General features: G+C 36.8%; 9 protein-coding genes and 1 pseudogene across 14 annotated transcripts in view; 3 read left to right on the top strand and 7 right to left on the bottom strand.

Annotated features, from left to right (window-relative positions):
• Positions 1-2,674: 2,674 nt before the first annotated feature.
• On the bottom strand, positions 2,675-9,477 carry LOC127637028 (spartin-like). Its single transcript, XM_052117872.1, has 7 exons — positions 8,653-9,477; positions 5,652-5,846; positions 5,408-5,561; positions 3,980-4,174; positions 3,722-3,880; positions 3,081-3,171; positions 2,675-2,900 (listed from the first exon to the last, which is right to left on the bottom strand). The coding sequence occupies exons 1-7, from the start codon at positions 9,361-9,363 to the stop codon at positions 2,864-2,866; spliced, it is 1,542 nt and encodes a 513-aa protein (XP_051973832.1). The 5' UTR covers positions 9,364-9,477; the 3' UTR covers positions 2,675-2,863.
• Positions 9,478-11,500: 2,023 nt separating this feature from the next.
• Positions 11,501-15,973, bottom strand: LOC127637006 (cyclin-A1-like). Its single transcript, XM_052117839.1, has 8 exons — positions 15,815-15,973; positions 15,557-15,731; positions 14,975-15,093; positions 14,119-14,342; positions 13,839-14,043; positions 13,645-13,758; positions 13,277-13,410; positions 11,501-11,845 (listed from the first exon to the last, which is right to left on the bottom strand). Exons 1-8 carry the CDS (start codon positions 15,971-15,973, stop codon positions 11,794-11,796), a joined length of 1,182 nt encoding a protein of 393 aa, XP_051973799.1. The 3' UTR covers positions 11,501-11,793.
• Positions 15,974-21,664: 5,691 nt separating this feature from the next.
• LOC127636368 (serine-rich and transmembrane domain-containing protein 1-like) lies at positions 21,665-30,492 on the top strand. Its single transcript, XM_052116816.1, has 2 exons — positions 21,665-21,735; positions 30,141-30,492. The coding sequence occupies exons 1-2, from the start codon at positions 21,665-21,667 to the stop codon at positions 30,490-30,492; spliced, it is 423 nt and encodes a 140-aa protein (XP_051972776.1).
• Positions 30,493-35,036: 4,544 nt separating this feature from the next.
• On the top strand, positions 35,037-39,559 carry LOC127636589 (regulatory factor X-associated protein-like). Its single transcript, XM_052117214.1, has 3 exons — positions 35,037-35,705; positions 35,858-35,968; positions 39,412-39,559. The coding sequence occupies exons 1-3, from the start codon at positions 35,337-35,339 to the stop codon at positions 39,487-39,489; spliced, it is 558 nt and encodes a 185-aa protein (XP_051973174.1). The 5' UTR covers positions 35,037-35,336; the 3' UTR covers positions 39,490-39,559.
• A 1,087-nt stretch (positions 39,560-40,646) lies between these two features.
• LOC127636588 (mothers against decapentaplegic homolog 9-like) lies at positions 40,647-49,688 on the bottom strand. Of its 3 annotated transcripts, XM_052117212.1 has the most exons (7): positions 49,262-49,688; positions 47,867-48,127; positions 46,882-46,992; positions 46,089-46,310; positions 43,776-44,032; positions 41,444-41,625; positions 40,647-40,784 (listed from the first exon to the last, which is right to left on the bottom strand). In XM_052117212.1, the coding sequence occupies exons 1-6, from the start codon at positions 49,674-49,676 to the stop codon at positions 41,482-41,484; spliced, it is 1,410 nt and encodes a 469-aa protein (XP_051973172.1). In that variant the 5' UTR covers positions 49,677-49,688; the 3' UTR covers positions 40,647-40,784; positions 41,444-41,481. The 3 variants fall into 3 exon arrangements, with proteins under 3 accessions (XP_051973172.1, XP_051973173.1, XP_051973170.1); XM_052117213.1 differs by lacking the exon at positions 40,647-40,784 and having other exon boundaries at positions 41,214-41,625; positions 46,882-46,989; XM_052117210.1 differs by lacking the exon at positions 40,647-40,784 and having other exon boundaries at positions 41,215-41,625.
• Positions 49,689-55,454: 5,766 nt separating this feature from the next.
• Positions 55,455-65,439, bottom strand: LOC127636590 (dolichyl-phosphate beta-glucosyltransferase-like). The gene is given in 8 exon segments (XM_052117215.1): positions 55,455-55,592; positions 56,638-56,723; positions 56,837-56,961; positions 56,963-56,989; positions 57,753-57,812; positions 58,024-58,137; positions 64,648-64,816; positions 65,110-65,439. Coding segments are annotated over 7 exon segments (543 nt in total). The 5' UTR covers positions 64,663-64,816; positions 65,110-65,439; the 3' UTR covers positions 55,455-55,476.
• Positions 65,440-66,549: 1,110 nt separating this feature from the next.
• LOC127636367 (exosome complex component RRP43-like) lies at positions 66,550-68,101 on the top strand (annotated as a pseudogene).
• Positions 67,432-84,425, bottom strand: LOC127636751 (transcription factor SPT20 homolog). Of its 3 annotated transcripts, none has more exons than XM_052117454.1 (24): positions 84,312-84,425; positions 83,825-83,902; positions 83,634-83,669; positions 83,203-83,328; positions 82,863-82,989; positions 82,658-82,761; positions 82,272-82,388; positions 82,070-82,123; positions 81,638-81,777; positions 80,588-80,747; positions 79,377-79,433; positions 79,182-79,253; positions 78,853-79,007; positions 78,680-78,712; positions 78,469-78,586; positions 75,658-75,763; positions 75,251-75,388; positions 74,761-75,031; positions 74,262-74,410; positions 74,037-74,092; positions 73,797-73,913; positions 73,507-73,606; positions 72,481-72,569; positions 67,432-68,248 (listed from the first exon to the last, which is right to left on the bottom strand). In XM_052117454.1, exons 2-24 carry the CDS (start codon positions 83,825-83,827, stop codon positions 68,105-68,107), a joined length of 2,472 nt encoding a protein of 823 aa, XP_051973414.1. In that variant the 5' UTR covers positions 83,828-83,902; positions 84,312-84,425; the 3' UTR covers positions 67,432-68,104. The 3 variants fall into 3 exon arrangements, with proteins under 3 accessions (XP_051973414.1, XP_051973415.1, XP_051973416.1); XM_052117455.1 differs by having other exon boundaries at positions 74,262-74,407; XM_052117456.1 differs by lacking the exon at positions 72,481-72,569.
• A 5,262-nt stretch (positions 84,426-89,687) lies between these two features.
• LOC127637085 (protein EURL homolog) lies at positions 89,688-116,520 on the bottom strand. 2 transcript variants are annotated; one of them, XM_052117995.1, is made up of 5 exons: positions 116,386-116,520; positions 113,414-113,545; positions 96,713-97,228; positions 94,087-94,149; positions 89,688-91,870 (listed from the first exon to the last, which is right to left on the bottom strand). In XM_052117995.1, the coding sequence occupies exons 2-5, from the start codon at positions 113,538-113,540 to the stop codon at positions 91,704-91,706; spliced, it is 873 nt and encodes a 290-aa protein (XP_051973955.1). In that variant the 5' UTR covers positions 113,541-113,545; positions 116,386-116,520; the 3' UTR covers positions 89,688-91,703. The 2 variants fall into 2 exon arrangements, 1 of the variants encoding a protein (XP_051973955.1); XR_007969666.1 differs by lacking the exon at positions 89,688-91,870 and adding an exon at positions 95,994-96,382 and having other exon boundaries at positions 94,127-94,149.
• Positions 116,521-123,462: 6,942 nt separating this feature from the next.
• The window catches only part of LOC127636753 (receptor-interacting serine/threonine-protein kinase 4-like), a 17,761-nt gene continuing 1,114 nt past the window's right edge, over positions 123,463-140,109 (bottom strand). Inside the window, exons 2-8 of the mRNA XM_052117461.1 lie at positions 134,650-134,941; positions 132,882-133,030; positions 131,142-131,191; positions 129,406-129,564; positions 127,875-127,981; positions 126,702-126,945; positions 123,463-125,919 (exon numbers count right to left, since the gene is read on the bottom strand). Of these exons, the coding sequence (XP_051973421.1) occupies positions 124,637-125,919; positions 126,702-126,945; positions 127,875-127,981; positions 129,406-129,564; positions 131,142-131,191; positions 132,882-133,030; positions 134,650-134,941 (2,284 nt within the window). The 3' untranslated portion in view covers positions 123,463-124,636. The remainder of the gene's footprint in view (positions 125,920-126,701; positions 126,946-127,874; positions 127,982-129,405; positions 129,565-131,141; positions 131,192-132,881; positions 133,031-134,649; positions 134,942-140,109) is intronic.

Below are 140,109 nucleotides of genomic sequence, written 5' to 3'. Positions count from 1 at the left end.
TTTTGTATCTAAGTTAACACATTAAATCATTTCTTATATGGATAGTTATCCCACTTGCTTGTCCTCTCTCTCTTGCTCAGTTGTGCTTGCAGTTGGGATAACGCAACATTTCTAGGATCGGTTTCACTGTCTTAGGTTTTCTGTGATGAGCGCTGATTGTTTCGCGGTGTCCGTGACAACAAACAGGCACTGTCACTGTTAGCAATCACGCTAGCAATCATAGCCGGGCCCTGTGTCTTGTTGACTTATCAATAACACTTACCGCTATTTTACTATACTATCAACAACACTACATGTAATGAATATGGTATTGAAAGAACATGCAAGAAATGTAGATTCATATCCTTCTAAATATAGTAGGAGAGAGAGGAAGTACTATAAGGACTGTGTTTATGGCACTTATATAGTTTCACAAACAGAAATTGCCATGGTGTTACAACAGTTTGTTTTTTGGACAATGTTCCATGATGATACCATGGGATTCTTTGCAGTATATTAAAGGAATAGTTAGCCCAACAATGATATTTTTTTTACTCATTCAGTTTTTTTTTTTTTTTTTTTTTGCTATTCGCATTTTTCATGCACATTGCCACCTACTGGATAGGGAGGACAATTTATAGTTTAAAAGGACTTATATATATCTGTTTCACACCCATACTTACAATATTGCTTCTGAAGTTATCTATTTAACCACTGGAGTCTTATGGATTACATTTATGCTGCCTTTATGTGTTTTTTAGAGCTTATGTCATTTTCATTGTATGGACCTTCAGAGCTGAGATATTCATAACACTGATGAGCCATGGATTTTATGTGTTGTTACTACAAAGTCACCAAAAATACTGTAGTTAAACTATGCATACTATGCAGTAACTTTTGTACATTTCGTTGAATTTAATTTTTTGGAAGAATTTTGAATTTGCTACATGTATTTATAATGAAAATACAATATGATACACTGTTGAAATCAACAATCAAGGGTAAATAATGCAAATAATAATGTTGTCATCATTTTCTTTTAAGAATGTAACTCGAAGAATATGAGTAACTTGGATAAATTATCTAAGTGAAGCTGTAATCAGGGTGGAACATTTCCAAAGTGCCTTTAGAAGGCAGTGGTGGCTCAGTGGTTGAGGCTCAGGGTTACTAACCAGAAGGTCAGGGGTTCAAGTCCCAACACCACCAAGATGCCACTGTTGGGCCCTTGAGCAAGGCCCTCCAGGTTGCTCCAGGGGATTGTCCCTGTAATAAGTGCACTGTAAGTCGCTTTGGATAAAGTGACTTACAAGCGTCTGCAAAATGCATAAATGTAAATGTCTTTAAAAAAAAAGAACAATTATAAACATTGCACTAGTAATTTCATTTTAGTTAATACACATCTCATCTCAACACACAAAAAATATCAAACAAAAATGTAGTTAAACAAATCTTTCAACATTTAATTACAAGAACATGTCAAAAAAAGCTTGCTCTGTTTTAAGAGATAAACACTTCTTTTCTATATTTTAATTTCCTGTTTTCACAATATGCATATCAACATTTGCTCACAAGACTAATTTTTTTCATCTTTTCCTTTCTTAAGTGGCTTTGCTGTCTCCTTGGTTTGTTCCTCTCCTGACTTCTCGTTCACCATTGCTTTAGAAGCATGCTTGCCCACGGTCTTAAGAATGCCCTTGATGCCCAGGTTGTCCACAGTGAAAGCAGTGACCCCTATATTGACTGCAGACTGGACTGCAGTGTCTGCAGCTTGCCCTGCCTCGTCTCCATACCTGATCACAAACACTGAGCTGTAGTAATTCCCAAATGAATGTAACAGAGATCAGGAAAAGTCATAAGACTAAACGTATGTAATGAAGAGTTTAAATGGGGTTTTAAAGAGATAGTTCACCCAAAAATGAAAATTCTCTCATCAATACTCACCCTCGTGCCATCCCAGGTGTGTATGATTTTTTTTTGTCTGCAAAACACCAACGAAGATTTTTAAAAGAATATCTCTGCTCTGTAGGTCCATATAATGCAAGTGAATGGAGATCACAACTTTGAAGCTAAAAAAGGCAAATAAAGGCTGCATAAAAGTAATCCATATGACTCCAGTTGTTAAATCCATATCTTCAGAATGTAACTCCTTTTTCACTGTAAATCTTGCCAATTCAGTCTCTAGGAACGATCATGATTACAAGCTTGATTACAATTCCCAGCACTTGACGCATGTGCAGACCGCTTGAAATCATGATAACCAAGGAGACTGCTGATGTCAAGATTTATAGTGGAAAAGTGTTGTGTCTGTTCATACCAAAAGTCGATTGGATTTCTTCAGAAGACATGGATTAAACCACTGGATTCATATGGATTTACTTTTATGCTGCCTTTGTGTTTTTGGAGCTTCAATGTTTTGGTCACCATTCACTTTCATTGTATGGACCTAAAGAGCTGGAATATTCTTCTAAAAATGTTTGTTTGTGTTCTGAAGAAGAAAGAAATTCAGACACATCTGCATGAGGGTGAGTAAATTATGAGAGCATTTTCATTTTTGGGTGAAGTATTCCTTTAACAGTGCCTAATTATTGCTGTATAAACAAATTAATTGTATGCTGAAATGAATGGCAAGTTATTGATCTTGGAAATGGTGTGAAACATATAATAATGAACACAGTAAGCAGGCACAATGTTGTATTCACCTCAGTTTTAATTCACAAAACACACTGACAGACCATTAATAAGAACAAGCGTCTTTTCAGCAACCTTTGAATGGTCAATATAATAATGGTCAATAAAATAAGGCACTGTGGGTAGGTTAGAACTTGGCAGAGAGATTAGTCAGAGAAAAATCAGTCAGTTTTTACCCGCCACCATTTATAAGTTGCTATGGGGAGTCCAAGAGGTTTCCTAGACCCCTATATCTGAAAAAGCAAGAGGAAAAAAGGGAGTTAAACCTTTTCTCCAAGCAGAATAGTCTAGTTATAGCAAAGCAAACAGCAGTATCAGGCCCTTAGAGGGTGGGAAAAGAATGAGAGAAAATTTGAGAAACAGTGAATTACAGAGAACCCTGAAGAGTACAACAAAAAACAAATAACACCTACTTGTACTTCACTGTAGTCACAGTTTCTGAAGTTACACTTTTGCCAATAGTCTTTGCTGCTGTCTCCAAACTTGACCAGAGTGTTGATAAACCTGCAGTTTAAAACACAATATGCAGACATCACCTAAAATAGCCTTTTGTTTTTAAATATGAAAGGAACCATATAGGGCTGAGCAGCACTGGCGGGAATGTGCGACACTATGCCAAACTCTGATTCCTATGGAATAATCAGTCTGTTTTGCATAGTCTAATAATATCTGTTTATGTCTATGATTTCTGTTTGCCAATGGTTCGCTGTTCATTTCTAGTGAGGCTGAAATGTGTGCATTTGATCAGATTTGCAGCATATTTGCACTCATTTCTTCATGTTTATTGAAAACTCCGATAAGCTTTTGCAGTAAGCTTTTTAATCTTAATTGTAAACTAATCTGATCTAAGTATTCTTTTTATTCCAGTTTTGTCAATCTAAATCCTTCCCTTACCAGTTGAAAAAACTCTAAAATTCACTACATTAATTATTATCCTTTCTTTTACTCTGGAAAAAATGCAATCCTAGATCCTCTTGATTGTTTAGGGCACCCAGCTGAAAGAACATAAATCGGTGGCGCTTATGTGCTGAACATTGATACAATCTCAAATTACCTTGCATGCTGCTCCCTGCAACTAGCTTGGCTCCATCCATGTTGGAGCATCCATCTTTTTTTTTCTTGAGGGACTCTGGGATAAGTTTGCCCCCGTGTTTTTTCACATGTGGAGCAAGTTCCTTCCCGACTTTTTCAGCAACAGCAGCGACGCCATCCACTGGTAAATAAAATGAAACATTATCAACACAAAGGTAAAATATTATTGTTCCATTATCAGTCAAAATCAGATTTAAATCTAATTCCACCTCCGTTTTACCAAGAAATTGGCTGGCTTTCACAGCACCCCCAGTAGCTTGTTTGGCTGCATTCAGTCCCATGGTAACCTTGGGGCTGACCTCTGCTGGAGTCTCCTCTGGAGTGATGTTTTCTCTAAGTTTGATAGCTCCTCTCTGTATGGCTTTACCTGTAGCTTCAGCTCCCCACACAAGCCCCCGACCCATCCAGGAAGACCCTGTAGCAGCCAATGTGGACACTTAACAATACTGTACATGGTCCATTCATAATGTACCCTGCTTTTCAATTCCATATGGAATAATTTCCCAGCTATCAATTAAGAATACTTTCTAACGAGGAATTTCCGATAAAAAATTATTTTCAAATTGGTCCAAAATTTGTCCAGAAAGTCTTATGAAAGCCATATTGCAGCAATAACCTGTTAAATCATCATTTGGAATTCTCAGTTTAAATCTGCTTCCGGGTTCAATAAAAGTTAAGCGTAGTCGACAGTATTTGTGGCATAGTCAAGTCGTCATTTTTATTTGTATAGTGCTTTTCACACACACACATCGTTTCAAAGCAGCTTTACAGAAATTCATGTTTTAACAGACATTGACACTGTAATATATATACAGTCTTAGAGTCATCATTGTGTCATTTGATTAAATGTTGTATAAAAATATATAATAAATAAAAAAATTATTTAGAACCCCAGTGAGCAAGCTGAAGGCGACTGTGGCAAGGAACACAAAACTCTATAAGATGTTGGTTAGTGGAGAAAAATAACCTTGGTAGAAATTGTGGGTGCCAGTAAGGCACTTACAATGAACGTGAATGGGGCAAATTTTTAGTGGGTTCAAAGGCAAAATATGTGAAGCTTATAATTTTATAAAAGCACTTACATTAATTCTTCTGTTAAAACTCATGTGTTATTTGAGCTTTAAAGTTATTTAAATGGTTGTATTCATGAAGGCGTTAGTCATGAAAGGTTAGCAAGCAATTGTTTCACGCTAAAATCATGTTAACATGCATATTGTTTACATTGTTTTACTACACTTTAAAACAGTAAAACGGTGATTATTAAATTTTTTTCGGATTGTCCCCTTTCATTTCCATTATAAGTGCCTCACTTTTTAAATTAAAGGAGAGATAAGTCTAAAAAAAAATGTCGTGTGTGTGTGTTAATCAGTTTTATTCCACAAACGCTGTCGACTGTGCTCAACATGTATTGAACCTGGAATATTCCTTTATCTGTTCAACAGTGGCCTCTAGTGGATCATTTTAGAAACGTGTCACTACGGTGTTCAGTATGTGCATATTACCTCCCCGTGGTAAAGTAAAGAAACTGTCTTTAAACCATCCGTCTAAATATTCATCACACAGAAAATTCTTATAATTTCTACTCCATTAAATTAAACAAATAGGTATCCAATGATGAAACTATTTAATCTGATCCTAAAATTCCGACCTGCTAGAATGCTCTGTGATATTTTTTCACTCCACACAGGAACAGTCTTATCTTCCCCTCCAGGTGTTTGAGTTGTTTCTGTAGGAGGACCAATAGAAACCTTCTCACTCAGGTTTATGTCTGTTCCTGAAGCCCCACCAGATCCTTCATCTACCTTAAATGGAAAGAAATGACTCAAGCATGTTATTTTATGACTCTTGTGTGCATTCTATTTGCCAGTTCCTAACACAGTGATGTGGATTACCTGGACTCGGAGTTGTGCCAGCACTGACAGCTGTTCCTGGAAAAGAGTTCTGTTTGCTGCAGGATGCGCTGACGACAAAACCACCCCGACGTAGGACCCTGGAACTGCTGCTGTAGTATCAGGAAATGTGAAGACACCTCTGTTGCTGAGCAATACAGGGGAGTCTGGGTATAACGGGTAGATCCAATCACAAACCTGAAAGCACAAAATATAAAATCAAAACTTAGAGACTCCCACAATGTTCCCATACTTTTGACCATTGACTTTTTATTTATTTTTTCAAAAATAATTTTATATAGATTGTTGTGTGGATTTCCATCTGTACACCAGCTACCAGTCTTTTTAATTATTCAGATTACAATTTTTTAGACTTAGTGTACAAATTAACAATCAACAGTTAAACAGGTTTTACTCTAGAAGCACTTGCAAAAAACAATATCTAGTCAATTGAATAGCTATATATATATGTGTGTGTGTGTGTGTGTGTGTGTGTGTGTGTGTGTGTGTGTGTGTGTGTGTCTTTTAAAGGAATATTCCAGGTTCAACACAAATTTGGCTCACAAAAAATAATTTGACTCATCCCTCCTTTATTAAATAAAAAAAAAAATGCCTCCACATTGTGCGGCTTCACTTATTAAGGCAATGTAAAGGGCAAAATTTGCCAAAAATGTATTATCCCAAGTTCAGACAGCAAGATGCTTTTTTTTTGGGTAACAAGATGTTTTTCTAAAGTACTACAGAAAAGGGTGCAAAATTTCCTGTTCATTTCAATCACATTTCATAAAGCATTTTTATAAACCATAAATCCCAATTGTGATTAGATGGCGAGCCTAACTTGAATTTTTCATACCAAATTTATGCTACACATTAAAAACAATATGTTTTATGGGGGCCTTTTAACACCTACCACAAGGGGGCTTTTTACACCAAATACAAGCCTTTCACTTATTGAGAAACTTCACTTTACCTTGAACAAAAAAAAAAAAAAAAAACACACCTTTATAGACACCACACTCAAAGACTTTGCAGTGCGTATAATGACAATGCCATTTTGGAGGGGGGTTATGTCACGTCATTCTTATGTTGTTCATTGTCATGTTTGTTTTCCCTCCTGATTGTCTCCCAGGTGTTCCTCTTCTTTTTGCTAACCCATATGTATATACCCTCTTGTTCTTTGTTTGTGGGTCGGTTCTTGTTTGTATGTAGTGCGTGATTGGCAGCATACTGCTATAGTGTTTTGTTACCGTCTTCAAATATTTTCCATCATCGTTGCACCCCCTTCTTTTGTTCATATTTAAAGTTCTGCATTTGGATCCTCACTCTCTCGCCCCTTCCCTTCACAGAACCCTGACAGTGTATGTGTAAACTTGATTAAAGTAAAGTGTGACTAAAGTAAAGTAAGAATCGTTTATTAAACTTATCTGTGTAAAGTTATATCCAATCCTGGGATATAAAGTTTACATATATAAGGTTAGTAAGGGATTTTATCACACTAAAATATTTTATCATATAATGTTTACTGAAAATATTTTAAAATGTCCTGCTATTTCCAGGTTTTCCATGACCATGTCAACCTAGGAGACAAAGAATTATGCATTAGACAACAATAAGAATTTATTTGTATGTCCTAGGACGTCATATGAAGTGGCTTCTGGGCAGGAATGAGACAGGAATATGCATGAGTGCATATTTCAGAACTTCTGTGTCAACATTTAGAAAGCCAACCTATATTCTGGCTCAAGTGGGACAAAAGGACACTATTGGACAAATGCAGCAATTGTGTTATAGTGTTTGCTGCACGTGTCCTAGATCAAGCCACAGAGCAGTGGACAACTAGCCATGAAATTGGCAATCTGCCAATACTGCACAGAGCCGCCAGTCAGCCATTCAAAGAGATTTCTATTTGCTGAAACAGCTTGCAGACTGACCCTTTACAAAGAGCCCAGGTCATCTGTAAAAGAGCCCGTTTCTAGCACTGCACAATCTAAATAGACCTGACACCATTCAAAACAATCCCCAAGTCTGGTTGGACTGGCTTTTGTGAGAGTGAAAAAAGCTGAAAATGAAACTGCTTTGTGTTTTAAAGTCCTACCAAATACTACATTTCAAAGCAACATACTAAAAACAAAAATACCTAAATTAATCTCAAAACTTCTCTCAGTTAAAGGAATATTCTAGGTTCATTACAGGTCAACTCAATCGACAGACTTGGTGGCATAATGTTGATTACCACAAAAAATTATTTTGGCTCATCACTCTTTTTCTTTATATAAAAAAATCTAATATCGAGGTTACAATGAGGTACTTACAATGGAAGTAAATGGAGCCAATTTTTGAAGGGTTTACAGGCAAAAATGTGAAGCTTACAATAATAAAAAAAAAACCTTTACATTGATTCTTCTGTTAAAACATGTGTATAGTGTATGAGCAGTAAAGTTGTTTAAATGGTCATTTTTATAGTTGTTTTAAGAATTTTGGGTTGTTGGGATGTCATGGCAACGAAGTTGTAAAATTGGACATAACTTTACACAGAAAAGGTTAAAAAACTATTTTATCATACTAAAATCATGTTAACACATATTGTTTACATCATGTGGTTATATTTTTGAAACAGTGAGTATTTTAACATTTATGGTTTGGCCCCATTCACTTCCATTGTAACCCAGAACTTGTATTGAACCCAGAATATTCCTTTAAAGACACATGCTCTCTGATTTTCTCTCTCTTCTATGAGCAATATTTAACAGAATAGGCATGATGGCAATCTCAGTCATTTTGTAGACAGACGTGCACTGTTTGACAATAGGCAAACCTTACAAAAATGGTTTGTAATGTATTGTCATATGAAAGAAGTTTCAAACTTAAAGCTATATATATAGATAGATAGATAGATAGATAGATAGATAGATAGATAGATAGATAGATAGATAGTCCAATACATATAAACTCACCACAAATCAACTAATGTTATAGAATCATATTCAAGAAACACTGTTTTTACCTGTAGGTAGGCAGGGGCATAGCTGGCACTGTTCTCAGGGTTGCTGCATATGATTATTCGCAGGTACCCTGGATAAGAGGGGGCACTGACCTGGCCCTCAGCAGACACAAAGAAAATCTGTACCCCACTGGGCAAGAAAAACATCTCCATGCCAACCTCTCTAAGATTGACTGGGATAAAAGCCTTACGCCGGGGTATCTGATTTGGAGTGTGCTTAAATAACCTGCTCCCTCCATGAGAGAGTGACTGATGCCCATCTGTTGGTTGAGGGGTGTAGGCTGGTGGCAGCTCACTGGGTACAGTGAAGCCCACCGTAGGAGAAGCTGGAAGAGCAGGGGCCCCTCCTGAACCTTTTGAGATGTGGTTGGTTGGTAGCTGGGTGTACCGTAGGACAGGCAGGGTCGAATGCAGGCACTGACCGGGGGTCGATGTGGACTCCAGCACCAGTAGACGGGCGGTTATGCTGCTCAGAGTCTCGTTCATTCTCTGCTGCGTCTGTCGTGCCATGTCCCATCTGCGCCCGACGCAGAGCTCACCCTGGGTGTTCACCGCTATTCCAATGAGAAGATGCTGCTTGCCCAATCGATAGAGGACGAGAGCTTGAGCTTTATTCCCCACCTCATCATTCTGAACCCCTTTGTTCAAACACTGCATGGCTTTCCCGTAGTGTTTCCGAATGATGCGAATTTCAGCTGGCTCTTTTGACTCCATTTCCTTGTAAACCTAGAACCCCACACTTTAAATTCAGCTGCCTAAAAATAAGAAACTCTTAATAACTCTTCTAAAAATAAATTAATTCACTTGTATAAGTGTCAAAAAGTTCCTTAAATGCACGAGTCACGTGCTTTGGAAAAAACATATGGCATATGTTTTTGGTTCGCTCATTTTTCCCATGATGCGACTCTTGACGAAATGTTGTTACATGTCACCAAGCGAGTTTAACCTGATTATGGAACGCAAAAAACACAACAGACACATTTAAAGCACAATATATATCTGGTCAGTAGGCCTAGCGCTCACAGCCGTTGTAAACAAAAGCAAAAAAGTTAGTTAAAAGGTGCAATTGTTTTTTCCTTACCAGTCAAACCAGTAACCTTAGAAAAGTTGTTTTATTCTACAGTGAAAGGGTCCCCTAATGGGGGCCATGTTAAAATCACACACCACTTGCTGAATCTATGTGGATTGCATGCAAATGTGTATATTTGATAAGGCAAATAAACTCAGTTTGTTTAGTATTGAGGGAATGCAGGGGCTAAACGCACGGTCCACACAGACAGGGTCCTCACACCAAAACAAAGTGTTGCCTAAAAGAACTGTTTAAAGAATATTCCGGGTTCAATACATGTTAATGGGATAGATCATCCAAAAGTGAAAATTATCTAAACATTTACTCTCCCTCATGCCATCCCAGATGTGTATGACTTTCTTCAGCAGAACACAAATTAAGATAGTGTTCTCAATGCAAGTGAATGGGTGCCAAATCTAACTCTTCAAAAAGCACATAAAGGCAGCATAAAAGTAATCCATATGACTCCAGTAATTAAAACCATACCTTCAGAAGTGATATGGTAGATGTGGTTTAGAAACAGATCAATATGCAAGGCCATTTTTGCTAGAAATTTCTCCCTGCCCAGTAGGGGGCGTATGCATGAATGTGAATCACCACAAACACAATGTGAAAGTTGGAGATGGAGATTGAGAAGGGAGAGAATTTATAGTAAATATGGCCTTACATATTGAGCTGTTTCTAAACCACATCATATCACTTCTGAAGAGATTGATTTAACCACTGGAGTCATATGGATTAGGCCTACTTGAGACATGGGAATTTAGCTTCTTTTGGCACCCATTCACTTCCATTGTGTGGACCTACAGTGTGGAAACATTCTTCTAAAAATCATGTGTTCTGAAGCAAATGGTATAAGTGGGAGTAAATGAGAATTTATTTTGAACTACTTCAAGCTCAAAAGTAGGGGATAACTGGGAAATTAGGTTATTTTCTGGGCACAAACTGTATAAAATTGAATATAATATGCTTTAAAAAAAATGGAGCAACATAAAAGGTTGTTTTTAGAAAAGAGGGTCACAGTGGGCTAGTGTTAATAGATGCAAATGGACAAAATTTGCCAAAAATGTATTGTCCCAAGTTGAGAATGTTTTTTTTTTGGGGTAAGAGGTTTTTCTAAAGAACTACAGAAAAGGGTTCACAATTTCCTGTTCATTTCAAAAAGCATTTTATAAACCCAATGGTGATTAGATCGGTCATGGCGAGCCTAACTTGAATTTCTCCATACCAAATTTGTGCTACACATTAAAGAAATGTTTTATGGGGGCTTTTTACACCAAATACAAGCCTTCTCACTTCTTGAGAAACTTGACTTTACCTTGAACGAACTTAAAAAAACCTTGGACAGAAATGTAAAAGCAGTTAGCAGCTTTTAAAACTTGTATTTTATCTGTAAAACTTACTACGATTACGTTGCCCAATCACCAAGTTATGAAATGTGTAGAAGCTTAGAAAACAAAAATAACGTTGTCATGGTTTGTGTTGGTCTATGCTTTGAAAAACTCAGTATTTTGATGTTTATGGATTGGCCAATTCACGACATTGTAAATGCCTTACTGCACCCACTCAACTAACATGGGATAACATTATGCCACAAATGCTGTCGACTGACCTTACTTGCCAGCACTTGGCAGCCGAGACGTGGTTCCACATAGTGGCCAATGTTAGACCCTAGGTCACCATAAAAAATCTGTGCATATATAAATCATGTTCCACACTGGTCACAAAAGTAATTGTAGGCAGACAGCAATTGAACTAGTTTCATTTATTGATTAGTACATGATATGCATCGTAAATGCATGGTATGAGAGACCTCTTGGAAGGGGACAAAGCAGTAGAAACGGTCATCAATCCTTTACAAGGCACAGATATGTTGGATTCAGAGACATGCTACACTGTAATTTAAGTCTTTAAAAAAAAAAAAAAAAAAATTACCTATGATAAAAATCACATTAAAAAAAAAAAGAATTTAGTGTGGCTTTTAAAACTTAAATTTCATTCAGTATTTACAAGATATTTAAGTGCTACAGTTCATTTGTTGGCCTTGAGGCATCCATGTGGTCACCATCAAAACATTAGGGTAGTGACAGAGCCTCCACAGGCGTCAGTTGAGACACGCAGCAATATCTGAAAAAGACACTCCGATTAGTCATTAGGAGGGGGAGACACTTTTGCATGTGCGCAAACTCAGTTTTGTAAAGCAATGCATCTCGCAAAGATGAATTCATTGAGCAAACCAAATCAATTTTGCTGCATTTACAAGATCTCGCTCACTATTCGCGCGCTCATGACTGCTTGATCAACAGGTTTAAAGCATTATGTGCCAGAATTCAGCAAATCAGAGATGAGGTTGGCTATACCACAGATCATTGTGAATCACACTAGGACCACATGAAAGCAGCTCTTGTTGACCTTAACCCATTTTTTCTTTAAACTTGGTGAAATACATTTTAGTCTGTAGGCTACACTGCCAATAGGCTTACTAGCTAGATAACTATCATTCATCTAGGTTACGCTTACATAGCTTGGCCATGTTAGCAACAACTTCTCTGAATCTCTCGAAAGTGTTTTCAGTCACTTACCACAAAAGGATGAGAACAGTTTGTTCAAACAAACTTGACCAGATTAGTCTACCATGGATCACCACTGAACCTTCCATGAAATATGATCAAGAAACAGGTTGTCCACCGTTGCGTTCCAAGTGTTTTGCTTTTGTTTTTCGTGCCCTCATTCCATTTCGCTTCACTCTGCCAACTCCTCAGGCTTTTGCCTATTGGATATGACACCTGCCAATCGTCACCCAATCCTCTGCCTGCCTGCCGCCCCCCCCCGTTTAAAAGCCATCAAGTGCGCTCGATTGAAGACGTCCAGTGTGCGTGTGTTCTTTTTTGTTTGAGATCTACCCGTTGTAATTATTGGTTTTTTTAACCGGTGATCATTTAGAGCGACGTGTACGCTGAAGAACTCGGTTTTGTAATTTTTCCTTTTCGTAGGTAGATTATAGGGTTTGTGGATTCTTTTGATCTTTGATTTGGCGACACTCGGGTTCCCTTTCCCGGTGTTATGTCTTTATTTACTGTAAATAGCTCATCCTGCACTTCATTCTAAGTGGTTGGCTTGTCAAAATAAATTTACGTAATTTGATACTTCTACCGGTGCGTCATGGCTGCCTCCGGGTCTGTGCTTTCAACCAGCAATGTTGTAAATGTGTTACATTCATTTCCCCTATACCTTTAAAATTCATAACATCCACCTTCTTTAGGGTTTTTGACAGCGTTGTATATTATAAATATTGCCCAAATTAACTTTTATTCATAAATGCATTTCAAAACGGTTTTTATGAAGTTTATGCAGTCTACCACAAACATTATGGCAAATATTATTAAGGAGAATGGAAGGAAAATGGGCCAATTATGTCTCCAGTCATAGTTTGGGGTAAACAAAAAGTAAAGCATATTGAACATTAAATTTACTGAGACTGCAACAAGTAAAAAAAATAAAAACTCCTTGGCATTGCATGATCCCAGGCTACAAGACATTTTATAGACTACTGCTTACTTGGCACTCTTGTACTTCTCCTGAATAGCCTGCTGGGGGCGACTTCCAGCACATAGATGAAGCTTATGAAGCTCCTTCAAACATGGAGCGATGACTGCCAGAGTGTAACCAGTGAAGGCATACAAGTTCTCAGGCTGCCAGAAATATGGGAGGGGGAATAAAATAAAAATCCACCCTGCAGTCAGTTAGGGGATTACGGCAAATTATAAATTACAAGCCACAGACACTGCCATTTTGTACATGCATATGGACATCCAAAACTATGCATCCTCCAGAAAGACCCATGCTGGCCCTCAACACTTTCAACAAAGGGCCAGCAATTGAGTCCTCCAAATAAAGCCAGGTCACAGTAAATGCTAGAAACTCACCCACAGATCCCCATTTAGAGTGTAGTTTGCCAGACAATATGCAGCTGCTGCAATCTTGGAAGGTAAATATTGCACAAAGGGATCCACTTCAAGCAGGCTCAACTCTGAAAGATACTACAGGGTGGGCGAGGAAGGAAAAATCGATATCCAATTCAGCAACAGTCCAATAACCATATGCTCTCAAAAGTTCTTACCAAAGCTAGGTTCACAGTCTTGGCACAAATTTGCTCCTCCAATGTGTACTGCATCAGAAACTGGTAGGCTGTGGGTGCAGTCATGTCAAAAGAAAGCACTCTGAGCAGGTGTTGCTCCATTCGAAGCAGCTGTTTCTTGGTGTAGGTGTCATCTGTGATGTACACAAACTCATCCACTTCCGGAGGATACACCTCCTCATATTTCCTAATCAGAAATGCAAGCTGAAAGACTGTTACAAATTCACCAAATAACACTTAAATAAAAAAGCCATTCACTTACGCGGCCAGGAGTATGGAAGCGGTTCCCACAAGCTGCAGTTTTCCTCTTAGAACAGACATGCAAGAAAGGAAGCGGTCCAGGTAATTCACAGCCAGGAAGATGGTCTCAGAACACAAATTGTATTCCTCAGCAACTTCAACCAGCCAGTCAACAAGGATAATCCTCATGCAGTTGGTTATGTCAGGCTGCTTTCTCATGTAGCCAGGCTTTGCCCTGTATTGAACCTGAAACAGTGCATTACAGCAGAGTTTTTAAACAGGAGATTTGAAGGTTGTTCAGCTTCCCCATTCTAGAAAATTCATTCTACCCATTTGTAAAGTTTACTTAATCCAGCCGAGACTACATAAATACTTCACAGCATGCTTTGCATAGGACTGGACGGGGTGAACAAATGTTGCAATTAAGTCATCTTGCTCAAATGCATACAATAAGAGACTTGTTAATGTTAGATGAATGTTAAAGACTTCCGTTAGCCTGGAGTTTTAGGGGTTACCACTGTGAAGATAAAGCTTGTGCTTAGGCTGATTATCACGTTTAAGTGATGTTTGATTTGCATGCTTTAGCTACAGAAGCGGTTTGCTGTTGCAAGCAAATTGACAGTGCATCAGTGTCACGGTCTTTACACTTAACTGGCATGTACTGAATAAAATGATTGTGAGAAATTAAATAGAGTTTGACGAACCTAATGAAGTAGAGTTAACACTACTATGGTAGACTGATTTGACCCAATTTAACTTAAATTGGCTAAATGAAACAACCTGAATGAACAAATATATAATTGCTTAGAACTCAAATGCAATCAAGTAAGAGCAATTACTTGGTTGTGTGTGTGTGTGTGTGTGGACCTAATACCAACTTCACATTCACGCAAGTATCTATGGATGTCCTCTGCATATTCTGGAACACACAAGATGTCCTCTGAAGAGGAGTCCTTTTCCTCTGGCAAGGACTGCATAGACGCATCCATGAACGACCCTTAAAAAAAAAAAAAAAAAAAAAAAAAGTAAAATTTTAGGCAATGCACATCCAGATTTCAGTGGCTCATACGAGAAACAAAAAAAGCTTGACATAAGGTGTCTTGTAGAATTAACTAAGTTTACAATACATTCCCACTAGAAATATTAAAAGTCAAATGTTTTTATTATTAAATGAACAAGAGTCAGAGAACAGGGCAACATGGTGCCAGTATGCAGAATACAACTTGGTGTATTCTGCATATGAATTTACGCACATTAACAATGTTTAAAAAAAGCCAGTTTTCCAATATTAAAAGGCCATTTTTTTTTTTTTTTTTAAATATAATGTCAAAACGCCATATATAAAAAGCCACAACTAAAATGTTGTTTGGAATTAGTTTTAGGCAAGTAACCCGTCAGCGCAGAATACTGCGATCTCATCTTGACAGGTCAAACCCACATAGAGTAATCCTGCAGCATACCTGAGCCAATATCATTGACAGCATCATCTAGCAAGAGAAGTTCGGAGGACAGCAAGAATGAGCCAGCTGATTGTTTAGTTGACTGGACCAGGAGTGGTTCAGACACATGGACTCCAGCAGTGCCAATGCCATGGACAGATGCATCGTGGAAAGCCGGTTCATATTTGGATGAAGCCTTGAAAGATACAAAAACGTCACTTCCTCTTGCTCACACGCAAACTATGTCGTGAAGAAAACAAAGTCTTGCATTTTTCCAACCTGGCCAAATAGTCGATTATATTGGTCGTTCTCGTTTAAAACACCAAGCACAACCCTTTGGCCGGGCTTGTGGCCGTGCAGGCCATCCATTCTTCCCAAACCCAACATGTTTTCCTGAATGCTACGACTGGAAAGAGGAGCGATGCCACGGGATGCCATTTTTACGATTTGCAGAAAGTAATCTGTGCAAAAGGAGCCCATTCAACGGAATTTCAAGTTTATAAGTGAAGACACAAATATCAGATAACACAGATCCCAGGCTATAAAACCTGGATTCTTATCATCATTAACATATTTGACTGAATCGTTCATTGTGCAGACATACCTGTGATCCCGCTGTATCCTTAAAAGCCCAATAAAATCACAATGAGAAGATCAAAGTGCTTTGACAGTGACTGTCTCTTTGACCATTTTGTATGTGCACGTCCACATTTAGGACAAATCAACATGAGACTAATTACCGCTTTGCGGCTTTTCCAGGTGTTGCAAATATATGTTAATTAATAAAAACAATCCCGTTACCGATTCGTCACGTGGCAACGTAACCATGGTAACGGAGTGCACGTTTTTTGTTTCTAATACTGTGGATGGGGAGTTGACAAATACAATATCATGGACATCACCTTTTGTCCTTGCGTTATAAAAGCTTGACAAAGCTCAACGAAAGCAGGCGTCTTCAAGTATTTTTTTAACTTGACACGGCTTCTAAAAAAAACGCGACGCTCCTGCTTGAAATGTGGAGTAACGGCCAAATACGTCCGTCCAGCACATGTTTATATAGAAAAAATATTAAAATTATTAAAGAATATTATAAAATTGCGCAGATGGACTTAATTTTAAAAAGAACAAATAGTATTGGGTTACACATCACAGGTAAAAGTAGGCTAATAATACAAGAAGTAAAAAAGTGTTATTTTAAATAGTTTTTGATAAATTATAGCATGTCACATGATTAGGTTTGTGCTCACTATATTGTTGAAGGTGCACTAATGAAATTAAGAATCCAGTCATATCAATAACTTTATAAAAGCTGCTTTATTCTACATGGAGAGGGTCCCCTCATGGGGGCTGCCATGTTGAGATCACATGACCAGTCATTATTTGCTTAATCTCAGTAACCAGCCTGTTATTGGACACTTTCACTCTTGGATTAAATTAATCATGGCTGACTATGAATAGTGAATTTCTACAAGAGAGCTGTTCACTGGTGATGTCAATTTGTAGGCAAAACCGGAAGTCTAATTCACCATAGGTTCCCTTTGGATTTTCCTATGGGTTTTTATAATAAGGTCTTTTTAACATATGTGTAATATTATTAATAATAATTAATAATATTAATTAATATAATATAATAAATATTATATTATATTAATAATTAATAATATTAATTAATATAATATAATACATATTATATTAATTATAATATTTCTTGATCGATATATGGACGTTTTGTTCTTCAACATAAATTCAACACTTTCATACCACAAATGTGATGTAAAAAGTATGTAATTCAATACAGCTTCAAAATTTGCGTTTGAATTTTGAAAGTGTGTAATTTATATGTGTCCACGTATCATGCAGTATTGTTTACCACAGACCTTATTTTCCTCATAAGGAAAATAAGCCCCATTAGGGAACCCATGGCGAATTCTCTTCTGGGTTTTTGGAAAACAAGCTGAACAGCTCTATGTGTGGCATCTGTGACTGAAAGCTATTGATTTTGAACGATGATGTATCCATGCCCCTAGGTGTCACTGCATGTCCTAATTGACACAAGCAAAAAGTTACTGAGTGCACCTTTAAGAATTATATAAAAAGTTTGCTCAGTTAAACCTATAGCCATGAAATTAACAAGAGGAAAGCTTCAGGGAATCCATTATTCCATTAATACTTGGCATACTGATGCAAAGTTATCTTAGAACAGGAAAAACGAAGGGCCAAAATGCATCTGTGGTTTTTTAAGGAATCACTGAACATATTTACAGGGTACCCACACCATCCGACCAGTTGATTTCAGTGGGATTTCTGGTTGATTATAATTACCAGATAATGATTATTTTTATTATTATTTTATAGAGAATGCATTGACAAAGAGCACTTTCTATTGCTGAAATATTTCCAAGCTGAGTATAAATAGAAAATATAGCAGTATTCAATAGAAATGTCCTTGACTTTTTTAAGTCAATTTAATGTATTCATTTTCATGACTTTTCCAGGCCTAAGAATTTCCTGATATATTCAGTATTTCTATGACTGGTAACCCTGTTGTTAATTAGTGATTATTTGGTAATTTTTTAATATGAATACTATACGTTTTGTGTGCATTCCCATCTAAAGTTTGGGAAAGGTTGTAGCGGTAGATTTCAGAAGGGTTCAGTATGCTTTGTAAGGTAGATTGAATTGGGTCCTTGCCATTCTATTATCTTGACATATTGCAGCTGACAATCTGTAAGCGGCTGAGGTACATTACATTTCGACTTCTCATATATATGTTGTAGCCATGGGTGGACAGGCCAAAGGGAGAACCTGGACTTTTCCTGACGATATGCAGAAGGGAGCCATGATATGCATAAGTGGATAGGGAAATCCATGCACCTAACAACCGCCCCCAAGCAAACTGTTTCTGAAGTATTGCCACATAATGTCAACATTATAGATGTTAACACGATTGTGGTGTGATAACAATCAGTAGAAATTAACCTTCTGTGTAAAGCCAATACCGGGATTACAGGGTTTCAATGTCATGACCATGGGGGACCTGGGTAGCTCAGCAAGTAAAGATGCTGACTACCACACCTGGAGTCACAAGTTCAAATCCAGGGTATGCTGAGTGACTCCAGTCAGGCTTTATAAGCAACCAATTGGCCCGGTTGCTAGGGTGGGTAGTGTCACGTTGGGTTAACCTCCTCATGGTCGCTATAATGTGGATCTTGCTCTCGGTGGGGTGCGTGGTGAGTTGTGCATGGATGCCGTGGAGAATAGCGTGAAGCCTCCACACGTGCTAGGTCTCAACAATTGCTTATTACCTTCTGTGTAAATTTATAGCCAATACCGGGATTACAGTGTTATAAAATGTGCGGATTGACGGTCTCAGATGTGGAGGCAACTGAGAGTCACTAAGCCACGATGACAACCTAGTGCACATTTGGAATTGGGCATTCCAAATTGGGGAGAAAAAAAATGTCATGACAATGATGTTGTAATATTGGATATAACTTTAAACAGATAATGTTAATAAAGGATTTTATCACACAAAAATCAGGTTAACACATATTATGTTGACTATACTTTTGAAACTTTTGTGTTTTTTTAATGTTTATGGACTGGCACCATTCCCTTCCATTGTGCCTCAAGTGAGTAAAAAAAAAAATTCTGTTAAATGTGTATGGGAAAAAAAGATGCAATGAAAGTGAATGGTGACTGAGGCGATTATTCTGCTGTATTACAGTGTAGATGCTAGGGCACTTGAAGGTGATTCTGTGTGAGCTGTCAGAGATATACTGAGACCTCTGAGACTTGGATTACTATGCAGAGTGCATCATCTCAGTTGGGAGAGAAAAATGTAAAAGGGAAATCGAAAGAGCGAGAGCTCTCCACGGAGTGTTCCTCTAACACGCTCCACTGTGTAAACCTCCACATAGTGCCTAGAGTATTCTAAAAGATAATCCTGATTGACACATTGCCATTTTCTGTCACAATACTTCTTCAAACATGACATTTTTGTCAAAAACAGTAGAGCAGACTAGGGGTTACTGGATGATTCGTTATCTATGCAACCCTTTCCCCTGAAGTTAAAACACAGTCTAATCAGAATGGTTCAGGCGGCCTTATAGTCGACTGGCATGCTCTTACATTTGACCCACTTGCATGCAATGGGAATAGACACACCAAATACTTAAAGCTGGGCTGAATCACTTGTATCAAGGGAATTGGAAACCTTTGCCATTTCTCACAGTTTTATGGATTACAGGAAAAAAATCTGCCATGGCACTGTTCTTATCAAAATCCAACAGCATTTACTCATGTGCCTCAGTGTTGGCATTAGCTACAGCAATAATAAAGGCCCAAAAGACAGGATCAAGCGCAGCAGAGCTCAGAAGGGTAACCACTGTTCCCAGTGGGCATCTTAGCTGCCCCTAGAGCAGTGCCAATAAATATCTAGGAGTAGGTATTGCCCTCCAACTGTCCGAAATCGTACAGTGTGAACCCAAATTAAGTTCTGTTTTTGTTCATATTCACTTTTGAATTGTTAGTTTTTTCAGTGTTTTCTAATTTAGTTTTTCAGTAAATTTTGTGTTTATTTTAGTTTTTGTGTTAGAATTTTGGAGCTGCTAAAGTTAAAGAGTTAACTGACATAATTTAAATATGTTTCATACAAAGCACGTTTACATGTAACACAATGTGTAAGGTCATGTAAATGTTAAATAGGTATATTTTATTGAGGTATGGTCAACAGTTTAAGCAAAGAACAATCAGCAGACTGATTGTCCATTACTCCAATTTCGGGTTACCTGCCTTTATGACATTTTTACCGGCTTATCCATTGTGCACAAGTATTGTGCTCATGCCTGTTCACATTTTGATGTCAAAAGCACAGAAAATCCAGATGATTTTAAAGTCTTATGTAAACGTGGTTTTCTTGTGTTATCGGATAATTTATCTAAGCAGATTTTTGGTAGTTATCAGCGATTTGATGTGCATGTAAACACACTCATGGTTTTCTCAGGGTAGTCTAGTGTTATCGCTATCGCTATAAAACTTAAAGAATTAAAAAAAAAACTAAATTATATATTTTTTTTTAATGTTTGTTATTTTTGTAGTTTTTGTATTTCAGTTCATTTTCAGTCATTCCAATTATGTTTTCATGTTTAGTTGTCGTTTTAGTTTTCATTAATGATAATAACACTGGTTAGAACAATGAAATAGAGTAACTGGTTCAAGACATATCAGTAACAAAGTGAGTGAATGCACAAGCTTCCATATTTATTGAAGCAGAATTCCAGATCGCAATAGAAATGAATAATAGTCAGTTGTGCAAGACCGTTGTGCGCTTTGGATTGCGGCAATCCATAATCTGTGTAGATTCTTTTCTGTCTTTGGTGCACAGAGCTGTGGAGATAAGACCTTCCCAGGAGGCATGGCATCTGTGTCCTATTGACATGCATAGCTCTGCCCCACTGCTTGCATCTGAAGCTTCATCCGTATGCTAGTCTGTGCCAGTCTGAGTCTCTGTAGACATTTCATAAATTCGTTAACTTTGATGAAATGCACAATTACCAATATTGCAATGACAACCATTTTGTCATGTTTTTGTGATAAAATCAGTTCTTCTTGTAATATCTGCCTCTTAATTTTTCATATTAAAGCAGATACTCCTCTTTACTAATAGCTCTGCCACAATCCTGAAGAACAAGTTTAAATATGACAGACTGCAGAAAGCAAAATTAATCTTAAAGGGATAGTTCTTTCACAAATGTAATTCTTCTGTTAATGATGACAAATGTCATTGGTCCCTTACATTCTACCTTTGTGTTCCATGGAAGAAAGAAAGTCATTCAGGTTTGGTCCAACATGAAGGTAATTGAACAACAGAATTTCAATTTGTGGGTGAACTTTCACTTTAAATTCAACAAAAACCTTTGTTTTGTTGCCTTGGTCAATGAATTTGACTCATATATCTGCCGGCTAAAGCTCTATTAGTGTTCTTTATGAAAAGCTCACTGATGCTTCATCTGTGAGAATAAAGCCTGATGTATAAAGACAGCTTGCTGCATGAGAGGACTCTCCGCTTGTGATGTTGATGAGGGTGGTGATTGGTTTTGTCAGACATGAATGACTAAGCACAGTACCATGGGAGAAGACAAGATAGTCCCTGCTTATACTGGACTGCTGTCATCTAGAGCAATGATTCCCAACCACAGGTTAGTGTACACCTGTAGGTACTTCGAAAGATTTCTTTTTGTTAAAGTCAACCTATAAACCAGAAATAGAGGACCAGAATTGAGTTATGTTGGCTTGAAAAAGCCTGTCTATGGGGTCTTTGACACACATCTATTTTTTCTTATATGTCAAAATTTCAAATGTTAATATGAGTGGATTTTAATATGAATGGCGCTGCCATTATCAGCCTTGAAGGTGGACCACTTCCGGTATAAGCCAGTTCCAGCAATTTTAGCGAAACAAAAATTAAAACATAACAAACCCACTCAAGGCCGTCAATCTCTCTCTCTCTCTCTCTCTCTCTCTCTCTCTCTCTCTCTCTCTCTCTCTCTCTCTCTCTCTATATATATATATATATATCCACTGTTCTTTCTGTCTGTATAAGGCCTGTAAAACATTCAAACTTTTAGAACAATTTTACACTTTCAGACAAGGCTTTTTATAACTAACATCAAAGTTTTGTCTTAACAAACTTTACCTAGCTAGTTTGGGTTTTAGAGTGGGTTGGCCAATGGTTGATATAATGCCAATAAAAAAAGCAATTTTATATAGATTTACACATAAGCTGAAAGTCAACAAATATTTGTACACAAAATGTACTTGAAATCTGCCTTCACTGAGGTAATCATATGCTAAATATAGTAAATAATGCAAGTATGACTGTCATCTTTTATTTTAATTAAAGCATAAATCAATAACAATCAGTAAGTAAAGAAAGAGAAAAGATGTCAATGGAGATGAGAGAGAGAGAGAGAGAGAGAGAGAGAGAGCAACAAGAATGACAGAGAGATGATGAAAAAGTGAGGGTGGGGGAATTTCAAGTACAACAGCTGGACAGTCGATATCCATCCCACTGTTGAGAATCTGTGCACCAGACCAAACACATCCAAATACGCTTCTGCCTCTATCTTAAATATTTCTGTATGGTTTAGCTTGAGGGAACCCATGAGGATTCACACCAGGACAATGACATGAGTGCGATGGATAACTGTGTGTATTAATGCCGACAACTCTCTTCTGCATAAGAAAGGTCAGTAGTACTTTTTGTCAATTCGATGCAGATCTGCTAGATCACTGTATGAGCAGTTTTTTTGTGTGTCAGATATGAAGTTGAGCTGCAACATACAAACCAAAAACTGCTTGAAACGTGCCACTGAAATGTGTTTGATTGCAATTTAATGACACAAAATGTGATTTAAAAAGATATCCGGATAAATCCTCAGTGCAGTATTTTATAGTGAGTAGTCAAAGGAACATTCAAACATGCATTCGTAATGTCATCAGACAGACATTCCAGTTAGTGGCAAATCTCTCTCTCTCTCTCTCTCTCTCTCTCTCTCTCTCGATCTGTCTGTCTCTCTCCAACCCCCTCATTCATTCACATTCTCTATGGGACTCTTTGTTTAAGGATCATTTTCTTAATGGCCACGTTCCACATTCATGAGCACCCCTTAATGAATCCATAGACAGAAGGTAGAACACACTAAATAACCCATTGAACTTCTCTTGTAATTGGAAGAGTGAGGGGAAAACAGAGAGAGAGACAAATCACAAGAGGGATCTAATGATATAGGGGAGATCGGGATTAGCTGTCACGCTGGGAATTTCTCACAAGGGCTATAACTCAGTAACTACAAGGTTTTGAGTCAAAAGTCCAATTACACAAATGTGTGTTTTCTCTAGCAGGGGTTTTGTTTGTTGGCTTCAGACATAGATCAAAATTCTAAGCTCCAAATGAAATTCATATATCATCATATTTGTATATAAATGTAGAGTAAACAAATGAACACAATAAAACAGCACCAGCATACATTAAAGCAATGTTTAACCATAAAATTGAAGGTACATTTAAGCTGAAAAGTTAAACTATGGTCACAGATCAATGGAATATGTCATGAATGTCAGGTCATGGCAAGTCGTCACGTTTTAAATGTTAGACATTTATTCATCCAGATGTTATTAATATTTGTTTGCCAAAACACTAAATTGGTATTTATGTTTGTTTTTATGTTTTAACATTTTTGCTGTTTCATGAATTAAACAAATTGCATGAATTTGATTCATAATTGATATAATGTTCAAATTTAGCTGAAAACCCTATAATAGGCATTTTAATGGCTGATTCCAATGTGATAACTTATCCCATATAGTGTGACAACATGCCTTGGGTCAAAATGAACTGGATCTTTTTTCCTGGGCAAGAATGGTAAAAATGTCAAAAAATAAATAAATAAATACAAGATGTAGCCAAGGCTTTAAGGTATGTGCCTATACAGGAATTGACCTGTCAAAACTGAAACTACCCTGAAAAATATTAACTTTTAAAAAGTGTGAAAACTAATCCCAGTCTCATCTACATTTCCTCAGGGATTTAAATCACACACAAAAAAAATTAAACAGGTGGAGGTAGCCCTAACTGGGTGCCATTTAGATTTGTGTGGCAGAGCAGATTGTTGATCAAAGTAATGCTCGGAAAAAATATGTGTGATTTAAAATAATTTTTCATACTTGTTCAGTTTACTTAATAAAATTAACTAAAGCAACACAATTCTAGAACTTTTGTTTCCTGATTTCATTGTGTTCAATCCATTTCAATTTTTCAAATGGAAGTTTACTTAATCCATTTAAAATTGGACTACATGAATACTTTTTGTCGTGTTAATGTATCATTGATGAAACTGGGCAGGGGATTTCCATTTCCCAGCATTTCCATTTCCCATGCTTTTTGCATGGGACTTGATGAGGAGAGTACATGTTAATATTAGGTGTTATTTTTACTGGGGGAGACTTGAATTGTTTAATATTTTGTAATGTTGAGGATTAGAAGATTTTCTGTTATGTTCGAGTTTTGGGGGTTGTCATTATGGTGAGTGGAGCTTGAGCTAACTATGAGGACATGTAGACGTCGCACATGAAATTGATTGCTCGTTTCGATGAGCTGTCCTAACCATATAGTTACTGAACTGACACTCACTTTCACTAGTTAGTACATAAAGATTTATTTGAGATATATTGATGTGTCTAATTTTGTTGGGTTTACTCAATTCAACTAGGTTCTTTCTACATAATGTGTTTGCATTGAGATTACATAGTCATTTTAAGTTAAGAAAACTAATTTCAAACACGTGGAACCACTGTCCATGATTGAATTAAGTTCAGCCAAAGGACTATTTTTATGAGTATATGTTACTTCTTCCTAATGTCAGCTACATCTGCTTCTACAGATGACAGTCTCTTATAACTCACAAAATTTTTTAAAAGGGATTGGTCATAACAAATCATGCCTTTTATAAGAAATAATTTAACCACAGTCTCTCTGGGCCCACTTTGGCTCAGACATGTCGTTGCACACAGAGAAGCTTCAGTGACCAAAATACACCACCAAACAAACAAACAGCAAGTTATGTGTTGTGAGGTGGACTACATCCTAAAAATAATACCCAACATCTCTGTACAATTGTAGAGTTCTCAGAAACAAATTTTTAAAATGGTGAGGTAAAATTACACTGATCTTCAATCAATTAATTGAAATTCTTTTTTTTTTTTGTTCTAGATTATTAATCTAAATGTGAAAAAGTGAAAAGCGGCAAAAAAAATGCCACTGTGCCCGTGGTTGCCTAAGGGGTTCTTAATGGTTGTTTGAGCACTGCTATGTGATTGCTAGGGTGTTCTGGATGGTTGCTGAGATGTTGCTAGATGGTTGCTTTTTGGCCCAAGTCAAAATAGCAAACTTCCAAGTTTCAATGATATTCTGACCCCTAAATATGGCTTGGGTCCCTCCTTCATGGTAAGGTTCTGGGATTTTTATCACCTGTTTTATCAACTGCTCACAAAATAGTAATCTTTAGCAAGTATCTCTAATTATATTCTTGAATCAACCTCTTGGGGTGAATACAGATAAAGTGGGACACTTTTTGCCATTAAGATGAATGTCCCACTTTACCTTTATTCACCCAAATAAAAAAGGTGCCCTGAAATCAGATTCAGCTCATTTACATGCTAATGCACCTTCAGCATAAAAACACATGTGCTCTCTTATGAATTGAAAGCTAAATGTAAAGTATACTCGCACAGCTGAGGCGGCCTCCGCTGAATTGTGTTTGTCTCACGGGAAATGTGTGAGAACTAAATGTGAATTATACCATGTCTAGCTTGTAAATATGAATGGCTTTTATGCTCACAGCTGAAAGCATTAGAGGCATTGGGCTTGTGTACACTTTAGATTATAGTCTTAAAGGAATAGTTCATCCAAAAATTACAATTTTGATGTCATTTACTCATGCTCAACTCATTCCAAAACCCATTTGGTGAGTGTGAGCATGTGGTGGCATAGTGGCAAAAGCACAGGGCTGTTAATCACCTGTTAATCAGATGGTCGCTGGTTCTAACCCCATGGCCACCACCATTGTGTCCTTGAGCAAGGCACTTAACTCAAGGTTGTTCCAGGGGGATTGTCCCTGTAATAATTGCACTGTAAGTTGCTTTGGATAAAAGCGTCTGCCAAATGCATAAATGTAAATTTGACATTCTCTTTTCTGTGGAACACAAAAGGAGGTATTTTGAAGAATACTGATGCTACTGTGTTTCCATATGAGAAGTGAATGGTGACTGAGGCTTACATTCTGCCTAACATGTCTTTTTGTGTTCCACCGAAGAAAGAAAGTCATACAGGTGAATGACACAAAAGTGAACAAATGATGACAGAAATTTAATTTTTGTGTGAACTATCTTTTAAAACAAGATCAGATGTGAATGACAAAATCAGACCACAGACACACTAGCTTGTAAAAACACAATTTTCGTGTTCAATTTTTTAATATATGAACAGCCTGTCAGACAGAAGATATGGCATGTTGTTCTTTTCAAACTTGGAAAGCCATGACATTTTCCTGCTCAGGTATCTCTCAATCTATATTATTCATGAGCTGTGAGTATGCAGGTGGTGGTAAACAACGGAGTGACCTTCTGTGTGTACCACTGAGCCAGTGTGGCCACCCCAAAGTCCTAATGGACGGGCAGTGGCCCAAACAACAACCCATACCAGCTTATGAGCCCACTGAAATGCAGGTTGCCTGGATACAAAAAGCATAATTAAATGTCATTATCATCCTCTTCACATTCAATCTGAAGTATTTAAGTGTTCTGGTTGTTGTTGTTGATTTTTTTCTGAACGGTAACGCATTCAAAATTCATCAAAGACAGAGATCAGAAAAGGAAATGGTATGATGTCTGGCAATGAACTGTGTTGGCCTGATGTGAAATAAGACCGGCGTATTGATGAATAGAGATATCTCACATTTGTAATTAGTGATGCATTGATCAGCAAGTGTGTAAGGCAAATGATTGAGCACATTAAAGACATTTATTGTGAACAATGACTGGTGATGTTGGATGATAAAAATGTCTGAACATTTTAAATGTCTGAAAATTTTTAAGGGGTTCATGGGTTTGAATAATAACCATTGGAGGGGGGCAGGGGGTCGTGGGTGTTGAGGTCAAAGATTTAATGGTCCTTTTTGGTCCTCAAAATAGTAAACATGTTGAATGCAAAAACATTTATTAATGCGATAAAGGCCAAAAATGTAATAATGTTTCGCTTTAAAGTAGTTAATATACTTTTCTTTTGACATTCACACAGTACGTTCAAATAACATATACAATAGCCTGAAATATACAAAATGGCAAGAATTTATAAATGTTTGCAAAAAAACTATTGTTGTTTTGCTTTTAAAATTCAGTAAGGAGAACATATTTCAACATTAAAACAATTACTCACTTCCCCTTTAATTTAAAACTCTTAAAGGGATCACCCAAATATAAATTGTCTCATTATTTATTCGTCATCCAAGATGTATAAGACTTTCTTAATTCTGCTGAACACAAATTAAGATGTTTAGAAGAATATTTCAGCTCTGTTGGTCCATTCAATGCAAGTGAATGGTGGCCAAAATTTTGAAGCTCAATAAAGCACATAAAGGCATCATACAAGTAATCCATAAGACTCCAGTGTTTTAATCCATGCCCTCTGAAGCAATCCAATCGGTTTTGGTTGTGAACAGACCAAAATGCAACTACATTTTCACTATAAATCTTGACATATGCAGTATCCTTGGTGATCATGATTTCAAGCTTAAATTTCCTAGCACCAACTAGCACTCTGTGCTTGCGTCAAGCACTAGGAGGTGTAATCAAGCTTGAAATCATGATACATTTACATTTTGTTACATGATACGTTAAAATTTTGGCTTGTTCTTACCCAAAACCAATTGGATCGCTTCAGACATGGATTTAACCACGGGAGTCATTTGGATTACTTTTATGCTGCCTTTATATGCTGTTTGGAGCTTCAACGTTTTAGTCACAATTCACATGCATTGTATGGACCTACAGAGCTGCTATATTCTTCTAAAAATCTTTGTTTGTGTTCTGCAATACACATCTGAGATGGCTTCAGGGCAAATAAATGATGGTAGAATTTAAATTTTGGGGAGAACTATCCCTTTATGGGTGTTTCACACTGTGGTTAAAGGAATATTCTGGGTTTTATACAAGTTTGCTCAATTAACAGCATTTGTGGCACAATGTTGATTACCACAACAATTCATTTTGATTTGCCCCTCCTTTTCTTACAAAACAAAAACAAATCAAGGATAAGGCACCCCCGTGACTCAGTGGGATTGTAAACAGTTGTTTAGCAATGGAAAAGCTGTACAATAATGGCGACATTTGCTACTTCTAAGAAGTATTCTTAAACTTACACTTTGGCAATTTGAAGGGATGTTATTCCTGATGAGTTCCACTTTAAACACAGGTAATTCCAAGTGATCTCTATCAGTTTCAATCTTTCACTTGCTCACACACACACACCCACAGGCACTATTTACTCCAATGCTGAAATGCAGTGCATTCTCAGTTGCTAGTTATAAAGTGACGTTTCAACCTAGCAACGAAGGCTTCAGCTGTATCAAAGCTAGATACACTCTTGTTCAAACAGTGAGTATTTTAAAATTTGCAGATTATCCCCATTCTCTTCTATTGTAAGTGCCTCACTGGAAGCCAGACGTCGAAATAAAGTTTTGTGGCAATCAATTTCGAGTAGGAAAAGTCCTTTTCAGTAAATACATCTACAAAATGTCAACGTGGCTCTATGAGGTTTTCAAACTTATTCTAAAATAAATAATTCAAAGGGTTAGTTCACCCAGAAATGTAAATGATCCCATAATTTACTCACCCTCAAGCCATCCAAGGTGTATATGACTTTCTTCTTTCAGCCAAACACAAATTGATTTATATTAAAATATATCCTGTCTCTTCCAAGCTTTATAATGGCATTGAATGGTACTTTAGATTTTGAAGCCCAAAAAAGTGCATCCACCAATCAAAAAAGTAATCCATATGGCTCCAGGGGATTAATAAAGGCTTTCTGAAGCGACGCGATGCGTTTTGTAAGAAATAATATCCATATTTATAACTTTATAAACTATAATCACTGGCTTTCGGTAACGGCCATCCACGCGTTCACAAGAGAGTCGAGTTCCGGTGTATGATGTAGGTGTATTAAGCTCCGGTGAGAAGTGACGCGGAAGCACAGAGGATAGAGCAAAACAAAATGTCGGTCATGAATTAGAAAACAATATATGTCAGAGGATTTAGATTCATGAGAAGAGGAGATGCCCAGCCCTATTTGTTTGAACTGGAATACACCAACCAGGAACTCCAGGAGATGGAGGAGGCTGTAGCAGCTGCTGCACAAACAAAAGAATCTGGTAGACGGAGAGTACGGGAGACATGGTGGTGATCATGCAGGAAATGTGAGGTAATGCCAACAGAGACTGAGAGTGTTTGCTGCCATGAATGGATGATTGGAATGACTGGATAGATATACGAACACACCATTTTAAGACTAATAAAAATGTACAGTATAGCTAAAACACCTAACTTATTTTCGCCGTTTTCCTTTGCTGTAAACAGCGCGCATTTCCGCATTCTTTAATTCTCACCGGAGTGTACTACGTCTACATCATACACCGGAACTCGACTCTCTTGTGAACGCAGATGGCCGTTACCGGATGCCAGTGATTATAGTGGATATTTTTCTTACAAAAACGCATCGCTTCACTTCAGAAGGCCTTTATTAACCCCCTGGAGCCGTATGGATTACTTTTTTGATGGATGGATGCGCTTTTTTAGGCTTCAAAATCTAAGGTGTCATATACTCCCATTATAAAGCTTGGAAGAGCCAGGATATTTTTTTATATAACTCAGATTGTGTTTGGCTGAAAGAAGAAAGTCATATACACCTAGGATGGCTTGAGGGTGAGTAAATTATGGGATCATTTACATTTTTTGGTGAACTAACCCTTTAATTTGTCTCCTATTTTTCCAGATTACCAAACCCAACAGATATGTCTGGTATGGCTGGAACAGTGGAGGAAATAAATGGTACAGAGGTGGACAGCGAGAGCTATATGAGGTTCAGCCCAACGTCTGGTTCTACAGGGGCGGCCGCTGCCACATTAGGACGTACTGCAAATGTATATGTTTACATCTCAATCTTCCTCAGCTTGCTGTTTTTTCTGCTCACCCTGCTGATCATTGCTGTCCATAGGCTGAAGAACATCATATCCTCAAGTTCTTCATACCCTGAATGCAGCAGTGAGGCAGGAAGCTCTTTCACTAACATGGAGATCTGCAGTATCTCCTCACAGAAATCAACTGTGTCATCACTGTCCTACTGAATGACAGAAAGACACATACACAGTGAGAGAGAGAGAGAGAGAGAGAGAGAGAGAGAGAGAGAGAGAGAGAGAGAGAGAGCTTGTTCATCTTGCACCTTGAAACTCTAGAAATATTTTAGAAATAATTTTATATGTATAATCTAAATATGTATCATTATTATAAGTGTTGTATAATAATAATAATAACTGTAATAAAAGTTATTATTTTAGGTTGGGATTTTAAAACTACAGTGAATTATTCGGTGTAATAACTGAGTAAAATAGTAACAATAATCAACCACTGTAGGCCTTGTATTAGACCTACAATTTTGGACAAATGATCATCTGTGCATGTACATAATGAACTGTATAAAACTAATCACACTGACTTAATTTTAAAATGTGTACATTAACAAATCAATTATTTTATGTCATACATAACATGCAGTAGGCCTATACAACATGTCAGCTTTTGGAAGCATCGATTAAATCCTGATTTTTTTCATGAAATATTCAGAGTTGCTGAACAGGAAACAATGCAGAGGGAAAATATGTTGGCCATGGAAAGATACATATACCCTCCTGCGACCCCACCATCCAAATGCGTGGACGTTGTATTTTGGCTTCGCTATACACAACGCATCATTTTATAAATAAAAACTGTCTGAATACTAATCACAAGACTCTACTGTCATTTAAGGGTTAAACTTCTGGAGCACCGAGTCACGTTACACAACGGCATGCGTCGATTTCCGTGAAGCACTCCTACGGACACAGTGCTAACAAAAGCGATTTGTTGCCGCTGCGTCCGTAGGATTTCTTGCCTCTGGTAAGAAATTTCTTTGCTTTTTTTCATTGAAACCTGTTTGGTTGTAAAGAGTTGTGTCTTTAGTTTCGTTTGATATACGGCTTTAAAAAAATCCATTCATTTTTTGCACGTCAGAGCGCTGATAAACATAATGTCCACATATGTGGAAATTGGCATCGAATTTCCTCAAAAGTAGGAAAAACATGTTAGATTAAAATCTAGCACATTTGTGGGTCATTCAGCTTCAATTTAATATACATTTTGTTATGTTTAATTTTATTATAACTTTACAATACATTATCATTAACATAAGCAACATTAGCAAATGCATTCCTATATATTTACTCTGCATTTTCACATTGAGAATAAATGGCTTCATCCAAATGTTGCTTTCAGATTCTTTATATGGAGTTAAGATGAAAATAAGATGCATTTTAAACTGTTCCGAGACCAGTGCAGACAGACAGCACACTGGAGGTTATGTAATTCACTAAATAGGGAGCAAGAATTGATCCCATAAGGGAGCATCCTATAGCTTTCTATGCATCTAAACGCAATCCTAAAATGCTGGACATTACTTTGAATAAGACTTATTTATTCAGCTGTTACAGAAAATCAGCTGTAATGTCTGTACATTTCTCAAAAACATGAATAACCAACACTCCTGGTAACATAATAAACAATTACATGAAAAAAAGAATTTGATAGCTTGGTATTATTTAAAATTTCACAACTTTGTCCAGCTGTCCACATATGTGGGCATACATTTTTAGGAAAACTGCAATTGAAATTTTGTTGTTTGTTTGTTTGTTTATTAGGCGCTACTAGTTACAAATCAAAAAGGGAAATGGAAAATGCACACAGCAGTCACATGGGGTTCTCAGGAGGATACAGTAGATGGATGTATATAAATATACATTGGCCCCAAAAAGTATTTGGACATTTCTGAACACTCAACCCTGATGCAGAATTTCATAGCATTAAAAAGAAAGGTCACGTTAAGTTTGTGTTCATTAACATTAGTAACTACATTAGTTAACATGAATAAATAATTAAAAAAAAAATACTTTTACAGCACTTATAAATGCTGGTCAATTTTAATTGCAACATACACTAATAAAAATGTTTTATTAAAAAATTTATGTTAAAGGAATATTCCGGGTTCAATATATTTTATACTCAATCTACAGCATTTGTGGCATAATGTTGATAACCACAAACATTATTTTTGCCTCCCTTTTCTTTAAAAACAAAAAGCACAAATCTAGGTGAGAGTGAGGCACTTACAATGGAAGTGAATGGGGCCAATTCGTAATCGTTAAAATACTCACCGATTGAGCTTAACTTGTATTGAAAATGGAATACTCCTTAACTCATGTATTGTAAGGGTCATTTTTGACCCATTTTTATTTAGTTTCTTTAATAAAAATGGTATAATTTATCTGAGCGGGACAAGACTTGGTGACTCTTTCTCCACTTGCTATCTGAACAAACAGATTTGACATTTTTATTATTTGGGTCAAAATTGATCCGAACTGAGCCTGACTCCTGTGTGACAAAGTTTAAGCTAGAATTGTGATGTCTGAAATAAATGACAGGTAACAAAATAATTACTCTATCTTTTCTCTGGAGCATAATCAGATTTGACTGTGGCAGCATGGTCAGGTTTGACAGCACATTGGAGCATAATTGCAAATCACAAGTGGTTTAAAAATAATTGACAATTTTACAAATAATTGTCTAAACGTATATGCAATGCATAGCTTGTGATAGTATCTAGAAATTAAGTTTGTTACAACATTGTCTTATAGAGATCAGCACTGCATGCAGCACTGAAGCCATCTACTGGCCATAGTTCTAATTTCATGTAATTGTTATTTTTAGTTCAGCACGTCACCAGAGACCCCCAATCTGGTTGGAGAGTAACGAAATACATGTAACAGGATTTTGTATTTAAAACACAAAATATAAGAAACTGTATTCCACTACAGTTACAATTTAAATAATAGGTATTTAGAATATAGTTACATTCAAATGTATTTTGATTACTGACGAGATTACTTTACATTTTATTGTCATTAATTTCATTTAATATTTAGTCCTTTTTTACATGTACATGTTACCAGACACAATCATATTTTTTTATCAGGAAAATTCATGTTAGATCATCATTTCTTTTTTTCTAGTAAGACCTTTTATTTTAGGGCAAAAATTTTATTCTTGATAATATTTTTTGTTTTGTTTTGTTTTAAATATCTAAAAACCCTTAAAAAAAAAAAGGTCAATTTGATTCATCTTGTTTTAGAAAAAACACTGCATAAGATATTTTGGTTTTTCAAATAATGTATTTTTAATATGTGTATTTTGTCATACTGTACTGGCAGAGTTTTTATATTCAAGGGTTATATATAGTACCGAAAAGTATTTATAATACGTTACTGATCTTGAGTAATCTAACAGAATACATTACAAGTTACATTTTACAGCATGTATTCTGTAATCTGTAGTGGAAAACATTTCACAAGTAACCCTCCCAATCCTGCCAATGTATCACATTATTTGATGTTTTGACAGTCTTTCAATTCACTGAAAAAATTATTTTATGGCAGCAAAGATAATTAAAAAAAAGTTGGATTATCGTAAGTAAAATATTTATTTATATGCAAATGAATGAGAGGTAAATAAGGTCTAAATACCATAAAATCCCAATTGTCAATTTTGATCGTCTAACAATTTAAAGGGATAGGCTAATTCCCTAAAAAATAAAAAAATAATTACCTTATCATTTACTCACCCTCATGCCATCCCAGATTTTTATAAATGTCTTCTGCTGAACACAAACGAAGATTTTTTAGAAGAATATTTCAGCTCTGTTGGTCCATACGATGCCAGTGAATGGTGACCAAAACTTTGAAGCTCCAAATGGCACAAAACATCAGTAGGCTACGTCTCCTAGACGATCATGATTTTAGGTTGATTACACTACCTATAGCGCCATCTAGCGCTCTCCGCATGCGACAAGCACTAGGAAGTGTAATCGTGTTGAATTCATGATCGTGGATAGAGACTGTAATGACTAAATGAACAGTGAAAAAGGAGTTATATTTTGGTCTGTTCTCACCCAAAACCAACTGAATCGCTTCAGAAGACATTGATTAAACCACTGTAGTCTTATGGATTACATTTATTCTACGTTTATTTGTATTTCTTTTGTTTTTTTGTAGCTTTTTGAGTTCTGGTCAACATGTATACTATGGGCCGAAAGAGCTGAGATATTCTTCTGTGTTCAGCTGAAGAAATAAAATCATACACATCTGGTATGGCATGAGGGTGAGTAAATGATTAGAGAATGTTCATTGTTGGGTGAACTAACCATTTAATGCATTATGAACTAACAACTGTAATAAGTTAACATTAACCTAGCAGCAAAAAGTATTGTTCATGGTTAATTCATGATACCTACTGTTATATATTGTATGTGTTAGCAAATAGAACCGTATTGTAAAGTGTAAACGAATGATGTTAGATATTTTCTCCGCACAAACCTTTTTTGTTATTGGAATTACATTTAACCACCTGTTTACGAGGTCATTTTGGTGAATATATGAAGTCAGTTCACCTCAAGTTCGCACATGTGTCCTAGCAGGGTAACCACGGGTAAAGCACTATTTATTTATTTGATAAATTAATGAATATTGGTGTTGTAGTGTGGTGCCTCTAGAGTACGCCCTCGCAGCGCCAGTCTGATCACGTGCAGGCGAGTCTCTAACGCCGCCATCATTGTTTTGTTTTTGTCTCGATAACGGGGTCATGTAAAGATCATTTGCGGGCTGTTCCTCCGTTTTAGATGCACATACGTCCTGTTTTTATGATTACTGCCGTGAACGGAGCCCGTGTTTTAATCATAGACCTTTTAATTACATTTCAAACTAAATTATTGCGTGCTGAATCCACACAAACGGGAAGTCTGGTCTGCCGATTGTAAACATACGGTTTCAGGACAGCGCATGACAGGTGAGATTAACTGAACATTTAAATCGAGCTCTGAAAAGACAAAATGACCGACAACGTGCTTCCCTGTGCGGGTAAAGGCGGTCAAACCCCCGGAACAGCGGAGAGCAGCACCACCCCTTCGGACCAGGAGAACTTCCCGTACGACGCGGACGATCCCGGCGATGAGAGCGACGTGCTGGAGGCGTCTGACCTGAGAGACGGAGCGAGCCCCGATGAGCTCAACGACGACGAGACGTCCGGAGAGAGCGAGAATGTGCTCAAGACCTGCACCTATGACGGCTGCACAGAGACCACCACACAGGTGGCCAAAGCCAGGAAACCTTGGATGTGCAAAAAACACCGCAATAAAATGTACAAGGATAAATATAAGAAGAAGAAAAGTGACCAGGCCATGTCATCAGGAAAGTTAGACGTAAGAAGCTTATTTTTGGATAAATAAGTTAATTTTAAGTTTTAATTAACTTTTAGGTTTATGTTCTATGGATTTGTTTTGTAAATTAATTAATTTATTATTAAATCACAGATAATCAGAAATCGGTTAAAAACATAATTTATTATTTGTAGGAGGGTTCGGAGGAGAGGCCTCTCTCTGTTACTAAGCAACGGCTGGGTACCATAGGAGACAGACCAGCCAGACCTTCCCTCATTGAGCAGGTGTTGAATCAGAAAAGACTGGTAAGTGCATCAAAACACCTTTTTGCTGTGTTTTGCATATAGAGTAATAGAAAGTCTACTTGAAGGAGTCTCTGTGGGTCTTTGAATTAGTTTGTGCATAATTCATGTACTTATGTAAAAGTGGAATATGGAAATTTACATATTTGAAATGGGTCTTTAGTGATTGCCTGGCTATTAAAGGGTTAGTCCACCCGGAAATGAAAATTCTCTCTAAAAATGAAAAATACCAGATGTATATGGCTTTCTTTCTTCTGCTCTGTAGGGCCATTCAATGCAAGTGAATGGTGACCAGATCTCCAAAATGACCAAAAAAGGAGATAAAGTCTGCATAAAAGTAATCCACACAACTCCAGTGGTTTAATCAATATTTTATGAAGGGATATAGTTGGTTTTGGGAGAGAACAGACTAAAATATAACAAATGTTTCACTATAACTTTTAACATCTACAGTATTCTTGGTGACCATGATTTCGAGCTTGATTACACTTCCTACTAGTGCTGCACGATTAATCATATCGCAATCGCGATATCAGCCTGTGCGATTATATGACGGCAAAATGCTGCGATTATATTAAATAAATAAGTGCGTTTGTGGACGTGACAGCCCATTCTCTCTGAGAGCTGTTTGCCCATTTTCTACACCACTAACAAAAAGATGACCAGTCAGTCTCAGTTTAGGAAGTGGCACGTGTGGTCATGTCATGTGAGTTTCCGGTGTGCACCGTGGAAAACAGGTGAAGATGGATGCCGAGCAGACCGACACTGAACTGGTGGCCAGAAAAAATAACACAGATCATAGCTTGGCGATATGTCTGTATTTCATCCTTAATTAAAGTTCGCTTCAACAAGTCACGGAAGAGACACAATCTGAGCGGGAGTCGAGACCGGGAGATATATAAAGTTCTGCCGGGTGATGCGCACTCTAACACAGGGATGCTCGTCTCTCACCCCCGCTGTCTGCAGCTTGCAATGTGTAGCATCATTGATGAGATCATCATAAGAACAATCTTATGTGAAAAATAACACTAAAATGACAACAACAATAAAATGTGTGTGTGTGTGTGTGTGTATATAATATATATATATATATATATATGTATATAAAAAATATCATTATGACTAAATGTTACTAAAATGTCAACAGTTTTCATTGACTAAAACTACATTAAATAGCCCAGTAAGCCAAACAAAACAAAGCACAATTACAGATGTGTTTGCGAGTGTCATATGAGAAGTCTTCACAGAGATATAAAGAGACATGATGCACCGTTAGCAAAGTGGGATTTCAGAAAATGATCCACACACTGGACAAGAGGTACCAGCGATAAGTAGAACTTTTTAGAAAGAGATTTAAAAAAAACCACAACAACAACAGTTTTAGTGGTTTGAGTGAACCACACTTTTATATCCAGTTTCCTTTTCAAAAGAGTTTATACAAAGTACATGTTACAGCCTGCTTAAATGTCCCGGTTTGTTTGGACAATCTTATTTTCATGAAAATGTGTATGTTCTTATTTATTGTTCCATTTTATTTAGGTGTAATATTGAGAAAATAACAAGTTTGCAGTAATGCAAAGATCCCAATATGACATTTTCCCCAAATTGTGCAGCCCTACTTCCTACAGCGCCATCTAGCGCTCGGTACATGCGTTAAGCACTCATGCAATGGAAGACTGCAACGACAGGATGAATGGTAAAAAAGGAGTTATATTTGTGTCTTTTCTCACCCAAAACCAACTGGATCACTTCAGAAGACATGGATTAAACAAATGGAGTATCATGGATACATTTTATGTTCCCTTTATGTGCTTTTTGGAGCTTATAGATTTCTGGCCACCAGTCACTTGAATTGTATGGACTTACACAAAGTTACACAAAAAAGTAGTACACTACAAATTATTAATTACCTCTTTAAAATAGTAATCGGATTACTTTATTGATGACTTAATAAAAAAATAATCACATTACTAATTACTTTCAAGTTACTTTCTAAAGCAATTCACAGTAAGGCTGTCAATTTAAAATTATACATTTGAATATTCATCATATCAAATTTAAGATAAAAATGCACATTTGAATGTTAAAATGAGCATAAATGAGTTTGCCGAGCACTGATGAATTACATTCTTGGGCTCAAACGTACGCAATGCAACAAAAGTTTTTAAGGTTGAATTTCCTTTTAAATTGCTGCACTGTCTAAAATGTCCTCGTAGTTCAAACTTGCCAAAAAGATGGATGCGTTCATAGTGAACGGCCCCCAGAAGACTTTGGTGGTCATGTCTTGACTATGCCGTGCTCTGTTATTGTATTGAATGAAAACACTGGTACCACCGGTATTATGAAGCTTGTATCCATGGTAGTACTATGGCACCGGCATGTGCAACACTTAAAATAGAACAATCCATTGAAGTTTCTTTTCTCGTTTTACTTTATTTTTTTCTTAATATTAAAGAATAAAAACTGGCTAAATCTTTTGACTATCATTTAACGCACATTTGTTAACAGCCAGAAATATTCTTTGCAATAAACGAACAGTACAACATGTTGCTGATTGGTTTATATTGATTTGTTGCACTGTCTTGTGGATTTAGGAGATGGTGTTCTTTTAAAAATCATATATCTTGTATGTTTTCCCCCCAACTGAAATAATGTCTTAAAAATGTGAATATAACACATTATTTTGTTTCTCAACCCTGTTAACAGCCCTACTTCACAGAAACTTTTGTATTTTTCCACTCAATAAATCCAAAATAATGTCTATATTTCCTCCATGTTCATTATTGTATACCCTTCAGCTGTCACAGAACAAACAGATGCACAAATTCATTCATATCTTAAATTAAATATACATAAATGTTTTTAGAAATATGTGTAATCCAAATAGTGTAATAGTAATAACCTTAATTGAAAGTCAACAACTGTTATCTAATTACAAGAATTTAAATGTAAAATGTTGCTAATTCTTTAGGTGAACAATTGCTTTAAAGGGTCTTTGGAGTAGAACCCGAATGGAGACATTTTTAATAATCTACTAGTTGCTATTTTCCATGAAATTACAATGAATTTGGACTGGAACTTTCAAGCATCAAATAGGAAGCAAAAGCACCATAAAAGTAGTCATTACGGCTTGTGTGCTGAATTCGAAGTCTTCTTAAATCATGTAATAGCTTTGTTGTCAGATTAGGCCAAAATTTAAGATCGTACCCTCCAGTGAACTGTTAACTAGAGCTGTTGCAACAGTAGTTTGATTCATGCATTAATCATTCAGACTTTTTAATTTTGTGATCTAGATTCTGATTTATTGAAAGATCTGACTCAAAAGAACAATTTGTTCATGAATCAGCATGCTACATCTATAATTAACCTAAACTATTCCTTTAATAGCAGATGTCTTCTTAACAAGTGACTTACTATAAAGTGATAGCAAATGTTTTTGTCTGCAGTCTCTACTGAGAAGTCCTGAAGTCATCAGCTTCCTACAGCAGCAACAACGTTTGCTGACCACACAGAATCACACTTAAACCCAACAAAATTACTGAAGATTGAAGATGTTTTAGGTGCAACTGTTGGATATCTGGTCAAGGACTTCATGCAATCATGTTATTACAAATATTTTAAATAGGGAATATTCAGTTGATCTGAGGACTATCCGTATCTGTGACCTGCAGCCACCCATGATGGTATGAAGTACCAGTACTGAAAACTGGGATATTTTAAAAGGATCTGATCATTCTTATGTACTGCTGACATCATGACGCTCTTTGATATCATGAAATTAATTAACATCTAAATCTACTGTGCATCAAAGTGTATTTGGGTAATTTTATTGTCTTTTTAAATAATATATTGGCAGCTGTTCTTGTAGAAATTATTTTATATGGAATTAGAATAAGTATATTTATTTCATGCTCTTTTGTAACACTATTATAACTTTCATTACTTAAGTCATTAACATTATATAATGCTTAATTGGTCATTCGTGTACATCATGAACATACATGAATCAATGTTACAAGACATTTCAATGTACTTTAGATAAAATGTAATGCAACTTACTATTAATTGTTATCTTGAGTGTAGCTGAAAGATACAGCATACACAGTTGTTTAATCATATTTTTTATTATTATTTTAAAGATGAGCGAAGATGAGTTACTATGAGCGATCAAATAAAGTTTTTAATGATGTTGTGAGAATTGATAACCTGGATTTTTCAGCTTTGTTAGTGTTGATACCAAATATATAATTAAAGAAAAAATGTCATCATAAAACGTCATATTTCTCATGGCCACAAAAAAAATAAACGGGCACAAATTTGAGGGAACCTGTGTACTACAAAAACTAGAACGCTAAAATGACAGAAAATGCTATAGTAGGCACATATTAGCTAAATGGAACACGAAACAAACACTACCTTAAACACATTTCAGTAACACTTTACAGTAAGGTTCCATTTGTTTATATTGGTTAACATGAAAAATACTTTTACAGCATTTATTAATCTTGGATAATGTTAGTGACTCCAGCCAGGTCTCCTAAGCAACCAAATTGACCCGGTTGCTAGGGAGGATAGAGTCACATGGGGTAAACTCGTGGTTGCTATAATGTGGTTCTCGCTCTTGTTGGGGCGCGTGGTGAGTAGTGCATGGATGCCGCGGGGAATAGCGTGAAGCCTCCACATACGCCATGTCTCTGCGGTAACGCGCTCAACAAGCTATGTGATAAGATGCGCGGATTCACGGTCTCAGACGTGGAGGCAGCTGAGATTCGTCCTCCACCACCTGGATTGAGGCGAGTCACTACGCCACCACGAGGGCCTAGAGTGCATTGGGAATTGGGCATTCCAAAATGGGGAGAAAAGAAATCTTGGTTAATGTTAATTTCAACATTTTCAAATTAAAAGGAACTATTTTTGGACTGCTGCCTGCAATTTTTTACACTTAAATTTAAAAGCTCACCATTTACACATACTGTGGACTACATGTCAAAAATTTTGTCTATTTTTGTTTTTAGAAATCCCCTAAATTAAAACAAGACCCCAATTAACTAATATTGTATATGTACAATTGTGCAATGAACAATTGTATTTTATTAACTAACATTAACAAAGATTACTTAATGCAGTTAAAAATATATTGTTCATTGTTAGTTCATGATACATAATACATTATTTAATGTTAACAAATTGAACCTTATTGTAAAGTGTTACCCACATTTCTTTGGGTTCCTAATTGCTAGATGTTATCTGAATAGATTTCAACTACTACATACTGTGAAGTATCAATCTTTATTGTTTAATTACAAAATGCAACGCTTGTCTTACCACACAACTGTTTTAAATGGCATAATACTGCACATATCTCATCACTGTCATTACAGCAAGTTATTATGGTACAGGTAGAGCTATAGATATTTTCACAAGAGAGAAAGCATTGTGTCCTGGGTTGCTACAAATTATTTTGGTGAACTTTATTACCCTTATTCTGTTCTTCTGGCTTTGTTGTATCAAATATATTAGGACACAGAGGAAATAGGATTGTGCGGAGAACCCATTTGTGTCAGAACTTTGTCTAGCCACTGCAGTGGCCCATGCAGGTGGATTTCTATCCAACAGGGGGTGCTGGTGACATCCTGACGATGGTACTCGGCACCCCAGCCCTGAGAAGAGTGAGAAAGAAATATTCTGTATTATCCTGCATTGGTTTAATTTTGAATTCTTGCTCATTCTACTTGCTTCTGTCAATATTAATGACAATAATACAAGACCTTGCTGATTACAGAACTATTTTAGATGCAAACTAATATGTGGATTTAAAAAAAAAAATTAAAAAAAAAAACAATATTTCAGCAAAAAGGCATGAGAGGTGTTCTATATTGTGAATATAGTCACGGCTGAGTCTGCAACCGCTTCAGCCATGACTATATTCACAATATGGAACAGCCTAGAGTGCGTTATTGCTTTTCTAAAACGGTCACCACATAATACAAATATTAAGAACATAACTCTTCATTAAAATTTTATATTTTGTAAGTAAAATTATTAAATGCCATACTTCCACCACAAAATATAGTCCCTTGCTGTAAACAGAATGTTGATAGGCAACAAGAATAACTGTCAGCTATGGGTGCTACGTAGTGATACACTAAAGTTGTTTACCAATCAGCATCCAGTGCCACATTCAAAGTCAAACCACATTTACAGGAGATTTGAAATCATCAGGTTATTCTCTGCTATTGACTTCAAAATGTAAACAGGCATGTGCAAAACACATTGGATATGTCAGAAAGAACCTCAGTAAAGGTGTTTACATGCAACGTGAAATCAGGTTTATGGGCAAAAATCTATGCGTGTCGATTGTTTTTTGCTTATAACGGTAAGCAAAAAACATAATGGTTTATGACTTAACCCCGATAAAGTTTAAGCCATTTACATGGCCACACACACAACATAATCGTTTTAAGTATGTGCATAATATAAATATAAAATGACTATAAAATAAACATCCAAACCTGTGCGTTTCTCAAGTCAAATAATTTATATATAGAGCACATTTAAAAACAAAAGTACAACAACAACAACATATAGAAATCAAGCTGGGAAGTCTATATGTGTCATATCAGCTTGAATAAGTCAGAGAATAACAGAGCTGTGATGAACTGAAGTGTGTTTTGGCAGTCCAACTACCATATAACAGCAAGCCAAAGATTAGAATAACTACATATAAAGTTTGCATAGCAACACATAGAAGATAATCTATTTGAAAGCCATACCCACTCGAGAGCTGCTGGCCTGTGAATGACGGTGTTATCTTTTATTATCTGTGATAGTGCTAAACAGCACCTGCATTCTTGAAGTTAAAGGAATATTCAGGTTCAATATAAGGTAAGCTCAATCGACTGCATTTGTGGCATAACGTTATTTACCACAAAATTACATTTTGACTGGTCCCTCCTTTTCTTTAAAAAATAAAAATAAATAATCTGGGTTACAGTAAGGCACTTACAATGGAAGTGAATGGGGGCCAATCCATAAACATTCAAATACACACAGTTTCAACACAAGATGCAAACGATATGCGTTAACATAATTGTGATATATTCCTTTTTTTTTATTTTGGTAATCAACATTATAACACAAATGCTGTCAATAGAACTTGTTTTAATAAACTTGTTGTAGGGGGCCTGGGTAGCTCAGCGAGTAAAGACGCTACCCTAGAGTCACAAATTCAAATCCAGGTCATGCTGAGTGACTCAAGCCAGGTCTCAAATTGGCCGGTTGCTAGGGAGGGTAGAGTCACATAGGGTAACTTCCTCACAGTCACGATAATGTGGTTCGCTCTTGGTGGGGCGTGTGGCAAGTTGTGCGTGGATGCCACAGAGAATAGCATGAAGCCTCCACACGCGCTATGTCTCCATGGTAATGGATTGGTGATCTGAGGATTGACAATCTCAGATGTGGAAGCAACTGAGATTCATCCTTCGCCACCCGGATTGAGGCAAGTCACTACTATGAATAAAATAAAAATATAAGCTTGTAACAAGTTTATTAAATAAATAAATAAACTTGATATCAACAGGATTTTATATTATTATAGTTATTTTTAACCCACCCCCACGTCTCTGTGATAAACTGGTCTCTAAATATGGCTCAGGTCCCTTCCTTCAGTGTGAGAGTTATCTGCCCCTTTTATCGTCCACCAGCCAAAAATTGTCTGCTTGCTTAAGGTTTAATACTTAGGGTTAAGAGTTTGCAATAATAATATTGATACTTGCATATACTATATATTATACTAAATAAACCAATTTACCTTGACAAAACTCATCCTGATGGTGCACATCTTGGTGAGTTCATACACCACCTCAAAGCCATGGTTTACTGACTGGGACAGCAGCTGGGCAAACAGCTGGTTGTTGAAGATCTTAAGGCTGCATCCACTTGGGATTTTGCAAACAGTGGTGGGGTGAAAACCGTGCTGATAGTTACAGTTCCGACTCTGTACGAAAATACTGCTGTCACTCAGACACTCTGCATACACCTCTCCACCGACGTAATACAGATGAACACCTGAAATGAAGCACAGAGTTTGAAAGTGAGTTACTAATTGCATATTTGAGACTTTAATTGGTCATTTTTATTTAACTAAAGCATCTTTCAATACACTTATTACAGAGACATTGTAGTAGTACATTAGGTAAATCTCTTCATATCTTAATATCTTTCATTTCCATAACAAAACCATTTCTTTGAAATAAACAGTTTGGTTATTATGTATACTCCGTTAGATGTGCCACTGCCATCCTAGACTTTGGCGACTCATTGCAGCCAGATACCATAAGCATTTAGGACACATTTGGAATGGTTCCAAAGAGGCTTTTATAAAAATGTGTTTAGTGCAACCGCAAAGTTCACAGATGAAAAATAACAATAATAATCTTATAATAATAATAATAATAACAAACATTGGAAATGTTTGATATTATTGGTAAATCCCAGAAATATGGTAAACTTGGTAAATCCCAGAAATATGAGTGCTCACAAACCCTACACCACAAACCCAACTTTCATCACATTTCATCATGTGCCAAATTGAAACCTTCATAACATCCATTCTCCAGAACTATCTTGATCCAGATTATGTTGTTGTCCTTGGCACTCTTCCATTCAGGATCTTTTACAAGTCGATGGAACCCAAACTTGGCCTCTGATCAGGTTTGCCTGGTGTGTGTGTGTGTGTGTGTGTGTGTGTGTACATGCTTTTCCCTGACACTTCTGTAACCTATGGCAACATTTAATGTCTTTCCAACACTGGCACAGTGATGCTGAACTTGCACCCTGAGAAACTCCAACATTTGGTTAGTGTAGACTCTCTTTTGGTTTCTAAAGTGCATTGTTGAGTGGCCAACATTAACTGGCAGCATAAAAACTCTACAAAGTGTGAGTTTTGTTTTTTACTTTTCTCTGAATCATATTAACTAATGGAAAACTATTCTGAGCAAATTTATCTTTTCAAAGCGATACAATGTTTTCTGTTTATTTATTTTTAATTGTAAAACATCAAAGACAAAAAAAGAAAGGTTTTTGTGGGTGGTTGCCAAGTCATTGCTATACAGCTGCTTGTGTTTTGAGCAGGAACTAAAACCAAAATGTTTTTCACATGTATTTTTTAATTTGGTTCCAGTGTTCCGCTGCCTCCTTTCCAATAGGTAACAGGTTAGAACGATATAAAAAAAAAGGTTATTAACATTCTTTTTTAAATGATAGTTCCCTGTGCTAAGGTTGGGTGATGTACCAGTTGCAGTGTCACCAGAGCTCTCAAGCTCTTATTACAAAAAATAAAATTAAAGTTTTATTATTTGCATTGATGCATCAAATCTGTATTAATGCACCATATCTAAGAATAATACAGTGAAGACTGGGAAACAACTGTTTTCTTAGGTTTACGATATGTTTTCTTGTATCTGGATTAACCGTGCATGTATACTTGGTCATTATATATAGTTTTCTAAAGCATGTCACGGAAGGCTACATCCACAATGTGCATTAAAACAAAGAAATGTGTGATCAGCAGTTTCCTAGAGAATTAAAGCACATTCTTATGTAAAAAAAAAATTATAATTATTCTAATTCTTTAGGCTACAGGATGTGGTATAATTCTGAAAATGTAAAAACTTTAAACCCATTTAGACTTTGGTTTCAATCAAATAAAATTATCAGAACGAAAGTAACCAGTTATTAACAGGTTACCAACATTTAAAAATAAACATTTCTCTCCAGAACAACTGAAAGGGAAATCTGCAAAATCTTTTGTTTATTTTCAGTTTTTGTTTTCGTTCCTTTGAATGTTTTTAGTCCCTGGTTTTGAGGGGTTTTAAGTTTGTTAATATGTGGTTGCTAGGCATTGCTAGTTGTTTCCTAAAGTTAATTTAGGTGGTTTCTTATGTGCCAAAGTCAAAAGAGCCCACCTCCAAGTCTATGATATTCTGATCTTTATTGTAAATCTATGGAACTTATTCGCTATTTTAAAACCGTCCGATTGCTCTAAGTGGAAAATCGACAGCAGCTTGATTTTCTAAAAGACCGTTTTCTGCTGATTTAGCAAGATACTATACTAGAAGTATACCTTTTCCAATGTGCCTGCGGGTGTGTTCAATGGTGGAGTTTCGGTTGACATTGGACAGCAATCCAAGACAGAATCGGTTCTTATTGTTGGAGGGGTCGGTGAAGCCGTCCACCAGAATGCTTCGTGAGGAGGCGTGGAATGTCTCCCCCACCCTGTTGTTCAACTCGTAATATGCCACTGAGCACCAGTATTCTGGTTCCTCATAACACACCGGTCTCAAGTCTGGTAGAACAAAGAAAATACTGTATCTTGCTGCCATTCATAAAACATATTATCATCTCATACCTCATAGTTATCCGGTCTCATTACACATTCATGATGCATTCAATCATTTATAGGCAATATCAATTCATATTTCATAATCATTATGTTTCAACACCACTCTGATAACTTTATGAAATATTTATTTTCTCTTTGTAGCCTATTTAAGCATTGAACCATGCCAGACATGCCACCATACATTTGGACAAATATCATACAAAGGAACTTGGGAAAAGCATCCCAAGTGGCACCTCATGAAGTTGGTTCAGAATGTGCGAAGTGTTTACAAAACTGACAAAGCACAGGGTGGCTGTTTTGAAGAATCTAAAGTATAAGACCATTTTGTTCTGTTTAAGATTGTTAGGTCACACAAGTCCCATATTTCCATTTGCATTATTTAAAAGTTTTCATGACATTACTATTATTCTACAATGAGGAAATTGCCTATAATATAGAACGACTCGCATCGTACATTTTATAAGTACTTACTGCACCATAAGTATATTTAGTCTAACACTAGCAGGTGTCTCACCTATATGTGGTGCTGACAGAATGAGTTTAATGGGTTTGGAGGTTTCTCCTGGTTTCACATCCTCAGTGGGAGAGGTTTCCATTATACTGTAGGGTGGAGGAGGCGTATCTGCTGTGCAACAAAGAAACAATTAAGTTAACGTATGTGTTTTGAATAATGGGGAATTTTTTTATTTATGTGATTCTATGGCACAAATTTTCATTTGAGGGATTTATAATAAAGCAAAGATAAAAAATATTAAAAAAGAAAATCACCAAATAAATTGCCTAAGAAATACCAATGAATGCATTCTTGCAACTAAAAAAGCCAGATAAAGCATAAAACGGATAAAACAGAATGCAGGTGTCTCAAACCATTTTTAAAAGTTGATGTTCTATTTAATATGAAACAGAATCTAAAAACATGGCATTCCTACGTGGATAAAACCCAACTTATATGTGGATAAAAATAAATAAATAAAAAAAAACAATATTTCAGCAAAAAGGCATGAGAGGTGTTCTATATTGTGAATATAGTCACAGCTGAGTCTGCAACCGCTTCAGCCATGACTATATTCACAATATGGAACAGCCTAGAGTGCGTTATTGCTTTTCTAAAACGGTCACCACATAATACAAATATTAAGAACACAACTCTTCATTAAAATTTTATATTTTGTAAGTAAAATTATTAAATGCCATACTTCCACCACAAAATATAGTCCCTTGCTGTAAACAGAATGTTGATAGGCAACAAGAATAACTGTCAGCTATGGGTGCTACGTAGTGATACACTAAAGTTGTTTACCAATCAGCATCCAGTGCCACATTCAAAGTCAAACCACATTTACAGGAGATTTGAAATACGCAAGATGCTGAAAAAAGTGAGATGCAGAGCAAAGGTCAAAGACGTTTGTCAAGCACAGGTTTACAGTAAAACAATTGAAAAACAGATGACGAACAATGCCTTCAGGTTAAAAGACTCACTATACAGTGTAGAGCTGTACCTGTGATTTGGTATGGTGGGCTACCAGGGTCAGTCCCACTACTAGGGGAGTTGGGGTAGCTGTGTGCAGTTGGGGATTGATTTAAAGAGCTGGAGGGAGATGAAGAAAATGAGCTGCATGGCATCTGAGGGAAGGAGTCTGGATAAGTGGCATTCTGTGGCATGAGAGGTTCATTGTGTAAGGAAGCATTCCGGAACTTTGCCAATAAGCTGTGCTGGGGGTTGAACTCACTGTGACGTGGCACAAGGACTGGTGGCAACACTGTGAATAAAAGAAAGAAAGAGAGAGAAGTGAGAGTGTACTTAAAAATTTATACTAATGCATAAACCAATAATCATTACAGAGGAAAAGAGAAAATGTGATGTGTATTGATTTTTAAAGCAGTAATTGGATGAATATAATAACAATTACAAATATATTATACTGTATGTAATTAAAAATATATATTTGCAGATGTATATTAAAAAAAATTACATAAAATAAATAATACAAAAATACACACACTTATAGATTCATATTCTGCACATATACATATATACATACACACACACACAGATAGTATATATATATATATATATATATATATATATATATATATATACATACATACACACACACAGATATATATATACACACACACACACACACACATATATACACACACACACACACACACACACACCGATCAGCCACAGAATTAAAACCCCCAGCCTATTATTGTGTAGACCCCAAAACAGCACCAACCCGCATCGCAGAATAGCATTCTGAGATGCTATTCTTTTCACCACAATTATACAGAACGGGTATCTGAGTTACCATAGACTTTGTCAGTTGGTGCCAGATGGGCTGGTTTGAGTATTTCTGTTACTGCTGATCTCCTGGGATTTTCACACACAACAGTCTCTAGAATTTACTCTGGATGTTTTTTTTGGCACTATTCAGTGAGTGAGTAGCAGTTCTGTGGAAGGAAATGCCCTGTTGATGAGAGAGGTCAACAGAGAATGGCCAGATTGGTTCGAACTGACAAAGTCTACATTAAATGGTGCACGGCCAGCGCTTAATCAGCTGATCAGCGGGAGAGCGAGATAAAGGGAACCCGGAGGTGCCAGTTCGAGAGAGACGCACACAGACGTGCTGCTTGTGTTTGCGTTAGTCTTATGTTTTAAGTTGAGTTTTACATTAAACCTTTAAATTGATTGTTCAGCCAGTTCCCGCCTACTCCTTGCCCATCCTTTAACTGTTATAGGGACCTACACAATATTAGGCAGGTGGTTTTAATGTTGTGGCTGTTCTTTCTCTCTCTCTCTCTCTCTCTCTCTCTCTCTCTCATATATATATATATTATATAATTTTTGGGGGTTAATCCAGATCACAAACATTTTCCTGGAACTCTACCTGGCGTCTCCACACGACGGTAATGATAGGGGTTGATACAGATATCCTTCTGCTTGGAGCCAAATGGAAACTCACAGCAGTCTAGTGCTTTCAGCTCATGGTGGGACTGCAGATCTGGCCATCGCCACACTCTGCAGTAGATGACATGTGGCAGACCTTTACGATGGGATACCTGAAGCCTTCCATCCAGGGAGCGAGGGATGGTCACACATTTACTGGGCTGGCCGGGGCAGCTAAGCGCCTTTTCAAGTTCCTCCATGGCCCCTTTCTTCTTCTTCAATTTCTTTACAAGAGAATCAACAGCCTTTTCCGCCCACTTTTCCTCTTCGTCTCCCTGTTTCCAGCCCAGCAGCCTTTTCACAGCTGGACTGGTGAAGGAGAAGAGGGATGTGATGGATGTTGTGGAGTGCATCATGGGATAGGATTTTACTCAAAGCTTGTGGCACACAAGGGAAATCTGTTCTAAATCACTTCTACCCAGGAACACAAGAGTCTTAGTTTAAATCTTAACAGCCAAGGAGACAGCCAGGCTTAAAGGAAGCCCCCTGACAGAGATGTTTTCGTGAGAGAGTCACCAGTCTGGGTATTACCGCTTTTATCTGGTGAAAGAAAAAAAGCAGCATGTCAGATTTTCATTAATGGATTGAAACAGAGGTGAAGCCCCTTGAAAAGAACACAGAATAGCAGAGATTTTCAAGTTTTTCAATGCCCAGATAGTGTGAAATTTTCTATAAATTTTCAAGAAAATTAGAAATTAATAGAATAAATATATTTTTTATATATTTTAATGTTTAATTTTAAAATGCAACAAATCAGGACAAATCTAGAACAGGATTCATTCCTTTCACTGAAATGTCATGAGAAACAACTGGCTGTCAAAAATATATTGAGCTACATTTCACACATAAGATACACAAAAACTACGCATAACACATAAGCTAGACAAAAGTTACACGTGTTTTCTCAGGCACTTTTTGAGTCTAAATTGATGCACAACTTACAGTACATCATTTCAATAGTACACCCAAATGCCAATAGCTAAATCATAAATCATATAACAGTTCATATGTTGTACTTGCTATAGTTTACTTTAACATTGTTACTTCATCAAATAGCAATGTCAAATGTCAATCACTGAAACAACAATACCACCTTGAATAAGAAACAGCATATACTGTACATTATGTATGTTTACATGCATATGAGATACTGAAAATTCACCAATGTTGAACAGAAAATCAAACTGATATAGTATTTTTTGAAAGAATATAGTACTCCTTTGTCTTTTAATAAACAAATAAATATATATCCTCAGATAGTATACTTAAGTATATTAGGGCTGCAACTACGATTATTTTGATAATTGATTCATCTAACGGTTATTAGACCGATTATTCAACAATTATTGCATTGATTATCATTAGCTCTTAACCGATTATTCTGCTTCTGCCCCGACTTAAAAGGTTGTATTAAACGTGCTTACTAACAATAGAGGACAAAATCATCTTTTAAAAATACCTCTAAATGGCATTCACTGAATTAAAGGTGGTAAAAAATACTTTTTATTAAGTTTAATTCAATAAAGAAATTCACTGCAAAAAAAAAAACTATTGTTATCAAGTGTTTTTGTCTCGTTTTCCATTTAAAATGGTCTAAAAATCCTTAAAACAAGATACATCTACTTGAGAAGCAACATATACGATATTTAGACTTGCTTATCTTAAATAGAAGAGTATTTTGTATATAAGTGTATTTTTTACTTGGTTATACTTCTGCGAGTGCAGTAAAGACAAAATATACTTCTATTCAAGATCTATTCTCTAAAAGCAAGTCTAAATATCTTATTTGCTGCTTTTCAGGTGAATGCATCTTCAAAGAATTTTTTGATATTTCAAAATATTTGTATTTTTAATATTATATTCAACATTCCCAGATAAAAAAATGTGTTCTGCAGTAAAGCTGATAAAGAAAATGTACATTGTTTTAAATGAGTTTTAGATATTTTATTTGGAAAACAAGCCAAAACAAAAACTAATCAAAAACATATGTTGTTGCAGTGTTTAATAGGGCGAAGTCTACCCTCTCTCACCTTTCTGTTCACTTCAATCCATATTTAACTCACACAAAAAAAAAACTCTTATTAATAAAGCTGCATATAGGCAATTTTCTTCACGATAAGAAATGCACAGTGGCACATATGATTTAATAAGTAGCAAGCCATCATGTAATAATCTAGCTGCAGTGTGCATTTCTTGGTGTGTGCGCTCAAGGGATGAGTGTCCCCGTGACAGAGTGTGCCTCAGCCAGGTGGTTTCAATCTCTCCCCCTTAGATCGGGACATTCACGCAACTCATAGAAGAGGTGCTGAACAAACAGAGAAATGCCAGTTTTGGAGATGGTCCTTAATTACATGACCTGCTTCCGAAGTATTTGAACTTTAAAAAGCTATAACGCATTAAATATAACTGCATTAAATATGTAACGCTGGGATTTTTCCTTTAAAGAGCTCCAGCTCTGCTTATTCCACAACGTGTGTGCTTCTGTATTTACTTATTTTGTATGTTTGCATTATAATTACATACTTTGTGATGTACATCACCTGAAGCTGTGAAAGTTTAGAGTGCATCTGGACTGTGAGCTGTAAATTCTTCCTCTCCTCAGTCAGGAGTGAGCTGCTGTGCTGCTCTTGTGCATCATCATTAGAGTTTAATGTGATCCCATGTTTCTTTAAATGAGATGAAATGACTAATCGACAACAATTATTTTTATTGACAATTTTTTTTATTGCTGACGTTGTTGATAACATCGACTAATCGTTTCAGACCTACAGTCTATAGATATGAAATCATGCGATTATAATTTACAGGAAAAAAAAAAGAAAAAAACAGACACTATAACATTCTAAGGTCTCTAATGACCCTACACACTTTTGGTACTTAAAGCATAAAAAAATACATAAAAAAATTGTGCAATTACTATTATATTGAGAGAGATTGAGGAATCCGAAAGAGGAGTGGGACGACTCCAAAAAATGGATGAGGTACAGGGGCTGGAATGAGTTCCGGGTCACTAAAGACCCGAGGTATGAATTTAAGGGTTAAATGAGTATAAATCAAGGCGGTGCAACAAATACAACTATGATGTATAACTACTTGACAATTATATATATATATATATATATATATATATATATATATATATATATATATATATATATATATATTATTAATTACATTACAGTAATGAGATTTAGATTTCTTTACATTACTGTAATGAAGAATTGGGGGACAAAATGTGCTTAATTGACATGAAAATAATGTCACAAAGCAAAACAAAAAAAATAAATCAGTCCCAAAATTTGGCTTAAATTTCTTCTAGCAACATTTAATTTGTATTACTTTCTTTTGATTTCGAGGTACATATCCGAAGGTCAAGCTCTTGACAGGTTTTATGAGATTTACCCTTTTCGGGCGTAATCTGTTAAAGATGCTGAAGAAACGCATTTTCCTGTGCCAATCAAATTCAATACTTCACATCAGAGATTTCATTGGTTGTTGAGTTATTGTTGCAGTCAACAGGTCATATAGCCTACTGTGTTTCTCATTGGACTTCACCTCCTCTCCCTTTCCTGTCAAGGCATTCTGATGTAAAAAGATCTGCTAAAAATCAATGCTGTTTGAGCATCTGAAACCGGAGATGTTTGATTCCATCTTTGACCGAACAAGGCGAATGATAGGTTTCTGAAAATATTTTCCACCTAAAATTAGAGGTGTTAACACATCGTAAACTAAATAATGATATGAGACCGCCTAAATGTGATCACATAAAAGGTCTAATAGCAGTGCATGAAATGATCAATTCAAACAGGCAGAGACAGGCAGATCAATGGAGGCACAATATATCAGTTCTCAAAGGCAGTGTATCCTTATGAAACTGGCGTCTCTCAGTCTGAGTGCTGAGATAGGCTTTAATCACCTTACTCCCCCGCAAACGCACACATACACATCCTTTCCATGACTCTCCTTTGTTTTAGAATCAAATGGTTCATTGAGCCATTATTTAAAACACACACAAATATATTCCAGTTAAAAACAATTGTCACAATGTATCACTGTACGGATCAGCGTGAAAACACGGCAAGTGTCATAACAATGTCAATGTTTACTCCGCCTCCAACGGTAGATGAAAAGAAGCAACAAGTTTATCATGAAGCGGGAAAATAAAGTGTGTGAGGAGTACAACCGGGGGGGAAAAACACAAACACTTGTCATAAGCGCCCACGCCTTTTTTTTTTTTTTTGTAATTTAGAAAACATTGTTTTTAAGTTTTAAGCAATTCATATATTCTAAGTAATACCAGGTGTGATAATAAAAACAGCTGTTTAATAATTTACCTTTGTCCGACGAGCCGAACAATATTCCGCGCAGTCGAATGAGAAGTCGCGCGCGCTGCACACTCTCGCGCAGATTGGAGGTGTGCGCGTGTGTTTGGACGCTCCGGCAGCACAGAGCGCGGCGTCAGCCAGACTGGAGCCTAAGCGCCTTCGTGCGGAATTCATCCGCAGCTCTGGAACTCTCCCAGGACGTCAGACACAGAGAGCTCCTCATCCCATTCAAAATCCCATACTCACTTACAGGCCTATTATTTGGAGAAAACGGGTTAATATTGTCAACAGCATTTCGCTTTTAATTCGTTTGAGGATCAGATGACAAACGCGTACAGATGTTATCATTTCAAAGGTGCGGATGCACCTTTTGGCACCGAAAAGTGGAAGTGATTGTGTCTGGGCAGTGTCGGTTAAAGTCATGTATTGTAATTATCATCACTTGACATGCAAAAGAAAGATAAGGAACGTCAACATTCAACTTATTTCAAACGAGTACGGGAACAAACCCTAAGTGTTTTATCTCAATCTTGACATGCTGCATTCTTTATAAATAACACTTGCTATACTATTCAGCCCTTAAAGCAGTAAATAAAGTTAATAGAAAAAGTGGGTGTTAGGTAGCTCCCATAGTGTATAGTCAAAACAGAGTGCAATATTGGCCGAGCGCCAACACGTTTTATCGATAGACCTATTTCTCCCGCGTTCCTTAGTGCGGATGGATACATTTCAATTGTGTGCATACAGTGACTTGTCCAGTTAATGACGCAAGGCAGGATGGCGACAGAGAGTCTAGAAGTTTTACATTTTCACAGTTTACAACAACTGCAGGGGAACGTAACTATACTCCCAATAATGACAGCCCGCATATTTAGTGCGTTCTTTGATCAAACGAGTCTGGTAGGGGAATTAGTTTCTTATAAAAGTGCACCGCAAAATGATCCTCTCCAATCAAGGTTCATAACATCACATACATTGTTGACTTGTCTCTATATTTAAGACTAAGTGATTGGGAAATGCAATATTTCGATAGATGCTTAAAACTACCTACCTAAACTAGTCTATTACATTAGAAAACATTGAAATAGTCCCTGGTAGGGAAAATAAAAGAGCTGAATAAGGAGACAAACAGGATACCCTCCCCATGATGCATAGCAGCCCATTGAGTAAATCACATTAAAAAACCATGAGTACATATGCCAGACCATGGGCCATACATACACTGTCAGTGACGGTTTTTAAACCATACATGTATGAGAGAAAATATGATTAGAGTGGCACTTATTTAAAAAATCCACACCATTTTTTTAATGTTGGAATTGCTATTCATGAAGACTAGTAATGTTGCATATAAATAAAAATTACTTTGCCGAGAGCAGGCCTATATCGATTTGATTTCACAAACAGATATTTGTTCTTGTTTTAAAGGCAGCAGTCTTTTAAAAACCTTGATCAAATAAAATAAAAATCTGATGAAATGTAAAAACTCTGCATCATGGGCTCTGTCTTTTCACATTCAATTTTCAAATTTATTGTAAATGCAATATTTGTTGCAATAATATTGCAATAATATTTTTAATTTGGACAAGAACCATCTACCCTTTTTAAACCAAAACTTCACATATTATGTCAAAAAAAAAATATTTCTTTTTTTTTTTTAAATACATGAACAATCCTCTTATGTGTTTACAGCACGGTCAGTAATGATAAAATGGTCATGCTGTTCACTGATTCCACAGTGCATTTCATTTGTGGCAGTGGGCTGTGAATTAACCGTTGGCCCCCACAAGCCTCTGTCAGACCATGAACAGCACACTAGCAGAAACAAGGGCTACTGAGTTTTTCTTTCAGACTCCAGCTTCCAGGCACCAGTGAGGTAACGTAGTCTGATAAAGAATAGATCCTGTCCCATCTGTAGCCAACTCCAGAACGGCACCAACTTTGACCCTAAATGTGCAATGAAACAACTCCTTGGTTACATTAAGGTGAATAAAAACTTTATTTAAATGTCATTTAAAACAATAATCATTTAAAACAATAATGTCTTTCTATTGCCAATACAGTCTGAAAAGGGGAGACTGCCCAAAAACAATAGGGGGAAACAAATGTTGTTACTAAGGGGAATATTGAAATGGACAATATTTGACTATTTCTTTTTAAATAGATTAAGCTATTTTTAGAAAAATGTCCAAAAAGCACATAAAGGCAGCATAAAACTAATCAATACATCTCCAGTGGTTAAATACATGTCTTCAAAAGCTATATGATAAGTGTGGGTGAGAAACAGATCAATATTCAAGTCCTTTTTTTACTATAAATGTCCACTTTCACATTCTTCTTTTGTTTTTGGCAATTCACATTATTTGGGCATATCAACACCTGATTTATTATAACTGATGATAAAAAAAGGACTAAAACATTGATCCGTTACTCACCCACACCTATCAGATTGCTTCAAATGATATGGATTAACCACTGAAATCTTGTGGATTACTTTTATGCAGGCTATATATGCTTTATGGACTTTCAAAGTTCTGGTCACCATTCGCTTGCATTGTATGGACCTACATAGCTGAGATATTCTTCTAAAAATCTTTCTTTGTATGTATATGTGTGTATGTGTGTAATAACGTATTACAATATAAACAATTAAAAGTAAATTAATTTCCGAAATGGCTTAATGATTGTGAACTGCTCTGTAATAGCTGGAAACACTCACAAGCTCCGCGTGCTTGAAGAAAATACAATGCCACATTTTCACTATGAAAGATGCAGCACATGCATTTATTTAATTAAATTGTATTCTTTTTAAGTTTGATAAATAGCATTAGGTCATATCACGATTCCAATCTTTCCACCCCCAAATTTAGGACCTCTTTAAATGAAAATTAAGACTTTTGTTGTATCATTTAAGATATTTAATACTTGTCTTAAGAATTTAAGACATTTTAAGACTTACGGATCCACAGGAACCCTGTTTTATCTCACCAACCTTCAATCTCCGTCCAGTTAACCGCCACTTCTGCTATAGGGATTTTGAAACATTGAGCAATATACAGAAGTTCTACATCAAACGCCCTACAAAGATGTACAACAGAGATATACTCAGACATTTCCATAAATATATTAACATCATTTTCAGAATGTGGTGCTGGGTGTTCAAATTGTGGAGCTTTTTGAAGCTGTCTTACCAGCGTTCCACATGCAGGCTGGAGAATGTTTTCAAGGCTGCTTCACGAGTGAAAAGCTTAAACCCACATTGTGTGTCTTTAATCCCCCTTACGCAGAAGAACCACACTAGGAAGTGGAATCCATAACATCAGGAACGATCGGAATACAGACCGCTGTTACATGAAACAACAGAAAAATAAAAAAGCTCATTACATGGCTCTCTGGAATATTTGATTCTGGTTGGTTAGATGCAGAAAATATTTGTGTAAATGACTGCTTAAAGCTAGAATATGCAATTTATACCAGAAGCATTTTTTGTTATACTGGTTGAAAGACTCTTTGCATGCTGAAAGCTATCAATGAATCAAGTATTCTGATACAAAAAAAAATATATATATATATATTATTATTATCTGTGCAGTCACAGGACTGTAAAAGGCCCGTGCAATCATTTCATTCAGCCCCAAATGCAATATTTGTATGGCTTACCTGCCTGTCTAACTGCATACATGCCTACATCCTCGCTCTCAATGGCGTGAGTTGGGGGCAGGACTATCTGAACAACTGCATGCAAGGGGCGTATTCAGAAAGTTTTCTAAAACGTTTATTTTTGCAATTCTGTTCGGTAGTGCTAGTGTCAAAGAAAATGCACACTCCAGCTTTAACTGTAGAATTGATGTTTCCCTAGGCAACCATCTCTCATATTACTCCACTGCCTCTTTCTTATAACATAATATCAACACAAATCAACAGGTCAATTTCATCAGCTTTTACTTATTTATTTGGTAAGTAGCCATTTTAGAAGCAGGATAATCTACACTCAGCCAGTCATATTGCAAAATAAACCCCTTCATGATGATATGAGACCTATTTGCTTTGTGCCACAAATCAATATTTAATGTCCATTCACTTATGGATTTTTACTTTACACTTTACCTGAGCCACTGATTCTATTTCGAGGTGAGCTCTGGACCCGCATGAGATCGCCATGTTATCCTGTGTGGACACATGAGTGCAACATATTCAGACACACAGAGATGTTTTGGCAAGGAAAGGCCTGTTGGCTTTAGCATGCTGTAATCGAATCACATCTTCTGGCTAAGCTTCAAATAACAATGTATTCTGATATTTCATTTTACATACCAACTACTCTGAGAATTACAATATCCTACTTGTCATTTTTGGTCTACAAAAAGAGGTGTCTCACAGGCTTGTGGCTGATGCTCCTAAGACCAGCCTCCACCTTTTCAATGTCAGCAAATTTAGTGGCTCCGTCTGCATCAGCCATAAGAATGAGCCGCCCGCGGCAGCTTAGTGTACCCTGAGCAGAAACAAACACAGCAAGAAAACATTTATAAAATTTCATCAACTAGATAGGTGCTCTTAGCTGAGATTGAGAGCATATTTTAACTACATAAGGTGAAACGACATACAATCTATTAATTAATGACTTTCTATGATCCATTCCCAACTGAGTGGATACAGTATTGCATTTTTGTTATGTCTTAAAGGGGACCTATTATGCAAAATTCACTTTTACATAGTGTTTGTACATAAATATGAGTCGGCAGTGTGTGTACAGAACCACCCTACAATGTTAAAAGTCCACCCACTCCTCTTTCTTATATTTCTATTAATAAAAAACAGTGTCAAAATGAACGGTTTTCATTTCTGCTCTAAAGTGATGTCATGTTAGAGTTAGATCCTCCCCTGAGAGATCTACACACAGTCTGCCATTTTTTTTCTGTGCTGGAGCAGATACAGTGAGAAGAATGTCTCAGCTTCGTAAGCATCATAAGTGTTCTGTCGTTGGCTGTAAAAGTGAACATATGAGTCTTCACATACTCCCGGCATCAGAGCAACTGAAGATGCAGGACAAGTTTTGTTTTTGAAGGAAATGCGCCCTAAAACATACATAAATGTGTGTATGTTTGTGCAAATCATTTTACACCAGACTGCTTTGTGAATATAAAGCAGGATTTTCAAAAAAGTTGATTCTCAAGCATGGATCAGTACCAACTGTTCATGTTCCAGCTTTATATCCTGAAGATGTAAGTATCGCACTTTATATTTTGTCAAATCGCTTTTCCGAACGTGCACGTTAGCAGATTCCACGACTAATGCAGCTAAAGTTACCATTATCTCTGATTGTATTTCATGGAGACCAGAGCTATGTCGGGGGTGGGGAGCAGCAGCAGCTCATTTGCATTTAAAGAGACACACACGAAAACAGCGTGTTTTTGATTCCACAGAAAAAGAGGCATTTACAACATGGTATAATAAATGATCCATGGGGTATTTTGAGCTGAAACTCCACAGAAACATTCTGGGGACACCTGAGACTTACATTACATCTTGTAAAAATGGGCATAATAGGTCTCCTTTAAACAAGCAAGTTTTCATTTGAGAAATGTCACGGAAAGTCTGGAATGAGGAGAACTTTGTCTTTGAATAATGCATTTATTTTTTTCACCAGCGTCAACACTCTCACTTTTTGTGCTCCATACTTCTTTGTGTATCTCAAAGCAACCTGAGGATGCAAAATTAATCAGATGAATAGATCATTAGATAATCCACACAGCAAATAATGTGCTATCTGGCTAAAACACATTAGCCTTCCTGGATCAGATGACTTAAGGCAGAGAGGATTGTTCACTCTAATTACATAGGGCCACCAGGAGATGGTGCCAAGTACATGACACAGAATCAATGATGGCTCAAATGACACAGAATGGAACTGAATGAGATCTCGTTCCTCATGCCTGCATGCTCTGGAGAGACAGCATCCCTGTAGTCATTGCAGGGTTTCCGTTGTCCGGTAATTAAATTGTCCGACAAAATTAAATCTCTCCGGTCAAATTGTCCGATTAAAACTGCCTAATAATCCCGTCCCCCTAACACAATCTGAATTTGAGAATAAGCCTAAAATGCATAAAGCAAAAATACACCGATCTTTTGCTATGTTATAAAGGAACAGGCTCTATCGTTTGAAAGTTATGAAACAACATCGCATGCTGCATTTCAAATAAAGCGCACGCCTAAAACGGCTGCAATATAGACCTAAACAATGAACGATTGAGTGAGACGTTTCAAATATGGCCAGGCAGACTAGCTTTAAAAGCTTTTTTCAGAGGCCAGACGATGGTGAATCAGGAACATCTCATTATAGATAGATCAGTGCTTCTAATCCACGCATTCGTGCAGTTTTTTTTCTCTATCATCAAAACTGAATAGCCTATGTTCATCAGTGCATGGTTACAGTCTATATCAAGCAGGGACATGTTTGTGTGCATTTTATTTTGTGATTTCACCGGAATTAATAGAGAGTCTCCGCAACGGCGATAGATTTTTTTTTTTTTTTTTTTTTTATTGACCACAAGAACAGAACAAAAAAACAGAATATACATCTATAATGGCATTGGTAAGTACAGATAAATAAGTATTAGGCAAGGCACATATCAGTTAAAATAAAAAATAAATAAATCAATAAATAAACTTATATAAAATAAAAATACAAATACAGAGGGGTCACTTTATTCCTCTTTTAAGAGCTCAAGGTCTCTTATTATTCCAGCCAATTTCTGGGCCTTTTTACTTTTTACACATTCCAACGCTGGAAAGAAATTACAAATTAAGTCTCTTTTAAATATAGAAATATAAGGTTTCGTCTTCATACCTTTTGACTTGTGAATAAAAAATTTGCCCAGTATCAACATTACATTAATAAGAAAATCATTTCTTTTCTCTTCCAACATCATTCCAAACATAACATGTTCCCTAGCAAAAGTGGGCAGTGATCGAATCTTTGATTCCAACCAATAGGACATATTTTCCCAAAAAGTATTTGAAAACAGACAAGAAAAAAAAAGATGATCAGTTGTCTCTATGTCACTTTGACAAAAAGTGCAGGCATTTACTTCAAAATTAAATCGTTGTCTTAAAAATTCACTTGACGGGTATACCCCATTGAATATTTTAAAATGAGTTTCCTTAGCTTTAGGAGCCACTGGAAAGCTAATATACTGTGTTCGCAATTTTCTAATAGTTTGTTTATCATAAGATTGCAAAACACAGTTATTATACAGAAGTGTCGGATATACTATAGAATTGAAACAAGAGCGGATAAGTTTGTTGGGAAGCATTGCTCTGAGGTCATTACCATTGAAGAGAAGGGATGGAAGTTCACAAGGTCCATCAAATATGTTGACAGAAGTGTTTTGTACAAGATTTATAAAACTTTTGGAATCGCATTTAAGACACGCTCAAAATGTTTATGTTCACATTGTATATTATATTTAGCACAAAAGTCTTTAAAAGTTAACAATCTCCCATCTTCATCTATCAAGTGAAGAACTGACCAAATACCTTTCTCAAGCCACTCAAGAACACATAGAGACTTATATTTAGAAACAATAAATCTATTGTTCCATATTGGGATTTTATGTGGAGAAAAGTTGTGGTTATATAATAACTTCCAATATAATAAAATCTGTTGGTGAAAGGAAGATAATTTGATTGGCAGTCTGGAAACAGTGTAATCACATCTCAATAGAAAATCAATTCCACCCAATTTTCTAAATATACCTCTGGGAATGCAAAACCAGAAACTATTTTCATTTGTTATAAAAGTTTTTAGCCATTTGACCTTTAACCTTTAACATACCATTTATACAATCGAAGTCAAAGGCTTGTAATCCACCAGCAACGGCGATAGATTGAAACGCGCGTCCTAGTGAAGATTGCGCAACTCGCGCAGCGCGTCGTCCATGCAACTGATAGCAGCGGACACGAGCGCTCAGCTTGATTTCAAAAACAACATATTTTAGCGCTAGATCTCTTATTTAATAACGGACTAAATGAATGATCTGCTAGTTAACTGGAGATGTTTTATTTATTTGTATTAGGTACATCCGTGCCTCAATGTTTCAAAAAGTGAATGTGTGTGAAACCACAGTAAAAAACAATTGGCGTTGATTGACGCCAATCGGACGTTCATGTTTTTTTTTTCGTCTATTTGAAAGTTAAGCTAATAATAATATGTTGCCTTCTATACGGCCTGATTGTGTCATTTTTTAAGTTACATAGACTGCCTCCAGTTTTCCTCAACTTGACTAATTAAGAGGCGATATATTTGACCGGCATATCATCAAAATGTCCGTAAAACAAAACCTCTGTGACCGGCACCATTTTTTTCTAGCGGAAACTCTGAGTCATTGTTGTATTTGCATGTGTAATTAGATCTTATGTACAACTATTAGATTTAATTTGTTCTGAGAGGCTTTTGAAAACTTGGAGGTATTTTTGAACACAAGGATAAATAATTTTTGTAATGCTATAACTTTTGATTGCTTTGTCGTATCAACACAAAATGTAACTCAATTAAAGATGGCATGATTGGGAACAAAACAAAAGCGTTTTTTGGAGTTACCTTATTTATACCTTGAGACAAATAATCTACAAGCAAAAATATAAGGGGGGTAGTAAATTTTTGGTGATTTTTCAGCAGTTCGTTAGGATGGGAGTCTCCAAATTAACCCTAATCTATACCATTACATTTTTTTAAGATTTAGGCCTTTAATTTTAAGTATGCCACTGAAACAGGAAATCTTTAGGAGCTTAAAGGGTTAAGGTCAAATAAAGCCTTTTACCTCTGTAGTTTTGTCATTGCTGCCATCATCTACTACAATGACTTCATAGATAAATGATGGATTCTTCTTCTAGAAAGTCAGCAGGAGACCAATACCTTGGTTAGATAGTCAGACTTTAGAAAAATCACTGTCTTGTGGTGAAGAAAAGCACACTGCTAATGAAGAATCCCACAAGTTCCACCTCAGCTCAAGTTTTTGAAGATATGCAAGAATGCTCTACCGCCCCACTCTACCACATAACAGAATTTAACCAAACAATTTACAACACTACTTTACAATAAAATGTAAGGAAATCATAAGCAATTGTTGCACCTGTCTGTTCTCCAGGTATTCCATGGCTTCATCCATCAAGACCGATACATACATAACAAACTTAAATCCTCTTATTGTTAAGAGCACATTAATTATCTTAAAAAGGAATATGCCAGGTTCAATATAAGTTCAACTTAATCGACAGCATTTGTGGCATAATATTGATTACTAAAATAAAAAAGTGAGTTCCGTCTCCTTCTTTAAAAAAAGCAAAAATTGAAGTTACAGTGAGGCACTTACAATGGAAGTGAATGGGGCCAAACTATAAACATTAAAATACTCACCATTTCAAATGTATAGCCACAAGATGAAAAAAATGTGCGTGTAAACATAATTTTAGTGTGATAATATTGCTTGCTAACCTTTTCTGTTTAAAGTTATATCCAATTTTACAACTTCGTTGCCATGAAGGTGTAATGTCAACAAACCCTCAAACGATGGAAAAATCATGATATATACAACTTTACAGCTCAATTAATACACAAGTTTTAACAGAAGAATTGTTTTTGTACAATTATAAGCTTTGCATTTCTACGTTTAAACCCTTTTAACTTAATAAAATTGGCCCCATTCACTTCCATTTTAAGTGCCTCACTGGAACTTCGATTTTAGCTTTAGGAGGGACGAGTCTAAATAATTTTTTATAAAATGATTATATAAATTAAAGATTTTATATTATAACACGATTTAACTATTAGATTAATACAAGTCATAATACACTCAAAACAGTGGCGATTATAGTGGACTTTAGGAGGAATACCCTCCTAATGTTGTACTTCACCAGCTGAGGAAGTTCAACCTGCCACATGCGCTTCTGATACAGTTCTACTCAGCAGTCATTGAGTCTGTCCTCTGCAATTCAATAACTGTCTAGTTTGGTTCTGCTTCCAAGTCAGACGGATTATTGGCTCTCACCTTCTCACCCTCCAGAACTGTACACCTCCAGAGCGAGGAAAAGGGCTGAAAATTTCACTTTGGACCCCATTCACCCAGCACACTACCTTTTTGAACTGTTGCCCTCTGGCCGGCGCTACAGAGCACTGAGCACCAGAACATTCTAGTCTCACAGGCCGTTCACATTATAAACGGTTAATACTGCCCCAATACTCTCCACTGTGGCAATACAATCAAGTACATATTCAACTATTCATTCATATTTATATTCCATTTATATTTATTTGACATATCCTACCTCTTCTGCACAATACATTAAATCACCTTGCACATAACAGTATATCTGTATACAATATATTTGAGCAACATTATTGCCCTACTGTAGTTTCCTCTATATAATTATCAGTCATATCTTATTTAACTGTTTATAAGCATATTTCAATGTTTGTATGTATATGTTGTATATATTATTTTTTAGGTATTCTATTTGCACTGGAAGCTTGTCACCATGACAAATTCCTTGTGTGTGGGGGTGGGGGGTGTAAGCATACTTGGCAATAAAGCACATTCTGATTCTGATAATGCAGAAGGCTGAAAATAGAAGTGTTGGACTGTGTGGAAAAAACATGGTGTATGAACAAATACTATTTTGATACTCCAGCTGAAACCACATTGTAAAATTAAGGTCGATTTGAACCACGGAACAATTTTTGACAGCACTCAAAATTACAGTGGAACAGTAAATAATCCAAGGCGATTTGTGTCTCGAAATCAGCTATGAAAATTTAAATCAGATTTTAGCTTTAATTACAGGGGAGTATCAAATTATTAAACATTTGATTAGAATGGGTTAAATGTATAATGCATCATATTGTAGTCACAGCAATGGCATCCTTTTGGTTATAACTAAATTGCCAAACATAATTTTCCATCAAGTGAATAAAACTGTGATGTGAATGCCTATGAAAACAACTCACATCTGAGTTCCTCATTGTATGAAGGGACGACCACAGACAGCTCCAGTGAGTGAGGCTCCAACAGACTGTTGAAAGACTCCTTCTTGCCCTCTACAGTATAGAAGTATTTCTCCTTTTCATGGCGAGTCTGATCTACAATCGTAGCACTGACATGAGCAATCACAGCAACCTGCGGACATGAACAAACAGGTTATGACACAATGAAGGTGCCACTTACCTGTTTAGCTGGATGAATGGGTGAAGCTAAACTACATTGTGACCACAGATTGCTACAAAATTGCCACATAGGCTCATTTATAATAATTCATTGTATTCAAAATTGTAAATATATTATTTATAAAATGCATTAAAAACAAAATAATAGACTGGCATTGAGAAACTAAGACAAACCATCAAAACCACACACGCAATAAACTAACAGTCTATCAAATCTAGATAACTAACAATATCAAATGCATTTACCAAAAGTAAGGCAATCAGCGACAGTAAAAGCAAACATTGCAATATTTCACATAAACAGCAATCCATCCTCCATATCCCATTCAGCGCAGCACTGCAGAGAAGCTGTCACCACTGTATGACTAACTTTAATGCTTTTTCATGCAGAACCCCTTTTAAAACGAGCCTTCCGACGAGTTCATGAGACTAAACAGATATGAATGAGTGCTGTACTAAATTTCTGAATAAACAGTTAAATCTCCATTGTTGAAATTTACTTCCTGTCACAGAGAAACACCTATGCGGAAGTCGCAGTCATAAACCACATCATCTGTAATTTTTGACAAAATGTAATATAATATTTCTTCATGCCTGCTTTGGCATGAAGAAAAAAAAAAACACCGTGCGAAGAGAACGCAGCGCCGAAGGACACTTCACTGAAAACTGCGGTAGTGCCTCCTGCTGGAACGGAAGACGGCAGATTCTGATTCAAGTAGGGGTCGTTCACACCGAAAATGTAAATGCGTTCGTCCGCGCTGTTTTTCAAATGTTTTTCTAATTTAGACGGTCGTCTTTCACGGTTGCGTGACGTCCTGCGCAGGAGCATCGCTTCGAGTATCTAGAGACAGCTCAAAGTAATTTAAGGGTTTGTTGACATTACATCATCATGTAAAATTGGACATATCTAATAGAAAGCACTTTAATCACTAAAGTCATGTTCAAATGTATATTGTTTTCATCTTGTGGCTATACTTTTGAAACAGTGAGTATTTTAACCTTTGCCCTATTAACTTCCATTGTAAGTGCTTTTTTTTAAGAAAAGGATGGGCAAGTAAGAATTTATTTGAAGGATTTATTTCCTTTAAGGACCTTGGTTACATTTACATATTTGACATTTGGAGTTTAGTCTGCTTGTTTGAAAAAAAATAAAATAAAATAATTCTTGATTTTCTCTCCAATTTGGAATGCCCAATTCCCAATGTGCTCTTAAGTTCTCGTGGTGGCGTAGTGACTTGCCTCAATCTGGGTGGCAGAGGACAAATCACAGTTGCCTCTGCATCTGAGACCATCAATCCACGCATCTTATCACGTTGCTTGAGCGCGTTACCGCGGAGACACAGCGCGTGTGGAAGCTTCGCGCTATTCTCAGCACCAAGAACAAGAACCGCATTATAGCAACCACGAGGAGGTTCCTCCATGTGACTCTACCCTCCCTGCTTAGGAGACCTGGCTGGAATCACTCAGCATGCCCTGGATTCGAACTTGCGACTCCGGGGTGTGCTCGTATGAACATTTAATTCATGCAAGTCTATGTGATTTTGGATCGTCTGCTGTGCAAAAAACGTATAGCCATAGCAAAAAGTCATAGCAACATTAATCAGAACAGTCTGAAGTTTGGTGGATGTAGCTTGAAAGCTCTATGAAAAGTTAGTCAGAAATGTTGGTCTTGGTTTAGGGATTTTGAAAATGCTGTACTGTGTATATAATACATTTAGATTATGATGGGAACTTACTTGATGCCTGTATCATAGCTCTCCTGGCAGCTTTGATGAATGGTGAGCAGTTCTTCTGAATATTGCAGTTCCTTAGCTCCATGCATTGGCTGTTTTGACAATTCTAATCACATTTTTAAATGTCTCAGCACAATTCCCTGAAGTCATGATAAACAAAGAGACAGATTTAGCAGAAGGTAATATCCAGAAGCAGCAGCATTTGAAGATCAACAAGCACCCTGTTGGCTCATCATTTGCAGTATTTGATGAGTAATCAAAAGATAACCTTTATCTTAATTAAAAACAAGCTCTATCAAGATATCATTGTCCAGAGAAGCTTAAGTGTCAAATTTCAGTTGCTATTTTATCCTTAACATTTTAGTATTTCAAACAATGTCCAGTAAGTTCACTCACCATATTCTCTTGTCATCTCTGAGCAGCTCTATCATCATAGTAGATCCCACTGCAGAGGAAGAGAGAGTGTCTACAGTGTTAATGACTGTAGTAACAGATGAGGAGGAACGGCTCTGTGCGGTCCACAAACCAGGTGAGACAGAAATGGTTTCAATACTGAAGCATTATGGCATTTGTTGGTTATAGCATCTACAAAGTGCATTTTTGCAATCTGTAAATTTGATAGGAATTAAGTATACTATATCTATGGAGATTTTAGTTAAACTTTGTTTTAGGTGGCACGTCATTATCTATTGAGAAACTCCAACATTGCATGAATCGCACCATTACGAGGAACAAAGAGACCAGCAAACTGGAGGACAAAGTCATAGAGAGCACGAAGACAATGAAAGAAACACAAAAAGTCATGATCTTTTATCTAAAAGTTGTATTTTTCCACTGTCAATATATACTTTCTTTTTTATCACAATAAAACTGCTGACAAAGACCATTTACAAAAATTCTGCCTCAGTGTTCAGAAGTGTTCTTTAACTCACATGGTTAGATCCCCCTGATAAGAATATACATCAACTCCTCCCACAGTATAACAAAATGCCATTTTTTTAAAATGTGCTGTATAAAAACCGCACATGTAATTGCATGCTGGGACATGGCGGCCTATCACTCTGACATCCAGCAGTAGAGAGAACGTTTTCTCGCAATGGTAAAGTTGAGCAACAGGTGATTGAGGCACATCTGTATGGCCCTTGTTAGTGTGCGTAGGGTCCACTATCTTGAACCAAACGGGCTCTCGTAGAAAGGGCGATTTGGAAGGAGAATAAAGACTGCATGCCATAGAGAGCCCTACAAGAATTGTCTCATTTCATAGCTTGTAGTTCTTTAAAAAAATATGGTAATACTCTAAAGGTCCCCTGCTCTAAAAATCCTTGTTGCAAGTACATCTATTCATCTGTCCTGAGGTCAGGTGGGCAATTCCTGTACCCCTATAAACATAAAAAAAATTATAATTATAACTTTAGTCCAGTCAAGCCACAGTCAGTCTGTAGAAATCTGTAGGTCAAGCACAGTGCCATTGTTGTCTTCCTCATATTGGGTGTGGGCAGGGCTGAAGGTCATGATTTTGGAAGGGGCTGTGGCGTGCTGCGTTTCCTCTTACTTCTTGGCTGGTTGGCGGAATGTTGCCGTGGCAGTGCCAGTTGTGCCGACGCCGCCATACCCATTTGCTGCTGTTGCATTTGGTGCTGCAAGAATTGCAACTGTGCAAAAGGGGAAAAGGAGAGGAAATTAATTCACACGGTTCAAAAAGTACCTGAAGTCCACTTAGTCAGGGAGTGAGATGATGCCTTCTAGATAATATATTTCTAAATGCTCACACCCAATATATGCAACAAATCTAAAACACTCCCATGAAGTTCAACAAAACCGTCTTCAGTGCAAGTATGCAAAGTCAACCAGTGATTCAAAGGTGTATGCTTGCAGTGCGAGTAGCAATCATGCATATATTGTGTCTATGTAAAATTGGTCACTCGTTCACAACTCGTGTTGGGTAAGTTACCTAAAAAAATTGTAATCCACTACAAATTACTAATTATTTCTCTAAAATTGTAATCAGGTTACTTTACTAATGACATTCTAAAACACTTTTCCACTCAAAAATTTCTAAATAATGTCTATTTCTTGTTCATTGTCCCTTATTCATGAAACGTTCGTAAATATATGAGTAGATTCGGAGTAATTTGCAAATAAAATAGACCTTCCTGAAAACGTTCTGCCGGATTCACAAACACTTCGTCCTCCCCAGATTTTATAGTAAAATGAGTGTTTGTCAGTGAATTCCAAACATTCGCAAATAGGGGGCATTCACAATTATCATAATCCAAGGCCAAGAAAATGCCATATAAGGAAGGCACCAGACTAGCAAGTAATTGCTGTGAACATCTATGCAGAACAGTAATGAAATCGTTTTTATGAATGAAGTGCATTCACATTGTAAAATTTGTATTTAGAAAATCACAATCGCGTCTCAAAAAAAGTGAGGACTTACTGTCATCACATGTTTTTGCTGTAATCGGAGGCTCTTTTGAGAATCAAACTGTTCAAAAAGTCAAGAAAAATGGTATGACATGTGTAAAAAAAAAAACCTTCTTTGGTTCCGTTCGCAGTGCATCACCAGCATCATTTGTGAAACTTCTTGGGTAAATCATGATAGTAACTGTGATATTGCAACTGGAAGAATCTTCAGAGAAATTAATATAGGGCCTGAAGAAGATCTTTGACCAAAAAACTAAGATATTACAGATTTGCAACCTATACGACAGTTTTTTCTATTTTGTCCCCGTTGTATTGTGTATGCACCTCCTTGGGATGTGTTTATTTATGGGTTTAACAGCATTAGCAATGACTATACATTATCAACTGAACGTGATATACTGATGCCTATTCTAAATTATGAAACCTAAATCCCTCATATCAAATAAAAAACAAAACTGTCCAAACAGTAAAACAAACGATAAGCAGAGTTGAAGCAGAATTATTTTAATTTGTTATTTTTTAAGGTTAACTTCACTTATTTAATTATAATTTTTTTAATTACTCATTTAATTTCATTCTATCAAAAGTAGTCGACAGTTCGCCTGAAAGAACACAACATGTTTAGATGTCTTGTGCACGATTTACACGTGGTTGGGTGCAGCTGTAAATTTTGAAACCAACTAACGTTTTGAAAATATGAAAATTTCATGAATCAGAAAATTTATGCCAGAACGGCTATACGAACGATTTACACAAAAATTCATCCCTGGACTAAGGTGTTCAGAAAAAAGCTGGATAGGAATAAGGTGGATTGAATCTGAAAAAAAAAAAAAACTGGTTTTTGTTGCCTGTTTGGACAGCCTTAAGGCCAAAGCATACTTCAGTTGTCCACGTTGCTGAACGCACACAGTATATGTGATGAAGTGAAAGGCTGAGCCCCTCAACCATATGCGAGACAACCTGGAAAGTAAAACCAAGTATACCCAAGCCTTTAGGCACGCTGTAGCAAAACCCAAACAACTCTAGAAATGGAAAATATACATTATACACAGACAATAATTTTACATTATCACTATGCATCACATCTACATTTGAAGTCAGAAGTTTACATACACTTAGGTTGAAGTCATTAAAACTATGTGATGACCATCATTATGAATTGTAATGCTTCGTTATGTAAAGGGTGAGGCTTGCAAGCCAAAGAACACCATCCCAACCGTGAAGCATGGGGGTGGCAGCATCATGTTGTGGGGGTGCTTTGCTGCAGGAGGGACTGGTGCACTTCACAAAATAGATGACACCATAAGAAGAAAAATTATGTTGATATATTGGAAGCAACATCTCAAGACATCAGCCAAGAAGTTAAAGCTCTGTCACAAATGCGTCTTCCAAATGGAAAATTACCCCAAGCATACCTCTAAAGTTGTGGCAAAATGGCTTAAGGACAGCAAAATCAAGGTACTTGAGTGGCCATTACAAAGGCCTGACCTCAATCCGATAGAAAATTTGTGGGCAGAACGTGCGAGCAAGGAGGCCTACAATCCTGACTCAGTTACACCAGTTCTGTCTGGAGGAATGGGCCAAAATTCCAGCAACTTATTGTGAGAAGCTTGTATAAGGCTACCCAAAAGGTTTGACCTAAGTTAAACAATTTAAAGTCAATGCTACCAAATACTAACAAAGTGTATGTAAACTTTTGACCCACTGGGAATGTGATGAAAGTAATAAAGCTGAAATAAATTACTATTAATACTCTACTATTATTCTGACATTTCACATTCTTAAAATAAAGTAGTGATCCTAATTGACCTAAGACAGGGAATTCTATGATAAAAAGATTTTCTATGATAAAATGTCAGAAATTGTGAAAAACTTAGTTTAAATATATTTGGCTAAGTCGTATGTAAGACTTCTGACTTCAACTGTATTTGATAAGTTGACTAAAACACCCAATGCCAATTTTAAATGTTTGCGTTCTACAGCACTGGCTCAGATTCAACTGAAGCAAAGCCGCTGTGAAAGGAATCCACAATTAACACTACTGTAAATATGGATGCAACACTCTGCTGGACAGACATCAACAATGTGTTTGCAGAAGCTGGGTGAGGCTGAAAGAGGGAGGAATGTGTGTTCGGGGGTATAAGTGGGGACAAAATGGAAACAACAGAAAGATGATGAGGATGAGACCAGACAGTGAGGATATGGGAAGAGCTGAGCATCACAGATGGAAAAGGATAGAAGAAAATAAGTACAATGCTGCACACACTCACACATGCATACATATGCCTGTCATGCTCTCATTTGTTGTCAGTAAGTCAGCAACTTCAACTCACATCTCTGCTGGGACTAATGCAAATGTTCCGTTGTTACTGGGGTCAGATGCAGGAGTGGAGAGTGTGACGTTTCATCTGTACGAGGCTTTCCCAAAAAAGGGTCAGATAATGATGGATAAAACAACACTAGTGTGTCATGCTTTTAAATGAAATACAAAATCCAGTGGCAATGATCCTCCGTCACACAGTAAATAATTACATAAAACGGAGGACAGTGTCAAACATTCCTGATGTAAGTTGAGAACATTTTGTTCCTCAAGAGCAACAAAACATGCCTTTCAAGCAGCTGCTAAGAGGTATATACTGAGCCCTCAAGCATGACATTGCATGCAAAAACATTAATAAAGGGCAATAAAGAAGAATGGTAACTCAATACGGGCAAGAGAAGAATCCACATGAAGCCTCTTTATGGGTCAGAAGTAGCCAAGAGAGAAACTAAGGATAGTTTTAATGAACGACAGTGGCAGATGCTTTAGCTGTGAAGCATGGTGAAACATTTAATCTGAACAGTGAATGCACAGACATCCGATAACAGACTGAACTTTTGAGGATGCTTCATTACATTAATAAATAAAAAGGATTGTTCACCCAAAAAATGAAAATTGCGTCATCATTTACTCATTTATGTATGACTCATTCTTCAATAGAAGTAGTTTCGCCTAATTTTTGTGTTCCATGGAAGTTAGTAAATCATATAGAATAAGGACATATGGATGTGTAAATGATGAACCATGAGAATGTTTATTTTTGGGTGAACTTTAAGTGTTGAAAAGATTTTAGAAAGGCTGCATTATCTACAAAAGTGGCCTAAAATAATTTCTAAACAGCTATTTGGATATTGGTTAACTAACCAAAACTTTCGCAGCCTAGGTGACGTCAGCTGTTCCACTTGCTGAAAAAGTTGTTTCAGAGGTTGAGCGAGTTATTACAATCTGATTACAAGATTATATAAAAAAAAATTTTTTGGAGCAATGTGCACTGGTGAGTCATGAAAAATAAAACCAGAAACATTTATTTAAGAAATTAAATAAATTCATGATTTCTTCTAACATTGTGTCTGAGGTCAAAGGTCAGTCTGATATACACATGTCTATGGGTGGATGAGGTCAAAGTTGCTGCATTACTTGAATCTGTGGCTGGGGCTGTTGCTGGAGCCTCGGGGATGGTAGGCTGGGCCCGGATCCCTCCAGACCACAACCCAGCTGGGACAGCACTACCACAGACAGAGGGGTGGGGTGGAAATGGGGAGAGAGGTAACAGGAAATAAAAAGTAGAATGTAGCAGAGGGAGGAAAAATGGCATCCACCATCATGTTAATCAAATGACAAACCCAGATAATCAAAAAACAAACATGTCTGGTTAAAGGAACAGTTTGCCCAAAAATGAAAATTCTTTCATCTTTACTCACTTTCATGCCATCCCAGATGTGTATGGCTTCCTTTCTTCTGCAGAACACAAACAAAGATTTTTATAAGAATATCTCAGCTTTGTTTGCAAGTGAATGGTAACTAGATATTTGAAGGTCAAAAAAGTACAGAGGCCACATAAATGTAATTCATAATACTCCAGTGGTTAAATCCATATTTTCAGGAGCATATGTGTGGGTGAGACACAGATCAATATTTAAATCCTTTTTTACTATAAATCTACACTTTCACTTTCAAAATATGAAAGAATATAAAAGTAGAGATTTATAGTAAAAAAAGGACTTAAACTTCTGAAGATATGGATTTAACCACTCAAGTATTATAGATTACTTTTATATAGCCTTTGTGTAATTTTGGAGCTTTAAAGATCTGGTCACCATTCACTTTCATTGTATGGAGATATTCTTTTACAAATCTATGTGTTCAGCAGAAGAAAGTCATACACATCTGGGTTGGCATGAGGGTGAGTTAATGAGAGAATTTTCATTTTTGGTTGAACTATCCATTTAACTTTATCTATGTTCGGATTAGTATGACACGCTACAAAATCGAAGAATAAATCCATTAGTATGTCTAGTGTTTGTGTTAGTGTCTGTTAGACTAGAGACTTTGACTAGAAATACTAGGTACTTGAGTAACAGTGAGAGGATGTAGAAGAGAAATGACACAGGTGTATGTTCCTCTGTGTATATACAGTAACTGTGTGTGTGTTTGTGTGTTTACCTGCTGCCTGTGGGGACATGAACCCTCCCACTCCAGTGAGGTTGATGACTGCTGTCTGTTGTGCAGACAGCCCCTGTTCTGCTGTCAGTCCTGAATCAACCTGATCCAGAGAGGACAACTGTCAGTTATGAGGTACTACTTACAAATGTGTGTGTGTCTTTAGCTCCAATCAACTGAATTTGAAATAGGCGTTTTATTTTTTTAAATAAGGCAAGTGACATTTTGGACTACAGATTTTGGACTACAACCTTAACAGCTCTAAAGGCCATTCACATCTAAGTGTGACTCACCGACTCCCCCTGCTGTTGGGGGCTGGATGTAGCGGATTGGCTGCTCTGTTGCTGAGGAGAGAACTGGGACAACTGCTGCTGCTGTAGAGAGTTAAAAATCAGCGGTCCTGTAGGGATCTGAGAGAATAGACATTAAAAGAATATTTGAAATGAGACAAAGAGAGCCAATAAGGAGAGAGAATTTGATCTCCATTGAAAGCCACTATAATCAGCTCTATGGCTCTGGAAAAGCCTTGTTACCTGCAGAAGGTTGAGCGGTCGAAGTCCCGGGCTGTTGTTCAGGCCAAAAGGCCCACCTGCTGGCACAACATTAATATCTGATTATCCATAACAGCGGCTATCAACTGTGTTGTCAATGTCCCTCATTTTAGATATTATCAAACATCAGTTAATGGAACATTAGGATTGATTAAACATGTCAAATATGATTAAAAAGGAACATATGACCGATGGAGAGAGGTTTACCCGCTGAAGCAGCAGGCTGCATGGCAGGTAGGGCTCCAGACATTAGACCACTGGAAGGCAAGAGTCCACTCAGGGGTATACCAGATGCTAGAGTACCAGGACTACAACCCAACATTGGGTTTGAACCACTCATTAGAGTCTGTGGACTGCTTTGTGTAAGAGACAAACAAACACATAAAAAACAAGGATTAAACAGATGTAACTCATAAAGGGCAATCAGAGGGATGATTCATCATTAGAAGGACTATGTGTCCATACAGGCCCTAAACCAAACATTCTATCATCTCTGTTGATTACACGGCTCTCTGGAATACTTAATTCTGATTGGTTAATTGCAGTATTCCACAATCAAATATTTTTGTATAGTAACTGTTAATATGTCAGCCAGTCATTATCACAATGCACCCGATTCTGATTGCCCTGTTGGGGTTTAATTTGCGATTATGACCAAATTACTACACTATCTCTTCCATATATCAAATAAAGAAGAAACTCTTACCAAACAGGGCCCACCACATTGATGAAGTTAAGCCCGGCAGGGTTGGTTATGACCTGTGAAGTGGTACTGGATGTAGGCAGGGGAATAGTCATGACAGGTAGAGTCATTTGCTGCTGGGTGAACGGAGACAGCATTGTAGGCTGCTGTGGAAGGGCAGAGTCTTGGGGAGTGGGCGTTACTGAGGGTGTGGCACTCTGAATATCTGAGGGGTGTGGTGTCGAACAGGGCGTGTTGGTTGGGGTAGGTGTGGAGGGCTTGGGTGTACCTGATCCTATGGATGACAATGAAACAAGAAACAAAAAGACATAAATAGCAGAAGGTGAGATATTAAAGATAGTTCACCCAAAACTGAAAATTGAGTGAAAGTGAGTAAAGATGAGAGAATTTTAATTTTTGGGTGAACTATCCCTTTAACTCAAAGGCAAATCTAATCTGGTTAACAAGCAATACACGTGATGGCATTTCTGGTTATGGATGGAGGGACACTCACTCTGCATGGGCGAGAGAGCAGCAGGGGACAGCAGGCCAAGCTCCATAGAGTGTTTCCGGGAGAGCGACTGATTCTTTGAGGGTGGAGGGGTTGGGCACTTCAGATGGCCGCTAGGGGCCTGTGTACTGTATGGATTACCTTAAAACAAGCAGGAGTGTTTATTTGTACAACTTTTACAGTGGACGGTCTCAGGGTTTGAGTTTTCTTAAATAAATTGCTTCTTCATTACTGAAATGTTGGACATGATATGAACACACAAATAGATCAATATAAATATTGATACAGCAACCTATTATATCTATACAATATTGTGAGAAAACATACCGCTATATAGTTGGCACAATTTTAATTCTGAGTATTAGTCTGATATAATTTGGTTTCTTGTTAATATATTAGGTTTTTCTCACCTGAGGTGCTGCATGCTGAGCCGGCTGGCAGTTTGATAGGAGGAGGTCTGTGTTTGATGCCCTTCCCTAAAACCGAAGACTGAACCAGTGCCGAGTAACCATCAACCTGCACCAATAACAAACAGTTAGTAACGTTTTTGAACAGTGTTTGTGAGTTTAAAGTTCTGGATGGGATTGATTCATGCATGAATGACATAACATTCAAGTGCATTTTTACAGGGTTGTACTTTGGATTAAGTGTCCATCTATATCTGATTACTTGCAAATAACAAAAAAAGAACTTAATTTAGTCATCATTAATTACAAGTGAGCATGCATTTAAGGAATAGTTCACCCAAAAATCAAAATTCTCTCATCATTTACTCACCCTCATGCCATCCCAGATGTATAACTTTCTTTCTTCTGTAGAATACAAACAAAGATTTGTAGATGAATATCTCAGCTCTGTTGGTTCATACAATGCAAGTGAATGTGGCCCAAAACTTTGATGCTCCAAAAAGCACATAAAGGCATCATAAAAGTAACCATTATGACTCCAGTGGTTTAATTCATGTCTTCTGAAGCGATCAAATCGGTTTTGGGTGAGAACAGACCAAAATATTTCTCCTTTTTTACAGTCCATCTTGACATCAGCAGTCTCCTTGGCGATCATGATTTTAAGCCAAATTAAATTCCTAGTGCTCTGCGCATGTGTCAAGCACTAGGAAGTTTAATCAAGCTTAAAATCATGACCTAGAGACCTAGACCCATGTGCCTAGAGACTGCAAACGCAAGATGTACAGTAAAAAAAGGAGTAACATTTTGTTCTATTCACTCAGAACCAACTGGATCACTTCAAAAGACATGGATTACACCACTTGAATTTTATGGATTAGTTTTATACTGCTTTTATGTGCTTTTTGGATCCTATTCACTTGCATTGTATGTACTAAGAGAGCTGAAATATTCTTCTAAAAATCGTTTCTTTGTGTTCAGCAGAAGAAAGTCATACACATCAGGGATGCAGAGGCAGCACTAGGGAGGGGCTAGCGTGTGCTTCAGCCTCCCCAAGAAAGTCCAAAGCACCCCCGTAGCAAATGGTTGTAACACCCAGCAGATTATCCTCTGTATGAAGATTGTATGAAGAAACATTTTCTCTGACAATATTTTAGCAATCATGTCATGTGTCCTGTATATCTGATGCCTTTTTAGAATCAGAACTAGTAATGCCCGATTTATGAATGAATTATTAAGTCGATTCCTTCAAAGAATAAGTCAACCGGTTTAGCAAAATGGTCCGAATCGTTCAGACCGCTCACACACTGTATCGTCTGGAGTATTTTTCACTCCTTAAAAACAGAAATGAAATAAACCAAACAGAAAACAATCAAATTGGAATATTTACTGTCATGATACACAGAGCAGATGAGGTGGTAAACTTAACTGTTGAAACATTATTAAGCGCACTCCAACCTCATCTCTCACAACAACTCTCACTCAGTAATGGTGGAGCAGCCCCCGTAACCTCACAACCCTACCAAGGTGAGCCTGCAAATTTAGTGAAAAAGCATAATGCAGCGGTCCCATAGACATTATTACTGCTTTTGTGAAGAAACAGCGCATATCTTAATGAATTGGCTACCTGTCCACTAATCTTCAACATGTTTTACACTCAACAATCCAACTGGAGTAAACAATGTGGGGAGTTTACTACGATAAAAATTGCTTTTTTAAGAGAAGTCACGGACGATTTTGCGACATAGGTGTCAGTTTACGGGCTCTCCCCGTTCATATGGTGATGGAGATAGTCTGAATCAAAACCTGCATGTGCAGCTTTTGTACAACTCAATGTAAAGCCATTTAGTCTAACCAAACAGGTATCAAAAAGTATAATTGCATGATTTTTTTTACATGTACATTTGAGTAATATGTAAATACTATGGTGTACATCAATGCACTGCAGTACATTTACATTTATGCATTTGGCAGACGCTTTTATCCAAAGCGACTTACAGTGCACTTATTACAGGGACAATCCCCCCAGATCAACCTGGAGTTAAGTGCCTTGCTCAAGGACACAATGGTGGTGGCTGTGGGGATCGAACCAATGACCTTCTGATTAAGTTATGTGCTTTAGCCCACTACGCCACCACCACTCACTACGCAGTATTTCCATCTGATACCATCACAATACCATGGTCCTGTCACAGCAGACTTGTTTTTTTTCAACAGAATTTTTTTTAAAAGGTAGCTGATTTGGAAAAACATTAACTAGTGTTGGATGTGCTGTGTGAATAAGTCTTATATCAATACTTTTACATGAATTGCTACAAAAAATATATATACTTGTGAAAAGGTAAAAATGCTGCTCCTAAAGTCACAAGAATGAACTGCTTTAGTGCAATTTTTTTCAAAAGGTTTCTCCCAGGGGTGCATGTTCCCAGACCCCCAAAATAAGGGCAGACTGTTTTGCTGTACCAGTGCTTCAGACAGTACTGTAAAAAGCTAAAAACACCCCTGACAGTGTGTTGCCTGTTTTATTGAGGCTGCAGCATAGAGATTTCACTTATGTTGTCACCACGTGCAAACTGTTCTTAATTAAATTTCTTGGCCAAGCCAGGTTTAGCAAATATTTAGTAACCAAAGCTCAGCTCCCCCTGTCAATGATTTAGCATCTCTTCAGCACCAGAAATCAAAATTCGCTGGAGCCACCCCTGCTGGAATGGTATGAGGGTGAGAAAATAATGAGAACATTTTCATTTTTGGGTGAACAATTCCTTTAAGAGCGTGTAAGGGATTTCAGTCAAAACCTTATTTCAGTCCATCTCTCACCTCGTTTTCTCTGGTGGGGGAGAGCTGGCCTTGGGACCCTGCACTGCCTGAGTTGTGAAACATCTTTACCTGACACTTTACATCTCGCTCATACACCTCTTTATACTGTGTCAGAAACCTGTGGCACAGGAATATTTATTTGACGGTTATACAAAGCCTCACCAACCAAACCCTACAACACCACATGATGAAGCACGGCTACTGCACTTACCGATCAGCGTCTGTCTTTGAACCTATGAGGAATCTAAACACCATGGAGAAAGAAAAGAAAACAGAGCCAAGATCAGATGAAAGCAAAAACAAATTCGCTCTTTGGAAGAGTGCTTTGTCTGAATGCATTATAAAAGGCATATAAAATACTAAACATCATAACTTGTGTCTTACGGTGGGTGAATGAGGTGCAGGTCTGTGACATCCTCCTCTGATCTGTAGATTTTCCCGTACACCAGCGGGTCCCCAACAGGCTGGAAGATAGTGAATTTTGTTCTTTGAGGCTGGCCTCCCACCTCACACTCGAAAATGTAGTCGTCCCTTAAGTCCTGTTCAGGGAAAAAGTTGGTACAATGTCACGCAGTCAACTGCAAAAACAAGCTTTTTTTATATTAGCATACTATTATTAAACACTCTAGTTTATGTGCAAGATTGACACATTTAACTATTATTTCCGCATCCCATCAGATGAATGAAAACCTTCAGCACTTCTTTCCCATTACCTGTGCAGGCCAAACATTGGGCTGAGAGTCATCTAGTTTGACTGATTTCTCTGCCACTGCATATTTCTCCACCTGGAAACAGGGTGTAAAAATGAGCTCTGATAAACTCAATTCAGATAAAAGCCACACAAACAAAATGCCATAACAGAACACAGAAGGACTGTTCAGGTAAATAACTGCATTACAGCAACTTACATCAATTTCTGCTGGGACAGTCAGCTGACAACTGTTCTGTTTCCACATGTCCACACACTGCAAGAGGAGGAACAAGAGTGCTTTAAAGTATACAGAAAGCACACACAACCCATAAAGATCTCAGTAGAGTCCTAAAGTGATTGTTCACCCAAAAATGACAATACTCTCATCATTAACTCACCCTCATGTCACCCTCATGCCATTTGTGTATGACTTTCTTTTGCTGAACACAAAGATTTTTTGGTCCATACAATGCAAGTGAATGGTGACTAAAACTTTGAAAGCTACAAAAATCACACAAAGGAAACATAAAAGTAATACATATGACACAAGTGGTTTAATAATTGTCTTTTTAAATCAATGCAATCACTTTTGGTGAGAAACAGATCAATATTTAAATGTTTTGTCATTATAAATGTCCACTTTCACATGCATTTTCAGAATTTAAAAGTGAAAGTGGAGACTTTATAGTAAAACTGACTTAAATATTTATCTGTTTCTCACCCACAACTATCATATCCCTTCTACAGACAGATTTAACCTTGTGTATTACTTTTATGCATCCTTTATGTGATTTTTGGTTCTTCAAAGTTTTGGCCACCATTCACTTGTGTTTTATGGACCTATAGAGCTGAAATATTCTTCCTAAAATCTTAATTTGTGTTCTACAGAAGAAAAAAAGTCACATCTGGGATGGCATAAAGATGAGTAAATGATGAGAGAATTTTAATTTTGGGGTGAACTGTCAGTTTAAAACTGTCAGTTTAGTCTTTGTTTGATGACAAACATGTGGATCACGGTTTCTCATAACTAAATATTTAAAAGAGGCCATGTTCTACACTTTTGTATAATTGCATTTTTTCCTGAGGTACACTTATAATTCATAACTTAGTTTAACATGACCATTTTCCACTCTCTTTGACCCTTAGAATTAAACAGGCTGTTTTTGTGTACTTTATCTTTAAGGCTTCTTTATGTTAATACACTGTGATGATTAGTTAACCTCTTCGCCGGTGAAGGAGTACCTGCTTAAAAAGATAAATGCAGGCAGTAATATGTTAATGCTCTAATGATTCTGACGACATAACCATGACAATTTCTGAATGGGTATGTCTACAATTAACCTTTTTTTAAAAGAGCAAGGACATTTTTATTGTCAATGACATGAACCCTTTTGGTGTTACACATGAGCACACCAGTCTTTGACTCACATTTCCAGATTTGGAGATTTTGAGGTCTATTGAGGGAGCAGGTTTCCTCTCTTTCCTCCTATGCAGGTAGTCCAGAAGTCTGAGCTGTGGCAGTGAGTGGCAGTGGTTCATCATCTCCTGCTGTCTATTCAGTGCTGCTCGTGAATGCCTCCTAAAACACCTGCAGAGCACAGATACACAGCATCCACTTCAATGAGGAATGATGGATAACTGACATATGAAGTGTCACTTTTTGAATTTCATTATCTCTTTGTATTAAACGGCAAAATTTGTGAGTAAATTATAACAGAAGTAACATTTTTGGGTGAACTATCCCTTTAAATCATTTTACAACAGAGGAACCGATGCTTGTTGGCAGACTAATGGACAGCTTCACTCTTTGTTTTAGCTGTACTAAGGGAGGACAAAAGCATGTCAGCTTTAACAGTACAATGAGAGTTCAGGCATGCTGCTGCATGTTTTTTTATTCTAAGTCAGCACGGGAGAGTAAGCGCCATTACAGCTCTGCATGCAACACGCAGCTGTACAGACAACAAACCGACAGCTGATCAAAGACAGCTGGGCGGAGCAGAGTGTAGGTTCTCGAGATGTGTTTTGTAAAGTTTTAGATTATATTTATATTGATAGGCTTATGTTCAATAATATGAACATACAACGTACAATATATTGACTTCTAAAATCTGCCACAATAATATAATGTCTTTGAATTATCTGATTTTATACAATATTACTATAAATTAATATTATATCTAATATTTACAATTAGCCCTATTTTGATTATTACATATTTAATTATCTTTATTTGTGGGCCTTTTTTAAGTAAACATGAATATATGCTATTAATTGCAATTAATGAATCAGCATATCATGTAATTAAATCAATTAAATATTTCAATCGATTGACAGCCCTAAAAATAGTACATTACAGTTTGTATATGCACTCTGGTTTCAAAATTTTATGATCAAAAATATATAATATATCAGCCACACACACACAAACACACTTCATTGAAACAAAAAGAAGCCAGAAAAACTTAGTGTGAGCATCACCTTTTCATGGGTCGAGTATTTATCTTCTGTTTGTTGTAGAGCAGACGGTTGGTGGTGCAGGTGACAGAGATGGAGGGATCTAGACACAGAGGTTCTGCTGTGGCCAGAATCAACTGACTCTCCAACTGAAGCTTATCATCCTACAAACATATCAAAATGGTAATTTGTACTGAGAACCTGATATGTCACTTTTATGTGCATGCACACTATGCTTGGAGACAAAGTATTAGCATTCAAGATGACACAATACAGTAGTGTCACAGGTGATTTAATACAAGACCCTGCTGAGCATCACATAGCACAACAGGATTTAGGAATGGTGAAACAAACACAAATGTACATACATACATATCTAGAAAACAGTATGCAGGTTATTTATTTGTTTAACTATGTAGGCCAGCTTGTATATTATGTCAAATATAGGCTCTTCACCTGTGTCCACTTGTGATGATCACTTGTCATAGCGTGAACATCACAGATCAGGGTCTGGGGTGGAGAAGAGAGAACACAGTGAATTAATGACAATCACCAACCTGAACATTTTAAATTGTCTAATTCAAAAAGTTAAATCAAGTAGAATATTCAAATGCATCCACTCTTACTAGATAAATGGACGCTGGTCATTGTTATTCACCTGCATAGTGGGTCTCAGCAGGATATGACGACTCTGGTAGGAGGGCATCTTTGGATTCCCAGACTGTCGGTAGTCCCTAACTTCGACTATGACACAGCCACAGTGGAATATATTGACCTGACAGAACAGAAGTACAACAATATTACAATTAGAATTTCATAAATTTGAAAGCAATCTTCTCTCATGAAAATAGTACTACACTTAAAATGGTGCCGAATACATGTAATTAAAGTAAAAATGTGGGTTGATTAAATTAAAATCGCACACATATAGAAGTCTGAACATGATCAACAAACAAAACAAGAAACATCAGCACTCAATGTCAAAAAATGCACAAAATTACACTGAAAAAAACAACAACACTGCTATACAGTCATGCCACTAACCTGTGATTTTTCTAGAAGGTCTACCAGGATGGGAGGCAGCTCCTCAGCATCCAGGTACTCGAGTAACTCTCCTTCTTCATAGCGAAGCCGGATTGTTTCTGAATCTGTCAGACACGGATAAAAATACAGCCCCTAATTATGTCAAGATAATGGGTGATTTGACAGTGCTTCAAATATAAAATGCAAACAAATTAACAAGCAGTACCAGATCCATTTTTTCCTCTGAGCATAAGAGAGTATCCTTCATTTCCAGGGTACAAGTTGACCACCAGACATGAGACTAATTCCTGCGAGACCAGCTTCTCTAGAAGATTCACATTTCTCCGCAGATTCTACAGAAAGGGGCACCAACAATCAAGCATCATCCTATTATGAAATTAATATACACATTTCATTCAATTTAATGCCTCAACATACATGAACTCTTTATATACGCTAACTGAACACTTATAAACAAATCAGTGAGATACTATAAATCTAATGGCATAAATGTAGTAAGTGTAATAAAAGTAATTTGTGTATTGTTTATATAACGTGAAACTCACCTTCAACTCAGGCTCTTTATCGCACTCTTCGAGGTACAATTCATAAAGTTTCTGATATAAGGATTTCCTTCCACCGGAAGACACACGCCTCTTTACCGGTCGCTGACGAGCACTTTCAACAATGTACTGAATGGATAAAAAGTAATGTTAGACTAGAATGGCAGAATGCATCATTCCCATATTCACATGTAAAATGAAATTCTCATTCATTGATTTCTTATTGCATTTACAAAAATGGCAAACAAATTCAACTCTACAATAACATTGTGTTGTATACAATCAGTACAGTGTAAATACATTACAGTACAATGCATATGAAGCACAGTATAAATAAATAGAAAATAGAGACTATAAATCTAAAGTATTTTAGTTGCTTTTTTTAGATTAAATAAAGAAATTGAACATAAAGAATCAAATACAAACATAAATACCTCAGCCCGATCCAATGCACATTCTAAGACTTGTTGCTGCGGAAGAAAGTGTTAAAAATGAAAATGCATTCACTGTATTGAGGTAATCATATAACTGTTATTATATGTCATAATAATCAATTTAAGGAAAACTAGACAGAAATACTATTTCCAACCCAATACATATAAAAATCCAGCATCTGAGCTCTTACCATTGTGGTTGCTGTGTGACAGGAGGCGATGTTGTGTTACACCAGCACTGTCACCTCCACACACACACCATTCAAGCCCTGTGACCAGAGAGAGGCATTTACCTGTCAACTGACAGTTTCTATTCAGAACACAAACCCCAACTTTTAATAACAAGTATATAACTGCAAATAAACAATCAGCTCATGACGCCAGTTATGCATCTATTTATGTATGCAACTACAATACCTAGAAAACAAACGTGGGTAACGTCAACAGAATGATGCCAATGTATGTTTTCAAGGATGCAATGGCAATAAATCACATGCATTAATTAAATGCAAAGGAATTTGAACAGAGGAGAAGTTAAACTTCAGCACAGAAGCTCCAGTAAACGACAGGCTGGCTAAGCACAGCTAACAGCTCACTTCAAATGCACAAATTCACACAACACGGCAAACTGTCAGACAGGACCATTGAGTGACAATGGCGACAAACATTAAAACATACTTGCCAATCGAGTTGCATCACTATAGGCAGGAAATCCAAAGCATGAAGCGGAATAAATGTTCCAGTGCCTTCAATGAAAAAAACTCAAAGCAGCCATTTTGATCCAGTGTAACAGCAACATCCAAACTTCCGGTGTGCGCGCGAGCTGGAAGCGGAACCAAAGATCCGCAGCTCGCGGGACAGCGGGCTCTGAAAACGGACTCTCAGGTTAACTGTGGTTAGTAGATGATCTCCTAAAATATAAAACCATTACAAAACTTCACCTATATTTATTGTTTAACTGTAGTGGTTTTATTGTAATTGTATTACTTTGGTAGTTATGGTAAACTACAGTGCCTACCATAGTATTTTTTTTTTTTTTAAATTGCGAGTTTTGGCTAACTTCTGTGGCTAACTTGTCGTAAATTTGCCACTCGTTATTTACATATAAGCCAACAAATGAGCTTGGCGGCAAACGTCTCTGTTATGTATGTAACCTCGGTTACCTGAGAGGAAGGGAACAAGACATTGCGTTCTGCAGTGGCATATGGGGAGTGTCCTTCCACTCGACCTAGATGAAACCTCTACAGTAACACCAATATTCTAATACTGGCTATGGTGTTTGAGCCCCACCCTTTTAGGCACAAAGCTGTCTGCTATAAAAGAAGATGTGCAAACACCATTCCTCAAAGAGGGACAAAGATTGCATTGCTCGAACCTCAAAGAACTCTGGGTCTTGTAGTGTGGCCAGCATTTGTAATGTCTCGTTCCCTTCGTTTTTGGATCTGAGGTTATGTATGTAACCAAGACATTCCGTTACAAATCAGTACACTTGTGTTCTGCTAACGCATATGAGGAACAGAATCCCATCACACCGCACTACACAACATAACCTCCCAGAGAGGAAACATGATGCCACAGTCTCGCGGGACAGTGAGCGACATGAGTATGCCGGAGTGAGTGACCCTCGGGTTAGGCCAGGAGGGGGAATACTCAGAATGGATATGTGAACTATAGTCATATAGTATGAATTAACCCCTTCACAAACCCAGTAGGGAAGGAAGTTTATTTATAATGAAAGTGCTTGTGACTTTATGGTAAATTAAAATGCAGGTGGTTGTGTAAAATGATGGGGAGCCCGTACTTAAAGGTAGGGGCATAAGGAAACGTTTGGCCAGCGAAATTGCAAGCACACTTAACAGGTTGTAAAACTTTGCAAATGTGTTTTGAGAAAACCATCCAGCTGCAAAATATATGTCTTGTAAAAACACACCGTTCGTCAATGCCCATGAAGAGGCCATGCCTCTAGCTGAGCGTGCTTTAACACGAATTGGGCAAATTTTATCATGCGACTTGTAAGCCATGGCAATTGCATCAACAATCTAGTGACAAATGATGTTCGTGACTAAATGCGTCAGTTCTGGCGCATTTAGCATGCTCCGTTCAAAGGCCACATGTGTAGGCTTCACAGCTCTGGCTGTGGATGCCGAACCGTGCCTTGAGTTTGAGAGAGAAGATCTTTCTTCAGCTGTATTTCCCATGGAGGACCGTTCAGTATTTCTACCATCTCCAGAAACAAGGAATGATTGGGCCATTTTGGCGCAATTAACAGAACTGTTTCCATCAACGCTCGAACTTTGCTGATGACAAAATGAAGGAGGTGCACCGAGGGAAGCGCATACTTGCGTTTCGCTGGCCATATGTGGGCCGGCACATCATGGCGACATATACGCTTTACTGTCAGAATGTAGTGATTCACAATATAGGAATTAAAATCTCTCAAAGCTTGAAAGACAGCCAGTAGCTCTAGGCGGCTGACATGTCATGGCCGTTTCGCACCTGTTTCCAGGTGTTGAAAGTCGGGTGTCCATTACGCACCATGCCCCAAACTTGGATGAATTTGCGGTCAGCACTTTCTTTCTGAAAACTTGACCCAGCATAACACCCTGTCGGTAGAAGGCTGGCACTGTCCACGGTGCTAGAGCAGCCAGACAGTGGTTAGTTACTGCGATGCACATGAAAATAAAATTACTTAAGTGTAGGAGGTGCGCATAAACTCCTAAAAAGGAGATTTACTGGCTGGGGAAAAGTGTTCTTTTCACCCAGTTGACATTAGACCAGCTTTTCCATATGACAAAGCAGCTAGTGTCTCTGTTTGCTCAGAAGTCCCTCTGATTGGCTAGTAATAACCAATCGCTGAGGTAATTCAAAACACACAAATACAATTCGTGAATGTGTGGGGAGCCAGAGACAGATTGAAATGAAGGACTTTAAACTGATATGCAGTTCCCTCGAATGCGAATCTAAAAAGCTGCCTGTAATGCGGTGCAATTGGTATATGAAATACGCTTCCATCAGATCTATTGATGCAAATCAGCCCAGATGTGCGATAAGATCTGTTTCTCAGTTTACATTTTGAATGGGCGCGCCACGAGCATGCGATTCAAGCATCTCAGAACTTGAATGGGCCAAAACCCGCCATCCTTCTCCAGAATAAAGAAATAACATCAGTAAATTCCGCTGTGTGTGTTGCATTCTGTGCACGCAGCGCTGGCATATCGTGTGGTCGGACCACAGATTGTGCTCGATCGTTGTAAACACCAGCTCTGACACACCCGGGAGGACTTGCCACGCATTTGCCACGCTCACCATTGGGAAGCGGTTGCGCATAATTTGCAAACTTTTTCGCATGTGATTGATGTGAGACACTGAAAACAACTTATTAAACAACATTTTGAACAACAGTATTCCTTTGCCGACAAACAGCAGTGGGGAAGAGGGGAACAGTATTGAGTGATTTGGCATACAATATCTCATAGCCTGTGACTGTTGCTGAGTCGTGCGCTCAGCAATTCTATTCACAGAGCCTCCGAAAATGCCGGCTGGAGACACCGCAGCATCAAAAAGAGCGACTTAACTTGTCAATGGCCTGTTCAGTGACTTTCGTGGCTCACAGCGCTAAGTCCATAGCGGTGCGGCGGTCTTTGAACATCTCTGGATCGTAGCCTTGCTCATCCATTTGTTTGAGGAGCTTAGCTTGGAAAACTTAGAGCACTGTCATCACGTGGAGTGCTGAACCAGTTTGGCCTGCTCCGAGTATCCTTTTCCACCCTGTGGGGACATTAGTCGACAAAGCTTAAAAAGATGAATGGCCGTGAGTTCCACGGCCTGCTACTCACCGGGCAGTGATGTGCCGCTACCGCCTCATTCTTTTTTTTTTACACTGATCATGTCACTCCATCTCAACTCTACTCATTAACCCTTAAAGGTGCTATATGTAATGTTTTTACTGTACTAAATCATAAAACGACCGTAATAAGTCATTAGAGAATTAGGAAAAATGCTCAGCTGAAATACTGGCTTCTCCGATAACAATGCTACAGCCAGTATATTCTACTTTGAAGTTCCCATTACGGGCCGGAATTTCTGTTTATGTTTTGGCCTGTGTGATCCCGCCCACTGCCCACTCAACAATAGTATTCTGCCGGGTTGCCAGATTTGAACAAGTTTGCAGGCAAACAACACTGCGTGCTGCAGCCATGACAGCCAGCAAACTAGCTGGATCAGAGATAACAGATTTCACCAGACCTAAAAAGCCTCGCTATCCGTCTACAAACCACCATGACCAGAGGCGTAGTGAAACAAGGATAAATATTGGTGATGCCTTTGGAAGATGGAGTCAGCTTAAAGCCCAGAAATCCTTTAAAACAGATACTGAGTTGGCTAATTTGTGTGTCAACATTCTGGCAACCCACATGAGCTTCGAGTCTGTGGCGAGGCAGACAACTCTCCAATATTTTAAATTTGGACTGCAGAACCCATTTCAAACGCTTGTTGTCAATCTTATATATAGCACCTATAAATGCATGGGAATTTCACGAAACACTCTTACTTATTCGGGTCTCAAATGTTTCTACAAAATGCCCAGGTACTGTCAAAGGTTTTAAATATTTTCAAGACAATTAGAAAATAATAGAATAAAATATATTTTGATATATATTTTGTTTTATTTTTCAGATATCAAAGAGAAAATTAAACAAATCAGCACAAATCTAGAACAGGATTCATTACTTTTACACTGAAATTTCATGAGACGCAACTGGCTGTTAAACACATATTCAGTTACACATAACAAGATAAATATAAGTGTTTTCTCAGACACTTAATGAGTCTAAATAGATGCACAACTTACATAATTTCAGTAGTACAATCAGATGACAATAGCTAAATCATACTGTACATGTGTTACACTTGCTATAGTTTACTTCCATGTTGATTCTTCATCAAATAGCAACGTCGAATGCCATCGTCGAATGCCATATACATGCATATTGCATAATGATAATTCACCATTGTTGATAATTCAATGTTTCACAGAAAATCAAGAGTTTTGAATGAATATAGTACACATTTCTCTTGTAATAAACAAAGAAATAGATACCCTGAGATAGTAAGCTTATATAGATAAGAAATAATCATAATTTATGCAAGTGCAAAAATATTACATACCTAGGGTCTCTAATGACCTATACACTTTTGGTACTTATTTATTTTTGCTATTTTGGTATTTATTTGTGTGTGTGTGTTACATTATTTATAAGTGAGAGATTGTGCACAACTCTAAAAAATGGATGAGGTACAGGGGGTGGTATGAGGTCCCGGGTCATTAAAGACCTGAGGTATGCATTGAAAGGTTAAAGTGGGGAAGAGATGACGCTGCTGCAAAAGCACAGTAAGAGAAAAAAAAAAAAAAAGCATAAATGAATCAGGTTCCAAGCAGAGAAAAAATATTTGGAGTTATCTATACCTGTGACAGTTTCCTAACCATGTTTCCCTGTTGACATAAAATTCATAGCAATACATTCACGAACAAGATATTTACAAATAGCATCATTTTATTTTAGTTGTATGAAAAAAGAAAAGTGTAGTTTAAAAGTCTTAGGAATTTTGAGAGCATTTTGTATCATCCAAAATCATTTACTTCAGAGTAGCTTATTTATGCCATCATGAACTGCTTTTGATGCAACAAATAGAAGTTATGAGTAAAATATATAATAAATTCATACATAAGTTTGTTATTAATGTTATGTTATCTTCAAAAATAAAGTTGATGGAGTTAGCCGTTTTGAGAGCATTTTAACATCCAAAGTTATTTAATTCAGCATCTTATGTCAACTCAGTATGGAAGCTATTTAAATAAAGAGGTTGGATCTTCACACTGTTCACATCCAAACTAGATTGATAAATAAATAAAAATTGCCATATATTTTGTCACAATAATTGCAATATCTACAGATACTAACCTTTCCATTTCAGATGAACTGTTTTAGACACGATCATATCCTGTTTTGCTTGTGAACTGCTTAATAAAATAGTCACACCAGATGTATAGGAAAAATATTTTTATTAATTAAATACCTTGAGCACATAATGAGCACATAATGTCAAAAAACAGAAAACAGAAAGCATCCAGAAATCTTCTACACTGATGGAAAGCTCCACTAAAAATAGTATTGCATAAACATCTCAATGTCACAACACAGGCCACTAGAAAAATTTTATCTTAAAAAAGAAAAAAAGTAATAGCACAAGCAATTAATAAACATTAGAAAATTAATAATACATAATTTACACCAACATAAACAAGTTAACATTGAAATGCATGGCCTTCGTTTGCAACACACTCGAGACAGTCAAGCATGAAACTCATCCAACTCGTGTAGTTCAATCATTTTCTCTGCAGTAAGAGAATAAACTTATTTGGGCAGTGTGCTTCATTTACTTCTTTAACTCTAAACTCCTGTATGTCACACAAAGAGTAAACCACTAAAATAAAGTATGTAAAACTTTATTTTTACATACTTTTCATAAACAACCCAAAGAAAGTAAACCACACATCATATTGCTTTTTTCCAGTTCATCTATAGTTACTAACAAATGCATATCCAGAATACACTACTTTATGTTATAACCCACTCATATAAAATATTTGAAAAAAAAAAAAAAAAATGGAAAAACTTTTCTTAGAAACCCCAAAGGGGTCAGTCAAATTTGCATCTCTTATAAAGAGAACAGATAATTCAAGTATACCAAGCTGATTTCCTAAAACAATTTTCAAATTTTGCATTGTTATTTATTTATTTTTTTTAAGATTATAGAGATAATAGACACTAAACCATGCGAACATCAATGCAGTAAGTGAACAGGAAGGTCTGATTCTCTGAACGCCCACCAGATGGTAGCACAGTCTGACCCAAAAATCAAGGCAGTTGGGTTAAAGCTCACATTGCCCCAGTCAATTTATGTGCAGACCCCAAAACAAAGTAAAAAAAAAAAAAAAAAAACATCTAAACATTACAGAAAGGAAAACCACTACAAAAAAAAAAGAACACGCATATTTGGGGGTGGAGACTTTGACAAAATGTTCAAGAGGGTTTAAATTTACACAAAGGAGAATCAAATAGCTAATTTGGTTTTAAATAATTGTAACAAGCAAACAATTGCACACACAAAATAAATACTGAAATGTCTTTGGTTAAGCTCTAGTTCAGATGGTTGAAGATATCACTCCAATTTTAATACCACCACCAAGTCAAGCCCAACAAAAAGTCAGGCCTTACAAAGCATTGCTCAACACTTATGGAGGATCAACCACCAACCATACCATTTCCCTCCCCAATTCTCCTAACTCGTAAAATCTTGACATACCAAATTTGAGAAAGAGCTAGGTACTAGCACCGCTTGTTTCGCTTTAAGAGTGCAATGACAAATGAAGTGTAATCTTCCACAAAACAAATCTGTGGTGTCATTTAGCGTAACACCAAAATATAACTTAGAGGAATGGAACAACGCAATCTGCACCACACTCTTAAACAAGTTCCACTGCAGTGAGCAGAGGGAGGGAAAAACTGTTAACTAAGCAACAGTTACCACAGCAACTCCACAACCAATCAGCAAGCCCAAATGTGCTAGAGGAATTGTCAGACTGTCTATTAACCACCCAAAAATGATCAAGTGTGGAGAGTAAACAATAATGGAAAGAAAAAAAATATACATGAAATGGAACCACAAAAAAAAAGATTTAAAAGTTCATGTGAAATGTTGAGTGTTTCACAAACACCTCAATCTGCATAGAAACACTTTGGACAGGACTGCAAAATGCACTAGTTTCACTTTCAAACGTTCAAAGTCTTTTCCTTAGGACTTTCTACTTCAAGTATGGCTGAAAATGTCAAACGTCGCCTTGAAGAGCAGGGTGACCACAACCTCTCACTAGCACACTAGGAGTGGAAAGCATGCGAGTGTGTTTCTTGTTTAAGCTTTGTACATTCCTAGGTCCAAAGTGAGCTTCCACTTTAGTCTAAATGGATTTGTGGTGTCTTTATGGAGAGATGTTGGCATCCACAAAAACTCTCATTCTACTGGGTTGTTGCCAGCTTTGATCCCTGCTCTACCGATCTGGAGCCATGGCAGTTTGGCACAGTTTTTGAAGAGCTGCTCTATGGCTATGTGTCGTACATGAAGCTCTGATGAAAGGGAGTCCTTCTCCTGTACAGCCACAGAGAGCTCCTCAAACACATCTGAGAGAGAATGACAGTGTAAGAATTAGTTCAAGGGCTCCCATCACAAGAACAATGCAATCTAAATAATAAACATCTGCATTAAATATGCATAAGATTCATAAGTTCTCTACTATAATTTCACTGAAGGGGATTTTGCAACTATTCAACTGATTAACAAATGAATAGTTAACTCTAGGGACGCATCAATGTGAATGATTTTTACCGATACCGATTTTAACAAGAAAAACTGTAGGTTGATAACAATTTAGATAATGATACCAATATTTTGCCACTTACCTTATTTTTACTTAGCTTTTTTTCTGTACTAACAATAAATAATTTTCATTGAACATTGGATCTGTTGAACACATGACAGGCCATAATTGTAGAGTGTCACAATGAAAGATAAATACAAGATAAAAAGATAAATAAAAACAAAACTAAATATGATAACATGATGACTACTATGAAAACAAGTTAACTAAGTATTTAAAAAAATTGCACCTCTGTTTTTGCCATTTAAAACGCAGCCTTTTAAGGTTGAGTAATCGCACAAAGCCATATTGAGATTTCAATCTTAATTCAATCAATCATGCAGCATTTATGAATATCATACCGATATCTCAGAAGTCAAAATCTGATGGTTTCAAAGTGTTTTGAATGGTTTCCCTCATCATGTAGCCTATAGGTAAATGCCTCTTTCACAGCCGTCACGCCCATTTATGTAGTTTTTTTCACATTAACGTGAGAACAAGAGAGAATTTTTTTTTATATTAAATGTTCTTAGGAGTGCCAACCTTTCAGCATATTGTGGCTATTATTATTTCTGGATTGTGCATTTGAATTCACAGAGTTTTTACAAAGTGTGTTACTAATGAAATATAATTAAAAATGTTATTCATATCAGCGTCTTCATGATTTTTACCGATATGCTGTTTTTTAAATTTGGTCAATAATTGCCTGATAAATATCATCAGCCAACACATCAAAAAGTAAGATCGTTCCAAACCCACGTCTTTTGTGTTCTATGCAATAGAAAACAAAAGATGTTTTGCAGAATGTTCCAGAGTGCGCTTTTTCATAATGGTGACTGGTACTATTGAGCTTCAAAATCTGCATCATGAAAATCTTCCCCTCAACAAAAGCTCTAAAACCTCATTCCCATTTATATATGCTACATAAAGATGCGTTGCACCAGGTTTGACGTCAGTCATGGCAAAAACATTACATTAACTGTATCAAAACTATGATTACTGCTCAGAAAACCATGGTGACAACAATCAGTCAATATTCGGAAGCTGTACATTAACTTGTTGTTAGAATGCATATGAGAAGGGATGTTGTGATAATGCTGCTTGAGTATTTTAAACATACATGGAAATCCCACATGAACACCCCAAGCTCTTTAGTTATTGTTTCATGTCTATCCGAATTAGCACTGATTGCCTGATTAAAAATGGAAGGGAGTGTGTGCAGTTTCAGCTCACCTGCGGCACTTTCCCTGGGTGATGTTGGCGTAAATTATTAATCATGTATCAATGTATTACTGTAACGGCATCTTAATGCCATTAATCAAAGAGTATTATTGACGCTCGTGATAGATTACAGCCGCGCAAGGAAACAGGAAGAACTTGCATGCGCATTTTTAAATAAACCCTCCCGTGCATTATTGACATACATTCCCAGTATACAGCACTCGTGTCGAGTGATGTCTGCAAAAAGTGCCTGTTTTGTAAACGTCTTTTGACCATCACTGTTGTACTTGACTGCAAAAAGAAAATGTTTCCATCAAGGAGAAACAAAGGGGGCTTCTCTATCAGCACTTTGTTTTCTCCTTTTGCCATTTTCAACAACACACAATGCTTGCAGAACAGTGATGTCATCAAGTTGACCCACGTGAAACACAGGTGGAGCGTATCTATTTACAGATCCATTCAGGTGCATTAGCGGAGGTTGTAACTGCACCAGTCTGTTTGACGCTTTGTTTTCTTGACCAAAACATGTGTTCCAGATTCATCATTAAACGTGAGGTGAACCGACCGTGGTGCCAATGCTTCCCAAACTGTGGGTGGCGAACAGTACAGTTCAGTTTTTTTTACAGAGAACCTTCACACCCCTAGTTTGGAATAACATGAGTAAATTATGGCAGAAATGTAATTTGATGGTAGAATGATGGCAGAAAGTTTTACAAAATGTAAACTACTCCTTTTAAGGGTTTGAGTTTAATAACTTACTTTGTATCTGTAGCAACAGCTGCTCATTCATCTGATGAAGCTCCTCCATACTCATCCTCACCACTTAAAGAGAAAGACAAACAATAACCATCAGAAGGCAGAGAAAATAATTTTTATTTTCTTTATAAAGCAAAAATTGATAAACATGTCTCCATTCAGAGCTTAAAGCTAGATGACTTCATAACAGCCTTGAGAAGCATTCTCTTCAGCTTGTGTGGTTTTAAAAGGCACATGATGCAACATTGATGTCGCATCTCTCTTTGTCACATAAAGAAGCTTTCTCTGGGTGAGATAAAAGGATGCAGAGGAGGTTGACATTGAAGGAAGGGTGAAATCAATCCTAGCACTTGGTTTTTTGTGTACTGTAATGATGAGAAGGATAGAGAGATATAAACTGCCCGATAGAGGTCTAATGCTCAGAATATCGATCACACCTTTTTATTTCCACCCTCTCTTTGCACTCACTCTTTTTTATTGACTCTAGAGTCTTATGTTCACTTCTCTTACTTTCACTTTGTCTAAAACATTATCATGGTAGGCCAATACCATATTTGGGTGAGGTCAGCTACTGCAGTTTTTGAATGTTTTAGGACTGGATGATATAGCTTAAATAACAAACTCTATATTTTCTGTATTTAATGATATATGGGTTACATCTTGATATGTATTTGCTCTGAAATGGCTTAACCTTTTAAGCTCTGAAGGTGTTTTTAAAGATTTCCTGTTTCAGTGGCATCCCCAAACAAGTGGCATGGTATAATTGTAAAGGAAACTTAAAAAAAAAAAAAAAAAGTATGATACACATTATGATCAATTCCAAAACTCTGTCTAAGAAACTGCTGGGGGAATTTTGTTTTAAAAGAAATCACAAAAAAATAAAAATAATAATTAAAATAATAATGATATATCTCAGGGTGTAAATAAGGTATTTCCAAGACACTGCTTTTGTTTTGTTCCCAAACATGTCTCTCTCCAAAGCATGCAGACAAGTGGAACAAGATCTCATTCAGTTCCATTCTGTGTCATTTGAGCCATTGAGTTTGTCATGTATGTAGCACCATCTCCTGGTGACCATATGTTATTACAGTGAACGATCCTCTCTGCCTATATTTGGATGACTTCCACCTCTGCTTGCAGCGATCTGAATCCTAATACGATTGGCTGTCAAGTTTCATGACGCTGGACAATGTGCTGCATCCATACTACAACATCTGATAAAGTCATCCAATCCAGGAAAGGATTGGATGTTTTTAGCCAGATAGCACAGTATCTGCTGTGTGCACATTGTGTTTCCTGTGGATTATCTAATGATTTATGCATCGGATTACGTTGTTTGTGGGCTCGTTAAAAGATAATCACCTCTTCAAAGTAATGGTACGTGATATTTTATGTTCTCTTTGTTTTTTGTAAACTTTTAAGCAAAAACACTGAAAATAAGCAACACATGTTTACATGTAACATGTATGTCAAAGATGCTTAGCAATTACTCAGTATATATTTGTCTGTGGGTAAAAACTACTCGGAGCTTTTCAACAACATTTTGATCAGTTTGATGTTTTTAACCGATTACAATAATATGTAAAGTGCAACATTCTTTGTTGCGGAGTAGATTCAAAATGTTACATGCAAATCTACAGTAAAATGTAGTAAAGTCAAATGTTGTGCAGTACATTTTTCACCCCTAAATGAACAAAGGGAACAATATTTAGTAATTTTATATGCAATATTATGCACCAATATAACAGTAAACATTTTCATTGAAACTGACAGAAGGGACTGATACACAAAACATTGTATCGAACGTAGGTAAAATATGGACTGTATATTATTATCTAAAGGAAAAAATATGGAATATTTTTTTATGTTAAAATGTACCAATTAAACAATACATAGTAATGTATATATACCCAGTTCCCAATGCACTCTAAGTCCTCGTGGTGGCGTAGTGACTTGCATCAATCCGGGCAATGGAGGATGAATCTCAGTTGCCTCCGCATCTGAGAGAGTCAATCCGCGCATCTTATCACATGGCTTGTTGAGCGCATTACCGCGAAGACCTAGCAAGTGTGGAGGCTTCACACTATTCTCCGCGGCATCCACGCACAACTCACCACGCTTCCCACCGAGAGCGAGAACCACATTATAGCGACCACGAGGAGGTTAACCAAACGTGACTCTACCCACCCTAGCAACCGGGCCAATTGGTTGCTTAGGAAGCCTGACTTGAGTCACTCAGCACGCCCTGGATTCGAACTTGCAATTCCAGGTGTTGTAGTCAGCGTCTTTACTTGCTGAGCTACCAATGAAACAGATACAAAAATAAAAACTGAACATAGGTAAAATTTATATTATTTTTATCATATATAATAACAATCATAATATTTATGATAATAATACTAGAATTAATCATTATAAAAACATTTTAATTTATAAATTTAATTTGTATAGTTTTTAACTAAATTAACTTTGGGCTAAACTAGCTATGGACAAATACCATTGTGATATTCACAATTTTGCATACTTTTATATCTCCAACAAACCAATATCAAATGTATTGTAAATATGTGAAACGTCGCCCATCCCTTCTATTTCTGTGTGCATCTTCTAGCAGATCTCCATCACTTACACTGTTCTCGACCGTGTCCTGTGTGTCTCCTCTGTCTGGCTGCGTCTCTCTGCTCTCTGTTCTGCTGTTCTTGTGGGTGGTGTCTCTCTCCAGCCCACAATCCCTGATGTGAGCTCTGCAGCAGGCCGAGGCCAAGCTCCTCAGCGGAGTGACAGTCCAACCTGGATTTACCATATTCTGACTCCGCCATTGACACCTCCTCCGCCCAGCGAGGGGAGTAACGGGGCACTTGGGCGTCCGACTGAGGCACGAGTTTCCTTCCGCCCTGTTGTGAGTGGCATAGAATCTGTTTGGCCCCCCAGCGCCCGGGTGTCTCTATGGATTCAGAGTCTCTATTCTGGGCATACTGTATAATGCGGTTGATTTGCTGGCTCAGTGCTCGTTTCACGCCCTCGTATGCACTGTGGGAGGCCTTGTCGTGGGAGAGCTTCTGGTTGGCAATGAGATGGTACTTTTCAAAGCAGTCCCTATGACCACGTAGAGATTTAGAGTGTAGCAGAGTAGCACTGGATATACCTGGTATAAACATGGAAGAGGGCAGGATTGATTATGTTAAATTAAATAGATCACTATGGCTAGACAAAGAGAAAACACTTCAAATTTACCATTCAAATGCTAGCGGCATTATGGACCAAAAAAAAGAAAAACATATTTCCAAAACAATCCCACCAGACATATCTGACAGGCCACCTCTGTTATTGTTTTAAATGTGTCTGTTCGACTTTATATGTGATATAGTGTAGGAATTAGAGGTATAATTCCAATATATCGATTTTACGGATTAATCATTGCCGATAGTTGTTTTTTGGAAATATCAGTTATCTGCAAAAATCTGCCAATAGTTGCTTATAAGTTTTTCATAATTTCCCCAGTGTTTCTCTGGCTTTTTCATTCTTAAAAATCCTGCGTTACGCACCATATCGTAATTTTTTCTGGTTATTGTTGGGATTTTGGTTGTACAAAAAACTGCATCTGGGATTTTATTCATATTGGACTCTTTGACTTTGCCCATAATAGTAAATAAATAAATATTTTTGACATTCTATAAATGAATTGGAAAAGCGAATCGGCCGATTCATCGATTATAGGCCATTCCCAACACCTAAGTGTAGTCCACTACCGGTCGACCTCTAGTAGGAATGCCTAAAATAAATTTAAATATTTTTTTTAGATCATGACAGTGGTGAAATGGTGTTATTAGAACTGTAATTTGTTTTATGTGTTTGCTTGCATGTATAAGAATTAAACAAAGACATAAATAATGGTTTGAGTGATTTGAGTGAGTGCCTTGAATACATATCATCCGATTACATAAAAAAAACACATTAAATATCCAAATCATTACTTATTTTAGAGGTATTTCAAAAGAAATCCCTTTAGAGCAACCAGAATGAGGAAAACATAAAAAGAATCTACTCTTTAAACAGTAAACAATGCTCAAATCTTCAAGGAATTACAAGAAAACAAAAGTAAATTACTTTTTATAGGAACAAATGAAATCTGAACCAGGATCAGTTTGTTAATTCCTAATCACATTTTTAACCTCTAATAAACAACATATTAAAAGCTGATCTCCGATGAGATTTGAATGGGGAAAAAAAAAATCTATCAACAACGCTATCTCTAAGTAAATTAGCACATGAAATCATCACAACTTCCTGTTTTCAATTGGTTTAAAAAAAACTCTTAAATCTAGCATCTAAAGTAGGCCAAGAACAAATAAAACACAAAGGAACAGAGCGAGTGCTGCCGGGTGCTTTTGTGTGTTGGTTTTGAGTGAGGATATGCCATTTGTTGGCTCGGCTTAGTTTTGTTCAAACATGTTTTGCGTGCAAGTTCTTATCACGTCGCACAGCATGTCAGTTTTGAAGACTGCTGTGGGTTATGCCGGCACACAAGCATTTCTCTTAAAGGGATAATGAAATGGGTTTAGAAAAACATGAGAATGAATGAATTTACATTTTTGGTAAATTGTCCCTTTAAAAAGGCGCACAGACTTGTACAACTATTAAACGGTGGATTAGTCTTGTCACAGACTAACAGTTTCATTAAACCTCATTCTCCTTCAAGGTTAGTGCGAACTGAGAAACCCTTCACCACATTCCACATAGTTTATGTCCAGCAATGTCTGTATACAAATATAAACCCTAAACCCCAGCCTCTTGGGGTCTGGTTGAGCTGGAATCCCTGTAATAAGTAGAGCGGAACCGCACTAAGCAAAAGCTAAATTACTTTAGTGTCTTACGATAAACCAATTTCCTGCACTTCACATTGAAGACTGAATAACAGGAAGGAACAATTTAGAGTGCTTGTATAAATAGAGGAACTGAAGGTTAGAACACCACACACACACACACACACACACACACACACACACACACCTGGCTTTGACAGCAAATAAGGGCACAAGAAGTTCAACACTTCAACTTAGACTTTTCTCTACCTAGTAACTTCAACAAACTCTCTAAGCAAGTACAAATTTAAGACGTTAATCTTCCTCTCGGCCATAGCTCTCAATCTTATTCACGCTCCCAAATATTAAAAATTGGCGCAGCATGAGTTACGAAACACAAAAGAAACAAATTATGTTAAATGCTATTGCTGTGTCTTGATTTTCAATATTTGAGTATATGTGAATGCAAATGAGATTAGTGAGCTCAGGCAGGGGACAAGATTTTCAGTGAATAATAACCTAAATTTCATTCTATTCCCCACACAAGCTACTACATGGCTTTACAAGACTTGGAATATAGCGCATGAGTCATATGGGCAAATTCTATGGTGCAAATGTGATTTTTAGGGCTCAACAGCATCCATCCCTATTCATTTCCATTGGAAAAGTGCATTCTGCGGCCTTTTCAACTTCTCCTTTTGTGTTCCATTAAGTCATACAGTTTGGAACATCACACTGATGCAAAAATTTGTGACATACACAGAAGAATTTAAGAGGCCTAACTTTCAAATGTTCATTTCCTCCATTCGTTAGGAGGGCCTTATTAAATCAGTTGTAATTTTTTCCACAAATTCTGTTTTTCCACGTTATGTTTTCTGAATTCCATGATTTAAAGTTTAATTAAAATGTTATAAAAAAAAAAAAAGTCTAATTAAAATAAATTCAAAGAATTTAAATCAAATGCAAGATGTGTAAATCCATGGTGTCTGCCAAAATACCATATTTATTACAATCATGGTAAATACAATATTACTATAGTTAAACCATGGTTAATCATGTCTGTTTTCTATATTGCAATAAATGTAGTAGAAAGGCTAAAATGTACAAAATTAAAACCAGTGATGGGAAGTAGCTTTGCTAAAAATAGTGAAGCTATTAGCTTAACTACATTTCTGAGTAGCAAGGTGGTAGCTTCTCTAGTTTTTAAATCAAGCAGCTTTTCAGTAACAAAGCTTTATTTTTGATTAGGTAGTGGCATAGTTTTGACAAAAGCTATACTGCTACATAATGCGTGCACCTGGTGTTTACGATCGCCAGTTCTGAATCAGAACTAAAGATGTAAGACTCAAATTAATCGCTCATCTGAGTCGGTTCTTTACAATGAATTGATCAAACGTGATAGCAAAGCAGACTGAATCGGTTCGCAATTCAAACGGAATTACTCAGATGGCTCATGCGCACTGCTGAATAATTTGGTGTATGCTCTCACTTGGCAACATGCTCATGGAATTTTTTTTAAATTATTTTTTAGATGGAAAATAAAGATAATGCTGGTTGCAGTGGATCTACAATCAAAGGACACCAAACCTGCAAATGTGTTCTGTCATTTGCAAGTGATGAAGGTTTTTATTAAGTTCAACACATGACTTTGAAGCACCATTTAAATAAAGAATGGTACATAAATATGGTAATTGTATCTAAAAGTACCATTGTATAACAATCTGTTACCAACACATCACATTCTTATTGCCCAGATGTGCTCACACACAAGAAATGTGGCCTCTGATCAGAAGCTGCTAGTACAGAAATACAACAGCTAGACACAGAATTGCAGGATAACATGAATAGCTTGTGTATGAGTTTTTATACAGGAAAAAAAGAAAGGTAATTATGTTCAAATGGGTATGGGTTTGTACAGCTAGCATGTATAAATATGAATTTACTTTTTTTTTTTACATTTCATTAAGCACCATACTGTATACTGCATTGCACTATACTGTACCATGGATTAGATTAGCATCATGTGAAGTCTTTTAGATGCTTTGTCTGTGACCGTATGCTCTGTGAATCTGCTACTTTTGGCATGTAGTGTAACTTGTTACTTTCTCTTAAGTGTAGCTTTTCACTTGGCTTAACTAATATTTTTGTTGAGTAGTTAGTAGCTTAGCTTGGAACATTTCTGAGTAGCTTGCCCAACACTGATTAAAACTAAACCATGAGAAATTTGAACCGTTTCACCCCTAATTAATATTTTGTACTTTTAAACTCTCAGTATAAAATTAAGCCGAATTAAGCAATTTGAGTTTATGCTTTTGACGACAGCTTCGCACCTCCGGATAAGAAGTTCGCTTTATGGATTATATACGTTTATTAAACTGCAAATGGCTGCAATTGAATTAAAATATAGTTTGCATGTGCTGTGTGCTTCCAGCTTAATGCATGCTCTGCTGTCTGTAATCCATTACAAACACAGACCGCACGTGGTGTTTATGCTTATGAGGTGTTATCAGTGTATGAGGGGCCGGATTTCACACATACCCTTTGAAGTATGCAGTATATTCAGACTGTATATTTAATTAAATCTCTGCCTTTTGTGGTTTAATCATCACACTAGGACATATCAAGGTTTTACTTTGATTAATTGAGCATTAATACATTCATTTTATCCCAAATATGTCAAATTCCATGGTATTCCGCATTTAATAGTTAATTTAGTTTTTATGACTGGATTCCGTGATTCAGTCAATGTTTTCTGCATCGCACAAATTCGACCCTACATTAGTGGACTGATCAAATTCTGGGATCTTTGTCCAGTAATGAGCATGGGTTTAGGCCTAACACTAAATCTGTGCCAACTTCTAAATAACTGATTTCCATATCTCTGTTCTGTAAAGCTGACATTTAAAAGCAAACAGAAGACTGTTCTGAATCAAATCCCTTTAGTGATGAAATGCTCAATTGTGCTTGTGTAATACTCTGGCCTGACCAACAACCAAGTGCGTCTCATTAAGTATGAAAAAAAATTAAATAACAAAGATTGAGACAAGAGCCCATGTAATCCTTGTTACTATAAAAAAAACAACAGCTGCACAGAGATGACCAGCGTCGAGGGTGAGGGGGTCGCTATCATGGAAACAGTAATCTTATCAAGTGCAATCTATGTAATAAGCCTTTTCATCGTTCCACTAAATCAGTGTTTCACTCACAGTTATATCGCACTTCAGATAAACAGATTATTAATTTACATCAGAAATAGCCTTGGAATAGAATGAGAGTTTGTCATTGTGACGTACACCATGTACGCCACACTTCAATCAACATTATGTTTTAAAGGAACAGTGCACCCAAAAATGAAGAGTCTGTCATCGTTTACTGTCCCGCATATTCTTCTATAGAACACAAAAGGAGATGTTAGGCAGAATGCAGGCCTCCCCAATCAATTGTATTGTATAGAAAAAAGTTGCAATGTATGCAAAAATGGCAACTGAGGCTAACATATAGCCTAACGTCAGCATTTGCGTTCCACAGAAAAAACAAAGTCACATGGGTATAGAACAACAGGAATGTGAAAGAATGATGACAGAATTTTCCTTTTTGTGTGAACAATCCCTTTAAAACATCTTGTTTCCAAAGTGACAATTATTTTAATTCTACAATTTTTCAAGAATAATAATGCAATTCAAAAGATTATAAATGCATGTTAGGGTTGTCAAATAAAAAAAAATTAATTCACAATCGAATGCTAAAACTGCGTATTGAAATTTTGGATGTGTGCCAAGCACTTGTGATGACTTCAGACTGATCGCATTCTTGTGCTAAAACAGGCTAGATTAAGTGCTTTAAAGACCTTTTTAACTTGACACGGCATCTAAAAAACAGTGCTCCTGCACGAGACACCGAATAAACAAAAACAAAGCAAAACAATGATGTTCATCTAGTGCATTTACATAGAAAAACAAATGGTAAACTGGATGGTTGCAAAAGTGTTCAGTGTGAATTTACCCCAATTGTTAACCTGTGTTAACATTTTATTGTATGTGAAGCATTACTCACACTGTTATGGATTGGTCTTAACGGCATACCTGCACAGATCCGATGCTGCAAACACATCTGCGTCATGACACTTTCAGGAGTGCCAACACAAATATCTTGTATCATGCACCTTTCATCGACAAGTGCATGGAGAACAAATGAATGGCCACTCTTTGAAATTAATTTAATCATGGTAGCCATCCATTTATTTATACTAATAAAAATAAATACGCAATACGAGGAGAAAAGTATCAGTGTGCTTTTTTTGGAACACTAACATAGCCCAATTCTATAAAAAATTTTTGGCTAAATTTCCTGTATAAATTAAATAAATTACCAAATGAATAAAGCTTTAAATTAAAAAAAATTATTACCAAACAAAACATTATATTGTTAGGCCTATATACTTGCCTTTTCTTTACACAAACTTAAACTGACCTTACCCTGTTCTGTAGATGAAAAAAGTTGGCTTAATGTCATTCTCAGAATGTTCTACACTTATTTCAAGACTATACACTATCAGAACGATTTGTCCAATGTGGAGTTCACTTTCAGAAAACTAGCTTTTGAATGTATTAAAACTTTAAAATATTTTAAATATAACCCTCTTTACCTCATCGATTCACTTCCGGTTCGGAACCGGAACATTACAGTCCTATCAGAAAGGAAACTGCTCCTGTTTGATTGCAATTCCTTGTCTTCTGATTGCTTTTATTAGTGAAATTAAAATGACTAAGCTGGCTAATTTTAAAGAATTGTCTCAATACTCTCCCCATTTTACCATAACTTCAGGGGTTAACAAATTTAGGGACATCTGGGAGGCAAAAGGAATGGCCTACAATTCGCTATATACACACGTTTCTGCATGGAAAAGACTTAAAGGCAGATTTCTTTCGCGATAAAGCAAAACTTATGCGAAAGTGGTTTAAGCATGATGTCATCATGCACAAAATGTATAATGATAAAAGGCCATTTGAATGGAAACAGACAGACCTTTTTTACGCATTTTCACATTGTCGATAACAAAACAGCCAGAAAAGTGGATGGAAACGTATTCATAGAGTCATGTATTGAGAAATATTTCCATTTTACTGAATCACTATGACAGCCTTATCTTCCTGTTCTTCTCATGTGGGCTACTGCTTTGTGTGTCCTTCCATGAAGTAAGGACAGTGAATCCTTGACACACTTCAGTATGTGTGTATGCTGGGAATGGGGACATGGGGTAACAGTGGGAGCTCTGTGCCCAAAACAGCAGCTCATGACTAAAACTAGAGTGTCGTCAACAGCTGCAGTGATTGACATGATGGTGTTAGACTGTGTTAGTCACTGCACGTGTTTAAACACAGTGATACTCACTGAATGCCACACAAACCAAAATAAACTGTTCATATCTAAACATCACACAACTAAACTAAACCCTAACAGTATGATATTTTGCATTTAGTGTGACGAGTTTGAGGCCATGTACAACATATGTTTATTTAAAATAGAAAGATCACAAGGTATAATTTACAGAAAGAACCACCTTACAAACACAAAAACATGGAGTGTAGTACATATCCGATGTGCAGGATCTTATAACACACCAGCTGCTACAATTTATGATGGTAATACAACATAATACTGCCTGTTATATATGGGCATATCTTTTCCCTAATGCTCCCATTTCACACGGCAGAAATATTGCTGAAACTGCTGATTATATTGGAGAATGGAAAAGCATTACTGAAATGGAAAGCTCACCAGACCTGGGAGGCACAGCAGAGCATGCTCAATCAGCAAATCTGCAATGATTCACAATGTACACTGATTATCAGAGCACTTTAGACCAGCAGGGTCAAGAGGTCACACCATACTATTATTAAATTAATCGCAGAGCTGTGTGATTAGTCATTATACAAGTTAGATCTGGTCCTCTAATTTGATAAGACAAGCTGCATTCCAGTAGTGCTGATATTTCTTATAATGAAGAAAAAATAAAAAATTTTGGGTGAGCTGTCACTTTAAATTAATATTCCAGGTTAAATACAAGTTAAAAGAAGTGCTCCGGGTTCAATACAAGTTAAGCTAAATCAACAGCATATATGGCACAATTTTGATTGCCACAAAAATTTATTTAGACTTGTTCCTCCTTTTCTTTAAAAAAAGCAAAAATTAAGGTTACAATGTGACACTTAAAATGGAAGTGAACGCGGACAATTTTTTGGAGAGTTTAAACAGAAATGTGAAGCTTATCATTTCATAAAAGCACTTGCATTAATTATCATGTTAAAACGTGTGTAATATTTGAGCTTTAAAGTGGTCTACATTGTAATTTGTTGTTGTTTTAGGGCTTTGGGTCTGTTGACATTATATAGTTATGTAACGCAGTTATAAAATCGGCTATAGCTTTACACAGAAAAGGTTTTTAATTGATGTTATCACACTGAAAATATATTTACACACATATCCTTTATGTCTTGTGGTTATACTTTAAAAAAGTATTTAAATGTAAAAAAATAAATGGCACCATTCAATGTCCACCTAACCTTATTTCAAAAAAAAAAGGAACAAGTCGAATGTTTTGTGGTAATCAACATTATGCCACAAATGCTTTTGATTGAGCTTAACTTGTATTGCAACTAGAATATTAATTGAATTATACAAATGGGAACACTTGCAAAGCTAAGAGTATCTTTCTTTGTTCCTCTCTTTTATTTTTCTGTAGCTTTGTCTCAGACATGAACACACATCCACGTGCCCAGGCAAACCCACATAACACACATATATACACAGAGAGATTCTGTTGCATTTCTGCTCCGCTCTGGAATATTCAGTGTCAGGAATATTCCATTATTCAGGCATTCTTCCGGCTGACGTATGCGTGCGCTAGCACACATTCCACAGCTGTTATGTAAGAGGATGAGAGACGGTCTCTACTCGTGGGTGGACTGTTAGTCCTGGAATAAGTGTACACAGTGGAACAAGAAGCCAGCCAGACAAAAGGTCTTTCTCAAGGCCAAAAGAAAACAGAGTGGTGGTGAAATATATATATATTTATATTAGGGCTATTAATTTTACAAAAAATAACGCATTACATTTTTTTACTTAATTGATCGCAATGCTTTCCTGAGAAACGCAAGCTTGTAGTACCACCTGTTTACTCTAGAGGGCAGTAAGTGGAATTTCAGCTGTGTGAGCAACACAGTTTATTACAGTGAACAAAACATTAACAACACTTCATCGGACACACAACACAAACGTGCGTTAGGTTCTTGCGTTCAAAACACTTGAAGGAGCGTAAATGCGAACCAAGGGATCTCAAGATGCGTTTAAAGATTGAGTATTAAACTATATTTAACTTGACACAGTGACCTAAACATTTTATTTTTATGACGCAACACACCCGAGACATTACACAAGCATGTCTGACACAGGTTGTATGGTCTTTACCTCAGAAATATTTAATTACCACCAAGGTTAAGGAGGTGTCCTTTAAACTGCTACACCGTTTTTACCCAGTCAATCTTTATTTAAGATTTAAGATAAACATGCTCCCTGAAATAAATCCACTTTGCTCCTTCTGTAATGCTGTAGATGAATCTGCCCCTCACCTTTTTTGGGAATATGTCCACGCTGTAGTATTTTGGAGAAAACTTTGTTTGTTTGTACGTAGTTTTTCTTTGCTTTATAAAGACGTTTTATTTGGTTAGTTTTGATAAGTTAATATTTTCTGATTAATCTGTTTATTTTCCTTGCTAAGTTTTTTCTACATAAGTGTAAATTTTAATTATCTGAATATTTTTTTATTATATAGATATATATAATTTTTTAATATTTAAAAAGATTAAATTCATCATTATATATTGAATTATTGTTATATGAGGGGCTTTCTCAGCAAATATTTGTATATGCGATTAATCACGATTAATTAATTGGGACACCATGTAATTAATTCTATTAATTTTTTTAGCAATTGACAGCCTAATATATATATATATACATATATATATATATATATATATATATATATATATATATATATATATATATTTTCAGATAATTAAAATGCATTACATTCTTGTGGCAGAAGAGTTCATCATTGATAAGACATTACAAAAAACGGCTTTAGAATACAATGTATTGTTTACTACCATATTATTGAACATAAGCCAATCATTGGCATACAGTTCACAGAAATCCATTTTGCAAGTGAATTTGTCAATCAGTTTGAGATTTATTATGAGGGCTCGTTTAAGGACCCGTCAATGTATACCTGCGTCAGACATGCTTGTGTCAAGTTAAATATAGTTTAATACTTAGAACACATCTTGAGATCTCTTAGTTCGAATTTGCGCTCCATCAAGTGTTTTGAACGCAAGAACGTAACGCATGTTTGTGTTGAGGTGTCTGCTGAAGGGTTGTTTTCTTCACTGTATAAACTGCGCGTTGCTCATACAGCTGAAGTTTCACTTACTGCCCTCTGGATTAAACAGGTGGTACTACAAGCTTGCATTTATCAGGAATCTTCCTTATTACGGTCCGGGGGCATTGCGATGTTATTTTTAATCAAATTAATCACACAGAATTAACGCGACAGCCCTACAATAAAGACATATTTTCATTGCTCATATTTACCAAGGGTGCCAATATTTTTTTCCACCAGTGTAAATTTAAATAACACTTTATTTTTTCACATTGCATAAATGCAAATGGTCCTAAAAACGGGACTGTAATGTAATGGTCCTGGGTAGCTCAGCAAGTATTGACACGGACTACCACGATTAGTTGTTCTCGCTCTTAATGGGGCGTATGGTAAATTGTGCTTAGATCGCAGAGAGTAGCATGAGCCTCCTCGGTGTCATGCACAGCGAGTCACGTGATAAGATGCACGGATTGTCTCAGAAACATGGCAACTGAGACTTGTCCTCTGCCACCTGGATTGAGGCGAGTAACTTCACCACCACGAGGACTTACTAAGTAGTGGCAATTGGGCATTCCAAATTGGGGAGATACACTTTACAAGGTCCTAAAAACAGTCTTTATTTTCTTTATCCAAATTATAATTTAATGTTTCTTTTTATTTTGGAGAAACATAGGACCTGGAGGTTTCCTTGAAAAAATTTGTGACAATCACAAATATAATGATAAATGCTAACAGACAGCACCAAAGGGATCTGTTTTTAAACATTTCAAGACCCTTGTACATCCATGCAACATTCTTTAGCAATTGAATGAAAAAGTGTTCATTCTGTGCTCTTCCATTCTTTCCCACAATTGACTGTCTAATGTGTTTTGTATTGCTTATTAGAAGAATTTCACCCACCCCACCCCAAATAAAAGCATGTATTGTTTTGGGGCTGGAGGACACGCTTGACTCTGCAAGTAAATTTCTGTGTGCATGTTTTCAATATATATGCACAGATATAAAAGTCTGTCACTTCCTTTGTCTTTTTCTTTCCTTCTCTCTCTGTTCTTGGAGAAACAGAAAGCAGAGCCGGCTAGCATGGCACACAACATTTGGAATAAATAGCTGCAGCAAGTGCCTCCTTGTATAAATGTAAATCAGTACACAATTGCATCACGGCTTACTGGGAAACGAGTAGCTAATTGTGAATACTGAATAAAATATTGCTTCTGAAGAAATTATATTTACATCATATTTGATTTTTTTTTTTCCTTTTTTCTCTCATGACAAGCAATTTTTTCATTTTATTGTCCCACCAAAGTGCGTAAATCCCCCCCATATGAGCCATGTAATGGGAAATTCCACCCCATTTTCAGAAATGAATTTCAGGCCCTGACATGCCATAAAATCAGTGGACATGCTTTAATATAAAGTTGGGCAAAAGCTTTTGCAGTTTTATTGTGGACTTTTTTTAATAATGGGTGAAATGATTCAATTCATATCAAACTTTATTGGCAAGAGAAACTTGAGTGTACATTCCCAAAAGCATTATAAGACACTATACATGCAGATATAAAACCTATTGGATACTGAAGTTTAAAATCTCAAAACTATTTGAAAAACATTCTCTGGCTGCTGTTTAATCTCTACAAGTATACCTGGCTGCAGTTTGCTAAACAGACAGGTCCTTCTCAGTCTCTATGCTGCACACGCAGAGTCTCATTCATGCGGTTTCATTTTTGACAGTGGTTCAGCTGAAACTGCGTTATCGGGAGATGAAAAGAGATACAGTAGCTTGCCTGTATCTCTCCCACACCTGGCTCACCACATGTGGAGAGTCTCCATTCTCCCTACAGTAAATCTACTCCCGTGTTTATAATGCAAGAGACATGTGTCGCATGTAATGAATAAATTTGCACTGCTCCACACAGTCAGTTTCTGTGCTAGGATGTGCAGTTGAGTCGAGCATGTACCTCCTGGAAATTTATATATGCCAATTTAAGCCACAGGAAGTAAAGTTTTAGGAAGTGAGAAAAATGGAAACTGGATTAATTGGGTTCTTTTTTTTTTAACGTTTTAAATAGTTAACTATTAATCTCGGAAATTAACCAGTTACATTTTCCAGCCCTAACATTTATGATACATTTATATTAAATCATATTATATATAATGGACCAACATATAGTTGCATTATAAAATAAAGAGTGGAAAAAATTTTACTTGTGTGGGAAAATTAAAACAACAGTGTAGACAGAACAAGTGTGGCCTTGTTTGCACCTTTATCCGACTTTCAGTTTCTTTTGAAGGTAGGATGAATGTTTCAGTGGGTACGCAGATGTGCGAGCAGGTGTGTGGGTGTGCATTTGAGTATTCAGGTCTGAACACGCACAGTCAGCGCATATTTGTTTGCCCATACCGTGAACTTTGGAGATGATTGTAAGTGGGAAGGGAATATAACTGTGCGCAAACAGCCAATCATAAGAGAAAGACATACAAGCGAGTGCAAAGAGATCACAGGCATGTAGGTGCTCTCTCAAAGGGCCATGAGTGCTGTTGTGCAACACTCTGGTGGTCAGGCCGAGTCCCATGGTGAATCACTTCTGACATTACATACAGCGGCCTGCAGCTCACGAACGTGCCTGGCCAGATCTCTCATTCTCTGTACTGTTAAATATTCAAAAGCAGCATGAATATTCAGTGTGTCGTATTTGTGAGATTGATGCTGTGAGAAATCACAGTCCAGCCGTTTGGTGGAGTCACGGATGCTTTCTTGTTCAGCTCAAATCCAGCCGCTTCATAAACTGGGATTATGAGTGTCAGAAATAAGCAGAGAAAACACAGAACACCATTTGCACAAAAAGGACAATTTAGTGTGAATGTTTGGGCCGGTATGAATTTCTAAAACATGTCACAGTCCAAATTCTTTTCCTGTAGCAGCTAGACTGGTAGAGCATAATGTAAGCAATGTCAGCATTATGGGTTTGATTCCCAGGGAACACTTCTATGATAAAATGTGAACCTTAAAGGGACAGTTCACTCAAAAATGAAAATTCTGTCTAGGGCTGTTATGGTTATGAAATTTGACTGACGATTTATTGTCAAACCAAAACATTTTGATTATGACGATTAATTGCTCCCCCTCTGTGTCACCATGTGTCATTAACACAGTGTATGAACTAGAGGTCGACCGATAGTGGATTTTGCAGATACTGATAACGAAGGTGGTGGGAATTTGTCTCAGTATGAACACAAGGGACATGGAGATGAATTTAGAGAGAACTGCAAAGTAAAACAGAATCAGTAACGTAAAGGTGAAGGAAAAACAAACTGAAAGAGATTGATGTTTGTTTTTTCTCAGGTTCTTCACTGCTACTTCACATTCTCAAGAGACATCACTTGTACACAACACTGTTACACAAGTCAGCTAGCATCTAAACAGACACACACTCACACAAACTCGAACGCACGCGTCGCGCACACACACACACAACAAATGCACAGGGACGTCATACATAGTTCCCCAATCTGTAATATAATCCACTAGTCACGCATAGACAACCTGACCTAGATTGGCCATTGATCCATTAACACAACCACAGAATGACTGTACAGGCCTTTCTTTGAAGGACAGGTTACAAATAGGGATGTGCTAGTGGACTAGTCTATAAAGAAACCAACATTCAAAAACAGTCAGAAATTGTGTTTATGTAACCCATTTTAAATACTTAATACTATAAATATAGAACATGACACGCATTCACTAAATCAACATTAGCAAATATTTCAAAGGCATATTTATTGAAAACAATTGGATGAATAGTACAGGACCAATAGAACAACCCAGCATGTTCTAAACAGAATCTTTATAGATATATAAAGCAGAGTTTTTTTTCTACCTCTCCCTCAGTGAAATCGGCTGGTGAAATTTTAAACTTGGCCATTGATATCGATAATGCTTTTAAAGAATCTTGATCTATCTATCTTTATCTCTATAGTTCCACATCTTCATCAACTGATGAAGATATTAGAAACTTTCTGGAACCATTAGAACTCACTAAACTTACAATGGAGCAAAAAAAACGGGGCTTTGCACACTTAATTTTTTTTAGATCTAATGCTACAGAACTTGCTAGAAGTTTATATGGAATCATTAAAGAATGGAAAGCTTACACAAACCATGACACAACCCGGATCAGTCTAAATCTTAAAAGGACAAAAATCCAAGTAAGTGTAAGAGTTAGCCTACCGTCCAATTTCCCTGATCCAGCTAGATGTAAAAATATTGTCAAAGATTCTAGCTAACCGACTAAGTAAAGTTATGACATCTCTTATACATATAGATCAGATGGGGTTTATTCGAGGCCGCAGCTCTTCTGACAACATCAGGCATTTCTTTAGGCGAATGATCAGACTCCGGTCACTGCCATCTCACTTTATGCCGAAAAGGCATTTGATATGGTAGAATGGGATTATCTTTTTAAGATTTTGGAAATATATGGGTTTGGGAATGCTTTTATTGGGTGGATTAAGTTTCTTTATAGACACCCGGTAGAGGTGGTACAAACAAATTGATTAATTGCTGATGTTCCTGGGGTGGTGGCGGGAAGTATGGTGCATAAGCTTTTGCTTTATGCAGATTATATTTTATTCTTCTTCTCCGACCCCTCTAGATCTATGACTTGCCTCTACAGAATTATTAATTCCTTTTCGAAGTTCTCAGGATACAGTTTCAATTGGTCTAAATCCAAAGCTTTGGCTCTGACAGCGTATTGCCCAGTGACGGCTTTTCAGCTGGGCGTCTTCCAGTGGCCCAGACAGGGAATTAAGCACTTGGAATTTTATTTCCAGCAAATTTGTGTGATTTAGTTGAGAGTTCATTTTGACCCCTTAATAAAAATGTTTAAGTGATGTGGGCAGGTGGGCTTCATTACAGTTATGTATGATTGGGAAGCCCCTCCCTGGTTTTGCATTGAACAGGAATTTCTTGCCCCTATTTCACCATTGCATAGCCTTTCAATCAAACTAATGAGGGAGGTTAATACGCTCGGTGACTTATATTATATACACTCAAATGTGAAAACAACACTTTCAAATGTTTCGAAATCCGATTCCCACACATACACCGAAGTGACTACTTTGCGGAGTTTGCTTGTCTAGCAAGAGGACAATTTCCTACGTGCGCCACGAGTGAGAGGGAAGCACGTGCAGTCTGAGGTGAAATTAAACTTTGTATCTGCTCCAGATATCCTCTTTTAAAAATAATATTTGTTTTATTAATTCTATTTAAAATATGTATTAATATGACAGTAATTTAAGCCTCTGTACAAATATAAAGCTAAACGTAAATGTGCAAAAATGATGATCCGTTTAATGGTGGGAAATATTAACCGACTAGTAATTCCAGTGTCCACTAGCAGCATCAGAACTATTTAGTCGACTAGCCTCACACATCCCTAGTTACAAACTAGATATTAAAGCCACAATGGATCAAATTACATTTTACCTCAGAATCAGGCTAACTCCTCAAAAAGGGAAGTGACATCATCATGTATGGAAATACACTGCCCTTTTAAACACACATTGCTATTCAATACCTGTGAATTTTCATTTTCAATTAAAAAGTAATTTTTTTTTTTGTCCCAGCCAAGCACTTTGAAACCTGAGAACCCAAAGAAATTCCAGAGAAAATTATTTATGCCTAAGAAGGCTACTTCCTGCCATAGCAAAATACTGTATAAACCATTTGAGTAACTCTCTCTGTAAAAATCTCTTTAGGGACAGTTCAGAACAAAAATGGCAGCTGCATTGAACAAAATTGCAGCCCCACAGGAAAAGCTCCTCTAGCTTTTACCAGGCAGAACCTTAATTAAATTCCAAAGTGGCACTTCAAACACTCCAGTTCATTTTTTAGACTTATTTGAAGTTGCTGACAAATTAATGAGTAGACAATTGATGGGTGGGATGGAGAGGAGATTTTACTCATAATATATATATATATTGAGCATTAATCTTTACAAGTTTTTAAGACATTAAAATGCTTTTCGGCTAATAAAAAGCTATTAAATCTATTTATTCAGTACAGATGCAAACACGCATGTACTCTTACCCTCTATGCTCAGTTCAAAACACACATGGCAGAAAGACAGCGTCCCAGTGTCCGTCTCTAGTTTACAGATGCTGCAGATGTTGTCATCGTTCAGGTCTATGTTCACAAAGTGCACTTCTTCCTCCATGATGCCTTTGCAAAGCATACAGAACAAAAACAGAAGGTTATTTCTCTGAACTTTAGTATACTGATTTAAAAAGCACAGATTAGGCCTAAGCATACTCAAAGTTTCATTTACATGGACAATCATTACCGCCAGTGCCCCTTAACCTTAAGTTTGTGATTTAGTGCTTAGGTCTCGGGAACAAACAAACAAGTGGAAGAGAAAGCGGAGGAAATGTTAGCCATATAAAAATAATACAGTTATAAGATTGCAAGAAGAAGCACATTAATAAATAAAATCAGATTAACAAGACAGATGAGAAAACATGCAGAACACAACAGGAGTTGGAGTCTTCAATGCAGACCTCCAGTCATTCTGTTTTAAGCAAGTTTTAGAACAGTTTCTTTCATGGGAGCTACATGGATTCCTCTGGAACCAAAGGACTTTAGTATCCTCTGTTTACACAACCAAATTACCTTACTCAGGCCTTACATGAAGTGATTTATTCATGATAAAGCACAGCTCTGACCTCTTTACAGAACTTCTATTTGTATCAATCTGCAGCACCCATAGTTGATGGTTATTCTTTTTGCCTAGCAAAATATTGTTTACTGTATATTAACAGGGACTATAGTTTCTGGCAGAAGGATTTTATTTAATAATTATACTTACAAAATATACAATTTTAATGACCATTTGTGCCTTTAATGTTTTTATTACATGGTAACCGTTTTATAAATTAATAAGGCACTCGAGGCTGCGCTATATTGCGAATATAGTCAGGGTTGAAGGGGTTGTACCTTGTAATGCCCTTGAGCCATGACTATATTCACAATATAGCACGGCCTCACATGCCTTATTGCATATGTATGTAAACAATCAAAATTTTGCTAAATCGACAGGTTTTCTGATCTGAGGAGGCAAACGTAAAATATACATAAAATGTATTTTATTTTCAAAAGTTAAAGACTGGTGAATGCCCCTTTTAAAAAGATGTTTTCTTTAGATCCAAGCTTTCTTTGTAGGCGTAAACACCACAATAAAGTGAACAAAAGAAAACAAAAACGCATCAAGCGTGTGCACTTTTGACTCCATCTTTTTAATTAAAACACTGCGTAGATATGAAACTCACCATGTTGAGACACAGTGAATATAATTATTTCCTTTGAGATGCTCTCTTACAACTTGACTTGGTCTATAAAAACATAGTTTGGGAACATCGGTTTTAATTTTAGTTTTTTCTGTCATTTAACAATTGCTGCACAAAAACGTTACTTAAAAGAAACGCAGTTTGAATATTTTTAGATACCTAAGGGCCTTGTGACTAAAGAAAGACACATTATGGAGGTTCAGGGGTCCCCTATTATTCACAAAAATAATCTGTTTGTGACAGACTTTAAACTATGCTGATCATAATAAAGGGAATTTTACGGTCGGATTCATTTCAGACTCATGAAGTTAACTTTGCTTCATGTGCGTTTTAGCGAAAGATGCCATGGCCAAATACACGCGAATGGATAGGACGCAGATCTCGTCATGAGACTAATTTCCATAAATGCACACGATTGGATAGGACGTGGCCCCGGGCTGGTGTTTCTATACCATGGCTAAAGACAGAGAGATGCTGCGCTGCACTTGGTAAACGGTGTCCAGTCGATCATGTTTGAAAGAAAATTGGCCCCGTGGCTATTGTTAGTCATAATCCACCCCTGTTGGTTGCTTGTCATTTTCCAGGGTAATACTAACTGGGCTGCTTGCTGGCCTGAGTCATACGAGCCATCAATGAAGTCTCTATGATATTCTGATCCGGAGATTTCATCTAAGCTCATTTTAATGGAAGTCAATGTGTTTTGGTATTTCCAGCATGATATTTAAAGGCTCCTTGTTGGTCTGCCAAATAAGTCAAATAAGCCAACATTTAATTATCTATGATGCTGTGGTGCAGAGATATGTGTTTTGCTATATGGTTGCTAGGGTAAGTCCATCTGTTTGCTAGGAAGTTGTCAGAGTAAAAAGGCTGCTTGCTGGACTGAGTGTAATGAGTCAAACCTGAAGACTCTATGACATTCTTATCAGGAGATACCATCCATCAGCCATTTTGAAGGAAAGTCAATGGGTTTTGGTGGCTAGGGTGCACTAAATGTGCTAAGTTGTATGCAGTTGCTAGGGTGCTAAAGTAATAAAAAAGAAAGAATAAAAAAAGTGGAGTGTAAATGTTAGATATGTAAATTTAGAAGAAAGTAATGGGAGTGATAGCTATAAAGTATGAAAAGGGGAGTGATAGGATGTAGCTTGAATCCTCTAAAAGAGTTATTACAGGGAAAAGTTTTCATACCTTGAATGGACAATGAGACACGAGGCCTTTTCGGAAGTCCGAAAAGGGAATACCGTAATTCCGATCAGTTAGAAAAGATATAACACACTATTAGTCTATTAGGATTACGCTGAATGTCTGTGCATGTAGCTTAAAAGCTGTAGGATGAGTTTGATTCAGAAATGTAATCTCAGAATAATAATAATAATAAGTTTAAATAGAGATCAGTAGGTTGGTTTTTTCAAGCCAACCTAATTAAGTTGAAAGAATCAACAGAACCGCAACAACGCTTGAGGCTTTTAACCACTTAAATATATAATTCAAAAACACATTTAGGCATACCTGTTGACTAAATCCATACCAATAACTCAATACACAACAATAGATTAAATAACAGTTTCGGAACATTTCGAGGTGAAATATAAAGAAGCTGAAAGCAGCGTAGACCCGTTATCTGGCAGTGAACCTATTTCTCATCATCATAAAAAAAATCCATGAAAACATCGCCATCTCGAAAAAGAGACGACACCAACAGACGCTATATACGTTTATTACCTTATTCGTTACGATGTCAGGTGAAATTTCAAGATAATCCAGAGGAAAAAATGATGGAAACTGGCTGACCTCAGAGACATGAGCCACGCTTCTAAAGCGCGGCGGGTATATTGTTATTGAAGCGAACGGCAGGCGAGCAGCTCCAAGCACAGCAACGACAAAGAACGTGCGAACACATGCGAGACAAACCACTCGAGATCCCGCCATATTGGATCACGTGTTGAACAGTTCCATCTCTGATTGGTTGCGTGGAGTAGCGTGAAGGTTAAAACGTCAACAAGCCAATGCAAAATATATAATAAAATATATAAAATTACTTATTAGCTCAAATTATCTCTCGAAAATATTAAACTATACCTTATACAATAAAAATATTAATCGAAAAAAAAATCGATACCTTATAATAAGGCAAACTAGCAATGTTGGCACCGAACCTTATGGTTATTTGATCAAATAATACTTACTATATTTCACCGTGCGTCATTGCAGAGCGGGCAGGCTGGTCTTTATAGAGTCGGCGCAACACTTGGGCGAGGATTACGTTTCAGTACTACATTTGCATTACATTACATTTATGCATTTGGCAGACGCTTTTATCTAACCATAACTAACCATTATTATTTTAAGGGGAGTAGTAAACCAGAACAATTTTTGTGTATTTGTGCATAGGCTACATATAGAATAATATAAAATATATATAATCTTTAAAGTTGTATCATTCAGTCTGAATAGAGATTATTGGTGCAGAATATAACGTGGATTTCATAAACAAAAAAATGTTTTTGTCTTAAATTATGTATTTATTATTTTGCATTATGTATCCGAAGATCATTTTATCTCCTCGAGCTTTCATACACTTGGCGAATTCCAAGAGGGAATTTTCTCTCTCTTCACGTCACGTCACGTTAAATCAGCTCCTTTCCACCAATTCCACCATTAACACTGTGACGTTTCATATGCCACTAGTTCTTAAGTCTAATTAAGACAGATATTTTTAAGAAGGTCCCTTTATTGTCACTTTCTTTTACATTTATATGACAAGAAGTGCCTTCTGCTTTCATAATTTGTCAGTTTTTGATGGCACAAAGAAGGTCCTCATTTGGCACACATTGCCTCTGTTATCTCAGACAGACTGTCTGTGAGTGAATGTTCAAGCCAAAATCCCCTCGTGCATTGATATTCTCTATCCATGTGCATAACTCTCTTTGATGGAATAATTCTGACACATATTCTGTCAATCATTCAGTGATTAAGAGCACATTTAGAAGTGAGGGACGCTATCATAATAGATTCTACAGTCGGTGGTAAACCAAGGCTCAAGCGCACCCCTGTTTTCATTGATAAATATGCTTGAAGTAAACATAGGGAAAATTGCACAACCATGTAGTTACTTTCTGCAGTAATACATAGAGTTGGGGCACCAACTTCTGGCCAGACCAGATACTGCAACATTTACTCATGAGCATTATTTTACATGATATACAGTGTACACTGTATATTGTAATGACATTTTCTAGACTCTATTAAATAAAGGGCCATAAAAAGCTTTTCATAGACAGATATAAATTAAATAAGCATTAAACAAAATTGTGATTGATAGTTTTGTCAAAATAAAATATAAATGTATTATGTATTAATTAATTAATTCATTTATTTATTTATTTATTTGTTAACACTTTTCAATAAGGTTCCATTTTTTAACAATAGTTAATGCACGAGGTATCATGAACTAACAATTAGCAATATTTTTAAACAGAATTTATTAATCTTTGTTCATGTTAATTGGTAACAAATAAATAAAATGCAACTGTTTGTTCATGTTAGTTCATATTATATTGACTAATGTTAAAATACACAACTTTTTTTTTATTAGTACATTTTGAAATTAACATTAACCAAGATTAATAAATGCTGTAAAAGTATTGTTCATTGCTAGTTCATGTTAACAAATGTTAATACATTTAATCTTATTGTGAAGTGTTACAATGAATAAATTGTAGTTATTTGTTTGTTTTATTTATTTATTATTGATTTATTTAATTTTATAAATATTTATTTATCTGTGTAACTAAATATTATATGTGTATTTATTTATTTATTTAATTATTTATGTATAGGCTATATACAGTTATTATAGATACCTAAATATTTATTTATTTTAGCATTAGGTGTACCTAAATACTAAATAAGAATTTATTTATTTATTCATATAGTTGAGTGTGTATATATATATAAAATAGATATCTAAATATTTATTTATTTTAAAATTACCTAAATATTAAATAAGTATTTATTTATTATAAGTGGTGGATTTTCAAAATGCTTTTCTTTATTTTTACAAGTTATACCTTATCTTTTATCTTCCTCGTTTATTGTTATTATATTAATCAGTTTTCTATTTTTGTTTTACTATAAGGTGCAAGTAACGTGTATGTGATCTGAGGGGTGATTGAGGGCAGTAACAGTGATTACTCATTTAGCCCGGCTTCTGGAGAATATGCTTTTACTGTATTTTGTATTTATTCACAAGCATATGTATCTGTTATAATTATTATATAATTAATCAACTATTCAATAACCATTTTATTCAATCATCATTAAAGTATGAGAAGAGAGGATTTTAGTTTCTTTAATGTGATATTATACTATGTTTTGTTTGGCTTTGTGTATGTTTTTTTATGTGTGTCTTAATGTTTCACAGCTGATGAGGCCCGACATTCCAGCAAGTCTTAGGAGGAGGCCTCTATTCCGGAGAAGACAGCACAGATACATTGAATGTCTAGATTACTTATGTCCCTGAATTATTTACGGTTACTGTGCCCTCTCAAACGTGAATTTGCCACAATTCCAAGAATTTTAATTGCTCTCCTTGTTACCCTTTTACGTAAAGGAATAAGGAGTAGCCACAACTGATAGCTAAGCTCTGATATCTGACCATAAGGTTATTTCAACCAAGGATGGGACCTTGATTCATGTTGTGGCTAACAATTATTGTTTGTGTGAAGACGGAAACAGTCCATATTTGTAATATGTTAAAATGTCTGAAGCAGCTGACCTACCAGAATGTCAGAAATTGTAATATGCATATGACTGTAATTGCTTTGGGAAGTTTGTAAAACTTCCTTTCTTTCTAACTGTTCTCATTGACTGTTTGCTTATTGAACCTGCAGAGAACAATCAGTGAAATATCTCTCATTAGATTATTGCAACACTTGACTATACTCCAATACACATATTGAGGACCCAACTGTTTCCCCCAATAATATGGGTGTACCTAAAAATGTAAGAAATATTTATTTATTTCCTCAATGACCAGCATTATTATTACACTTTCCACAAGGTGGGGCATTGGACTGTGGAACCTTTGGGCTGATTTATTTGTGTATTCAGAGATCAAGAATGTAAATCAAGTTAGATCTTGCACACTTCTCAAAACAAGTCTTCCTCAAGGAAACACCTGTATGTTCAAGGCTTGACAGTGTATTACTCACCCTGACATCATCCATTTCAGAAGCTTACTGTTTGCTGTTTGCTGTATGTTCAGTAGAAGACAGAGCCTTTCCATTACTACTATTTGTAATTACACTACTCTAATCTCAGTTTAAATTAAAAAGAGAAGAACATTTTATGCACAAATACAGCTTTATATGTGTACTATATACACTCACCTAAAGGATTATTAGGAACACCATACTAATACTGTGTTTGACCACCTTTCACCTTAAGAACTGCCTTAATTCTACGTGGCATTGATTCAACAAGGTGCTGAAAGCATTCTTTAGAAATGTTGGCCCATATTGATAGGATAGCATCTTGCAGTTGATGGAGATTTGTGGGATGCACATCCAGGGCACGAAGCTCCCGTTCCACCACATCCCAAAGATGCTCTATTGGGTTGAGATCTGGTGACTGTGGGGGCCATTTTAGTACAGTGAACTCATTGTCATGTTCAAGAAACCAATTTGAAATGATTCGAGCTTTGTGACATGGTGCATTATCCTGCTGGAAGTAGCCATCAGAGGATGGGTACATGGTGGCCATAAAGGGATGGACATGGTCAGAAACAATGCTCAGATAGGCCGTGGCATTTAAACGATGCCCAATTGGCACTAAGGGGCCTAAAGTGTGCCAAGAAAACATCCCCACACCACTACACCACCACCACCAGCCTGCACAGTGGTAACAAGGCATGATGGATCCATGTTCTCATTCTGTTTACGTCAAATTCTGACTCTACCATCTGAATGTCTCAACAGAAATCGAGACTCATCAGACCAGGCAACATTTTTCCAATCTTCAACTGTCCAATTTTGGTGAACTCTTGCAAATTGTAGCCTCTTTTTCCTATTTGTAGTGGAGATGAGTGGTACCGGTGGGGTCTTCTGCTGTTGTAGCCCATCCGCCTCAAGGTTGTGCGTGTTGTGGCTTCACAAATGCTTTGCTGCATACCTCGGTTGTAACGAGTGGTTATTTCAGGCAAAGTTGCTCTTCTATCAGCTTGAATCAGTCGGCCCATTCTCCTCTGACCTCTAGCATCAACAAGGCATTTTCAGCCCACAGGACTGCCGCATACTGGATGTTTTTCTCTTTTAACACCATTCTTTGTAAACCCTAGAAATGGTTGTGCGTGAAAATCCCAGTAACTGAGCAGATTGTGAAATACTCAGACCGGCCCGTCTGGCACCAACAACCATGCCACGCTCAAAATTGCTTAAATCACCTTTCTTTCCCATTCTGACATTCAGTTTGGAGTTCAGGAGATTGTCTTGACCAGGACCACACCCCTAAATGCACTGAAGCAACTGCCATGTGATAATTATTATATTAGATCATTGCATTAATGAGAAATTGAACATGTTCCTAATAATCCTTTAGGTGAGTGTACATTTGAATCTGTTCAGTGTTATCACTTTACAATAAAACTGATGACAGATCTCAACCTTGGACAGAAAATTCTCAGCGGAAGTTTGTACAATAAGTGAGTAGCAGATATAAGGGGAACAATGCTTGTATTTAGCTCTATCCTGTGTGCAGACCTAGTCAATGAGTAACTTTCCATTAGATCAACAACTGTATGCATGTGAGAGATTGTGTGCTGCACATGTGCATCACCCACTCATACATCAGTGAATTCATCAGCTCTCTGCAAGCACCCACTCAGAATGTGTATATGTGTGTGTACATGCATGTTCAAGCCTGTTTCTGCACATTTAAACCCCATCATCCCACAACCTGTGAGACAAGTCCTACCAGTTTTTAAGAAAAAGTGGAAGAGGCTCCATATCTTGGCTTGCTTCTGTCTTTATAAGATAATGAGGAGTTGACGGTGTGTAACACGTACTTGTATGAACAGTATGGCATTGTTTTAAGGTTGCTATTTTTCCTTGCTATGTTTCCATGCTTGTATTGGCTATATATCACACTAAGCCAGACCCATTGGATAGGCTATATGTAAATACTTTAAATGGTGATACGTTCACCTCTTTTTATTCCTTCCTCTCTGTTTGGTCCGCACCGCATATTGTATAATCCTTTTTTTTATTACATTGCAATACCAGGTTAGGTTGGCACACTTGTCATTGTTGTATTTCTCTAGTAGAACAAAGGTTAAGATACCCCAGCTAGGTCCAACAGAAAGCTTAAATTATTAAATGTAATAAATAAAAAATAATAATCATATTTTACACAAAAAATATGTATTGACTTTTGTTAGTTAATAATTAATGTTATGTTATGTTAAACCATACTGGGGTTGGTTAGTACAGGATGTGGGGGTTGGTTGTCACAGTGTTAAAATGCTTTTCAAGAGAGAAGCAACACAGAAAAACAAAACTAGTTCTTTTGAAACCGCAAAAGATCTCAATACATTTTTGTATTATATCATTAATATGAGTAATGATTATATTATTAATACTGTATATATCTAACTGTTTCATTGGCTTGGACAATGTGTTTGTATAATAATAATTATAATAAAACATTATTTTATTATATTTTGTTATCTATGTTATGTGTGTGCATGTGTGTAGAGGTTTTAAAGGTATAGTTCGCAAGAATCTATAAGTGAAGAATTTTAGAAGAATATCTCCGCTATGTAGGTGTATATAATGCAAGTGAATGGTGACCCCAATTTTCAAGCTCCAAAAATCACATAAAGGCCACATAAAAGTAATTCATAAGACTCAAGTGGTTAAATCAGTTTTTAGAAGCGATATGTTAAGTGTGGGTGACACATCCTTTTTTACAATAAATCTCAACTTTCACTTTCTGAAAGTGGAAATTTACAGTAAAAAAAGATTTAAATACAAATCTGTTTCTCACCCAAGACTGCATTGCTTCATATATTAAACCACTGGAGTTGTAAAGTACTTTTATGAGGCCTTTATGTGATTTTTGGAGCTTCAAAGTTTTGGTCACCATTCATTTGCATTATATACACCTACACAGCTGAGATATTCTTCTAAAATTCTTCACTTTTGTTCAGCAGAAGAAAGTCATACACATCTGGGATGGCATGAAGATGAGTAAATTCATTTTTGGGTGAACTATCCCTTTAAGTTTGTAAGCAGTATTAATCTTTCTTCAACAATATTTGGTGCCAAAAAAAAGCATTGACTGACAAAAGACAGTTTAAATACATGTGATGCACTTTAATGTTCCATCAAATATAAAAGTGTGCAAACACAAATATCTTTTCTGTGTACAAAAAGAAGAGGACAAGGCAGCTTTATCGACCAATTAAAGAAGTGAAGCCTAGAGGAGGTGATGGCATCAGATGACTGGCTACTTTGCTATGAAAGATTTAGTTTATACAGACGCATGGATACAAACGATAACAGACAAACGTCTCTTATTACAAGGAATTCAACAGTTCCATGGTCCTCTACAAACAGAGAATTTTAAGACCTTGTAATTAACAGGTTGCCTGTTCTCAGCAGTGCTTCTTAAATGAGATGTAATGACAGCTAGGCTCCCCTTGGCATAAAAAAAGTATTTTACAGAGTGATGAAAAGATAAAGTGGTCTCAGGAATGAGCTGATGGTCTGAACATGAGGGTATATGGGATGCAGACCCCCCAAATACTGTCTACACACATCTGTGATCCCCCTCAGGCACTGTTCCCATAGTATGAGCCAAAAGACTCTAAAAACACTAATCTTTATAAAGAGACTCAACCATTTAAACAATAATTGGCCTAACGGCATTGCCATTCACCTTGATATTATCAGCAGACAACGCATCACTGACAGATCAAGAAGAAAGTACCTTTTGACTGGTATACAGAGGGTGAGCTTATTCTAATATTTCTAATCTGTACAGTTTCTTTAATATCTCAAATTTCTGCAACATTTTTGGGTGTGGAGAAAGTTTTGCTTGAGGCTGCATTAATCATCACTGCACTACGGTAACAAAATTAATAAGAAGAAAATTGTGAAATCAAAGACATACAACAAAAACAGGAATGCAAAAACAATGGCGTGGAAACGACAGGAAGTGGACTCCCTAAAAGGAAGTACAGTCTATCTACATTACTTATATATACATAAATGCATTTCAAATCACAAAATTACTCTATTATTAAGGAGAAACGCCAACAAGAGCCAAAATCCCTGGAAAAAGTTTTTCTGATTGGCCACAACCAAATAATTACAATATGTACAGTAAATCCCTGAGTCCCTCTTTTCCAGCATTTATCAGACTTTAAAACAAAGCAAGAATGTTAAAGAAGTAGTTCACTCAAATATGAAAATTCTGTCATCATATACTAAGCTCTATACTAAAATGTATGGACATACAACTACAAAAGGTTTATGTCCATACAACTTATGCACTATATTTCATGTCTTCTGAAGTCATACGATAGCATTATGTCAGGAACAGACCAAAATGTATGTTTTTATTTCCTAATAATCTTCCCCTCAAGTGAGCTGTTAACCCTTGCAAGATTTTCAGCGAATAACTTAAATTTGGTCTAACAACAGAGGAATTCAGAGGATATACGTTATAATATACTTTTAAAAAATGTAAAAAATATTTATAAACTGTGTTAATTTAGTATTCATTATTTTTTTTAAATTTCCCTTTTGTATTCTACTGTGTCACAAGTGTTTGGAATAACATAACGTAAATAATGTCAGTAATTTTATGTTTGCGTGAACTATCCCTTTAAGAGGGAGAAAGTGTGTATGAGTACAGATAGCTTGTAAAAAGTCTTAAAGAGTCTGTGAGGCCTCAAGCCCCAGCAGGGCCCTCAACAAGGGGCCGATCCACACAGTGAGTCTACAGGGATTTGTGTGCCATCATTGTTTTTGTAGTTGGTCAGTTTCAGAATGACCACTTTCCTCTGAAGTGTTGTGGGGGTGAGAGGATTTGGACTCTCCGGCTCAGATTCGGATGTTTGCTCTAGCATGTGCTCTCGGATAGGTTGAGGAGAGAGTGGTGCTGCATCGGCACCATGTTCAAGCAGGATGCAAATTATGTCTCTGTAGCCACCACGTACAGCCAGGTGAAGGGCCGTAAAGCCGTTCTCGTCTTGAGAGTGAGCGACCTCAGGACAACTCTGTAGAAGTTCCTTGAGGATCTCGCAATGACTGTTCTCTGCTGCCAGGTGACATGGTGTGTGAAGGGCATGGTTTGTGCTCTGTGGGTCAGCACCCTCTGCAAGAAGCATTTTAACAGTGGGCAGGTGGCCTTTCTGGGCAGCCAGGTGCAAGGCGGTGCAGCCATTTGCAGTTTGGCTCTGAATGTTGGCGCCATGTTTAACCAGCAGCCTTGAAGTGCTGGTGTGGCCCGTTTCTGCAGCTATGTGAAGTGGACAGTGAAGGCCGTCGGACATCAGGTGTATGTTAGCGCCTAGCTCCACTAGAATTCGTGCCACTCGATACTGGCCCCTTTGAGACGCCAGATGGAGCGGCGTACGCCCGTCTGATGTTTGTCCATCAACATCAGCACCCGCTTGCTTCACCAAGAGCTTTACAATTCCCAGATGGCCTTTCCAAGCAGCCAGATGTAGCGCCGTCCAGTCATCTTTACCTTTTAAGTGGACGTCAGCTCCACGACTTAGCAAAACCCTCACCACATTCTCCTGTCCGTGATGACAGGCGATATGTGTTGGTGTGCGACCCTGGGCATCTACTTCATTTATTGAGGCGAAACGGTCTAGAAGTAAACGAGTCAGGGCCTCGTCACCGTTCTGGGCTGCAAAATGCAGAGGTGTATACTGGTCCTCGTCCTTTGCGTTGACGTTGGTCATCTTACGGCTCAGGAGAATTTCGGCCACTCCCTTCAGCCGCTTTTCAGCTGCCAGGTGGAGAGGTGTGGCTCCATATACATTGGGCAAATTAGGGTTGCAATTGTTAAGTAGAAGAAACTTTACTGCTTCCTCATTAGCAAGTCCCACAGCAAAGTGAAGCAGGTTGCTGCCACCGTCCAAGAGCAAGTCAGCATCTTGTGGCTGGAGGATCTTCATGAGTTTGGCAAAATCCTCAGTACGAATGGCTTCACAAAGCTTCTTCTTCTGTAACTCACTGGAGTCTAAAGTAGCACAGAAAAATAGAACAGTGATATTTTTTTTTTAAATGTTATATTTTCAGATGCATTAAAAAAATTATCTGGGTCTCTTCAACAGGATTCTGCTCATAAGACCTTTGAGATTTCTAGTTTTACAAAGATGTTGTTAAAATAAGCTTAGAAATAAGAAGCAAAGCAACACAAAACAAAACACAATGAATCAAAATATAAAACAAAAACAGCAAAACTATAAAAAAAAAACCTACATAAATAAAAATATTAAAAATCTATTAAAAACATTAAAAAACTAAAATCAATTCATAAAGCAAAAGCAAATAATGAAATAAAAATAAATATAAAAAAGCAAAAACAAAAATCAAAATATATAATAAAAGCAAAATGTTTTAAAATATAAAACGAAAGCAAAACAAAGCATTACAAATATATAAAAACAAAAAGCAAAAAACTAAAAACAAAAGCAAAACATAATAAATAAAAACAAAACAAAAGCAAAAAAGCTAAATATAAAACAAAAGCACGATACAGCAAAACAAAACTATAAATAAAAAAAATCAAAACATAAAACTAAAAACAAAACGACATATATATATATATGTGTGTGTGTGTGTGTGTGTGTGTGTGTATAAATGAAGCAAAACAAAACAATAAAAAAAAATATAGAACAAAAGCAAAACACAAAACAAAACAGAAAATATAATAGAAAGACAATCTTAATCAAAAACACCCTTATGATCTGTTTTGCACATTAAATTAGAGGCCAGATGTCAGTGTGAATTTTCTCTTACCATTCACATTTTCCTTATCAAAGTACAACGTAATGGAGCCTTGGGATGAGAAAGCTGAATCCACAGAAGAGATGCCTGAGAGTCTCTTACTGGTGTTGTCTTTGCTCTCAAGGGATTCCTCTTTAACATTGCTAAAACTGCGAGAGAGCCCGGAGTCAATCTGACTCAGCAGCTCAGACAGGCTGTAATCTTTCTCAGGTAACATGACTTCGGACTTTGGCCTCACTGGCTTTTGGATGTTTGTCTGCATGTGAAGAAAAACATCAGATTGTTTGTAAGAAAAAAATAAATCAAACCAAACATCAATCAGACCATGATACATGGTATGCAATTAAGCAGTTATCAACCAGATGTTTCAAAGTGGGTTGCAATACTACATTTACTACAAGAACAGTTCCCCTGGAACAACCAGCCTGTTAGGTTGTTTTCAATAGATATTTCTGCTTATTTTCCAGAGATTTTAAAAGAGATTATTGGGCCAGTTTTCCATTTGTGTGTCAGCTGCCATTTCTAGGCATTAATACATCTAAATGATAATACTTAGTAGTGTTCAAATGTCTAGTAATAAAAAAGCAAACATCTAGCCAATGAATATCTAGCAATATATAGCCAATTAAATATTTTAAGAGCAGACTATAGAACAATTAAACGTGGGAAAACTGGAAGATGTAAAAACTGCATAAGCTAAACAGCATCTTAAGGTATTGACCTGAGCAAACCATCTGGATTACAAATGAATAAATTACTGACTGTAGATGCATCTACAGAAGCTGTCATGCATCATTTTCGAGAAATGAAGAACTGGGTATTGTTCTTAAAATAAACTTTTACATATGTTTGCCTAGGTAATGAAAAATGTGTTCTAGTTAAACAATGCAACTTGGTAGCATTCTTTGGTGCTGATGAAATACTGTCATCTTGATAAAACATTTACGTGATGTACTTTGACGACACAAAAAAATACCAAAGGGTTACTTAGTAAATGAGGAACAGGAAGTCTTAACTACCTAAACTATGTTGTAGGTCTGTAAAAGACAAATCTGAATGACTCATACTGAACTTGCTGGAAAGCATCTTTTTCATCACATAAGAGATTTATCAGATACCCATTATGGACTGACCACTTGTGGACATTCATGCACAGCGATTATATACTGTATGTTCTGATGTTACCTGCTCGCTGGATGGGGCAGGGCAGGGGGATTCAGGTTCTGAAGACACTGAAGCCCTGGACTCGTCATGAGGTTTAGTGCACAGCTCCTCAGCCTCTGATGTAATCTCTATATGAAACAGTAAGCAACGTTAGACTAAAGTTACATATACAGTAACACCAAAAGTATTTGGACACTTAAAGGGATAGGTTACCCAAAAATGAAAATTCTCTCATCATTTACTCACCCTCATGCCATCCCAGATGTGTATGACATTCTTTCTTCTGCAGAACAAAAACAATATATTTTTAAAGAAATGTATTTTAGCTCTGCAGGGCCATACAATGCAAGTTATTGGGTACCAATATTTTGAAGCTCCAAGATGCACATAAAAGAAGCATAAAAGTAATTTATAAGACTCCATTGGTTAAATGTACATATTCAGAAGTGAAATGATAGATATGGGTGAGAAAATTGTACTTTTTTTTTTTTTACTATAAACGATCCTCCTTGCCCAGTAGCTTGCGATATGCACAAAGAATGCAAATTGCAAAAATAAAATGTGAAAGTGGACATTTATAGTAAAAAAGGACTTAAATACTGATCTGTTTCTCAACCACACTTATATCACTTCTGAAAATACGGATTTAACCACTGGAGTCTTATAACATTTTATGTAAATTTTGGTCACAATTCACTTGCATTGTGAGGACCAACAGAGCTGAGAAATTCTTCTAAAAATCTTTGTTTGTGTTCAGCAGAAGAAAGAATGTCATACACATCTGGGATGGCATGAGGGTGAGTAAATGATGAGAGAATTTACATTTTTGGGTGAAATATCCCATTAAGTCACACTTAAAAATGTCTGAATATCATGGGAATAGATACAAAATATTAAATCAAAGGGAAGATGCAAAAATTACAGGATTCTAGAACTTTTTTTGCAATAACATTAAAACAATTGGTCTTAAGAGCAAGTATGAAGTGTTGTAGAGAATGTTCTACAATGTTCTACGTTTGACACCCATAAAGTGTCCAAATACTTAATTTTTTATTCCAAAGTCTTAATTCTAAACAGCATATCATCTAATGTTTTATAATTTGAAACCTGACAAAAACATATTTGTGAGTTTGTAAGGTTAATTTGTTAGGTTATTTTTTGTTAATTAACAGTATAAAATAATAGATATACTTTTGTTTTGCTTGAAAAGTGCATTTTATGTAAAAAATAAATAAATATCACTCGGATTGATATTTTGTTATATAATGCATGTCATACATTTTCAGTGTACCCTAAGTGTCAAAATACTTTTGGGGGTCACTGTGTGTATATAAAAAGAAAACGTTCTGAAAATTGAAAATTAACAAGAAAACGAACACTTATTATTCAAAATATTTGAGTTTCATATAGAATTTTGTCACATGGCATTTAATTTACCCTGTTCTCTGCCAAACTCTTTCACATCACTGTTGCAATGCAACTCTATTTCATGTAAGTCAGCAGGTCATGTTCATTAACAGCATAATGACAGATCAAAGCAAATGACACTCACCTTGAAAACTGGGTCTAGCCTCTGGGGAATGTGCCCAGCACTTCTGCATGAGGGACAGGAACCCTGAGCAGGCCTGAGGTCGAATGCGGGGAATAAGCCCCAGATCCGGACGAATCCCCTTCACGACCTTTACCATTATGTGCAGGATGTTATTCTCCCCTATGAAACAGAGAAAGCAAATAAGTAGCATTAGTGTATTTGCCACACATATTAAGAAAATTAGCTTTTTCATAGAATGAGACTGAATGCGGATTGAGGCTAACATTCTGCCTAACATCTCCTTTTGTGTTCCACAGAAGAAAGTCAGTCATATAGGTTTGGGAGAACATGAGGGTGAGTAAATGATGACAAAATTAACATTTTTGGGTAAACAATTCCTTTAAAAATACTTTTTCTTCATAGTTTGGTGTGTAATATGATCAAAGCATGTTCTTGGCAGGCTTCATGAGATTTAACCAATAATAGAAAGAAAACATACATAGATACATGACATAAAAAATTAATAAAAATAAATAGAAGTGTATTTTTGGACCAATTCTATATTTGGTGTCTTTAACTACTATGTACTTAAGCATTTGATACAATGTACTTATTATGTATAATTGTGTTATTGCATTGTACTTACATTTAAAGTACCTTTAGCATTTATTTACATCTGTCATTACACTTTCAACCTAACCTCAAACCCTGAACCTAACCCTACCCCAACCCTTACCCTTACCCTAAACCCTGACCTAAATATACCCTAACCCTAACCCTGGGACTTCAACCTCAGTAGATGCAAATGTGAATTTTGTAGAGCAATATGTAATTACACAATAAATACATTGCATTGTGTGTATTTTAATATTTATACATAGTAATTAGACACCCAATATAAAGTGGGACAGTATTTTTAATCTTCTTCTAAAAACTAGTTTCATGCACATTATGGATGAAAGATATTACAAACAGTATTTCTCTTAAAGAGATAATACGGCTTTTCCTTCTTAATTTTACACTTGCTATCATCTTGCAATGACTTGAGACTTTAGAAGACAACGTTTCCAGGTAAGGGATCATAGGGAGTAATGGTGCTTGCTGGTTTTAAGGTGCATTCTGGGAATTCTTAGGAAGTATTTCAGTGCACTGAAATTGGACAGCCCTAGAAATGACTCCTTGGTCAGTGCCCTAACTAATTAACTAGTCAGCTGATTCAGACGCACCCTTGTTTTTGTTTTGAAGATCATTTTATAATCGTTTGGTAGGCTGCATAAGTCAAAAAGCAAACAGAGGCAGCCAATTTAATATCCTGTTACTTCAACCTTTATTGTACTTTTATGGTTTTGAAAGGAATGTTTGGCATCCAATTGATTCCATTCACTGCTGCCAAACACAACAGTTATTTGCCTCTTGACAAGAAGGCTGTTTTAATTTTCATTCTTTCACATTACGATCTGGTAACTACTGGCTACTACAAAAAGCAGGCTTTTTATCCCGCCCCTGCAGATTTTTTCTGGAGATCACAACCAGGTAAACACATCTCCCTAGGAACACTCATAGGCACTCTTTCAGTCTGTTTAAAACACGGTAGTCCACGTAATTGTTGAAATGTTTTGAATGCTAAAGCTCAATGTGGGATATGGATTTCAGAATATGACTGAGCACATAATAAAGATGAACAATAATAATGTACTCTAGACATTTTATATTCAATAAACACTACTGAGTCACATGGACTCTACCTTCTGTCTTACCTTGATATGGTTTCTTCTGTGTGAGAATTCCCCAGATAACAATCGAAAAACTGTGGAACAACAAATAGGTGTTAGACAACATTGACATAAACATGAAATTTCACAAACAGAAGCTGATCTGATATATGGATAGTTGATCTGATATACGTTTGAGAATTTGACATGTCCTTCAGTGTGACATGCTACACTACATCTAAAACTAATTTAAACAGCATCTGGTGACACGTACGTAGTCATTGTGAGATTAAACGGAATGTTACAAAATACTAATAAAAATGGTGGGACCAGTTACAGGACATAAGAAACACACTTTTCCTCAAAGATACATATAAAAAGTCTTGGTTACATGTTACAGCTCATGGACAAATTATGATTTACCTCTAACCACACACATTTGATTTAACATAGCACAATAACTACAGTTAACCCTTTAAGCTCCGAGTTTTTTTTTATGATGATTTCTTGTTTCAGTGGGATACCCGAAATGAAAAATTTATAACTCAACAAAAAACAACAAAACAAAAAAACAAGCAGGGTCAATTGTTTAGTATTATTTTATAGAAAACATTTCAAGTTTGTTAATGTTATAGATTCTGATAAATTCTGAGACTCTCGGCACAAGAAACCACTGAAAAATCAAAACATTTCTCTGTTTTGAAATGATATATCTCAGGGTGTAAATAAGGTAGCTCTGAAAAACTTATTTTCTTTTGTTTCCAATCCTATCACCTGTAACTGAGTAAAATTTTGTGTTGATACGACAAAGTAGTCAAAATTTATTTAGAAAAAAATAATTTATCTTGGTGTCCAAAAACATCTGAAAACAAATAAAACATAATAATTGTACACAAGAACTAATTACACATGCATATACAACAATGCACTCTCTCTAAATCAGGCATGCATGAGTTACGAGATCTCATTCAGTTCCATTCTGTGTCATTTGAGACATCATTGAGTCTGTCATGTACTTGGTGAATTCTAGTGGTGGCCATGTGTTATTACAGTGAACGATCCTCTCTGCCTAAATTTGGATTACTTCCACCTCTGGTTGCAGCGATCTGAATCCTAATACAATTGGTTTAGCCTTCCATGACACTGGATAATGTGCTGCATCATCTGATCCTGGAAATATAACTTGATTTAGCCAGATAGCAAATTATGTGCCGTGTGCACATTGAGCTTCCTGTGGATTATCTAATGATCTATGCATCCGATTACATTGTTTGTGGGCTCGTTGTAAAGATAATTGCCTCCTCTAAGAAGTGCCATGTGTATTTTATGTTTCGGTTATTTTTTTGAAGTTATAAGCAAAAATGCGGCATATAAGCAATACCTGTTTGCATGTAACATGTATGTCAAAGACCTATACTTATCTATTACTTTTTGTCTGTGAGTAAAACATATATGTTTTATTCTCCTTGAGACCTTTCCAATGACATATGACATATGGCTATTTGATCAGTTTAATGTTTTTACAGATTACAATAAAATGTGCAGTGCAAGATTATACAGTAAATAAATTATCAAAACGGAACAATTCTGATTTGTCTGCCAATTTTAAAGCACTTATTCAGTTTTGGTCAAAATGCTTACATGCATTGTAAACTACGCTTTAAAACAATACCTATTTTGTGTTGGTCAAGACAAAAAAGGCAGGCCCATCCAAGAGATTTCTAGAACATAACAAAACTCCTATCTCTCACAGTATGTACAAAACTATCAATAAAAATGGCTGACCTGTATACATCATGTTTAGTGTCAGAAATTCTATCTTTTTCGATGAGCCGCTCTGGAGGGAGGTAGGCAATGGTCCCACAGAACCCATCGCGGCTAATATCATCATTCCTAGTAAATCCGTTCCACCTAGCTAGGCCAAAGTCAGAAATCTGGAAAACAAAAGGAAAAGCAATGGTTAAAATTTACTTTTTATATTTGATACGTGCAATGTTATTGTTTTTTGTCTGTTTTGGTTTTGTAGGTGTTCTTTAAAGGTGAAATGTGTCATTTCCAAACAGGAACACAAAAAACAATGTCTTGTTTCAAGCAGATTTCTCGGAATTGTTTGGACAAATAGTGAGCTCTGCCCCCAAACAAATGCGGTAGGTTGAGACAATGCTGCTGTGTTGGAATGGTTGGGATATTCAAACATACAATATAATGATAGCACCACAGAGCCACAACACTTTTCAGGGTAATCAACCCACAGATGGCTTGACTTGACTCTTAATATTAAACTGGGATATGAGAAAGTTTGTAGTAAAAAGCAAAGAGAAGAGCATGTTGCCATGCCCTACAAGTGCCCTGTTAGGTGGGGAAGCCCTAATTTGTCTGTTAATGTGTGCACGCATATGTAGGCAGGTGTGTGCCAGCCAGTCATTAACACTGCCCAGCTTAAGCTTGTTCAGACTGGTCCAGGATACATGTTTACATCCAGCCTTTTCAATCCAAGACGATGATTCCCACCCATCCCTCGTGACACCTGCTTAATCATCCATGGGAAGGCTGGATATGAATGGGATAAAGCATGGGAAAGCATTTCAACCCTCAGGGAATTTTCTGGAAAAGTATGTAGGGACCTCGAAAAGAACATTTCCTGCACAATGATCTGACATGATGGAGATTTAAACTGTTGTTCGGCCGTCAACGTTAGATTAAGATAAAAATTCATCATGTTGACAGGGTGTTTTCATGAACATGAAAAATATAATCCGACAGTAACTGTTTATCTTTTCGACCCCGGCTCAACCTCTCTGTTGAGTGAAATTACCACACATTTTTATTTTGATCCTAACAAACTAATCCTTGCCTAAAAATTATTTATATCAAAATGGAAGTTTTGAGGCTTTGAGTTTATGTTTATTGACTTTGAAGCCATGCTAGTGCACTGCTAAAAGCAGACAAAATTCATCATTAGCAGATACAGCACATACAATTAAATTTGCATTCATTCCGGAAAATCTGTCCAAATATATTGATGACAACTGACAAGGAAATATCAAATCAAATTCACTGGCTATTTAAAAAAGGGGGGTGATCCGTTCTATAGGAAATGCGTCAACACAGGAAAGAAAACTGCTCGTTAAGCTATTTCATGGGGTCAGAGGGACAGTTTACGCAAAAAAGAAAATACTGTCATCATTTTCTCATCCTCTTTCCTTTTTTCTTCCATGGACCACATAGATGTTAGGCAGAATGTTAGCTTCAGTTACCATTCACTCACATTGTGTGGAAAAAAGATGTCATGAAAGTGAATGGTGACTGAGACTAACATGTCACCTAACATCTCATTTTGTGTTCCACGGAAGAAAGTGATTTGGATTTAGAACGAAATGAGGGTGAGTAAATAATGACCGCATTTTCATTTTTGAGTGAACTGTCCCTTTAATTAATAAAGATGCAAAATAACTTAAGGACTTGTCATTAGCGCAGCAATTAAGGTCATGATCACCTCTTTAACAAAAAGACAAGACCTTCTGAAGACCAGAAGTAGCTCACGCTTTCTTACCTTGACATGGTAGTGTGCGTCCAGCAAGATGTTGGCAGGTTTAAGGTCAAGATGAAGAAGTGGCGGATTCATGCAGTGCAGGAAGTTCATGCCCACCGCTGTCTCATGGATGATGCGGAATCGCAGTTCCCAGGGCAGAGGCTCTGAGGCCAGCAAGGTTTCCAGGGAGCCCGTTTCCATATACTCCATCACCAGGCCCTGTGGATCACTGCAGATCCCATATACAGGGAGGATGTAGCGGAATTTAGCTGCCTCCATCTTTTTGGCCTCCTCCAAGAGCTCTGCACGCTCCCTAAATGGACAAGTTAACCAGTCAACCAATTAGTCACACCTGTAATAGGGTGTAAATCATATATATGTAGTAGTGAATTTGTTTACCCAGGAGGGATTTGTGTGTGTGTGTGTGTGTGTGTGTGTATGTGTGTGTGTTAAGTGGATTGTCTTTGTCTATGTGTTAGAAAACATCCAGTATATTGGCTGCAGGCAGCATTGCTTAACTATCAATTTGCCATTTTATAAAGAATTAGCCTTGCTTAGCGAGTATTGACGCTGACTACCACCCCTGGAGTCACGAGTTCGAATCTAGGGTGTGCTGAGTGACTCCAGTCAGGTCTCCTAAGCAACCAAATTGGCCCGGTTGCTAGGGAGGTTAGAGTCACATGGGGTAACCTCTTCATGGTCACGATTAGGGGTTCTCACTCTCAATGGGGTGCGTGGTAAGTTGTGCGTGGATCGCGGAGAATAGCATGAGCCTCCACATGCGGAGTCTCTTCGGTGTCATGCACAACGAGCCACATGATAAGATGCACAGATTGACTGTCTCAGAAGCGGAGGCAAATGAGACTTGTCCTGCGCCACCCGGATTAAGGTGAGTAACCGCGGCACCATGAGGACCTACTAAGCAGTGAGAACTGGGCATTCAAAATTGGGAGAAAAAGGGATTAAAAAAAGAAGAAAGAATTAGCCTTACAATAAATATTCTGTCAACTTTTACTCACCTTAATGTTGTTCCAAACCTGTGTGACTTTCTTTCTTCTGTGGAACACATAGGAAATGTGAGAGACTGTAGTTCTGTCAAACATCTCTATTTGTGTTGCATGGAAGTCATACAGGTTTGGAATAACAAATGGTAAACGATTTTTTGATTTGGGGTGAACTCTCCCTTTAAATATAACATTCAATCATTATTACAGTGGTACATTTTTATAAAAACAAAACAAGGGAATGAATAAAAACTTGTTGGACCTGAGGGTATCAACAGAGCAGACTCATTAATACTCAGTCTGGAAAAGTATTAAGAAAAAAAAATGTTTATGTTAACTAACAGTAGCCTATATTCACCTAACATCATCTTTCTAATAACATTTCAGTGCTTTTATCTGATTGATATGGGGCTTTATGAATGGCTCTTTGTTCTATTTGTTCTTTTCCAACTACCTTTTATTATAAGGAAGTCAGATGTGAGACACAGACATCCGACATGTAGGCTACACGAAGTCCACACTCACAAAGGACATCTATATAATCTGTTTTCACAGTAATATTTCCTTAAATGCAACTTCAATGTAGTCAGTGGTGTTATGCTTCTTTTGTTGATTGTTTAATTCTACTGTAAAGCGACTTTGAGCAGTGGGAAAGGCACTTAATAAATCAAACATATTATTATTAATTAAAAAAATGTCAGTGTTGAAATACTTCTATCCCAGTTTAATGTGCAGAGACAACTATAAGTAAGCCTTTTGTAGGTTGGTTTCCTTGAAAACATTGCATCTCTGCTGCACTATCAAAACATGGCTCAACCAATGGGGAGAGTTTGGGGTGGGCTATCTGTTTCCGACAATTGGAAGACAGATTAGTGTTCTGAAAATCCAACCGCCCTGTTACAACAGTAAATATAAGATATCAAATGTATAATTGATAATACTACACCATGGTGTTGACATTTTCCTATTCCTCATGAATGTGCTTGTTATAAAACTAGCTTTAAGAAAGCCGAAACACCCAAAGCATAATTTCTAATACAGTCTTGCATTTCCGACAGGGATGGATGGACAAATGGGAGGCAAGAAGTGAGTAAATTATTAGGGAGTGCATAGGTTAACACTTAACACTATCCTACCCATTCTGCTGCCCCTTACACTGTTCTGCCACCCTTTTCAGCTAAACAAAAGCCCTTCTTTCTTAAAAAAAAAAAAAAAAATGTTCCAGCTCAACTGGTTTGACAACTCTACAAAAGCAGAGGCCTGATAATACAATGGATGACAAAGCCAACATTTAAGTCTGTGCTCTGTTTAGATGGGGGAATTAAATTAGAATACTTAAACTTTGCAGATCACAGGTGCTGCTAACCTGCTATATTGAGGGTCACAGGGAACAGAAAGCATAGGATTCCTATCAGATTCCCTATATTTATTTTCTTTCCCTCTAGTTGTTTGATTACGTAAAGTGACACCCTCAAATAAAAGAGTGTTACAAGAAAATGTGCATGATAACATGATGGCACCTCTGATCATAAAATGATACGGTGTTAAAAGGATAGTTCACACAGAAAATGGAAATTCTGTCACCATTCACACACTTTCATGTTGTTCCAAACCGTTATGCCTTTTTTTCTTCTTTTGTGAAGGCCTTATATTAGTCTTGGTCACTACTCACTTTCATTGCATCTTTTTTTATATACAATTAAAGTTAATGGTGACTGAGACTGTCACTGCCTAACACCTCCTGAAAAAAGTCACAGAGGAACAAATTAATTAATGAGACAGAATTTTTATTTTGGACTGAACTATCCCTTCATGGATCTGCTTATATGTTTGTGTATACTAAAAGTTGAATGTTTCCCCATATGCTGCAACTACTCTGATTACACCGGGGGGGGAGCCTAAAGGAAGCTCACCAAAGGCTATTTGAAACATTTTATGCCTAAAGGAAGTCATTCCAATGTCACTATGTAAGATTATGTATCAAAGATCACAGTTCAATTCACTTGCCAGAATAATTTGGTCAGTGCTTTGGTACACTGTACAAATAGTCCTTAAAGGGATAGTTCACACAATTTTTTTATTCCGTCCTCATGTTGTTCCAAAACTGACGTTCTTTTTTTGGAGTTCATAAGAGGATATAAATGCAGAATGACAGCTTCAGTCACCACTTTAAATTGCATATTTTTTCCATTAAATTAAAGTGAATGGTGACTGAAGCTGTCAGTCCCTAATATTCTGGCTAACATGTACTTTTATGCTCCACAGAAGCAAGTCATATAGGTTTGGAACAACATAAGGTTGAATAAATGATGACAGAATTGTAATTTTTTGGGGTGAGCTATTTCTTTAATGTAAGATACGATCAGTTTTGTATAAAGTATCCATGTCATACTTGAGTAAAAGTAAAGATACCGGGGGCCTGGGTAACTCAGCGATTACTGACGCTGACTACCACCCCTGGAGACGCGAGTTTGAATCCAGGGTGTGCTGAGTGAATCCAGCCAGGTCTCCTAAGCAACCAAATTGGCCTAGTTGCTAGGGAGGATAGAATCACATGGGGTAACCTCCTAATGGTCACTATAATGTGGTTCTCGCGCTCAATGGGGCATGTGGTAAGTTGTGCATGAATCGCGGACAGTAGCATGAGCCTCCACATGCTGGGAGTCTCTGCGGTGTCATGCACAATGAGCCACATGATAAGATGCACTTATTGACTGTCTCAGAAGCAGAGGCAAATGACACTTATCCTCCGCCACCGGGATTGAGGTGAGTAACCGTGCCACCAGGAGGACCTATGAAATAGTGGGAATTGGCATTCCATATTGGGGAGAAGATATGACAAAGATACCTTCATGGAAACTGACTCAAGTAAAAGTTAAAGTAGCTTATTAGAAAAAAACTTAAGTATTAAAGTCACTGATTTTAAATTTACATAAGTATCAAAAGTACAAGTAAATTGCATAAATTACAGAACAGTTTATTAAACCCATGGCAACTTATTTGATTGGTGGTGCTCAACATTTACTCACCCTCATGCCATCCCAGATGTGTATAACTTTCTTTCATCTGCAGAACACAAACAAAGATTTTTTTGAAGAATATTTCAGCTCTATAGGTCAATTCAATGCAAGTGAATGGTGGCCAGAAATTTCAAGCTACAAAAAGCACATTAAGTGAGCATAACGTTATCCATACTGCTACAGTGGTTAAATCCATGTCCTCTGAAGCGATTCAGTAATTTTTTGGTGAGAAAAACCAAATTGTAACTGATTTTCACTGTATATCTTGCCATTGCAATCTCTTGGCACAATCATGATTTCACTTTCTAGTGCTTGATGCTTGCGCAGAGCCTTAGATGGCACTATAGGAAGTGTAATCGAGCTTGAAATTCTGATCACCAAGGAGACTGCTAATGTCATGATTTATAGTAGAATTGTCGTGATTTTTAGTTATATTTTGATCTATTGTCACCCAAATCCATTTGGATTAGTTCAGAAGACATTGTTGAAACCACTGAAGTCTTATGGATTACTCTTATGCTGCATTTAAGTGCTTTTTGGAGCTTCAAAGGTCTGGCCACCATTCACTTATATTGAATTGACCTACATAACAGCGAAATATTTTTTTGTGTGTGTTCTGCAGAAAAAAAAGAAAGTCATACCCATCTAGGTTCGAACGACGATGTGAAAATTATGAGAATTTTCATTTTTAAATGAACTATCTGTTTCATGGTTTCATGACTTCAGAATTATCATATTTATGGGATGAAAAATCAGAACACTGAAGGAGAGAGTTGAATCATATTAATGACCAGAACAAAAACTTGTGGGGGTGGGTCATTTTCATTTGGGCCAGTAAGCGACCACCCAGAACACCCTGGCTATTGCATAGCAATGTGCTAAAAACAACTGAACAACAGCATAGCAACAACCTGACAACCACCTTGAACACCCTGGCAAATGCAGAGAAATGTGCTAAAAACACAGAAAACAACTTAGCAACAGCACAGTAACAACCACATACTGTAGCAATGCGATAAACACACAGCAGATCACCTTGACATCTGCGTAACATGCCCTGACAACCGTCAAGGAAAGTTACCATACAGTTACCACATAGTGTAGCATAAATATGCTCCAAATTAAATATTACACTTTGGCAACCACAAGAAAATGAGTTTTGGTTAGGCAAAGACCTTTCACATCTTTCAAATAAATATTGTTGGACGTTTTCATGAGCGCTGGCGATTCACTACTGGCGATTCATACAAATCACACCTTGGTAAATGTAAAATGTGAATGCATTTGAATGACTTTATATGAACAGGTCTCCTGGTTAAATGCTGATCGCACTTAACTTCATTATTTCACAGCTTTCATAATGTTTAAGCCTAAACTTATCAAATTAATTAGTCAAAAAACTCATTTAAACTTAAATTCCCCAGTTGAGACAGACGACGGAACACGTAATCTGGCGC

This window comes from Xyrauchen texanus, chromosome 44 (assembly GCF_025860055.1).
Source record: "Xyrauchen texanus isolate HMW12.3.18 chromosome 44, RBS_HiC_50CHRs, whole genome shotgun sequence".
NCBI lineage: Eukaryota > Metazoa > Chordata > Actinopteri > Cypriniformes > Catostomidae > Xyrauchen > Xyrauchen texanus.
This window is presented reverse-complemented; position numbering and strand designations above follow the sequence as displayed.

Excerpts from the sequence above, each read along its gene's own strand:
- LOC127637085 (XM_052117995.1), bottom strand. The coding sequence starts at position 113,540 with ATGGAGGAAGAAGTGCACTTTGTGAACATAGACCTGAACGATGACAAC. Across the intron at positions 97,229-113,413 it reads TTTTGAACTGAGCATAGAGG|GTATATCCAGTGCTACTCTG; the intron begins GTAAGAGTACAT and ends TGTTTATACCAG. Across the intron at positions 94,150-96,712 it reads AGGACACGGTCGAGAACAGT|TGGTGAGGATGAGTATGGAG; the intron begins GTAAGTGATGGA and ends TTTCTCTTTAAG.
- LOC127636368 (XM_052116816.1), top strand. The coding sequence starts at position 21,665 with ATGGGAGAAGACAAGATAGTCCCTGCTTATACTGGACTGCTGTCATCT. Across the intron at positions 21,736-30,140 it reads GCAATGATTCCCAACCACAG|ATTACCAAACCCAACAGATA; the intron begins GTTAGTGTACAC and ends CTATTTTTCCAG.
- LOC127637006 (XM_052117839.1), bottom strand. The coding sequence starts at position 15,973 with ATGGCATCCCGTGGCATCGCTCCTCTTTCCAGTCGTAGCATTCAGGAA. Across the intron at positions 14,343-14,974 it reads GATACTTGCGTGAATGTGAA|GTTCAATACAGGGCAAAGCC; the intron begins GTTGGTATTAGG and ends GCACTGTTTCAG. Across the intron at positions 13,759-13,838 it reads AGACTGTGAACCTAGCTTTG|TATCTTTCAGAGTTGAGCCT; the intron begins GTAAGAACTTTT and ends CCCACCCTGTAG.
- LOC127636589 (XM_052117214.1), top strand. The coding sequence starts at position 35,337 with ATGACCGACAACGTGCTTCCCTGTGCGGGTAAAGGCGGTCAAACCCCC. Across the intron at positions 35,706-35,857 it reads TGTCATCAGGAAAGTTAGAC|GAGGGTTCGGAGGAGAGGCC; the intron begins GTAAGAAGCTTA and ends TATTATTTGTAG. Across the intron at positions 35,969-39,411 it reads TGTTGAATCAGAAAAGACTG|TCTCTACTGAGAAGTCCTGA; the intron begins GTAAGTGCATCA and ends TTTTGTCTGCAG.
- LOC127636751 (XM_052117454.1), bottom strand. Across the intron at positions 75,389-75,657 it reads CTCAGCATGCAGCACCTCAG|GTAATCCATACAGTACACAG; the intron begins GTGAGAAAAACC and ends GCTTGTTTTAAG. Across the intron at positions 74,411-74,760 it reads AATGTGGTGGGCCCTGTTTG|CAGTCCACAGACTCTAATGA; the intron begins GTAAGAGTTTCT and ends TCTTACACAAAG.
- LOC127636588 (XM_052117212.1), bottom strand. The coding sequence starts at position 49,676 with ATGATGCACTCCACAACATCCATCACATCCCTCTTCTCCTTCACCAGT. Across the intron at positions 46,993-47,866 it reads CCCACCATACCAAATCACAG|CAGATACGCCTCCTCCACCC; the intron begins GTACAGCTCTAC and ends TTTGTTGCACAG. Across the intron at positions 44,033-46,088 it reads CCGCAGGCACATTGGAAAAG|GTGTTCATCTGTATTACGTC; the intron begins GTATACTTCTAG and ends GCTTCATTTCAG.
- LOC127637028 (XM_052117872.1), bottom strand. The coding sequence starts at position 9,363 with ATGGAGTCAAAAGAGCCAGCTGAAATTCGCATCATTCGGAAACACTAC. Across the intron at positions 4,175-5,407 it reads ATCACAGAGCATTCTAGCAG|GGTCTTCCTGGATGGGTCGG; the intron begins GTCGGAATTTTA and ends TGGCTGCTACAG. Across the intron at positions 3,172-3,721 it reads TGCAGGGAGCAGCATGCAAG|GTTTATCAACACTCTGGTCA; the intron begins GTAATTTGAGAT and ends TTTAAACTGCAG.